The 123,700-nt window shown below is 44.0% G+C and overlaps 1 protein-coding gene across 6 annotated transcripts; it reads right to left on the bottom strand.

Moving 5' to 3' along the window:
• Positions 1-25,689: 25,689 nt before the first annotated feature.
• On the bottom strand, positions 25,690-92,047 carry HRH2 (histamine receptor H2). Of its 6 annotated transcripts, XR_003853450.1 has the most exons (8): positions 91,973-92,047; positions 66,572-66,707; positions 54,896-55,026; positions 54,126-54,250; positions 53,815-54,030; positions 52,266-53,556; positions 46,027-46,471; positions 27,833-27,959 (listed from the first exon to the last, which is right to left on the bottom strand). XR_003853450.1 is itself a non-coding variant. In XM_029583886.1 (7 exons), exons 6-7 carry the CDS (start codon positions 53,381-53,383, stop codon positions 27,689-27,691), a joined length of 1,389 nt encoding a protein of 462 aa, XP_029439746.1. In that variant the 5' UTR covers positions 53,384-53,556; positions 53,815-54,030; positions 54,126-54,250; positions 54,896-55,026; positions 66,572-66,707; positions 91,973-92,047; the 3' UTR covers positions 25,690-27,688. The 6 variants fall into 6 exon arrangements, 5 of the variants coding, with proteins under 5 accessions (XP_029439746.1, XP_029439750.1, XP_029439747.1 ...); XM_029583886.1 differs by lacking the exon at positions 46,027-46,471 and having other exon boundaries at positions 25,690-27,959; XM_029583890.1 differs by lacking the exons at positions 46,027-46,471; positions 54,126-54,250 and having other exon boundaries at positions 25,690-27,959.
• Between the last annotated feature and the right edge of the window lie 31,653 nt (positions 92,048-123,700).

The raw sequence follows: 123,700 nt of genomic DNA on the forward strand, positions 1-123,700 counted from the left end.
CCTCTCTCTCACACACACACCCCTGCACCCAGGTTCCCCGCTTCTTTCTCTCTCACACACACACACCCCTGCACCCAGGCTCCCCGCCTCTCTCTCTCTCACACACACACCCCTGCACCCAGCCTCTCTCTCTCTCACACACACACACACACACCCCTGCACCCAGCCTCTCTCTCTCTCTCTCTCACACACACACCCCTGCACCCAGGCTCCCCGCCTCTCTCTCTCTCTCTCACACACACACCCCTGCACCCAGGCTCCCCGCCTCTCTCTCTCACTCTCACACACACACACCCCCCTGCACCCAGGCTCCCCGCCTCTCTCTCTCACACACACACACACACACACACACCCCTGCACCCAGGCTCCCCGCCTCTCTCTCTTTCTCTCTCTCTCTCTCACACACACACACACACACACACACACACACACGCCTGCACCCAGACTCCCCGCCCCTCTCTCTCAAATACACACACCCCTGCACCCAGGCTCCCTGCCTGTCTCTCACACACCCCTGCACCCAAGCTCCCTGCCTTTCTCTCACACACACCCCTGCACCCAAGCTCCCTGCCGCTCTCTCTCACACACACCCCTGCACCCAAGCTCCCTGCCGCTCTCTCTCACACACAAGCACTCTCCCTTCACTTATGCGCAATCCCTTTTTCACACACACCAGTTCCCAATCTCTCACATGTATACACACTCCTTCACAATCTCCTCACAAAGGCTCCCTCTCTCATACACTCATGCCCACAGCCTTGTAGTCTCTCAAACACACATACATACACTCCTCTACACACAGACTCACACTCACTCTCACCGGGGCCTGCTCCATCTTCACCATGAATGGGGCCTTTACCATGGACCTGCTTCATCTTCATCGCGAGTGGGATGGGCTCCGCTCATGGCATGCTGGGGTCTGCTCTAAATTCTGCACAGAAAATGCAAATTCTGCACTCTATAGTAGTACAGAATCCCGTAGCAGTCAGAGAGAAGAAACCCAGAGAAAGGCTACGGCCAGCAGGAGCAAGCGGTGTGCTAGTTCCATGATGTGCACTTTGCCTTTGGTGTCATCACCACCCTAGACACTTCACTGTTACTCTTTTTGTTTTGGCCGTCCTCAGACTTGTATGTAAGAACACAAGAAGTGCCATGCTGGGTCAAACCAAGGATCCATCAAATCTGACAGCAGCCAATTCAGATCTCAAATTCATCTGTGACCTGACATGACCTAGTCCCCTGGCTATCCATCATAATCAACCCAAGGCTACCTACCTGTTACACTTAAAATGGTTGTGATCAAACTCATTTTGATGAAACCAGGTGTCGACCCCTGAATAATTGATCACTACTGCCCAGTCTCCAGCTTCCTTTTATATCCCCTACCAGCTTCCTTTTATATCCCCTACCAAATACCCCTCTCCTTACTCTCTCCTCCAAGTACTCTATGTACTTTATCAATTCCTATACATTATCTATATTCGTATTAACTATAATTATCTTGTATACTATTTATAATTGTATTTAACTATGTTTTCTGTTAACCTATTTGTACAGCCTAACCTTCTTCTCCCTCACACCCTAATCCCACCCCCCCTCCTCCCCTGCTCTCCCCCTCCCTAGTTTATCTTATCAGGTTCATTGTAAAGCCCTGTTGGCTAATTATTGTTCTATGGAAACCGATGTGATGTTTTCTTAACGAATGTCGGTATACAAAAACTTTCAAATAAATAAAATAAATATCCAAGCTCATAAAGTTGTCTTCTTTCAATTTTTAGACTTCCTAGAGGAAGATAACATCCTCCTCCCTTATCAATCAATCTTCTGGAAAGGCCATTGAGTGAACTCCATCTCGTTAGCCTTAACCAACAGCATCCACGTATATGCTGACCAAGGTAGCAACTCCCTCCTGGTCATACTAGATATTTCTGTTGACTACCTACTCCTTTAACAATGCTTGAGAGATATCGTTATTCAATGCTTTCCCCTTGAATGGTTCAAATCATTCCTGACCAAGCATCTCACCTGTGGACTGCCCCAGGATTCAGTTCTTTTCCAAGTCCTCTTCAAAATCTAATTTCACGCAATCTGTGACCTCATCAAATCTTTCAACACTGAATCTCATCTATTTGCCAATGGCATCCAGCTTTGTATCAAAATAGGAACTGATGAAACTGCAGCTATCACTGATCTAAATTACTGCCTCTCAGTAGTAATGGCTTAAACACAGGCTCAAGCTAAACCCCTTCAAGTCTGATCTCCTCTGGTTAATCTGATAAAGGCATTCTCCATTAATGTTACCCTCCTTGTCAGGAACTCCCTTACAACTTAAAGACCCTGTATGTGGTCTGGAGATACACCTTGACCAGAATCTCACAACAGAAATCTACCTCAGGGGTAGTAAAGACATCTGTTATGCACCTATACCAGACTCATCAACTGTGTAACAGAGAAACATGATCTAGCTACTTGCTTATACTTGCTGATCACCAACCACATCAACTATTGTATCTGTTCCATAGCATTGTACAACATACAGTAATCTCAAATGCTTCCAACTTTTACAAAGTACAGCAGCTAGACTTTTGGTAAGGACCAAATCCACCATGATATGCCAATTTGTGTCAGCTACATTGGTTCCCAGTTGACAGCATGATAAAAGTTAACACACTTCACTTTGTCTTCAAAAGCATGAATCCACTGGCCTCTGATTTTTCTTTCCAACTTCTGCTCTCCTAGATCTCCACAGCCAAACTTTGATCCTCCCAGCAGGCCCTTCTGTTCTCCTCTACTCCCTACAGCTAGACTAACGTGCACAAGACCTTGCTTATTCCGCTGCTCCATCCCTAAAATATGGAATAGGCTAGGCTACCTCTAACACTGCACTTGGAAACGTGTTACCAGATACTGTCGTCATGGCAACTAGCATAGATGAGTTTAAAAAGGTTTTGTACAACTTCCTGAAAGAAAAGTCCATAAACAATCATTAGCCAGGTAGAAGGGAAAGCCACTGCTCTTTGAGATCCACTGGGTAATCATCTGTTTATAAGCATCCGATACTCCACTTTTTCCTACAGGTAGGTCCAAAATGGATTCCATAAAGTAGCAAGGCATGGAGTAGGAGTAATGGATATACACAGGTACGATGTACAGGTATGAGGTAGATTTATGTAAATAAAAAAGAAGAAGAAGTGAGGTACATTAGATAGAAACAAGAAAGGTGGGTGTATTGGGCAGAGGAGAGAGAGTGGAGAGAACCTGTGTGTGTGTGTGTGGGGGGGTAAGATCCAAAGGGGAGAGAGAGGGAAAAGCGAGTGTGGGGAGAAGAGACCAAGAATTGGGTAGAGAAGGGAAGAGCAAGATGGCAGCGTGAGAAGGAAAGAGGGCAGAGTTCAGAATGTCCTAGGGGTTCACCCACGCTCCAGGCAGCATTGGGGGGAGAAACTGGAGAGGGACAGCTCGGAGTGGAGGAGCAGCTTGGTGGTTACAGCAGTGACCTATGAACCAGGGAAGCGCAGATTCAGATCCTACAGGGAGTACAGGATGAGTCTAAGGGAAGGCCTGGTTAAACAGAGAAACTTGGACTTTTTCCTGTAAAGTGAGGATCAAACTTCAGTTGTGCGGGGAGGGAGGGAGGCGGGCACAGGAGAGCAGAAGTTGGGAAATATTCGCAGTATGCATAAAGGAGGTCTTTACCACCGGCTCATTCACAGCCTGAAAGAATTCTAGTAAATTAGTAAGGCACAACCTCCATTTACTGAATGCATGGTGGCTCTTCCCCATTAAACCCTGCATTGTTATCTTGAAAAGGTACAACAGGAAGCTAAATAAATAAAATCATTCTCTGGCTGTGAGCGAGACATGCACGAGAGACTGTGAGTGCATGCTCTGTGCTGCCGCAGTCACCTCTCCAGCCTCCCCTGGCACCTGTGCGATCTGTGTGCTGCAGGGGTGACTGGGGATCGCTCCTGCCCTGGGAAGATTACGACAGGGTCCAAAAGCAGGGGGCAGCCGTGACAAACCCTTTGCATTTTAAAATGAAATGAAAGAACGCGGAGGAAATTTAATTTGTTTTTCTTTGGTTTCAGCAAAAAAGTGTTGAAAGCCTCTCTCTAGACAACATTTTCTTTTTCTGGGGTGAGAGGAGGGAAAAACCTCCAAATCTAGTGCTGCACTGAGCCCAAAGGTTTCTTAAACTGGGCCTGGCACCGATGTATAACTAGGCACGATTTCATACCCCGTTAAGCAAAACAAACAAGTACGGCAGTGTTTCCCCCCCTCAGTAGGGCCAGCAGAGCACTTTCCTTCCCCTGTCTCTCTCTGTTCCCAGGGGGCACCCGAGCCCTTCACTCTATCCATGCCCCCCCTCCCCTCCCCCGCCGCGATTCCTAAGTGCCATCTCTCTCACTCCCCACACGACACTTCTAGGCTCTTCAGGGTCAGCCTGCTCTCCTCCCTCCCTCCTCTCCACCCATCACAAGCTCCCCTGAGAAGCTGCAGACCTGCCCTTTTGTGTAAAACCCTTCCTATCTTCCTTGCATTGCTGGATAAGATCAAGCAGAAGACATTCGTAATTCTGACAGCTTCTCACCCACCACCTGCAGTTGTAGCTTGTTTCTTTTGACCTTACCAATAATAATAATTATTCTCATATGCCATTCATTTAATAATGTCCCTGCATCCAGGGTTGACAACTGGCTCCGTGTGTTTTCTGGACAGGTTGATCCAGTCCAGTCTGGGACTTGTAGCTCCGAATCCCCCATTCTATTCCCTAGGGAAGGCAAAGCCCACGTGCTGAGAGGTAAAACCAGGACCGGATCAACCTGTCCTGAAAATCTGGAGCCAGCTGGCAGCCCTACCTGCACTGTCGAGTTTACCATACGAATGTAAGCTCAGGGAGATCAAATCCTCAGGCAGTCTGAGTCAGTCCAGCTTTCACTCTCACAGGAGGAATATTCTGTCTATAAAGGTAGAGCTCTGGGATTTCTTAAATGGCCAATGTAGCTCACAGTAAAAGCTGAAATGGATCAAATGGGAGCCTGTAACACTCAGTAAGGCAATTCCAGAAATACCTCCAGTAACCTGCAGCTAGGGGCTGCAGACAGAAACGAAGAACATAAGAAAATGCCATACTGGGTCAGACCAAGGGTCCATCAAGCCCAGCATCCTGTTTCCAACAGTGGCCAATCCAGGCCATAAGAACCTGGCAAGTACCCAAAAACTAAGTCTATTCCATGTAACCATTGCTAATGGCAGTGGCTATTCTCTAAGTGAACTTAATAGCAGGTAATGGACTTCTCCTCCAAGAACGTATCCAATCCTTTTTTAAACACCGCTATACTAACTGCACTAACCACATCCTCTGGCAACAAATTCCAGAGTTTAATTGTGCGTTGAGTAAAAAAGAACTTTCTCCGATTAGTTTTAAATGTGCCCCATGCTAACTTCATGGAGTGCCCCCTAGTCTTTCTACTATCCGAAAGAGTAAATAACCGATTCACATCTACCCGTTCTAGACCTCTCATGATTTTAAACACCTCTATCATATCCCCCCCCCCTCAGCTGTCTCTTCTTCAAGCTGAACAGCCCTAACCTCTTTAGTCTTTCCTCATAGGGGAGCTGTTCCATCCCCTTTATCATTTTGGTTGCCCTTCTCTGTACCTTCTCCATCGCAATTATATCTTTTTTGAGATGCGGCGACCAGAATTGTACACAGTATTCAAGGTGCGGTCTCACCATGGAGCGATACAGAGGCATTATGACATTTTCCGTTTTATTCACCATTCCTTTTCTAATAATTCCCAACATTCTGTTTGCTTTTTTGACTGCCGCTGCACACTGTACCGACGATTTCAATGTGTTATCCACTATGACGCCTAGATCTTTTTCTTGGGTTGTAGCATCTAATATGGAACCCAACATTGTGTAATTATAGCATGGGTTATTTTTCCCTATATGCATCACCTTGCACTTATCTACATTAAATTTCATCTGCCATTTGGATGCCCAATTTTCCAGTCTCACAAGGTCTTCCTGCAATTTATCACAATCTGCTTGTGATTTAACTACTCTGAACAATTTTGTGTCATCTGCAAATTTGATTATCTCACTCGTCATATTACTTTCCAGATCATTTATAAATATATTGAACAGTAAGGGTCCCGATACAGATCCCTGAGGCACTCCACTGTCCACTCCCTTCCACTGAGAAAATTGCCCATTTAATCCTACTCTCTGTTTCCTGCTTTTAGCCAGTTTGCAATCCACGAAAGGACATCGCCACCTATCCCATGACTTTTTACTTTTCCCAGAAGCCTCTCATGAGGAACTTTGTCAAACGCTGAACAGCAGAGAAATAGTAACCCAGAAAGCAGAACAGCACCAAACCCACTTCTGACACAGGAGCACAAACTCATATTTTCCTATAGATACACAACGGGAGAAAAGCCTTAGTAACTCAGGCCACGAGTGAGAAGTTAGGCTGAAGAGTTCTTCTCTTCTGTGATTTCCTGCAGCTGCTGAAGCAGATCTCATGTATAAGGAAAGGAATAAACTGAACAGGAATGTGTGCAGCTCTGCTCATGGAGCCTGCCTCATGCTGGGCAATCTGCCTTTCTATCTTGCTGACATACTGGGCCCCATAAAAGCCATTAGGAGCTGAGACATGTTTGGTGGGTTTCTTAATGCTGCTTGTACTGACGCTGCAGCAGAGACCCCTATAGTGATCCCAGGCCACACAGGCGGCTTCCATACGCGCACAAGAGCACCTCCCTCTCCATCTCGGTTCACAGAACAGACAGACAGACAGACACACACACAGACACCTGGCCCTGCTAGAGCGCAAACCCCTTCAGAACAAATCTTGGTTACAATGAACTGAAATTACTTGATCTGAGGCTGGTGATTTGCATAGGGAGCCACAGAGTGGCTTAGGCAGGGCAGGCCCAGACAGGTGTTAGTCTGACACATGGCCCCATCCCTGAGGATCCAGATGGTTTTTTCAGAGGTGCAAAAGGGAGCAATTTGAGATAGGAGTTGAGCCACTGGACCCGGACAGACCTGTGAGTGCTCATAACTATGTATCTGCTCCTATTTCTTTAAGTACAGTATTGTGACATTTGTCTACATCAAGTACGGAGAAGTCTGATCCAAGTGAAGTCATTGACCTAGACTGTATCTTGGGCTGTTTGTGTTCCCTGTGCTGTATAGTTTTTCCTGCAAAAACCTAAGTTTTGGTTCTGCTTAAATGCCTTTGATTAAACCCCAAGTTGACTTGTAATCTGCAGGGAAGTCTTCAATCTGACACAGAATGGGGCAATTGGTCCAAGGTGGCATCCTTCTTTGCTTTTGTTGCCTACATAACAGCTCAGAACGGATGGATGGGCTTCCCAGAAATGGCCCAGTCCTATAGCTCAGGAGGTACAGGAAACCCAATTGGGTTTTCAGAGGATTTGGGTAGCCTAGCAAGAGGTAGGGGCTACACTGAAGTGAGTCGGCATTAGCAGGGCAGACTGCTGAAATTAACTATGGTAAGCAAGAGAGGAAGATACAAGATCAGAAAAAAGGGAAAATAATAAATAGCCTTTCCATTCCTCTAAGCTTGGCGTGTTGATTTATCCCTGGGAGAAGTGAATTAGCAGGGCTCACACAGTGCTTAATCTGGGGGTGTCAAGTGCCATGCCAAACCTCGAGGGCCACAAACAGATCAGGTGTTTAGGCCATCCCTAACGAATACACAGGAGACAGATTTGCATGCAAACATTTCTCATGCATATTCAGAATGGTTTGCAGTCCTCAAAAACTGCAGTTTAACATCCCCTGGATCAATACTGGTGACTGCAGTTCCCTTGGGGTTTACAGCATTACTGTTACTTTCCACAGCAGCTGTGGGTTCTGCCTGTGTTTGCCTCTTAATCCAAGCCCTGATCTTTCTGCCGACGGGTTGGCTGCACTGCAGAGAGTAAGAAGATAAACAGCAGCACAGCTGAAGGCAAACATTCAGTCTGTTACAATACTCACACCCAGCACCTTGAAAGATGTTGGGACTGAGAGGGGGAAGGGACTAAGTGTCAAAAACAAAACAAAAAAAAAAATCCAGCAGATGATGTCCCAAAGGTTTCTTATCAGCAGTCAGAGGAGAAGGATCTTATTAGATCTGATTGCAGCAGGTTTGATCAGGAACATCTGGGAGCCTCTAGAACGGATTCCAGTTTGGAGCAGTGAACGTGGCTGAGATTTTTCAAGTATTACAGAAATGAATTCAGATACAGTGAATGCAGATTTGTCTCCTCTGCTCATTATGGAAGGCACTGAGGCCTTGGAGGATGGTGTGAGGGGTAGCATGTGTGCGCCTCTGGCTCTGCCATAAGTCAACGTTGGTTATGCACTTAGAAACACAGATGGTGGCAGAAAAGGATCATTTGATAAAGAGAATCAAATACTTCAAAGTATAAATAACGCAAAGAAACAAACATCGACCAGTGGAAACAAAGCTCTACACTGAGAAGCAACATTAGGAAGTATCCTTCCAGGAAAGGTTGGTGAATGCAAGTCTGGGATAAGCAGTGAGGATCCTTAACTGCAAAGAGGTGAAGGAAATGCTGGAAATCAAACGAGTTCAATGGTATTGCAAGAGGAAAGGAAACCGGGTGGAACCTGGATGGGCCTCAAAGTTCTCATCTGCCATCAGATTGTTTCACCCATTGTGTGGCACTCATCACTTACCCAGCTCACGGCTGGTCCCGAGCGCGTGCTCGGCGCTTACCCAGCTCACGGCTGGTCCCGAGCTCGGCGCTTACCCAGCTCACGGCTGGTCCCGAGCTCGGCGCTTACCCAGCTCACGGCTGGTCCCGTGCTCGGCGCTTACCCAGCTCACGGCTGGTCCCGAGCGCGTGCTCGGCACTTACTCGCTTATGGTTTGTGTCATGTGTGTGCTTTGCACTTGCCAGCTTTCGGCCCTGGGTGTGTTTTCTTCTAGGTGTACAGTTTGGTTTCCTCAGAATGTAGTTCCATGTTAGAAGACTCTTCGGCAGAGGAGACCCAGGTCAAAATAGGAGTCATCAGCTCCACACATTAAAAAAGGTGGAAAGAAGGCAAAACTATTATTGGCATGGTTAAAAGGGGAGGTGAAAGAAGCTATTTTAGCCAAAAGATCTTCATTCAAAAATTGAAAGAAGGATCCAATAGAAGAAAATAGGATAATACATTTAACTTGCCAACGTTTATGCAAGACATTGATAAGACAGGCTAAGAGAGAATTTGAAAAGAAGTTGGCCATAGAGGCAAAAACTCACAGTAAAAACTTTTTTAAATATATCCGAAGCAGAAAGCCTGTGAGGGAGACAATTGGACCATTAGATGATTGAGGGGTTAAAGGGGCACTTAGAGAAGATAAGGCCATCACGGAAAGATTAAATGATTTCTTTGCTTCGGTATTTACTGAAGAAGATGTTGGGGAGGTACCCGAAATGGAGAAGGTTTTCATGGGTAATGATTCTGATCAACTGAACCAAATCACGGTGAACCTGGAAGATGTGGTAGACCTGATTGACAAACTGAAGAGTAGTAAATCTCCTGGACCGGATGGTATACACCCCAGAGTTCTGAAGGAACTAAAAAATGAAATTTCAGACCTATTCGTAAAAATTTGTAACCTATCATTAAAATCATCCATTGTACCTGAAGACTGGAGGATAGCTAATATAACCCCAATATTTAAAAAGGGCTCCAGGGGCGATCCGGGAAACTACAGACCGGTTAGCCTGACTTCAGTGCCAGGAAAAATAGTGGAAAATGTTCTAAACATCAAAATCACAGAACATATAGAAAGACATGGTTTAATGGAACAAAGTCAGTATGGCTTTACACAAGGCAAGTCTTGCCTCACAAATCTGTTTCACTTTTTTGAAGGAGTTAATAAACATGTGGATAAAGGTGAACCGGTAGATGTAGTGTACTAGGATTTTCAGAAGGCGTTTGACAAAGTTCCTCATGAGAGGCTTCTAGGAAAAGTAAAAAGTCATGGGATAGGTGGCGATGTCCTTTTGTTTATTGCAAACTGGCTAAAAGACAGGAAACAGAGAGTAGGATTAAATGGGCAATTTTCTCAGTGGAAGGGAGTGGGCAGTGGAGTGCCTCAGGGATCTGTTTTGGGATCCTTACTTTTCAATATATTCATCAGCGTTGGGAACTTCATAATAGATGAGTACTTTGCATGAATGATCAAGAGTATTATGAATGATTGACCATACAAACGTGAGAGTTTTCCTCTGTTTAAAATTGTGACATGGTGATGCAAAAAATTCAATAATCGGGGTCTACAAATATTTTACATAAAAAGGAAAAAAAAACTCAAAAAAAAGTTTTTCCAAAAAGTAAAGAAAACTCCAAAAAAGAGTATTTTCATGATTAATAAAGCAATTTTGGACCTGTAAACTACCAATGGGTCTGTATGTGTTACAGACTCATGTAGTCCAGAGGTCATACAAACACAAAATTAATTTCAATTAATAATTGCGTGTGGTTCTATAGTATTATTGGTGATAATTAGAATACCAGGTACCTCAGTTGGTTTGATGTGTGTGTGCAATTTCTCTGAGACAGCCTGGGAGATGTCCCTTTAGTTGCTATCAGGGCCTACGCTTGTCCTAAAGTATTTAAATGCAGCTATAGTGGAGGCTGCAGGGAGTCTCCAGGGCTGCAGAACACCAACTGCTGCAGGATTATTGCAGGGAGAAGGCGGCCATTATCTGGTGCACGGGCTTCTGCCTGGGTCTGGAACATCTGCAAAGAGGGTTTCATGTTTGGGATGAGAGGGGGCATGGGCACCGCTGCCACCTTGTGCCGAGTCCCCGGGCCCCAGCAGACGAGGGACGGTGACTTCTGCCCTCTCTGTGCAGGTGAAGCGGAAGCAGCGTCCTGGGCGGGGCAGGGGGCGTTCCCGCGCGCACAGCGTGGCCCCAGGAGGCTCTGCGGGGCAGGGGGCGTGGCCCCAGGAAGCTCTGCGGGGCAGGGGGCGTGGCCCCAGGAGGCTCTGCGGGGCTTTTCTCATGGGCGAGCGTCCCCGGGAGCTTTGCGCTAATGAGCCCGGTGGGAAGGTCATTTCGGCAGGTGACCCACACGCGGGTGCGGTGGTGCCCCGGCCGGGAGGCGCCCAGCATGGCCACCGTTTGCCCTCCCTTGTCAGCTCGCTTTTCCCCTTTCATGCAGCCTTGGTCGGACGTGGCTGGAAGAAAGGGCTCAACGCCTGCGCCTCCCACCGCCATTCTCTCGCCTTGTAAGGCTTTGGACACAATTCAGCCACTGACCTTTCAGCGGATCCTCCCGGAATGTCAAGCCGGCTCGGGTGCCCGCTTCCACACCCTGCCGCCGGGGCCTGCCACGGTCCCGTCCCCCTTTCTCACGCGCTGCCTGTTACGCAGGGCGGGGGCCACTGCGGAGCCTGGAGGACTGCGCGCTTGGCCAGGTCGCCCACCCATTTTCTGAGGCGTTGCTGCTGGTGGTGTGGGTCAGCCAGCTAAACTGGGTTGGGGGGAGACAGGGGGTAACAGCTGCTGGGGGAAAAATGCAAGAGGGCAGAGGAGAAATGCAGAGAAAGGGAGGGGATGGGGGAAGAGGGGAAATGCTGTGAGAGAGAGAAAGGTGCAAGGGGGGAGAAATACCCGGGAAGGGGGAGAGATTCTGGGAAGATGGTGGGAGTGGTGAGATGTTGAGGGTGGGGAAGGGATGAAAGGGGAGAATACTGGGGGGGGGGGGAGAGAAAGAGGGATGTTGGGGGAGAGAGAGAGCACAGTCGAGATGTTCAGGGAGAGAAAAAGAGGGGAGATGCTGGGCAGGAGGTGGTAGAGAGAAAGAGGGGTGTAACAACCCAGTAAGAGGGAGACAAAGGGATGAGGTAGGGTTGGGATGGAGAACTGAAGGGGGGAAGAGGGGAAAATCTATGAGTGGATAAAGAGGCAAAAAAGAGTGAAATGAAGTAAAATGAGATGAACAATGAAAGATCAATGGCAGAGACTGATGTAGGGGAGGAAAAGAAGAAGACATGAGGGGAGAGAGAAGAAATGGAAAGGAGAACCTGGACAAGGAGTTAAGAAAAGACCAACAAGAGAAAAGCAGAAAAAAACTCCAGGACCAACGCAACAGAAAAATTAAAATGACAAGACGACAAAGGTAGAAAATGCATTTTTTTTTCACTTTAGTAATTGGAATATGTGGACTTTAGGAAGTCACAGTTCTTATTTCTTTATGCTTTGCTCAGTTCAGAAAAAATTGCTTTTGTATTTGTGTTTCTTCAGTATTGCACTATATGCAAGGATTGACTTCTTGGGAGTTCCCATTTTTGTAAGGGATTCTGCTGGTTTGTAGTTTCTATGTAGGGAACTGTAGGATTCCAGCCTGTTCAGTATTCCCAATAGGAGGTATAATGGTATTCTGGGTCTGGTGTAATATTTGCAGTGCTGCCTTTTTGTAAGTCAGGTTGCAGTTGTCTGAGTTCTGGCCGTTGGTGCTGGATCTGTGTGGCAGGTTTGCCACATAGGTGCTGAGTGTGTGTGTTTTTTTGTAGAGTTTTGGATTATATCACATAGTGCCTTGTAGTGGAGGGAGTCACTGAGGTGATCCTAGGATTTGAATAAGATATTATTCTAGTAAGTTAATTTGCTGTTTGGTTGCTCTGCCATAAGGTTAAGAAAAAAACAAAACACAAAAAAGCACTCCAGCTTTTAATCTGTAAAATCTCTCTCTTTTGAAGTTAGCTGGCATAAATAATCTGGTCAAATTTTTATATTGGGGCATAAAGTCTGTTTTAAAGCAATTGATCAAAAAGGACAGATACACTTCCAGAAGTGACCTCATCTAACTGGATTGGGTGTGTCTTAGACCTTGGGGGAGGTAAAGTTAGTGAGAAGGAGAGCCATTGTGGTCAGTGAAGAGGCTGGAAGGTTTTTCTCCTTGTGCTACTGGAATTTGAATTGTGATTTTGCATTGTGGCTAAGTATTCTGTTTATTACTTTCAAGTTTTGTGGAAAGCTTCTGTGAATAATTCCTGTCTGTGTTTCATTTCTTGTTAGTAAGATATTATTCTAGTAAGTTAATTTGCTGTTTGGTTGCTCTGCCATAAGGTTAAGAAAAAAAAAACCCCACAGAAAAGCAGTCCAGCTTTTAATCTGTCAAATCTCTCTCTTTTGAAGTTAGCTGGCATAAATAATCTGGTCAAATTTTTATATTGGGGCATAAAGTCTGTTTTAAAGCAATTGATCAAAGGACAGATACACTTCCAGAAGTGACCTCATCTAACTGGATTGGGTGTGTCTCAGCCCTTGGGGGAGGTAAAGTTAGTGAGAAGGAGAGCCATTGTGGTCAGTGAAGAGGCTGGAGTATATTTTTGGTCTGGTTCTTTGCTAATTTGTTTGCTTTAAGATTCAGTATACCTGCATTTCTCTTATTGTAGAGCTATCTTTATAATCTGTTTAACATTGGCACATAAGTACTGAGAGATCATTTAATAGATAGAGGACTGTTATTGCTCCAGGAAGTGCCCTGCTTTACCCAGCTTGTCCCAGGTTAAACTGCACGGAGCGGCAGTAGCCACAGAGGCATTCACGGAGCGGGATGCCAGTGGTTTGTGTTCCACCTTCACGGAGAGGAAGGTTGGAGGGCTGCCATCTCCAAAAAAACAAAAACAAAAAAACAAAAAACAAACAAAACAGAGGTGGGTAAGAGTATGGGGCAGGGGTGTGGCCGTTTATTGCGGCAGTTGCTACCCCTGATTGAGCTGGATGTTCATTGGGATGCGGATAGGGCGCTGCTCTCTGCATTAGTGGAGGGGTGGAGGGGAATTGGGGCCGGAGGGTGCTGGAAGCCAATAGTGACGGGGGAGGGGGAGAAAAAAGGGGGGGGAAGATAAAAAAAAATAAAATAAAATAAAAAATGGATAGACTGCGTGGCTTGCTGGGCAGACTGGATGGGCCGTTTGGTCGTCTTCTGCCGTCATTTCTATGTTTCTATGTTTCTATATGAATATATTGTTTGGGACATGCAGGTTTTATATTTGGGTTCTGATCTATCCCAGACAAATCCCAGACTTTACTCACACATTTAAGAGAATTGGTTGAATGATGATATTGAATAATTTAATGGGATATTTATTGGGTGGTTGAAACTGGCCAGGGGTTCCTTTATTGCACAGAAGGCCCATTAGGTGAAAAAATCCAAACAAATGTCATGCCTGGTGCTTGCAAGGCAGACAGAGGATGAAATGTTGCTAAATCCTCAGCCATGCTGCCGGAAGAGAGGAAAGATGGCACAAGAGGCAGTTCTGTGCTGCTAGTGATAGTGATGTCAGCTGGTTATGTGGAGGAGAGACTGAGAAAAGAGAATATATAAAGTGAAAATAATTTAAGTGCTCCCCCTGCCCTAAAAGTGAGCAAAATAAACCAAAATTCAAGCAAATAGTCAAGAAAAATAAAAGGCACAAAACACAGGGGATCTCTGGAAAACTATCATTTTCTTCTTGTCTTGATTCACCCATAGGGGCCCATAATTTGCAGTGGATCTCTCACATGTTTAGGTTTTGTGCAAATCTGTCCAGGTATGTGATAACATGGCCAGATCAGCTGTATGCATATCTCATTCTATCCCTGACCCTGAGTATCTGTACACAATTTATATTGTTAACGCTGTGGTACAATTCTCCTGGAGAGCCTATCAGACCCTATGCCAGACCCTACACAGTACATTGAGATTTCTTCACGTTTACGCTCACTTCTAATACACTCCAGGTGTTCCTGGAAGCTTTTTGAACTCAGGCTGGTGGAGCTCAATACAAAAGAGACAATTTCTATACATTTGTACCATGTTTTCCTGGCCTCTGATGGCATCTCTTAGTACTTGATTTTTTGTCTCTCCTTATGAACTACAGAATAGTCATTTGGTGCTGACACTTCTATTAGGCTAGATGTGCAGTGATTTTCCACAGCAAACTCCACCAAGACTCTCAGGTTAGGGCTCCTTGTATTCAGCCCTCAGTTTAAGACACTCCCAATGCTGGCCCAACAGGAGCTTCAGGAGGCCTCTCTTCTTTGCTCTGATTTGCTTGATAACTCCCTTCACAACTCTTTCAGGCTGATGCAATATCAGGCACTCAGGCCAGCGCACCGGTTAATTCTGTATTGGATGCGCGTTTTGGACACACTAAGCTAATACCTGGTGTAATAATGGGATTAGTGCATCCAAAATACGTGTCCAATCAAGCACATAGCTAATAGCATTCATCCCATGTAAATTCGTGTAGAAGAGGCTATTAGCCATTACCTCGGGATGCAAAAATGTCTACTTCCAACTTGCCCTGTTTAACGTGGAAAATTTAATGCCAGCCCTGGTCTGGCATTGTCATTCCACACTTAAGGACTCAACAAAAAAACAAAAAATGCTTTCTGTGGTTCCTTTTACAAAGTATCGTCGATACTAAGTAAGAGGAACCACAGAGACCAAAAAAAGAAAGGCTTGATAATGAAAAAAAAAAAAGTTCAGGTCGCAGAATATGCATGAACAATAAACACGGTCCAGGCCGTGTATATCGTGCCTGTGTATTGTGCCAGTAGTGGGAGAAAACGGACTCTTGTATTGAACATCCGTTTTCCTAACCTGCACTTACAGCCACCTCTCCCGGGTGCCCATTGCTGTGGAGGTGCTAGGGATGCATAATTTACCTCCTGTGTGTTTTAAATCCGTGCACGTTTGGACAGCATGGCGCATTTCTTACCCGCTGGCTTTGCTTTCTGTTGGTCAAATGTGCAGTTCCTGGTCCATCTCTGCCCTCCAGTGGCTGAGTGTATGTGGTACCTCCGTGTTGACTCAAACCAGGGCTGGGATTGTAAAGAAAAGGGAACGGTGCCTGCTAATGCAGACAGAGCCAAGCGGCTGCAGAGTTTTACATCCCTCGTTCATGCTGTTGTGAGCAGTGCAATGTTCCTGTTTTTCACTTGCCCTTGCACGGTGCACACGCTCTTTCTCGTTTCTTCTGCAGCTTCATGGTGACGGGGATATCAAGGCCCTTCTGTGGGAGGGAGACCAACAAGCCTTACCCAGGGTCTGCAGGGGTAAGTTGCTGTGACAAACACATTGATGAGGGGGAAATGGGGAAATAGATTGTTCCACAATGAAACCCATTCAGGAAAGGAAGCAATGACACAGCTGCTGCTGGGCAGCTTTCTTTCCGTCATGAGAGAGATTCTCTGCACAGGGCTCTGCTCCCTCAGATGCTAATTAGCTCAAGTTTTCATCCCCAAAGCTGCAGTTTTAATAAGCAAAGAAAAAAAAAGCCAATTTCATCCAGAAGGAGGAATTGCAGTGCTGGAGAGAGGCTGCTGGCTTGCACCAGTCACGCTCTGATAATGCAGCAATGAAACTTTTATATTGCAGTTATTTTTTGCACTTAGATAAGTCTGTAAGTAACTGGTTGAGTTCTCATGATCTCACTAATGCTTGGGCTTCATGGCTGCTGACTTTTGTCTCCCCTGGCTGCATAAAGTTGCACACACAGCTATAAAAGCCTCCTGTGCATTGGTAACTTGGAGGTATTGAATGTCTCTATCATATCGCCCCTATCCCATCTTTCCTCTAGGGTATTCATGTTTACATCTGTAAGTCTATCCCCATATACTTTACAAAAAAGATCACTGACCATTTTAGTAGCCTCCCTCTGAGCCGACTCCATCCTGTTTATATCATTCTGAAAGTGCAATCTCCACTGTACATTGCTTTTCAAATGTGGTCTGTAGGCACAGAAATTTAAAGTACATTCTTTTGAAATCTGAAGCTATCTGGTGGTCAGTTCAGAAAGTAGTCCCTGTAATGAAATGAATGTCGATTAAATAAGGACTAGGTTTTGTAAGTGAGGCACCCCCTGGGCTGTCCACCAGATGTCCCTAGCATCCCATCAGTCAGCTAGAAGGGATACCATAGACCAGCACCTCCTCCAGAGGCTGCAGGAGGGCTGGATCTGTCTTATAAGTAAGGCAGAAAGAGCTGTGGCCTTGAGTTCAGCTTCGGGGGCCTGAGGGGTTCCTGGGGTGTTTCTGTGAGAGTGAGGCCTGTTCCCCTCAGGCTACTCCTCCTAGGTACTACCTGCCTGTCTGGAGGTTGCTCTCCACTTAGAAGAGATTTTGTTGAGATTTTTCCTAATTTTGAGAGAAGATGACTGGAGTGGAAGCCTGGTCATTTTGGTGATGGTGGTTTCCCCTGATCCGGATGCCAGGACACTGAAGGCCTGACAGAGCCCTGTCTGGGAAGGAGATGGATCTGCAGGGCAGTGATTCCGCTGCAGAGATGGCTCTCAGAGATTCATTTTTGGTTCGGCAGGAGGTTGCTTTGTCTGCCCTTCCTTGCAGTTGAGCTGGACTGGAAGAGAGCAGCTCGTGTTGTAAATGCAAGACCTTTCCCCCAGACCGGCCACAAGATCTTCATCCCCTGGGACACAGGCGCAGGCTGGGTAAAAGGACGAGACAGTTTTGGACTCTGGTAGGATTGTTTTGTATTAAGGGGACCCCTGACAGAGTAAGCGCCCCCCCCCCCCCCCCCCCCCCCCCAGAGAGTGGCCCTCTTACACACTCACTGCAGGAGTATTAGGAATCACCCGAGCAACCTGAGCCATCGACACCCAGAGAGAGAAAAAAGGGACATAAGGCAGTGATTGCAGAAGTCTGGAGGTTGTACATTTGTTTGACTTCTACAAGAAATCCATAAAATTATTATTTGAACACCCAGACCTGTGTCTTGTTCGCCTGTCCCAGTTCTACAGCACCACAGCCCATCAACAGATTTACATGCGACAGTGCTGAGGCACCGAAAGGACCCACGCCTTGGGGATAAAGGAGGGAACGGAACTACCAGTGACGCTAGCCCTAGAAACAAACCCATCCCACAGAAGGGTTGCATAGGGAAATGTGCTTACAGGCTTGCGTATAAAGCTTGAATCTCTTAAGGTCCTTCTAGAACATAGAGATCATCTCATTTGGAGTTATTACAATTTTTGCAACTCAAATGCATAATCCTGCATGTTTTACCATTATGTATTTATTTTTTATTTAAAAACTTTTCTATACCGTCGCTAAGTTACATACCATCGCAACGGTTTACAAATAGGCACATAGACTAAGGTAAGTAAATGTAGGATATCGTACATTCTAACAGGTGCCAATAAAGTTCGGTTACAATTTCATAAATAAAATCATTATTTGAGTAATGTTGGTCATGTCCAGGTATATTATTGAGTTACTATCGCTTTGAGATATTACTTCTTAAATGTAGAATTGAGTAAATTCATTCTCATCTGCATTACCCTGTACTTTTATTCTCTACCCTCCACACTCTTTAGTGAAGGCTTTTTTAAAGAGCCATGTTTTTAGATTTTTCTTAAAAGTTTTGAGATTATTCTGTAATCTGAGTTCGGGGGGCATCGTGTTCCATAGTATGGGCCCAGCCAATGATAAAGCCCTTTCTCTCACTTGGGTTAGTTTTGCTGACTTTACTGAAGGGATTGTTAGTAGTGCTTTGTTTGCTGAGCGGAGGTTTTTTTGTGGAACGTGTACTCATATGGCTGTGTTTAGCCAGTCTGCTTCTTTATCATATATTAGTTTGTGTATGGTGCATAAGGCTTTGTATTTTATCCTGTATTCGATGGGTAACCAATGTAAGTCTGCTAGAGTTTCAGTTATATGGTCCCTCCTCTTTTTTCCCGTCAGTATTCTGGCTGCAGTATTTTGAAGTATCTAGAGTGGTCTTATCGATGTGCTTGGGAGTCCTAGTAAGAGTGCGTTGCAGTAGTCAGTGCTAGAAAAGATAAGTGTTTGCAATACTGTTCTGAAGTGGGCAGGTGTGAGTAATGGTTTCAATCTTCTGAGGACCATAAGTTTTGCATAGTCTTCTCTTACTTTTATAGATATGTGTTGCTTCAGGTTGGTTTCTGGGTCCATTATTACTCCCAGATTCCTTACTTTTTCGGCTAGCTCAATTTTTTGGTTATTTCTTAGGGTAATCTGTGTTTGAATGATTTCAGTATGTTTTCTCTCAAGGTGAAGGAATTCAGTTTTGTCAATGTTGATAACCAGTTCCATCTGGTTTAGTAGTTGTTTAATTATGTCTAGGTACATGTTAGCTAGATTTAATGTTTTTTCAATTGTGTCGTCTATTGGTAGAATTAATTGAATGTCGTCTGCGTAAATGTAATGTATTATCCCTAGGCCTGCCAGCAGATGACATAAGGGTAGCATATATATGTTAACTGTTAACTGACTCTAGGCCATTCCTCAAGTTTCACCAGATTCCTGCTCCTGTTTTCCACACTTCTCTGGGTGTCTATCCTGTTGCAGATTTTTATATCACCTGCAAAAAGATAAACCCTTCCTGATACTCCTTGCATAATATCGCTTACAGAAACATTGAGAAGATCTAGTGCAAGGCCACACTAGTGACGTCCCTTTCCTGGGAGCGAGCTCCAGTTAGCACTGCGCTTTGTCGCCTGCCACTTGACCAGTTTGTAATCCAGTCACTTACTTTATGGCCCATACTAAGGGTGCATAGGCCTTACTGAAATACAGGTACTCTCCATTTAGCACTGTCCCCTGATCCAACTCTCTGCTCACCCAATCAAAGGCAAGGATCAGGTTCTTCTGGTAAAACCCTGCAGCCTCGGATCCTGCGATCCATTGGATTCCAGAAGCTGCGCTCTCCTCTGTTTCAGCAGCGATTCCATTAGTTTGCTCCCCACAGAGGTCAGACTCACTGACCTGTAGTCCCAGCCTCCTCCTTACATCCACATTTATGAATAATTATGGAGGAGTTATGTGACTAATGGTGACATTTTCTGCGAGCTTGACAAAATAGACACACAAGGTAGCAGATATTAATCTAATAATTTCAGATATCACTAGCAAAGTTTGAGCTAAGTGATTAGTATAATTTCATTATCTCATGCTATAACTCTAATCAGCGGTTCTTTTATTTGAAATAGCGCATCTTATTGTAAGGATGTGGGAGGCTTACTTTATGCAGATTATCAGAGAAACTAATTACTTTCTCTTTGAAAATTATTGCAAAGTAAGCACAGTAAGAAGAATATTCTACCTCCGCATTAGTTGTTGTTTTTCTACTTTGGTTGCTCTTTATGGTTACCTGATTGCAATACCCCATGTTATCCAATTTCTTACCAGACGCTATTCTCTCCAAATGTTATACTCTTATTACATTTAAGCAACCTAATTGTCAACTAGTTTTTTTTCACCAGTATTCTCCTTTCCTCCAAATTCTCCAATTGTATGTTACCCAAATGTTATTTCAATTATGCTTTTTCCACCTAGTTTTCAATTAGCTTTATTTAGCGAACGCTTTTTACCTTCTTCGCTATATCTCCCCAATCTCAATTCCCTGTATTTATGCAATTTTTCTACCAACTTTGTTATTTCTCAAATTGTTATACAAGTGTTATATTTAACATCCTAGTTTTCTACTAGCTGTGTTTTATCAATCTCCTTGTTCTTTAATTTTTGACAATTGTAAAGCTGTGTTGCTAAATTATGTTAGATGGAAACCAATGTGATGTTTTTCTAAATGAATGTCTGTATACAAAGCTACGTAAATAAATAAATAAACAGCTGTGTGCTGTGCATCTGCCATTATGTGTGGTGGCTCAGAGGCCTAAGCTAGCACACTTACTTTTGAAAATGTCAGGTATGTGGACTATTTTGTCAACCCTGACCTAAACATACTTCCAGAAATAGCATCTTGAAGCTTGGCTAGCAGTCTGTGTACTATGGACATGCAGTCTGGATGTGTAAAATCCATGTTATCAGTGCCAGAAAATGACCCTTCCGTGTAGAAATACAGCATGAAGTGTTGTACTCTAACATGTCTAATCATGCCCAGGAAATAAGGGTTCTTATCTGTAAACTTCTCCAGGGGATGAAATGTGGGTCTGCAGCACTGGCAATCTAGGTCTCCACTTCTGACACAGTCCATGTCTTAATAGAAATCTGCTTCTGGGAGTAACGTGGTCCTAATCCTCATTTCAATGTGGCAAACACCTGACTTCAAATGTCGCTGGACAAATGCTTCTCCCAAATTCTGCATACAGCAGTTGACTTTCCTGTCTCGTGCTAGTTTGCACTCAGTGTGAATAACTTTTGTAAAAGGAATCAGTCAGCAGATTAGAAGGTGGTGGTTATGCTCACAAAGTCCACAGCTTTATCATCAGAGCACTAGGGGGAGTCATCGTACACCAAATGGTTTTGTGTGAAGAGAATGTGTTGAAAGGTGCAATCAACCTGATGTGACAAGTGAAATTCTGGAGCTAATCGCACATCCACAATCCTATCAGAGCTCGGTTTATGATGATCTGATATGCAATAGGCATCCAACACACAAAAAGTAGCAAAAACATTATTTTGAAATATAGCTGTATACAGTAATGTCTAAAGATGCAGAAGGATTTCAAAATCTAAACTGCTGGTGGCAGGATGATGAAGGCACAAATGATACAGGAAGGCTTTCATTGTTCTCCCATCCTCTTCCACCTGTGGGGCAGTACGAGGAGAAGGGTATAAGGTCTGGATCTTGCTTTCGTTCCTGCTACCACTGAAAGGGGCATGCAGCATCTATCACATGCTCGAGAAAGTGGAAGACCTGATTAACTTCATTGGTCACATCAAGATGATTCTTCCACTGCTCAACACATTCCAGCATGCGGAAATAAAAGTCCATCAAAAATATAAGGTGACATCTTTTTATTGGGCTAATGTAATACATTTTGGGGGCAATATCGAACACTTTTATATGCGGGTAGCTGAATGTTTACCCGTGTAAAAAAGCCCTTAGAAACTTACCTCCCCTCAGTGCGACAGAAAGGTGCGCAGTGAAAGGGAGCATGGATTTCTACCTGCGTGAGGAAGGTGGAGCTGGGAGCGAGTGTTCGTTTGCCGATTTCAGTTTCAAGGAGACCCTTGACACTCATTTCTTTCTGGTGCACGCTTAGCAGCTGCTCCCATGCCCTGTGCCTGCAGACCTGTAACCTGCTCGTTGGGTTTCGAATGTGATCGCCCCTTGGCTAGCTTTTGGGCGTCAGCACTCCATCAGGTCAAAGCACGACGAGCAGATAGTCGGAGGATCCTGTGTGGATAGACCAGCGATTTGCAGATTGCACAGAGTGATGAGATGGGGGCAGGAAGGCCATGGTTATGTTCGGTAATGCCAAACCTCTCTTCGAGGCTCTTTTGCCTGTACAAAAAATGGGGACAGGCAAAGAGTGCATGGCCTGTTGCATATTCAAATCTCCACGCATCCATCATGGCGTGTGGTACCCACACTGCTCGCTGGCTGGAACGCGCCAGGAGTTTCTCTTTGACGGTGATGCTGCAGGTACAAAATTCCCATGGACTGGATTTTCTTAACTTTTTTCTGCTTCCGTTTCTTGCCTTTTCATATCTAAGCTGAAGGTGAATTGCCAGTTCAAGTGCAATAGGTTTTTCCCTGCCCTGCAAGGCCTGCAATCTAATTTGGATTCCTGGAGCAATGGAGGGTTAAGTGACCGGTCCAAGGTCCCAAGGAGTGTGAGTGGGAAAGCGGGATTTGAACCCGTTTTCCCTGGTTCTGCTGCTGTAAGCGCTAGGCCACTCCTGCACTCTGACTCTCATCCTTGCACTCTGTTTATTTTGAAAGCTTTCATCATTTTAATTTTGAATGTCTGTTTTTGGATAGTTCAGAATTTTCCTTTTGGTATCCTGATTGGTTCAGTGGTCAGATTCTGAAAGGTTCTCCCCCACAGAGGTGTTAAGAACATAAGAACCTGCCATACTGGGTCAGACCAAGGGTCCATCAAGCCCAGCATCCTGTTTCCAACAGTGGCCAATCCAGCCCACAAGAACCTGGCAAGTACCTGTTGCCTTGCTCTCCTCTGTGATGAGGGATTTTGGTTCTGTGTAAATTTATTCTCATCTTTAATGTCTGGCCTGTTTCATCAATGTAACATCCCTCTTCACGTTTTCTGCATTGAGCACTGTGTACCACGCTGAAACGCGTGGGAAAATCACTAGAGGATATTACAGATTTTAGGTACTAAGCACACTCTTTTCCCACATCCCCAATCCAACCAAAACGCTACCACACTGCAAATTGTGCAGGCAGATATTACAGGACCCTACAGTTATCCATGGAAAAGATATTTAACATTAGAGGATCCTATGCATGCTACACCTCGGATCTAATACCCTGGCAGATCTCTTGTAAGGTAGTCCCCTGCTGGTGCAGTTCTGGCGATGGCCAGGGGGAGGAGCTCTGCTATGCTGTTTGAAAAGTATACATGTTCTAAAGTAGATAGTGCACTACACTGGTTTTAGCATGTGCTGCTTCTCAAGCCACACAGTCCCATAGGCCAGAAGAAAATATAGCCTCGCTGCCACAAGGAGTCAGATGCATACGTTGGAGGGAATGCAGGATTTGTCTCATTTTTTGGGGTTTCTATTAGAAGCTTGCTTAGGTTTTGCTTTGAAGAGCTGATGAGGTTCATTATTTTTTCATGAAATAATTATATTGGCATTTTTGTACTGTTCACTTTTTGATTGTCCACACGAAATCTAAAATCCCAGGACCTGTGTGTTAAGGTTTGTGGGCCCTTCACTAGGTCTATGCTCCTTACAGCGGGGAACGGTTGAGAATGATAGAATAGCGCAGCGTTTCCCAACTTTTTCAAACCTGCGTCACATCTGCATTAACGCCCCCAGCACGCCTCTCCATGCAAGCCCCGGGACTTGCACACGCAGGGGGGGGGGTTTGGGGTAGGTTTTCCGGGGGGGGGGGGGTATGCGCGTATCCCTTTGAAAATCTACCCCTATATGTATTCAAAATGATGTATCAGGCTTAATTGGTTTAGGGTAGTAACCGTTGTAATAAGCAGCTATCCCCATGCCGCCAGTACATCTCTGAGCTCCCTCAGTATCCTGGGATGGACCTCATCGGGTCCCATGGCTTTGTCCCGTTTCAGGGATCTATTGAACAGGTCACACAGCGGAGCCGCCAGTACATCTCTGAGCTCCCTCGGTATCCTGGGATGGACCTCATCGGGTCCCATGGCTTTGTCCCGTTTCAGGGATCTATTGAACAGGTCACACAGCGGAGCCGCCAGTACATCTCTGAGCTCCCTCGGTATCCTGGGATGGACCTCATCGGGTCCCAAGGCTTTGTCCCATTTCAGGGATCTATTGAACAGGTCACACAGCGGACCCGCCAGTACATCTCTGAGCTCCCTCGGTATCCTGGGATGGACCTCATCGGGTCCCATGGCTTTGTCCCGTTTCAGGGATCTATTGAACAGGTCACACAGCGGAGCCGCCAGTACATCTCTGAGCTCCCTCGGTATCCTGGGATGGACCTCATCGGGTCCCATGGCTTTGTCCCGTTTCAGGGATCTATTGAACAGGTCACACAGCGGAGCCGCCAGTACATCTCTGAGCTCCCTCGGTATCCTGGGATGGACCTCATCGGGTCCCAAGGCTTTGTCCCGTTTCAGGGATCTATTGAACAGGTCACACAGCGGAGCCGCCAGTACATCTCTGAGCTCCCTCGGTATCCTGGGATGGACCTCATCGGGTCCCATGGCTTTGTCCCGTTTCAGGGATCTATTGAACAGGTCACACAGCGGAGCCGCCAGTACATCTCTGAGCTCCCTCGGTATCCTGGGATGGACCTCATCGGGTCCCATGGCTTTGTCCCGTTTCAGGGATCTATTGAACAGGTCACACAGCGGAGCCGCCAGTACATCTCTGAGCTCCCTCGGTATCCTGGGATGGACCTCATCGGGTCCCATGGCTTTGTCCCGTTTCAGGGATCTATTGAACAGGTCACACAGCGGAGCCGCCAGTACATCTCTGAGCTCCCTCGGTATCCTGGGATGGACCTCATCGGGTCCCAAGGCTTTGTCCCGTTTCAGGGATCTATTGAACAGGTCACACAGCGGAGCCGCCAGTACATCTCTGAGCTCCCTCGGTATCCTGGGATGGACCTCATCGGGTCCCATGGCTTTGTCCCGTTTCAGGGATCTATTGAACAGGTCACACAGCGGAGCCGCCAGTACATCTCTGAGCTCCCTCGGTATCCTGGGATGGACCTCATCAGGTCCCATGGCTTTGTCCCGTTTCAGGGATCTATTGAACAGGTCACACAGCGGAGCCGCCAGTACATCTCTGAGCTCCCTCGGTATCCTGGGATGGACCTCATCGGGTCCCATGGCTTTGTCCCGTTTCAGGGATCTATTGAACAGGTCACACAGCGGAGCTGCCAGTTCATCTCTGAGCTCCCTCGGTATCCTGGGATGGACCTCATCGGGTCCCATGGCTTGTTGCTGTGTGGTGCTGAGAGCAGAGCCCAGGTTCTGGCCTCAGGCAGTGGTGGTCTTTTTGTGGCAGGCACACCAGAGTGCCGTGATGCACTGGATGAGGGAAACCGGAAACTTTAAGCAGGTTAAGCCATTTGCTATGAAACTCCCCCCTAGAAATGGTCACAGTGGTGCAGTCCGGGCTTTGCAGAAAGAATCCCGAAAGTATTCTAATGGGAGGTTTAGGATCAGGGCGACTGAGAGGAAGCAGACTTCTTGTCTGGGGGAAAACCTGCCCACTGCCCAGCGCTTCATGGCTGACACCCAGTTTGGGATTATTACTTTTCTTGATGTGGACTACCAGCCAACAAAAAATTGAGAAGGGTCTAGCATTGGTTTAGAAACAAAGACACAGAGAGACATGAGGGCAGTAAAAGACCACACGGCCTGGCCCACTCTCAGAGATCCCTGTGCTTGTCCCGTGCTTTCTTGAATTCAGATTCTTTCCTCATTTTCCACCACCTCCAGATAATTTTTTCTTTATTATTTTACTGGTTAAACTTTGAAGCTCTCTTCTTTCACAGAATGGCTGGACAGTTCATTATGTGCATTTTTATTCAAATTTTGATTAAATATTTTTAAAGAAACACTGCCGTTCGGTTTTTTAAAAAGTTGTCCTGCACAGCCTCAGAGTAATTCTAATCTGTCTGAGTGTTTTTTGTTTTTTTTTAGCATTGCAGAGGCTTAGCCGAGTTGTTTGTCCCACAAGTGTGTTTTATAATGTAATTTTTACCTTTAGGCAGCTTTATAGTTATTTAGATTTGAATATTTTATTATGTATTTTTATTCCTTTCTTAATTTAAATGTATTCTGTAAACCGTGGAGATAGAATTTTTTTCTGTGCAACGGTATAAATAAATAATACATATATGATGCTTCATGGCTGCAGTTCTGACCTCCAGCCCCTAGAGACTGTGAGGAGTCTGCCTATGACACACAGTGTTACAATTCAGACTCTCATTTCCCCGTTAAATGGATTTCTGATCTTATAAGAACATAAGCAGTGCCCTGCTGGGTCACACCAAGGTCCATTGAGCCCAGCATCCCATCTCCAACAGTGGCCAGTCTGGGTCGCAAGCACCCGGCAGATCCCCAATAGTTGATGCATTTCTTGTATCTCACTCCCAGGGATAAGCGCCGGCTTTCCCAAGTCTGCCTGGCTACTAACTGCTTATGGAAATGGATTTTGGAGAGAAATAGATAAGCCAGAGAGCGTTTCAGATAATGACCTGGCTTAGATCTGACCTGTAGCCTGACAACGGAGCATGTTTGTTTTTTTGTGCTGTGAACCCTATGTGATTTTGATAGCTTGTTTAATACAGTATGTGTAGACCTCTGTCTCTAGCTTATGCACCTTGGTATAATAATACAATCAGGGCTTCTGTATGTAGGTGTTTATAAATTTAGATATTTTATTGTGTAGGCACAGTCCCAGCAGCTCATCTCCACTCTCTCTCAAACTCCTCCTCTTATACTCGCTCTCTCTTCTTACTCCCCGGCCTCCACCACTCATATCCGGGAGTAGCCGTGCTGCAGCTGGGGCAGGTCAGGTGGCTTAATGACCCTGCTCTGCTCTGCCACATACAGAGGCCTCGGTTTGTTTTCTGGTTTAGGGGCTTGGGGTGCAGCAGAGCCCCTAGGAGGGAGGGAATATCGGCCATCGTGTGACACGTAGGGGCTGGGGTTTAGGGCTCATGATCGCACGGTCCCTGGCTGCAAATGACTGCTACAGTTGCTGGGAGCTGTGAACGAAGGCTGTGGTGCCAGATCCCAGCAGGACGAGGCTGCCAAGTCAACGTGCAGCCGAGGAAGCATCTGTGAAGGGGAGAGAGGACTGGGGGCCTGCATGTTTTTTCTTCCTTTATCTCATACACACAATTTCTTTTTTTGGCCCTGAGGTTGTTTTATTGGTGTTAAAAACAGAAGCCATTTCTACTTGAACTGCAGCCTGAAGTAATATGAACAAAAGACAGTAACGCTATGCTGGAAGGAGAGAATCCTGAACAAGATCCCAGAAAGCACTGCAACTTTCACATTCAAAGTACTTTTAAATACAGCACACAGAAAGCAAGTGTTAGATTTTGTCAGTCCAGTGCTCGTACACTTCCTAGACTCCTCTCTCTTCCCTGGGTTCTAGTGCTTGTCCTGCAGTGCTGATTGGATAAATCCATTCGCTTTGAGAGCTTATTCACTTCTGAGCAATCTGTGGTCCTCTAAATACACCGCAGTCATCTCCTGCCAGCTAGTGGCTTATATGTAGAAATCCATGGCTCAGAAAAAGTGCCGGTCTTTCTCCAACGACTCATTCCAGTGGCCAGTCCCCTGCCTCCGGGCAGGACTCGCACTCAGGTGTGGCAAGTTATGGCCTGAAGAGAAAGCAGGGTTAATGGCATCCTGCGCTGCTGGAGGTGCGAGCGCTGCCGTCTGGGACTCTCTGGCCTCCATCGCTGGCTCCTTGCGCATCGGGATCCACACACTCTGCTTTGGAAGGAGCTTTACCAGACAGAGTCCACGCCAGCAGGGCAGCAGGCTGAAGCAGTTCCTGCAAAGAGCAAGAGCACAGATTTAGCCTCCCATCCTCCTCACGCCACACCCGCTGGCTTTATTCTGGCGCAGATCCAGCCCTGGCTCTACCCTTGCAGTCCTGCTGAGAGCCAAGGAAGCCTGGGTTCAAATCCCACTGCCACTCCTTGTGCAGTCACTGCATTGCCTTAGGTACAAACTTAGGGCCTGATTTTCTGAGGCGTTTCTGGGCGCCCGATGCAATAATCAGATGAGCTGCTGCGCTAGAAAGGATGCAGTAGAGGAAATCGTGCATCCCTGGTGCTCAAAGCACGGGGGACCCAGGCGATGTGGCTGTGAGCGGGTTAGGAAAGCAGACGCTCGCTACGAGCATCCTCACTTCAGAGAGGACACGCGGGAATGAGCAGCAGAAAAATGAAACTCTTTTATGATTTAAAGAACAATGGTAAAATGGACGAATCCTTGACGGTTTATCACTGCAACGTGCCAGATCCGCAGAGTAAGAGAGGCTTTATTTAAACGGGAGCCACAGAAAGCAGTGTTTTGGGTTTTACTTGAGGCCTGCACTCGCGAGTTGACTTAATGCCAGCTCCAAGGCTGCTGTTAAATTTGCCCCCTTACAAAGGGTGTGGTAGCTGAGCGAGGGGGGAGGGAATAGCCTCATCTACGTGGCATTTATTTATTTATTTATTTATTTATTGGTTTTTATACACCGCCGTTTATCAAGATATCACGTCGCTGTACAGAGAACATATTAACATACGCCTTGGCGTTATAAAACGAACGCTGTAGCTTTATACATAAAACGCATTAACTTTCTACATGTGATGAGCATTATTAGCTACCCGTGACTTTGGATGCATTAATCCCCTTATTGCTTCGGGTGTTAGGCTCGTGTGTCCAATCGCTGGTTAAGCTGTGCGCTAGGCTGAGCTCGCTGTCTGTGTCTATAGGAAACTGGGCCCTTAGACTGTAAGCGCTCTGGGAACAGGGAAACGCTGCTGCAGTGCCTGAGCGTAATCTGCTTTGAAGTAAAAAAAAGGTGGATATAAATCAGAAATGAAATAAAATGCACAGAATAGGGTAAAACCTGGACTCAGCTGGTGACACTACCCCCCATGCTCTGCTCCGCACGATGAAAGTGAGTACCTGCTCTGCTGAGTGCCGTAACCCTGCTGAGTGTACTTGCCTTGATAAGTCTGCAAGACCAGCAGAGCAGTGATCAGTGCTCGCCGATCATCGCTTCTTTATAATCCCGTCATTACGTTTACAGCGCAACACCACCATCGGCAGGTGCCCGCGGGAGTGCCCGGGGGCTCCTCGGACCCCAGGCCCTAACTTTCACCGCAGCTCTGAAATAAGGCCATTGCACCCCTTTGTAAAAGCCCTGCAGGGAGCTGGAGGCTTTGCCCCGGGCTCTGACTCCACAGGCCAAGGCCAGGGACCTGTCTGCTCTGACCTGATTAAAGGGGGGGAGAGGAGGGGCTGCTGTTATCACCTATTAAAATATTTCTAAACTGCAACACAACCAAGAAATCTCACTGCCTGAGCTGATCATGGACTCTCTCTGCCTCTGCCCCTTCCACCCCCAGCAAAACAACCCAAAGTGATTGGGCTCAATTACCCGTTCCCGATCTTTGGGTTTTTCAGTGCCTGCTGCTCTCCCTTTCCTTGGATGCGAACGTTATGACCTTGTGCAAAGTGAAAGGCCCTGCTCTTTTAAGCGCTTATCTCTCTCTGTGGCAGCGGCAGAGTGGCTGTGAGTAAATGCCTGCAGCCCCTTATCAGCTGAGCACTTTTTTACATTTATTTATCTTGATTTTATTAAATAAAAAGAAAGGCCTGTGGAGGTTATGCTCTCCTTCAGCTTTTGTTCCTCCACTACAACCTTTAATGACTTTTTCTGTGTCAGAAGTTTCCCTTCTTGCCAGGAGCTTTCAGGAAGGCACAAGCTGCTTGACTCTGACTCTGGTTAGAGTTAAGAAAAATGACTTGGGAGACATCAAGCGTTCTGCCGAAAATCAGACTGGGACTGTAAATATACCAAATACACAAAAGTAGCCATTAAATAAATCATTCTACTGAAATATCTCTGTTTTATTCCCCCAGGCTGTACTACAAGATGTAAAACATTAGCGGAGAATGCTAGAGCAGTCGAGCTGTACCACCAGGGCAAAGAGGGTGTGGATTCTACTCTAGATACTTCCTGATTCCAAAGAGAGCAGGAGGACTCTGTCCTATCCTGGACCTAAGGACCTTGAACAAGTTCAAGATGGTTTCGCTGGGCACCTTGATCCTCCTTTTGCAAGAAAAGGGGACTGGCTATTCTCCCTCGACCTAAAAGATGCCTACACCCATATTGAGATCTTCTCTGGTCACAGGAAGTATCTCCGATTTGTCATGGGAAAACAGTACTTCCAGTACCTGGTGTTGCCATTCAGGCTCACGTCAGCCCCATGGGTCTTCACAAAATGCCTGGCTGTGTGGCGGCACACCTCTGCAAGCTGGGTGTGCATGTTTTCCCTTATCTAAACGATTGGCTGGTCAAGAGCACATCTCAGACTGAGGCCACCAGGCCCATGCGCTTGACCATTCAAGTGTTGGAGTCACTAGGATTTGTTCTCAAGTACCCAAAAGTCCTATCTCAGCCCATCAGTTCAATTAGACTGCATAGGAGCTCTGCTAGATATGGCTCAGGCCAAAGCCTTCCTGCCTCACCAGATGGCCATCAGCTTGATGACTATCATGGTAGAGATCCAATAAAGCCAACAGGTGTGAGCCTGGCACATATTGAGTTTGTTGGGCCATATGACCACAATCATGTCACTCCCTTGACATATATATACATGCACAGAGTCCAATGGACCTTGAGGTTACAGTGGTGCCAGGCCACTCAAAGCCTCCAGGATTGCATCTGAGCCAACCCATCTTGCTGGGGTGGGTACTTTTCAAATCTGGAATGGGGATCTCATTTCAAAATCCCCCTACCCAAACTGTCCTAACCATAGATGCATCCACTCTGGGGTGGGGGGCTCATGTAGATGGGCTCAACACTCAGGGCTTCTAGTCTGCCCAGGTACGCTCTTGTCAAATCAACTTCCTGGAGCTTCAGGCTTTCAAAGATCGGCTGTCCAACAAAATTGTCCTGATCCCCACAGCAACCAAATATCTTTGTGGTATGTCCACAAGCAGGCCGGGACGGGATTGTACCTGCTGTGTTAGAAAGCAGTCCAGATCTGGTTGTGGACCCTGTCTCATGGGATGGTGCTCAGGGCTATATACCTGGACTGCAAGGAAGCCTTAGCCTTCAAACCAGGGCGGATAGAAACCCATAGACAGTCCACCCAAATTTTATTTCTTTTGACAAGAAAAGGTTGGGTGTTGCTGTTGCCAATTGGCTAGCAGACTGCATCGCCTTCTATTATGCCCAGGAGGGACTGCATCTTGGGGATCATGTCAAGGCTTATTCTGTCAGAGCTATGGCAGCATCAGTGGCCCACTCATGAGCCGTTCCCATGGAGGAGATCTGCAAGGCTGTGACGTGGAATTCTTGTCACACATTCACATCACATTACTGTCTAGATAGGGATGGCCGATGCGACGGTAGGTTTGGCCAGTCTGTCCTTTGGAACTTGTTTAGGGAATAGAATCCAACTCTCCCATCCTAAGGCCTATTGTTTGGGTTCAGGCTGTCTCCCCCTCTGTTACCAACAGCACTGGTGGTGTTGTGCCTATTGGCACCTGGTTGGGTGTATGTTGATCCTCTTTTTTGGTTGGGGAACAGCTTGTAGCTAGATATTCATCCATGTGTGAGCACTACCATCCTACTTGCCTTCGGAGAAAGTAGAGTGGCTTACCTATAACAGGTATTCTCAGAGGACAGCAGGATATTAGTCCTTATGAAACCCACCCATCACCCTGTAGAATTGTTTTTCTCCTATTTTTTATTTTAATCATAATTCTGTGTTACAGACTGAATAGGGACCCCACGTGGATGTGTGGTATAGGGCATGCTGGGCATGCTCAGTGGGCCTAATCAAAGTTCTAGAAACTTTGACACAAGTTTTCCACATCAGGGCTCCATCTGATGTCCCCCAGGTGGGAGCACTAACATCCTGCTGTCCTAGAGAACACCTGTTACAGATAAGCAACTCTGCTTTCTAAATTAAAATAATGGTAGTGATGTGTAAAGCAAATTAAAAACTCAGTCTCCCATTCCCCACTTCCTTTTTCTCTCCCTGGCTCCATCACTTTTCTTTTCATCTTCCTTGCTTTCTTACACACACACACACACACACACACACTCTCTCTCTCTCCCTCTCCCTCTCCCTCTCCCTCTCCCTCTCCCTCTCCCTCTCCCTCTCCCTCTCCCTCTCCCTCTCCCTCTCTCTCTCTCTCTCTCTCTCTCTCTCTCTCTCTCTCTCTCTCTCTCTCTCTCTCTCTCTCTCTCTCTCTCTCTCTCTCTCTCTCTCCCTCCTTGTCTCTCAATCTTCCACCTTTTCATATACAGATACAGCTTTTCGGGATTGATATACCAATCACAACCCATGAATTTCCCTTGAGAATGCAAGTCCTTGTCTGCCCGAGCACAGTGGGGACGTGGCCTGGGATTAGCTTGTCTGACCATCTCTGCCCAAGTCTAAACATGTCTGAAGCAGCAGCAGATTCTGCATACGAGCAGCTCCGTGAGCCCCCCCACCGGCAGAGAAGCAGACACAATCTCTTCAACCCGCTCTTTCCTTCCTTCCTTCCTGTCTTCTCACGTTCCCCCTCTCTCTCTCTTGCCCATCTTCCCTAAAACATTCCCCTCCCCACAGACACTTAGTCCTAGATGCAGGGCTGTGCTTCCTTCCTGTTTGCACCCCTTTCCTCAGCCTCCTCTAATTTTCTGAGAAATGTCGTAAAACATTTGGATACTTTAAGCTGATTCTCTCTTCCTCCTGTTCCTGAGAAGTGACCTGATAGGAAGTAGTGAAAACTGGTGCAATTAAATGAAGAGCAGACACATAGGAATGCATCAAAATTACCTGAATAAACCGCTAACAATAAGCAGGCTGTGATTAGGGATAAAAACAAAAACTCTGTAGATTTATTTGTCTGGGTGCAGATGGCAGAAGTCTAAAAATTAAGATTGGAGGGTTATATATTTGGTGTCAGAGGCATCTCAGAGACTTGGTGGAAAGAAGATAATTGAAGGGGCACAGTGATACTAAGGTACAAAATATCAAAATGACAGTGCAGATTGACTTGGGGGCATGGTGGCACTCAAGGATGGCAAATGGTCAACTAGGATAAACATTCAACAGAAACCAATTGGATCTGGGCTCTCTATGGATAGAAATTCCATGTGAGGTGGGGAAATTATAACAGTAGAAGTATACTATTATTCACATGACCATTATGATGAAGTAGACTTTGAAATGCTAACAGAAATTAGACAGGCTAATCATTTTGGCAACACAATAATAATGGTGAATTTTAATTACCCCAATCTTGATTGCATGAACATCTTATCAGGGCATTCAAGGAAGGTAACATTTTTAGATGCCATAAGTGACTGCTTCATGGAACAGCTAATCCTGGAACTGATGAGAGGGGGAGCTGCTTTAAACAAGTAAACCAGACAGTAACCCCTACAATCACACACTAGTCAACCTCATCCTTGTGGAAGGTTATATGTCTCAAGGTCTAAAACAAACAGTTATAAAACAAATTTTAAAAAATAAAACTGGAAGACCTGATGATTGGGATAACTATTGTCTAATCTCCAACTTAACCTTCATTGTGAAAATACTAGAAAAAGCAGTCCTTACCCAACTTGAAAATCATCTTGAAAACAATAAGATATTTTATCCTAATCAATTTAGGTTCCAGAAAAATCACTCAAATGAAACTCTTCTTCAATCCTTAACTGATTCTATTTTACGGGGTTTTGACTCAAATGAATCATACTGCCTAGTCCTGATTGATCTAACAGCTGCCTTCAACACTGTTGACCAAATCCTGCTTTGCCAGCAGTTGAAAAACATCGAGATCGATGGAAATGTGCTAAAACTCGACAATCTCTTATCCAACACATTCCAAAGTACAGCAGGCATACCACAAAGATCATCACTATCGGCAACATTATTTAATATCTACATGCTGCCCATATGCAAATTACTAACAGACCTGGGATTAAACTTCTTCCTATATGTGGTTGATCTACAATTCTATATGCATCTAACAAAATCATTTGAAAAATCATCACTAATTTCTGAATATATGATTAAAAGAAAAGAGAAACTAGGTCAATAGAAACTCTCAATGAACCCCCAAAAAACTGAAATAATTTAGTTGAGCTACAACCCACAAAAAGCTATACCCCCAGGGATAGATCTCGGAAGTTGCCAACTAATCCCAGCAACCCAAGTGAGAGACCTAGGGGTCCAAATAGATGAAAATTTAGCAATGAAAGCCCATATAAGCAAACTGATTAGATCTGGTTTCCATAAGCTGCAGATATTGAGCCGGTTAAAACCTCTACTAAACACTACAGATTTCAGTACAATCTCTCATATTCTGAAACCTTGATTACTGTAACTCCTTACTTCTAGGTCTTCCAACTAGTCACTTAAAATCTCTGCAACTTCCGCAAAATGCCGCAGCTAGACTATTGTCTGGAGCAAGAACATTTGACCACATCACCCCAACACTGATGGCTCTGCATTGGCTTCCTGTACAGTCAAGAATCCATTATCAAGTTCTAACAATAATATTCAATAACACTAATCTGAACAATAATGATCTACTAGGAATAATAATTAAACCTCACATTGTGAACCCTCAGATCACAGCCCTCCTAGAAATCCCAAACTTAAGAGGCTCTCATCTAATGTTAACTAGAGAGAGAGAGTGATTTCCATTGCCGGCCCAAAACTCTGGAATTCCAGGCCTGAATAAAAAGCAGAATATTATCAGGAGCAAGAAAATTTGACCACTTCACCCCGACACTGTTGGCTGTGCATTGGCTTCCTGTACAGTCAAGAATCCATTATCAAGTTCTAACAATAATATTCAATAACACTAATCTGAACAATAATGATCTACTAGGAATAATATTTAAACCTCACAATCCCCCACAAACTCTGATCACAGAACAAAGTCCTCCTGGAAATTCCTAACTTAAGAGGCAGAAAATATGCCTGAAAAGATGGCAGCCGTGGTGATGAGTCAGAGAGAGCCAGGGAGGGAAGAAGTGAAGTCCCCATCAATAATGAATCTCACCACGCACACAACACTGGCTATGCCCAAGGTCACATTGAGAGCTATAGTGACAAAACCAGAAGCCAACATCCATTTCCCTTAGCGATGACTTCTCCGTGCCATGAGCTGCAGACTCGCCCTGTCCTGTCTCTCTTCCAGTGCATAAATCAATAGTTCTACATTTTTTAGGAAAATTGGTGGGACGATGTAAATTACAAGTCCATGCAGGACTGGATCAGTCTCTTCCTTAGGACATGGAGGTAGCAGAGCCCCATGAGTTTCTGAAGTGAATGGAAGTAGCCATTCAGCCTTGTAATTGTCTGTAGTGGGACATAGGACTTTGCTCTCAGCTTGTAACATACTTAATTATTCTGTTTCAATTCCACTGCAAGCAAGATACTTCAAAATCCAAATTGGGTTATTGTGCCTTAACAAGACAGAGGATCTCTGCTCATCTTTCACTTGCTACCTGAAATCGAGTCAGCAGCGCAGGAAGTAGCTGCGGTTCCCCTGCTGCCTGTGAGATTCTGGGATGTCTGCTTCTCTCTGGCTGGTATTAGGGATCTGTGTTGATTCAGCTTCCAGTTCCATGCGAAGGAAAGCTGGAGGTGACAGAGTTTATTAAAAGCCACAGTGGCACACACTCTGTTACAGTATCTGTTATCTAAGCTTATTTGTTAATCATTTTCCGGACTGGGATCTGGGCTGCCGGTGATGTTCCAGACGGGAATCCTGACTCACTCAATGGAAGATAATTCTGGGGATGTGTGTGTGTGAGAGACTGTTTTTAAGAATATGCTTTTTCAGCTTGTAGAACACATATGCATTAAGGAGCTGCTATTTTTCAAAATAATTGTGTTTCAGCTGCATGATTAAGTGTTCACTATGTCTTTTCCGAAGGAGCTGTACATATCCTTGTTAAATAAAATAAATCTCACTTATAATCAATGGCTGTCAACCCAGTCCTCAGGACACATCCAGTCAGTCTGGTTTTCAGTAGAGTCACAGTGAATATATGCATAAGATAATGAAAGCAATGCATGCTCATTCACACACACACACACACACACACTCATCTATGTAACTGCAAATCCTTCACTGCAAACACTTTGAGAAGTAACACAAACCCCTGCAAAATAAAAACAAGACACCTAGAACCTTAGCATAGCATACTAGCACTATCTCAGGACTCAAGCAGCAGCAGCGTCCTCCATGACACGGCAACATACAAATATTATACCAAGCCAGATGGCTGCAAACCCCTACACCTCAGTTACATGCACCTCAGAACACAGACCGACCCTTGCCCAAAACAGAATAAGTGTCTAAAATTAGAAACAGAAACATGCAGACAAAAATAAAATGGAAAGCCGAAGAAACCAGTGGAATACTGAAAGAACAAAATACAAATATGTAATGCACATTCCCAAAGATAATTTGTGCCAATCACTAAAATGTAAACAAAACAAAAATATATATTTTTTACCTTTGTTGTCTGAGCTTATTTTTCTAATCGGTTGGTTCTAGGCTTTCAAAAAATCTGCATTGTCTGTCTTGGTCTTTTCCCAATTCCTTCTATAGGGTCTCTTTTTTTTTATTTTTTTTTCTTGTTTCTTCTCTCTTCACCTTTCTTCTTCCCTCAAACTCAATCATGCTGTCTCTCTCACTCTCTCTCACTCTCTCTCTCTCACTCTCTCTCTCTCACTCTCTCTCTCTCACTCTCTCTCTCTCACTCTCTCTCTCTCACTCTCTCTCTCTCACTCTCTCTCACTCTCTCTCACTCAGTCTCTCACACACAGGCTCTTGCATAAGAACATAAGAAATTGCCATCCTGGGTCAGACCAAAGGTCCATCAAGCCCCGAATCCTGTTTCCAAGAGTGGCCAAGCCAGGTCACAAGTACCAAAGGGTAGATAGTTTCCAAGCTGCTTATCCCAAGAATCAGCAGTGGATTTCTGCAACTCTACCTTAATAATGGTTAATGGACTGTTCTTCCAGGAACTTGTCCAAAACTTTTTGCAATGCAGCTTCACAAATAACTTTCACCACATCCTCTGGCAACGAATTCCACAGCTTAATTATGCATTGAGTAAAAAAATATTTTCTCTTATTAGTTTTAAATGCATTGCCCAGTAACTTCATTGCGTGTCCCCTGGTCTTTGTACTTTTAAAAAGAATAAGCAAGTGATTAGCATTTACTCATTCCATTCCACTCATCATTTTATAGATCTCTATCATGTCCGCTCTCCAAGCTGCAGAGTCCTAACCTCTTTAGCCTTTCCTCATAGGGGAAATGTTTCACCCCCTTTATCTTGGTCCTTTTTCTGTGCATGGGACAATGCTTTTCCTGCACGGCTCCAGCAACCTTTTTCTTCTGGGCCGTGTGGGCAGGAGGAAGGAGAAGCACCCAGAGTTTTGGGGTTTCCTCGTGTCTCCTCCTCACTTCCGGCTGTGGTGGGATTGGATTCACCACGATCCTGCCGGTCTTCCTGCACGGGTGGGGAGTAAAAGCTGTGTGCAGCTATGAGAAATGTTGTGTGCGTGCAGCTTAGAGGGAACAGTGGTCCTGGACCATTTGCAGTTGACATCTTCTGCCTCCCCTTGGTGAAGTGTCCAGTGCAGATCCTGAGTGGGGATTCAGGTTCACATTCTTTCCATGGACACCTTGTAAAAAGCCACACTCTGCTGTCTCCCTACCTGGCTTTCACATATATTACTTCACTGTATGTAATGAAATCAGAAGAGTTTTCATTGAAATGACCTCCAGCCATAAATTCAGTAGGTAAGTGAGCTCTCTGGCTTGCAAGGTCACAGCTGCAGTTGACCGGATACAAATCTTTTTCTCCTTGCCTTGTTTGTGTGTAGTGGAAATCCCAGGCTTAGAGATGTTGGTATTCTTGCCGCTGGGATTGCCACGGCCACCAGCGAGACTGGGCAGCCTCCTGCAGGGTCAGAAGAGGAATGGGCCATCTGGAAATCCTGATATCACCTCCATACCCGTTGGTGGATCAACAGCTCATATGGCAAAATGGGGCTACTCTACCGAATCTGAGTCCTATGATTGTGGTGAGAGGGAGACCATCTAACATATTTTGGTCTGCTGTTTACTTGAGGATGGCCCCTGCATGATGTGGGATCTTGCTGAAGCCAATTTGGGAGCACGGACGTGTGCTAGTCAGTGGAAAGAAATATGATGTTGTTGAATGGACACAAAACAAAGACCGAGCAGACTTAAGGAGTGATATTCTGTGGTCTGTCTACTGTAGTTGCAGCTCCTAAAAGGACCCACTTGAACCCTGACAACTTCATGGAGTGTCCCCTAGTCCTTCTACTATCCGAAAGAGTAAATAACCGATTCACATCTACCCGTTCTAGACCTCTCATGATTTTAAAGACCTCTATCACATCCCCCCTCAGTCGTCTCTTCTCCAAGCTGAAAAGTCCTAACCTCTTCAGCCTTTCCTCATAGGGGAGCTGTTCCATTCCCCTTATCATTTTGGTAGCCTTTCTCCGTACCTTCTCCATCGCAATTATATCCTTTTTGAGATGCGGCGACCAGAATTGTACACAGTATTCAAGGTGCAGTCTCACCATGGAGCGATACAGAGGCATTATGACATTCTCCATTTTATTTACCATTCCCTTCTCCTGCTCTCTTCTCCTTAACGTGGTGTTAGTTACACTACGATGCTTTTCATAAGCTCTCAGTCTCTGCAGCTTTTTCTCAATATACTTCTATTAGCAGAGAGCTCCTGGAAACCTCTGTCTGGCCTTGCATTTTCTTTTGCCACATCCTTAATATAAGAGAGATTGCTTCACAACAGGAGAAAACTCCTTCCTCTAATCATTGCTAATTCACTTCAGAACTCAAGCAGGCCTTCTGGCACAATTTTGGAAGGCCCCGTGTTGGCTCAGGCAGTAACTGGAAAGTTGTATCTAGAAGCCAGGCCTCCGTGATGATAGCCACATGGAGGGAAATGTTTCCAGTCCTATCATGTACAAAACACCTCTTCTTTCCCAAAATTGTAGACAATTCATTCTCTCTTCATCTGGAAATAGTTGCAGATTCTTAAATACACGCTGCATCTTTGTGCAGGCTTTAATTGTTGTCATTGTTTGTTCGGCTGCTGGAATAAGCACATGATGGGACTGCCCCATCCGTGCTAATAACCTTCTTAATCATAACCCAGAGCCGGTTATTGCTTTGTCAGGGCTATGCACGTTTCAAAAATAATTTTGCTGTTTGAGCAATACGTGCTTATGGTATAAATCACACAATTATACACCAAATTTGCATTTTAAAAGACAGCATGGAACTCAGCTCAGCAGAAGTGATTGCTAGGAAAGGTCACCCATTCAGGCCTTTTAGTACCATATTACAAATTACTGCAAATTCTGAGCATGTCGCGGTGCAAATACACACACTGAGGATATCACCTGGCTTTCTGCTTTTTGCAGATGCTTGTCGGCACTTTCTGGTGCACAGGCTGCACGTGATAGGGTTTAAATCATCTTCTGATACTCAAGTCTACAAACCATTCTTGCTTCCGCTTCCAAGGTCACATCACGCCCAAAATCATAGATTGCAGACCTCCTATTGATATTGAGCTGCTGCCCCGAAATGGACCCCGGGACTTCCTTCATCTGTGGATAATCTTGACTCATCCACGTGGCTAAACATCTGGCAAACTTTGCTGCTACACGGCTCTGGATGTGACTGCTTCTCCTAAATCCTTCTGAGTCCGGCATCATCACTGTGCCCCCTGCTCTTCTACTTCATTAAGGACTCTAAAAAAACAACAAACAAACTAGAAAAGACAGAATGTGCGTGGCATAACCAGAAATCCGAGGCTGCTCTGGCTGACTGGCGCAGCGTTATCCCGCTATAGATCCGCAGGGGACAGAGCTTAATCGCCTGGTACTGGGAACGGGTGCTTCTGTAACAGAATGGCTACGTTTTTCTAGGCTAATATATCGCAAGTCACCCTCCCGTTCCCCTCCACCCACTGTGCCTCCTAATGCCCCTTCTCTATCATTGGATCCAGTACTGTGCCTGTGTCTTGGACCCACTTCTCTCCTACCTGCTCAGCTGAGGGTTTCTGCCCTGTCCGGGCTGAAAGATAATTACTGCTGCTCATTTAATTCCTGCTGCATTCAGATGTTTTTGGCAGATTCCTCGCAGGCTTTGTGAATGCTTGTCTGTCTGTCTGTCTCTGTCTGGATGCTACCCATCCGCGCTCAAACCTGCTGCTGTGAGCCCATATAAAGAAACCTAAGCTATGTAACTATCGGGCAGTTACTTCCCTGCCCCTTTAACTTGCAGAAAAGAGAGATCTTTGGCAGCTTCGGATTATGTGCAGGGCAATCCCAGTTTCACCTGCGCCCCCTCCATACACGGAGTCATTGCTCTTGTGACATTTCTTCATGATAATCCTGCTGGCTCGTTTTGGTTCTCTGGGGATCTCATCCACTCTACGTTCTTGGTTTTTGCTTCTTTTCTGTCTGACTGCTTTTGTAGGGTACAAACTGGAGACAGTTTCTGTGATTTTCATTTCTCTCTCCCTTGCACTATTCAATATGTCCTTGGCACTATTATGCACTGTGTTGTGTTCTCTTGAGGTCTCTTTTAAATTATGCGCTGAGGACATTCAGTTTTTCTTTCCCAGCTCCCTGGACCTCAGCGCTTTTTTTTTTTTTTTTTTTTTTTTTTTTTTTTACAAAAACTCTCCCACCGTCTCTGAAAAGTGCAGAACAGGTTGTCTGGCTTGCTTTAAACATCAGCAAGACTGAGGTGGTGCTCTTGGCAATGTTGTGTTCGGCGGACCACGGTCCCGTCCCACGGCCTGCCACTCTTACCTCCAGCCCGGGCTGTGGCCGCCCACTGCGTCTGCCTTCAGGTCCCGGTAGGTCCCTGGTGTCAGGTCCTCCTCTTCACGGCAGAACGCCACCGGATCCTCTGGGCGAGCTCCCCTCCCTTAGGGCACATGCGCAATGACTACCTAACTCCCACACCCCCTGAACTCTGCCCACTTCCAGCCACAGCCCGAACTTGACCATGTCTGACTGCTACCTGCCGTGATTCCTCTTTGCCCTGACTTGGCCTCTTTCTCCATGCTGGCCTGCAACGTCTTCATCATGATGCATCATCACCTTCACAGAGGCCCGCACCTAAGACCAGCTGACCCTGGCACCCAAGGGCTCAACCTAAGGGGAACGCAGGCTGGTATTAGCGAAGCTCTGGTTGGGCCTCTGCTCCAGTCAGCTCCACGGGCCGACGATGGGGACCTTCAGGGCTCCTCCCTGCTGGTTGCGCCAACTCCACCTCTGCCTAACGGGCCACATCTGCGACAGGCACGGGCACTTCCAGGCACGTTTCCACCTACTTTCATGTTTAACAACCACTCAACCCCTATTAAACAGCAAGCACATGATCTGGGCATACTCGTGGGCTCTGCTTTGTCCTTATGCCCGCAGAATAACTCTCTGGTTCAATCCTCATGTTTGAAACTCTCTTAAACCTTTCCTTGAGTTCTCTGATTTCTGGCTAGTCATCCAATCGTTTGGGTCTCTCTGCACTGGATTATTGTAATGCCCTGTTTCTAGGCCCCCACATTCACACCTGACAGTTCTGCCGTGGGGCTGATCCCTGGCACTCCCTCACGTGGACATCTCTCACCTGTGCTCCCGGGGATGTGGAGGGTCAGATTTAAGGGCCTCATTACTGTCACATAAGGCCATGCCCAACTCCCCCTTGTTCCCATGTGTGCCTCCGCTCCTCGTCTCAGCACCCCGTGGAAGTGCCTAGGATGAAAGCTGCTCGCCTGGCTTCCCACGGAGAGCAAACATTTAGTATGGGATGAACTGCCTGAGCAGGTAGAACTGAAAACGACCCTGCTTCGCTTTGGGAAACAACTTAAAACTCATCTGTTTGCCATGGCTTTTGCTGAAATGCTTCCACTGACTGCGGTCTAGAACCCTGAACTCAATCCAGTGCAGAAACCAGAACCAGGGAACCAGAGGCCGTCTCAAACAGCGCTCACCCCAAGGTGACATCTGCATCATCATTCTTTTAATTGCACGCGTTTGATAGGTTGGCTAATTGATTCACATTTCACTCTACTAATTGATGGAGACAAAATGCTGTAGTGAATTGGTGGTATATGACGACCCTGGGTTCTGGTTTCTAGTTGCACCAAAGTATCACTGCAGATGATGGGAAAATCAGAGCACATTTGGTTATGCAGCCACGTTTGGTTTTGGCTGGTATGTTTAGTTGTTTGTTGCTGTTTCATTGTATTTTGTGCGTGTATTTTCTGTTACCGCTGAGATCTGTGGATCTGTGGGATAGGGATTTTATAAATAAATAGCTGCTGCTGCTCTCATTAATGACATCGCACATTTTACCACCTTCAGAAAGCGTGCATCGCCAGCTTTCACTTGTGTTTGCACACTGAAGTAGGTAAGTGTGGTAAACAGCGCTCACTAGCAAGCTTAGCAGAGATGAGCTGTACAGAGTGGGGAGCCCCATTCAGTGAGCTTTATCACCGTGCAGTGGCTCAGCGACGATTGCTCCCTTCAGCACTGAGTGCGATCATTCCTTGCACTGGGAATGTGGGGGTGTCTGGGCACCAGGGTCCCCTTCATAATCTGTGGTGTGTGAAGAACATCTCCTGAGACTTTTTTTTATTACCAGTATTATGGAGAGCTAAGGCCACCTGTCAGCAGGTGAAACGTGGCACACGGGAAGCTTTATCTAAGGATTTGGAAAGCCTGCTCTGGCCCAATTCTGTGATCCGTTTTTCTTCCCAGGCTGAATTCTCTCCAACCTTCCTTGCAATTTATCTTAGCAGCAGGAAAAGAAAGCAGATAAGGGGTTGTGATTTCAGAAAGGCAGACACCAGGAAGGTGGATTCTGCACAAACATTGACTGCCTGATGCCCTGGGCAGAATAATGAGGGAATGGCATTTACATCCCACGGAGAGGAATATTCCCAGCACCGTACCAGGATTGAATGACCTTGGGTCCAAGTGATCATTAATGGGCACAGAGGTCACAGAACTAAGTGCCATGCATGGCTCCCAAGACTCTTTGCAGCCTCGGCCACCTTCAAAGGCCGATATAAACATATCTGAGGGCTTGAAATTTATTTATTTATTTAAAAACTTTTCTATACCGTCGCTAAGTTATGCACCATCGCAACGGTTTACAAATAGGCACAAAATAAGGTATATATAGGTAGTTATCATACATTCTAACAGGTGCCAAATAAGAACGGTTACAATATCATTAATAAAATTAAATTTTGTGTAGTGATGGCTTAATCCAGGAAAGTTATTGAGATACTATGATTCGGTCTACTTCTCAACATTATCATGTATTTATAATATTGTGATGTCATCTATTCTTAGTTGCGCTTTTCTGTATTTTTCATTCTCTCACTCCCTCTCTACCCCACTGTTTCTTTTGGAAAGGCTTGTTTGTAGAGCCATGTCTTTAAGGTTTTCTTAAAGGATTTGATGTCACTCTGTAATCTGAGTTCAGTGGGCATTGTGTTCCATAGAAAGGGCCCAGCCAGTGATAAGGCTCTTTCTCTTACTTGGGTTAGTTTTGCTGATTTTACTGTGGGGATTGTTGTTAGTGCTTTTTTAGCTGAACGAAGGTTCCTTTGCGGGACATGGACTCTTAGAGCTGTATTTAGCCAGTCTGCTTCTTTATCATATATTAGTTTGTGTATTGTGCATAAGGCTTTGTATTTTATCCTGTATTCGATTGGTAGCCAATGTAGTTCTGCTAGAGTTTCTGTTATATGGTCCCTTCTTTATTTTCTGGTTAGTATTCTGGCTGCAGTATTTTTGAAGTATTTGGAGTGGTCTGATTGATGAACTGGGGAGTCCTAGTAGGAGTGCATTGCAGTAATCGGTACTGGCGAAAACAAGTGTTTGTAGAATTGTTCTGAAGTGGGCAGGTGTGAGTAATGGTTTCAGTCTTTTAAGGATCATGAGTTTTGCGTAACCTTCCCTTACTTTTAAGGATATGTGTTGTTTTAAATTGATTTCTGGATCCATTATTATTCCCAGATTTCTTACTTTTTCGACCAGTTCTATTTTCTGGTTATTTCCTAGCGTTATTGGTGTTTTGACTATTTTGGTTTGTCTTCGTTCAAGGTGTAGGAATTCTGTTTTATCAATGTTAATAACCAGTTCCATTTGGGTTAGAAGTTGTTTTATTATGCCAAGGTACATGTTCACTAACCCTAGTGTTTTATCAATGGAGTCCTCTATTGGTAGAATTAGCTGAATGTCGTCAGCGTAAATGTAATGAATTATCCCTAGTCCTGCCAATAGATGCAAAAGGGGCAGCATATATATGTTGAAGAGGGTGGCAGACAGAGCTGAACCCTGAGGTACTCCGGTTTCGAGTTTGTTTTTTTGAAAGAGTGTTTTTTATCATGACTTGGAAGAACCTATTGCTGAGGTAAGATTTGAACCAGTTAATGTTGGAGACAGTGCAAATTCGGGTTACTGGGACCTCGGTGGGGGAGTTAATGTGGCCTACAAACAGATCACAGGGAAAATGCAGGTACAATTTATTTCATTTGCCCGCTCCACCTGCTCTTTTGTGCTTCCAGATAGAATCAGAACCAGTGCCGGGATCTGCCATGAGCTTTCGCTTGCAGCTACCCAGGAATATTTCCCCCTCTCTTATTGTAGTTGTTGCAGTGATGATTGTGGTCCAGAGCCCTGCGACCGTGAGCAATGACCACAGCCTGCCCAGCTCCAGGCACTGTCCTCATGGCAGTGAGCAGCGCAGCCACGGGGGTGGCCAGTCCAGGTGCACGGGCACTGCAGCAGCGAGAGCTGAGAGCTGTGCTCATCCCCAGCAGGCAAAAAAGGATTTGAAGGAATTAAAAAGGAAACCAGTCCAGGGCATTTATTTATCTTTGTTTTACTTCTCTTTCAAACGCATTGTCCGGCTGGGTGTGAATTAAATGGGGGAGTCTGTATGCTCAACTCCTCAAGATGGAGGAGTACTGGGGAGGAAGCTGGCAAAAACTGTCCTGGATAGAGGTGCTAGTTTGCCCCATAGCTGGCAGCTGGGGCATTTCCTTGAGGTGCGGGCAGGACTGGATGGATCGCTTGCACTGATTTTCCCATCATCTGCAGTGATACTTTGGTGCAACTAGAAACCAGAACCCAGGGTCGTCACATACCCCCAATTCACTACAGCATTTTGTCTCCATCAATTAGTAGAGTGAATCAATTAGCCAACCTATCAAAGGCGTGCAATGAAAAGAATGATGATGCAGATGTCACCTTGGGGTGAGTGCTGCTGGAGACGGCCCCTGGTTCTGGTTTCTGCACTGGATTGAGCAGTAATTGACTCCAGCGCTCCAGTACAGAAGCAGATTGGAGATCGGATCCCAGTATGGTCCTACAGGAGATCAGGTGCTCCTGCAATTATCCATTTTAGGAGTTAATTAGGATGACAACAAGTGGCCGGTAATCGATCCCTTACTTGCCATAAAGGGAATCTCGTGGTTGTGCATTTTGCAATCGCGTTACATTTTTTACTGGTGACTCACGGTTTGAGATTAGGAAACCTGTGAATGGTAGAATATACTGCATTATCTGAAGATGTGGATTATAAAACAAAGCACTTGAAGATATGACAAGAACATTTAAGTACTATGAGGCAAAAGGTGCCAACTAGTTAGCAGCTAAACATATGTGGGAGTCCTTTCATGGACAGCTTTCTTTTTGTTTTAGTAATTTGGGGGGAAAAAAGCAGAACGGGTAGAAGATTGTTTGCCATCCTAAGCATGTTTAAAATTAGCTACTCACTCCTTTCATTGGCGCTGTTGAATGCCTCCTCCCTACAGACCTCTTCCGTCACCTCTTCCCTGCCAAAGGAGGCCGTCCCAGCTGCGGCTGCTGTCGGTGACTGTGCCCGACAGTCCCTCCTCGACAGTCCCTCCTCTCTCATCCTCCGCTTCCTTTCCAAACAAGACACCGGCCCGGCTGGGGTGGCTTGGGGTCCCTGCGATGGCTGTGGGTGCGTGATGGCCGGCTGAATAGGTGGTGCGTGGTCGGAGGTGATTTCAGCAGGCCCAGATTTAGATATGGGCGCCACACTTTGGCTACATAGGAGCCTGCTTCCTGCTTGCTTTACTGCTGTGAGTGCCAGCTCTGCTGTGCTGCTTTGGTTCTCACTGATGGTGAGGGTGAGGCCCTAGTCCTGTTCTCTGGATTTCAATCAGATTCTTCATTTTGTTTCTTTCTGGTAATACTTTCGGAAAAAAGAGAAAATATTTTGTGTAGTATAGAACAGTATGGGATGTAGTAATAATGTTCATGGATGCTTCATGGTCGGTGCCTTGAAAATAAGTTAGGGAGGCCAGGTACATCCCCAGAGTACAGGATGATATTTTGGTAAAGCCGAGCCAAACATTACCACCTTTAAAACTCCAAAGGCCATCTTTCCCTATTCCCTGCTAGTTAGATCGGTGGTAGGCTGGCAGCATGGGGTCAGAGTAAGGCCATCTCTACATTAGGTACAGTGCCTCCTGCAGGAAGTCCCAGAGAACTGCATCGCGATCTTCTGCAGCAACTTTCTCTGGTTTGAAGGGTCTGCAGAGAGAGTTACATACTGATAACTTGGGAAAAACATCCTGAGCACATTTACAATATCTAAATGATGTTACTTTTAAATAAATTGAGCCAAACAAAAGGTTTGTCTGTTAAATGGATATGCTGGCAGGATGCCTCTAGGGTTAGCAATGTCCAGTGGGAATGCCAGTATTACAATAACACTGACTTGCTGCCGGCTTTTATTTTAGTTTGGAAAAGTCACATATCTCTGAGAGCTGCCAGTATTGCTTTATGCATCCCTGGGCTCTGGCTGACAGACAGCACAGCTCCACCTGCTCAAGTGGCAAACAGACTAACCCAGCGCTGGCACAGCTTCTACCCTATAGTGTCTGTCCCAGCTTGCACTTGCAATACCTTCATCCTTAATTCATCTGTACAGAATCTATCCTACGAGTGCCACAAGTTTTATATAGAGAGATATATCACTGCAGGCCCTAGTATGCAGCACTGCACAGATGCACAGAAAAGTTCGTCTTTGCATGTGCATCTTATAATCTAGCCATGAAAGAAAGACAAAAGTATTTGAGGAAAGCTAGGGTTAAGATTTTGAGCAGTTTCAGGTGGGTTTAGACATCATTTATCTAACTGGCTAATGCTGTAAGCAATCAGGCCTCCACACTATAACAATAGGAAAAGTAGGAACTGAGGTGAGCGTGCGACAGGTAGAGCAGGTGATCTCCCAGCAAGACAGTGTTTCCTCCTCCTTTTGCAGCCAAGCTTTTTAGTTTTATTTTAATGAATTTAAATTTAAAAATTTTAACGCCAAGTGTAGAGCGCACAGCCTCCATCCCTTTTCCAAAAGAAGCAGTCAAACATGACTAATTAGAGCTTTTCTGTAACAGGCCAGAGGAGCCACTGTCTTCCCTAAAGCAGAAGGTAGACGACTTTTAAACAATCAGCTTCAAACCGCTCGTTTCAAATAAGGAATGAATAGCTTTCACCTTCTAGAAAGTTATTGCAGGCTATTGCATAGGGCATTACTTGATGGGATGAGGCAGCAGGGTTTATTCTGAAGCACGCTATAAGGTAATCTCAAGATATAAATATATAAAAGTTATTGCAGGCTATTGCATAGGGCATCACTTGATGGGATGAGGCAGCAGGGTTTATTGTGAGGCACGCTATAAGGTAATCTCAAGATATAAATATATAAAAGTTATTGCAGGCTATTGCATAGGGCATTACTTGATGGCATGAGGCAGCAGGGTTTATTCTGAAGCACGCTATAAGGTAATCTCAAGATATAAATATATAAAAAGCTCAATTCATTTCAAGGTTGGATGAATGGTTTAAGGGACTTTTGCAGTCTGTCCATGAGGTAGCATGTCAGAGAGAAACAGACTGCTTAGGTGATGAACTGCTAGAGGAGACCAGTAAGGAATTTTACTCAATTCTCCTTTTGCAAACAATGTAGCTGATATGATCGTTTAAGTCAATACATATTCTACAATTAGCAGCTATTGGAAAAAGTCCCTTTTGTTCAAGTAGCATGTTGAAATAATCCTCCTAAGAAATGCTTTTGGAGGAAAATGTCAAATCTACTGATATTCTGACAGCTGGATTTCCTCAGGTCAGTGATCTCCATAATTTGTTACTAATCCTTATCTACAGTAAGCAGCAGAGGGGAGAAACAGAAAATGTTGAGTTGAGGTCTAGCCGGAGGGTACGGCATGACTCTTGGATGAAATGTATGAGGGTATGAGCAGCTGTATTGATTCTTTGATGGAGCATGGATTAGTTGCAGAGTGTGTTTGGATGTTCACGTGACACCATGAAAGTCTCCCAGTTTGGTTAGCTTCCCTAATTTCTCTTAGCATTTCACTGTCAGTCTCACCATCTTGACCAGTCCCCTCCACACAAGCCCACAATCCCCAGGGATGTTGTGTTGCATGATGACCGTGTGCAGTGCCGCAGAGAATGCCCCATTGTGTGTGCTTTGTGATGCCATTTTGATAGATCAAGGTCCTTCATGGAATAAGCCATCCCCTATAGAAGGCCATGTGTGCACCATGTGGTATTGTTGATAGGCTCTGGGTAGAGATGGTGCACAGTATGTCTGGCTCTGGGGGGCTCCATCACGTGCAGGAGCTGTGCCACTCTATGGACCAATCCTGGTAGTGAAGGCCTCTGCTCGGCCCGTTGCCCTCCAGTCATGAGTTAAGAAAACTCTTGCCTCATTATACAGATTGAGAGAGTCAGTGGTGATTACAAAAATATCGACCCTTTATTTGCACAAAAAGTCGGCATTATCAAGTGGAAACTTTGAGTGAAGCTTATCTGGCTAAGAGCAGAAAGTGAGATTAGGCCTGAAATGGAGGAAAAAGCCATGACTAGAGCCAGAGGTAAGAAACCATTAGAGCCTTCTGTGCAGTGCCTCTTCCTTTAATCCTTTCCGTATGCCAGAGGGGGATGGTAAGAAATGCTTGGTCTCACTTGGGAATGGCTGATCTCACACCCCCTCAGACTTGCGATGCCACCGTTCCAGGTTTATCCTGATTTTAGTGTCTCATGCACTTCAGGATTCCTGGGGCTTCTAATCTCATCTACTGAGCCTGCCTCTGCTTACCCCTCTGCCTCTGCTTACCCCTCTGCTTACCCCTCTATCTACTTATGTTTTAACTTTACCATTCCAGTACTGGGTATAATGTGAAAATATTGGAATAGCTAGGGAAGAATTGAAGTTTTTGGGTGGTGCTGTGTGTGTGTGTCTGTGTTTGTGGGGTGGGGGGGGGGTAGCGGGGAGAGGAAAGTTTGGTTCTGGAATAGCAGGAGGTGCTGCAGGGCAGGAGGGAGGTGCATTGGCAGAGCTGTGTGTGAGGGTCTCAGTACTGGAATAGCAGGAGGTGCTGCAGGGCAGGAGTGAGGTGCATTGGCAGAGCTGTGTGTGAGGGTCTCAGTACTGGAATAGCAGGGTGAGGTGCATTGGCAGAGCTGTGTGTGGGGTCTCAGTACTGGAATAGCAGGGGGTGCTGCAGGGCAGGAGTGAGGTGCATTGGCAGAGCTGTGTGGGGGGGTCTCAGAACTGGAATAGCAGGGGGTGCTGCAGGGCAGGAGTGAGGTGCATTGGCAGAGCTGTGTGTGGGGGTCTCAGAACTGGAATAGCAGGGGGTGCTGCAGGGCAGGAGTGAGGTGCATTGGTAGAGCTGTGTGTGAGGGTCTCAGTACTGGAATAGCAGGAGGTGCTGCAGGGCAGGAGGGAGGTGCAGTGGCAGAGCTGTGTGTGGGGGGTCTCAGTACTGGAATAGCAGGAGGTGCTGCAGGGCAGGAGTGAGGTGCATTGGCAGAGCTGTGTGTGGGGTCTCAGTACTGGAATAGCAGGAGGTGCTGCAGGGCAGGAGGGAGGTGCAGTGGCAGAGCTGTGTGTGGGGGTCTCAGTACTGGAATAGCAGGAGGTGCTGCAGGGCAGGAGTGAGGTGCAGTGGCAGAGCTGTGTGTGGGGGTCTCAGTACTGGAATAGCAGGGGGTGCTGCAGGGCAGGAGTGAGGTGCATTGGCAGAGCTGTGTGTGGGGTCTCAGTACTGGAATAGCAGGAGGTGCTGCAGGGCAGGAGGGAGGTGCAGTGGCAGAGCTGTGTGTGGGGGTCTCAGTACTGGAATAGCAGGAGGTGCTGCAGGGCAGGAGTGAGGTGCAGTGGCAGAGCTGTGTGTGGGGGTCTCAGTACTGGAATAGCAGGAGGTGCTGCAGGGCAGGAGTGAGGTGCATTGGTAGAGCTGTGTGTGAGGGTCTCAGTACTGAAATAGCAGGAGGTGCTGCAGGGCAGGAGTGAGGTGCATTGGTAGAGCTGTGTGTGGGGTCTCAGTACTGGAATAGCAGGAGGTGCTGCAGGGCAGGAGTGAGGTGCATTGGTAGAGCTGTGTGTGAGGGTCTCAGTACTGGAATAGCAGGGGGTGCTGCAGGGCAGGAGTGAGGTGCATGGGCAGAGCTGTGTGTGAGGGTCTCAGTACTGGAATAGCAGGGGGTGCTGCAGGGCAGGAGTGAGGTGCATTGGTAGAGCTGTGTGTGGGGTCTCAGTACTGGAATAGCAGGAGGTGCTGCAGGGCAGGAGTGAGGTGCATTGGCAGAGCTGTGTGTGAGGGTCTCAGTACTGGAATAGCAGGGGGTGCTGCAGGGCAGGAGTGAGGTGCATGGGCAGAGCTGTGTGTGAGGGTCTCAGTACTGGAATAGCAGGGGGTGCTGCAGGGCAGGAGTGAGGTGCATTGGCAGAGCTGTGTGTGGGGTCTCAGTACTGGAATAGCAGGGGGTGCTGCAGGGCAGGAGTGAGGTGCATGGGCAGAGCTGTGTGTGAGGGTCTCAGTACTGGAATAGCAGGGGGTGCTGCAGGGCAGGAGTGAGGTGCATTGGTAGAGCTGTGTGTGGGGTCTCAGTACTGGAATAGCAGGAGGTGCTGCAGGGCAGGAGTGAGGTGCATTGGTAGAGCTGTGTGTGGGGTCTCAGTACTGGAATAGCAGGAGGTGCTGCAGGGCAGGAGTGAGGTGCATTGGTAGAGCTGTGTGTAGGGTCTCAGTACTGGAATAGCAGGGGGTGCTGCAGGGCAGGAGTGAGGTGCATTGGCAGAGCTGTGTGTGAGGGTCTCAGTACTGGAATAGCAGGGGGTGCTGCAGGGCAGGAGTGAGGTGCATTGGCAGAGCTGTGTGTGAGGGTCTCAGTACTGGAATAGCAGGGGGTGCTGCAGGGCAGGAGTGAGGTGCATGGGCAGAGCTGTATGTGAGGGTCTCAGTACTGGAATAGCAGGAGGTGCTGCAGGGCAGGAGTGAGGTGCATTGGTAGAGCTGTGTGTGAGGGTCTCAGTACTGGAATAGCAGGAGGTGCTGCAGGGCAGGAGTGAGGTGCATTGGTAGAGCTGTGTGTGAGGGTCTCAGTACTGGAATAGCAGGGGGTGCTGCAGGGCAGGAGTGAGGTGCATTGGCAGAGCTGTGTGTGAGGGTCTCAGTACTGGAATAGCAGGGGGTGCTGCAGGGCAGGAGTGAGGTGCATGGGCAGAGCTGTGTGTGAGGGTCTCAGTACTGGAATAGCAGGGGGTGCTGCAGGGCAGGAGTGAGGTGCATGGGCAGAGCTGTATGTGAGGGTCTCAGTACTGGAATAGCAGGGGGTGCTGCAGGGCAGGAGTGAGGTGCATTGGCAGAGCTATGTGTAGCACTGAAAAAGAGGGGTGATGCAAGTCTGAATGTGTGGGGTACCCTGGCTATTTGTTCCGGAATAATCATGTGTGCTGCCACATATGTGATTTAATTTCTCATCTCAGAATAACGGTTATAATTCCATCAATTAATATGTAAAATAAAAAATAGGAAAACAACATTTTTGAAAGAAAAATAGCTGAAGCTCACAACAGAGGAGACTATACCGCTAAGCTGTTCAATGTTCCCCTTTCCTCAGCAGTAGGAAGGCCTTTGTTTAAAGGCGGCAGTAGGTTGGTCAGTGGGATGTCTTACCTTTGGGCTGCTCCCATGAAGGCGTTCTCCTTCCCATTCCTAACTTCAAGTGTCAGTGGTTTTCCCTCAGGTGAGTTTTGCATTTCGTGATGTGTCCTGTCTGCTGACCGCCTGGTGTGCAGAGGGGTCAGAGGGAGCTCTTGGCTGATTGGCCCAACCCTTCGACAGTGCAGCAAGCGCTGGTACGCCGTACGGAAGTCTCGGTTCAGAGCTGCGTACAGGATAGGGTTCAAGGCTGAGTTTGCGTACCCCAGCCATAACACAATCAAGAAAGCTGTTTTATCCACTTCTGTGTCAGTCACCCCCTCGTATGTAAACACGGTGAAATAGGGAAACCAACAGATGATGAAGGCTCCCATTACGGCTGCCAGAGTTACCGTGGCTTTGTGTTCTTTCACAGTAGGAAGGGAAGGACTTACAGCATTGGAGCAATTTGCATGGTTTATCCGTTTGGCCTGCTCCCGAGCTATTTTGAATATCCTATAATACATAATACACATAATGATCAAAGGGAAATAAAAGGTCAGTAATCCATCCACCAGCACGTATGCTTTGTTCAGTTCAAAGTTGCATTCTTTCTTTTCATCATCTTCACCCTGGTTTTGCACAGTCATGTCTTTTGTGTTCCATCCTAGGTGAATAGGAAGGAAGGACACCATAAGAGACACTACCCATATAATCCCCATCGCTATAGCAACACGGCAAGGGGTGACCAACATGGAATAACGCAAGGGAGCTGTAACGCCGTAGTAGCGGTCCAGGCTAATCATGAAGAGATTGAGAATGGAGGCTGTGCAAAGCATGACATCCAGGCTGGTGTAGATGTTGCAGAAGGCGATCCCAAAGGGCCATTCTTCATAAAGTAAATTTATGGCTGAGAAGGGTAGCACCAGCAGACCTAACAGCAGGTCCGTAATGGCCAATGAGACAATGAAACAGTTGGTAAGGCTCCTGAGCTTACGGTCAAAGCCAACAGCCAAACAGACCACCACATTACCGCAAATGGTGATGACAATGATGAAGCCAAGTATCAACCCAATCAAAATGTTGTATAAAATTGGCCGCCAGCATGGAACAACCGTATTACTGAGACCCTCATCCATGTTAGAAGAACACATTGCTTCAAGCTCTCAAAGCTTCTCCCACGTCTCACATTCAGCCTCAGCAGCATAGGTGGTTTTCTCTCCAGGTAAGAGGCTTGTCACATAATTTTAGAAAGTCATATCTCACAAAGACATGGAAAAATCTATGGGCTGGACAGCTCAGAATTCAATCACATTTTTTGTTTTATCTGTAATAGCAGAAAAACAGATCTCTTAGTTCCTGGAAGATATGTGTTAATTTTCTTTAAAAAAAAATCGATTTATAATTTAAATATTGGTGGTATCACACTCTTATATGAAAATACTAAGGTCGATTTTCCTTGTTAAAGAGGTTATAAATCAAGCCCTAAGCAGCGGGCTCACTTTAAATCGTATCCCCAATACCAGGCCTTTTGGCTGCTTTGGAACATGAATATTTTGCTTTCAATACCCTTCACAGCATTAACCTTATAAGATCCAACTTGTTCCTGAGAGCTTTGCAGCTGTTTAGTCTCATTCGGTGTCCTTTCTGTGGGGATAGGAGGCTCGCTTTAATCTGTGGCATTTCATCCATAGCTATCTGTAGGCATGGGGGAGACCTGGAGAAGTTGCTGCATGACTCTCTCTAGGGCAAACGCCTTCTTCCCATGAATGTAAAGATGGGATTGGAAATCAAGCAGCGTCTGTAAGAGAAAAACATCAGTCATGCATTTAAGAAGGAAAGGGTGTTGTGCTGCTGAGCTGCATGCTATAGCGAAGGGGCAGGGAATGTCCTCACCTGAGGTTACTAATGTTCACATTTATTACTGCTGACCAGATTCTGGAAGGTTTATTTACATAGAAACACACTGATTTCTTCCTGTCCACAAAGCACTTTCCTTTTACCTTCCTCCTCCGTGACTGCTGGAAATAAGAATCCAGAACTAGCCTTGGTCATTTTATACCATAATAAAATAGTAATACCACACTATAGAGTACATGTTCACGGTATAAATGGTAGGTAATCATCAGTTTGAAGAGTGAAACACATTAATTCAGCTCCTAGCTGCTTTCTTCCTATGCAGACTCTGAGCACTGGGAAACCAATTTCCATTGCACACAGAGCACCAAACTCTTTATTACCCTCACACCTTGTACTTTTTCCTTTGAAAATTGCCTGCAGAGGATCATTGCACACACTACCATCCACCTGATATTTGTGCAGGCAGTGAAAGGGTGCGTACGTTCAAAAATGCGAATGCACGTGTGCTGGTTACTCCTCCGACTGAAACATACCCTGGGAACGCCTCTGTATAATCCAGTTGAAAGCATCCACGCTGTGTGAGGTTCTGAGGGGCCCAGTTTTCAACCAGGGCGCACTACCCAGGTAATTCCTGTGTGCCCAGGCAACCCTCGATGCATAATCTTAGTATGCAGATGGTCTTGCATTGAAACGACAGTGTACAGTAAGCAGTTGAGAAAATATCAACCTTTTGCCCCTCTGAGTGCTTGGATCTCAGAGTCTGTACTATAAATACTGTTTTACAACTCTAATTTTAATGCACTGACCTCAGGTTGCAATCTCTCTTAACCCGTCATCCTGTTTTCACGGAGATTAATGACCGTGCAATCCTTTGCTTCCGACAGTGCTACCGTTTCCGAGGCTTCTAGGACAGCAACTGGATGCCTGACAGATTAGCCTTGCATTCAAGATGTTTGCCAGGATAGATTATGAAATGGAAAGGAGACATGCGGTTTCAAAACTTGAAGTCTATGATTTACAGTTGGAGAAACATTTAGTTCAGATAAGACAATGTTCTGACAGTATCTCCAAAAGTCGAATATTGCTTTCATTAAAGATACTTCCTCAGGAACAAACTGGAGGTGATTGAAAATACCAGTATTAAAAATTTACGTTTTATCAATTTCTCTGGAGCTAAAATGACCCCACAATATTAAATGGTGAGAGAGTATTTCTTGATGGTTTTAAAAATGTCTTCAGATGTTATCCCCCCTCTGGCCAAGTTTTTTTCAATATTTTTATTGAATTAAACCTCCTTGACTAGAACTTTTTCAACATTACAACAGTGTATTTGCCTGATGGTGGATTTATCCTGCTCCACCTCAGGCACTGAAATGAAAATACCTAACCCCACTTCCTCCCTTCCTCCCCCAACAAGTAATGTGTTTCAGTCTTTATCGTTGAGACGTGTCAAACATACAAAGCATTTAACAATATTTGTATGACCTCACACAGAGATGCCATTCACACATAAACTCCTTGCATTGTAGATAAGAGTCCGAAATCTTGAAAAAGACCGTCGGTGTCTTAATTCTGTCTACTTGTTCCACATGGTTTTGCAATACACAAGTTTGATGCACCACACGTTTGTAGGTGCACTAAAGTGAGTGCCAGCACATTCAGCCAATCTTGCCACACGTGTTTCTTTGCTAATAATAGAACTTTGCTACTCTGCTCCCTGACATGGCGTAACCCTTATTAAATACATCAACCAGTGCCTTCCATGCTTCTAAAGAAAGTGTCACTCCAGTTATTTCTGAGATAAACTGAAACAACATCTTCCACTAGCTCTGGACATGGGGACATGTCCCAGAATGCCTACATCCCACCTGATAGTTGAATCAAGTCTATCTTACATCTATATGCCTGCTTTTGGGAGCAGTAAATCCTCTGAAGAAATTTAAATTCCATTTCCCGCACAGGCACTTTAGTTATGAGGGTGTGAATTCTCGAAAAATATCTCAAAACATATGAAAGATCCATTTCCATTCCCAACTCTTGATTCTAGCTATTTAAAACACTAATGTATTTGGATTCAGATAGTAATTTTAATAATATTTTATAAAAAAAAAAAAAGGCTTTGGTGTGACAATCAGAGTTTTCAATGTTGAATAAATCTAGAAGTTACTCCCTCTCCCCCCCCCCCCCCCCCCCGCAGAGCCACGAGATCCAGTGATTACAAATAATCTCACATTTGTAAATAGGGATATATCTGTGTTTGGGGAATATTAAAATTCTGACATAGCATTTGGAAGGTTTGTATTTTCTCGCCTTCCGTTAAGGCTTGCGTTATGAACTACAGAACCTTATCAGGCCATGCTTGATACTTCTGCGATTGTAAACTAGAACAAAATCTGCCTTTCATGGGATAGGCAAGAAATGAGAAATCTAATAATCTAATTACATCCTTTGATAAAATCACTTCTGAATTTTTAAAACAGGCATTATCATTTACTGTGTTGGAGATGTTTTGGTAACATCTCCAAACGCAGCAGCCAGGATCCTTACAAACACACGGCGCAAGGACCACATCACACCTATCCTAAAAATCTTACATTGGCTTCCTATTCAACATAGAATACTGTTCAAAGCTCTCACTATCATCCACAAATCGGTCTACCAACAATCCTCTCTCCAACTCACCTTCCCTCTGGAACTACTTACATCTTCAAGACCAATAAGAACTGCCTACAAAAGTAAGCTCAAGGCCCCTCCCAACAAATCATCAGTTCACAACTCCATCCACAAGCGAGCTTTTTCAACAGCAGGTCCCCTACATTGGAATTCGCTTCCTCAAGACTTACGCCAGGAACAATGCCATTTAACCTTCAGAAAAAAACTTAAAACCTGGCTGTTCACACAAGCCTATCGTTGAAGGATTCCATATTAACCAACTCTCTCTCAACCTCCAACCCACCCTTCTCCCTCCCCGCACTCCCAAATTTTTTTCACTTTTTCCCTTTTCCACTCACAACCTCAACCCACCCTTTTCCCTCACCCCCGCCACTCCTCCCATCTGACATAACATGTATATTCCAGCTGTATATATTCCATATATATATATTTCCATGTATATTTCCGCTGATTATAATCCATGTTTTCTGTATTATTAATTTATTGTTTTATGTTAATTTATAGTTTGTAATTTTGTTAACTTATTGTTCAATTACTTAATTCTGTCCTATCTTCCGACATCCATGTTTTTACTCTCCCTGTTTTAATGTAACTTCTCTTTTCCACTTATACGTTAATTGATTTTTCCCCTTGTTCTAATGTAAACCGGTACGATAAGACCTGGTCTTGAGTGTCGGTATAGTAAAAGAAGTTAAATAAATAAATAAATAAATAACTCTTGGGGAGATCTGTGAAGGGCATATCTTGTCTATTTTTATTTTTTTATTTATAAAAGTTGTAGCCTGCTGAAACAACACAAACAATAAATATTCTGCTATAGAGAAGGCTCTAATTATCTCTCTTAATAGAAATTAAAAGTGACCATCATGTAGTGTCTGATGCTGCAAGACTCATTTGGTATAAGTCTTTGCAGCTCGACAACCTGGTAATTTTCAGTGCTGGTGGCTTATAGGTGAAGCCTTAAAGCACAATAACCAGTTTAATCATAGGTCACTTTTTTTTGTCTTATCAACGAACTCTCAGATTCCAGACCGTGCAGAAGAATGTAACAGTTTAAAGTGTCAAAAGCCGCAGATAAATCGTTTTAAGACTAGGAAGTATTGTAGGCCCTTATCAAACCCTTCCCTAATTGTATTAAAGGTAGATAGGAGTAACTCAGTATTATGGTGAGGTCAAAAGCCAAACTGGATTTCGTGGAGTATATTATTATCAGAAAATCTTGAAGTTGATTGACTACCACTCTTTCAATAACTTTGGCTAACATACGGGCCGATACAGTTTTGGACGCGCTAGCTTTACCCCTTATTCAGAAAGGAGTAATAGCGTGTCCAAAATGCGTGTCCAAATGCCGGCTCTGTCGGAGCGCACTGTACTGTATCGGCCCATATGTTAGCCAAAGTTTTTGAAAGAGTGGTAGTCAATCAGCTTCAAGATTTTCTGAAGCTGCTTTTCTGTGCACCCTCCGACTTAATATCATGGCTGGGGACACGCTAGTGTCCCTAGCACCTCTTTTTACCGCCGGCCCTAATTTTAATAATTTAAAATACTGTATTGCGCGCACAGGAGAGCAGGCGCTCGCTCGCTCTCCCGCTATTTTACTGTATCGATAGGAAGGCTGGAAATTGGTAAGTAGTTTGCTAAATTGGAAAGATTAGCGTTGGGCTTTGTAAGAATATGATGAACTTTGCCTCCATTAAGTTAGGGGGTACTTTTCCCTTAGCGAGAGAAGCCTGGACGATGGTTTATCTGAATCACCCAATTCTATAGGCACCATCATGACCTGTTCCAATATTAGATGAGTATAAAAGCTAGTATTCATTATCCACTTAGCAAAATGTCTCAAAGTACAGGCCATGTTATACAGTTTTATATTGGCTAACCCCATACCCCCTTGCTGTTGTCTTCACAAAATGTAGAAAGTGTTAGTCTTGGTTTAGATTTCTTCCAAACAAAACTCCGAATTTGCCTCTCAATGGCCATTACTTCCCATTTTGTCAAGTATATAGGTATCATCTGCAGCAGATAAAACCACTTGGGAAGAATTATCATCTGGTATAAAAGATCTTCCATCCAAGACTGCAGTATATTGGTAGTATGGGTAGGTACCAACCTATAGTTAATACTTTGCAATTTAGTAGGGTCTTTATGTAACTGTATCTCTAAATATTTAAAACAATCCTCAACCCAAGAGATGGGGAGGTTAACTCCCCAGGAAACTCTAATTTCCCCTAGCATTGTCAATGCTTTTGTTCTGTTTAGATTAAGCTTAAATCCTGCCAATGCTCCGAATCTAGAAAATTCCACCAGGAGGGTGGGAAAAGAAGTAGACATGTCTGTAATATGGGCTAATATATCATCTGTGAAAGCTGAAAGTTTAAAAGAGGGTGCCACTTGCTTCCCTGAAGGAATCCCTTAAATAGTCTCTTGCTCCTTCACTCTTTTTAGAAGTGATTCCAGTGGGAGAAGAAAAATAAAGGGGAAAGTCTGCATCCCTGATGGGTTTCACTTTGAAGCTCTGCCATCTCAGATTAGGCCCTATTTGCTAACAGTAAGGCTAGTGATCAACTCTATAAGAGCTCAGTCACGTTACAACATATCTACCTCACTAAGTACCGCATACATGCATTTCCAATCGATGTGATCCAATGCTTTGTCAGCGTTGAAACTATGGATAAGAGAAGGAAGTTTATTTTGTACATTTATTTATTTCCATGGAGGCCACTATTTTATGGACATTAAATGTCAAGCATCTCACCTTCACAAATCCCACCTGTTTGTCTCCTGTCAAGTCTGATAAGCAGTGAGCTAATTTGTCCCACTTTATCTTGTCTAACAGCTTCACCTCAAAATTCAAAAGGAAGGGAGGTGTAGGGTAAGGAGTAAGATAGGAAGATGCATCTCCAGCTCTTTACCCAGTGTTTGAATTTTGCTTGGTAAAAGTTGGGCATTCTGCTATGTGTGTAGGTGCCACAAATGACATCCACATAGATGTAGTCATTCTGGACAAAAGGATTGCTTGTGTAGGGAGTTGATTAGAAACTCTCGGAAAATTGTTTCTTAGAAGGGGTGAGCATCGAGTTTCTGTCCATGACATTTTGGTCATGCTCCATGCATAAGATTTCAGACTTAATGTTTACTGATCGATCTCTTAAGGACACCGCATACAACAATGAGTCCTAGGAGGAGAAATGCCCAGCTCTCCTTCACTACACTGCCTCCTGCAAGGAGATTTGTTTTGGGGTATGGTGACAAAGTACATTTTTGTGTGTGACGCTGTGGTTCTGCCTCATAGCCACTTTGGTTGCTGATGGATCCCTATGCCCACAGCCTTATAAACAAAACACTCCTTGCTGTTCCCTTTTGTTTCCTTTCTGATAAAAATCAGCAGAACATTTGCTGACAGGAGAGAATGTATGCAGCTTCCATATGAACATACTTCACGTTCATCAGTCTCCCAGTGGCACATCACGGCATGTCTGACACCCAAGAAACAAAAAGATAAAGTATCATTCTGCATACCCACACAGGCTCTTGCCAGTCCTGCCACCGGCAGAGTTTAATCCACGCTAATTACAGTAATAAAAAAGCCATTGAAAGAACAGCCTGTAGGAACAAATCAGCCAGGGTGTTAATCGGAGCACGCGGTAAACATGCACTGTCTCTCTTATTCTGTGTATTGTGCTGCTTGACTGCTCCAGCGTCTGAGAGAGGGGATATCTTTTCCATTTTTAAGGGAAAGAGGTTACAAGGCCCAAACGCTGCATCAGCATGGACCATACTAAGCATAACTGGTGTTAGTACTGATGCCTCTTGTGCCATAAAGGCATCGATGTTGCTTTGGGGAAAAGAGCTATTAACCTAATGGACCTGGCATGAAGTAATAAGAGGGGGAGGTATTTGTAACATTTTATGTTCTACAAGCCGAAGAGGGAGGAGTAAAGAATACCAGACTATTGTGTTTGACATTAATGCTTTTAGCACCTGGCTGTAGAATCCTCAGAAACTCAATTGGATATTCCAAGTTCAATTGTAACTCCTGGGAACCCCAGAGAATAATAGTTCATTTGCTTAAATATATCTTTGGCGTTTAATTTCTACTTTCATCCTGGGGACTGCAAGGAATTCATAGGGGGAGAGAGACCTATATGGCAAGGTTCTCTGTCTAGCCAAGGAAAAAAAAAGTCCCACCCTTGCCTCTGGGTCTGGGTCCACCTCACCATCTCCTTGACCCCAATATTGATTGAACCCTACTGAGAGCCTGGTGCTCGGCGCACTCAAATGTCAGATCCTCTCATATTTTATGTGCCCTTCCGGGGAGGGTTACGCTGGTGAGATGGTCGCATCTTCTCAAAAAAGATAAAGCAAAACTAGGAAAAGTACACAGAAGGGGAACAAAAATTGTAAAGAGGATGGGACAAGCTCCCTTGTGAGGAGATTAGGGCTCTTCAGTGAGGAGAAGGGGTGACTGAGAGGGATTACTGGGGTGGTTTGGAAAAATAAAAGATTTGGGGACACGCCATAAAAGAATCAGGTAAAGGATTTAAAACAAATTAAAACCACTATTTTTCAGTTAATGCACAGTTAAACTGTGGAATTTATTGCTAGAAAATGTGTTGTGCAATAGCGGGGTTTAGAAAAGGTTTCTAGAGGACAGGTCCATAACTATTAACCAGCTAGACTTGGAATTGCTACTTCAGGGAATGGTATTCCCGTTAGGGTCTTCTGGGTCCTTTCAGGAGATCCAGATTGTCCACTTTGTGACCCAGCTTGGCATTTCTCCTGTTCTCACACACTGCAGCTAAATGAATGCTCTGAGTGGCTGATAACACTGATGTCTGTGACCAGCAGTTACAAAGCTATTGGAACCGGCCAGTGTCGGCCATTTACCCAAATGACTTGTAAAATTTGGTGGTGAGACGGAGGGAGTTGGGGCCTGAGCGTTCGATTAAGTTAGGGAACTCGCATGCTCCTCTACCTCGGATAGCAGAGAACCAAGTGTAAAGCAAAAAACTTGGATAAGGCATGATATTCTTCTATGGCTGGCAGCTGGGTTATATCCCTTCAGAGTGTACGAGAATAAGCATGCTGGATGGTCTTTATCAACTGTCGGATGTTTGTTAATCTGTCACTGTGTATGTGGGACATGTCCAAGGGGGACCTGTATGACTGAGATCCTATGCTACGAGGCTTTGACTCCAGCAAATCATACTGCCTAGTGCTGATTGACTTAACAGCAGCCTTTGATAGTGTTGACCATAATATCTATGCCAACAGCTGAGAAACCGAGGACTTGATGGGAATGTACTAAGATGGTTCACTTCCTTCCTCGCACTTAGATCATTTCAGGAAAAAGTAGACAATCGCATGTCTGACACATTCCAATGCACAACTGGTGTTCCACAGGGTTCAATGCTTTCAGCAACCCTATTTAATATATACATACTACCATTGTGCAAATTACTAACAGAGCTTGGAATTAACTTCTTTCTGTATGCAGACGATCTTCAGTTCTTCATCCCTCTCAAAAATTAATTTGAGAAAACAGCTTCACTCATCTCTGATTATATGATCACAATAAATGAAAAACTTGCACAACTAAAACTCTTGATGAACTTGAAAAAATTGAATTAATTTGGTTAAGCTGTAACCCACCAAAATCTATCCCTCCAGGTATTGATCTTGGAAATCACCATTTAAACCTTTCAACTCAAGTAAGAGTCCTTGGAATCCAAATCGATGATAATTTAACAATGAAAGCCCACATTAGCAAATCTGGTTTCTAGAAGCTGCAAATTCTAAGTCAACTGAAATCCCTACTATGCTCAGTTGATTTTAGAATAGTTTTACAATCTCTTATATTTTCTAACCTAGATAACTGAAACTTCTAGGACTGCTGGCCAGTCACTTAAAACCACTACAATTACTACAGACTTTTGACAGGAACAAGGAAATACGACCATATCACCTCAATTCTGAGTGCATTGCATTGACTCCCTCCCTGTACAGTCAAGAATATTATACAAAGTTCTAATGATAATATTCAACAATGTCATGATGGAAGTAACATTTAAACCAGATATCCCCTCTCAGACTCTTAGATCTCAGAATAAAGGTCTTCTTGAAATCCCGACCATAAAAACAAGAGACCAAGCAATGTCCATTGCTGGCCCTGAGCTTTGGAACTCAATGCCAGGGAATCTTTGTATTAAGAAAGACCTGAAAACCTGGCTATTCACTAACGCATACTACCTGAAACTTCCAATTCTCCTTGATCCTGTTAACTGAAATTTGTCCCGATCATTACCCCCCCTTAATATAGCTACGATTGCTGTTATGAGCTTTGATGTGCTTGTCTTTGAAGTTCACGCTTAGCCTTAGAACGTTTCTCCTTGCGCACCTGTGTTCCTGCCTAACTTTGTGATTCGTCCTACGTTATGTGAGTGGCCACCTTGTACATCGTTGTGGACTAGTGATTCTCACAAGGGACGATAGATACTGAACTGAGAACAAAGGAACATCTTCTCAGTACTCCTTGTGTAGTGCTTTGCTGCAGGAATTTCTAAATTATCTGACTTTCCATTTCAACATGATTCCAAACTGCTCTGCATTGATTCTCACACAAACAATGAGTTCCACAGTCCTTAGCTTAAATAACACAGGCAGTTGGGATGTCTCTGTCCCATCTGCTCAGACCCAAAAAATACAGTATGATATCATGTTAAGTAGTAAAAGGTAGTGCTTCATTACAATGCTCAAGTCATCATAACCCCCAGCAGTACCTAAGCCAACCTACAGGTAATAGGAGCCTGTCCCCTGCCTCGCCAAAGATCAGCCAGGCCATCCCTTTTATTGCCTACTGTGGTGGCAGCTGGGCAATTGCTTTGGGCTGTGGCTTTCCAGGAAGTGATTCTGCCATAACTCGTAGCCCAGGTAGCCCTTCTGAAGCCCATGTTCTCCATCCACCTTGCCTGCACTCAACGGACTGCTATCACACTTAGAAAATCTGTACTGTGTGTCTGCTTTGTTTCGTGAAAAATCTTCAGAAGGGCAGCAAAAATGTCAGGAGTCGAGTGGCACCTTAGTCTAACCAATGTATTAAAGCATGGGCTTTCGGGACAGAGTCCATTTCGTCCGTGTGCCTTGTGTGACTGTAAGTCATCTTGACTTCTGTCTTTTTTTTGTTCTGTGACGGGTTTTGAAGGTATTTTGAATTACTTCCTGATGCAGGCATCGTGCTGAAACAAGGTCATTTGGATTTTTATTGTCTGCTTTTGTTTTGCTTTACATTATTCAAGTTTTTGTTTTATTAAATTATTCTACAATTGATTGGATTTAAGAGTTTCATATTCATATAGTTTTTAAAATAAATTCATTAACCTTTTTCCATTTCTTGCCAGAGCTTTAATGTTTGCATGCTCCCTGTGTCTGGTTTTTGTTTGTCTTGTGTAGCACCAGGAAAGTTATTCCATACTAGTGCTGCCAAGCAGCTGTTACAGCCAGGCCAGGGAGCTACCGGGCTTCTGCCTGTGTCAGCTTGGGGCTTCCTTGTGATACCTCATTCCTTTCTGGATCTTTTGAGGGCAATTTTAAAAGGTATTTACCTGGGTATTTGACCTGACAAAAAGTTGTGCTCCTCAGAAGAGCCAAAAGCGCCGAGTTAAAGAGAGGCGTTTCCAGGGATGTACAAGGGAAACGTTTTCATTTCAGTTTGTGTTTTTTATTTTGGGGGTTTTATTCCAGTTTGTGTTTTATTTAATGTTTGGTTTATCGAACAGAAATAAACATTAAATAAAGACAAAAAAAAAAGCAAAATGAGAGAAAAAAACCCAAGATGCTCTGCTGCCCAGCCCTCCTGGGCTTCTCTAAAGAAAGGGGTAGGAACCGCCCCATCAGCTGCAGTCAGAAAATGGCTCTGGGAGAGGCACCAGTTTTTGTTTTTTTTTAATCTGCAATATGTGTGCAGTCAAGTGTTTATGTACCATGCAACTCTGCAAGCTATTCACTATGTCCCCCCATCCTGGAAAGAGATCAATAAACTTTCTAGTGTCGTGTAAGGACACAAAATAAGAGAGTTTGAACCTCCTAACAGTCTCTGGGCAGGAATTTCTCCCACAGAAAGGAGGCCATCACAGCAGGCAAGTTACACTGGCCCTATAGCCCTGTTTGCCTTTATATGGGCATATACAGTACCTAGGCTGCACATTCAACGCAGACACATTCCTTACCTCTCAAGAGCAGCTCGGCTCCTAGGCCTTCAGCTGGAAGGCTCCCATCGCTTTATTTAAAGGCACCTTTCTCTGCTGTAAGATTGGCTTCCAGCAGTGACTTTCTTGGAAACTTTCCAGTGCTTTTTAAAACTAAATCAATTTGAATTAAGTCCTCATGCTTATAGTTTCTGCCACCTGCTATGCTGTAATGATTTTAGTTAGATTTGACAGCAGTGAGATTATTAGAGGCTATGGATGTAGAAACTTTACGTCAGCTCGATGCTGCAGTGGAACGGATAGGAAAGTGGGATTCCACTCTCAGTGAGGCTGCGGATAACATTGCTACTGAGAAAATTAGCCAGCAGCTTGCAAAAGCACACCCTGGCTTACCAAGGCCCTGAAGAATATTAAAACATCAAAATCACAAACTAGAAAGAATATGGAGGAAATCGGATAGATCCCAAGATAGAGAAGATTATAAAAAGTTTCTTAAAACACAATGGAAAGGTGAAGATGAAATTATTTTCTGACAAACATGAGCTTTCCCACATAGTGGGGAACCTGCAAACATAAAGGTTCGACAGACAGTGACTATGAGGAATAATATGGAAGCCTGGTCAACTGGTGATTTTGATGATTTTCTTTTTTTTTGTAGAGAAGTTCTAGAAAATATTGCACCAAATGTACTTATTACCTGCAATTTTAATTAAGCAGGCAGGAACCTAAAGAAATTTATATCAAGATTGATGATTTTTTTTCCGTTGGGGATTCTATGTCATGCAAAGGTATCGTCAATGGAAGATTGTCTTACACCCTCTTTTGATGATTTATCACAGAAGGGAGAGGGCCTTAGCTGCCTTTAGATCTACTTTCAGCTGATCTAATTTAAAGACGCCAAAGAGAGCTTTCTAGCTCCTCTTTTGTCTATTGTAAATACTTTCCTGTTAAAAGGAACTTTTCCAGTGAAACTGAAAGAAACAGTTATCTATGCAGTTCTTAAAATAAAATGTAATCTGGATCCTACTTCTTCAAGTAATGACAGATAAGCACAATATTTGGAAGGTCGGACTTCTGGTCCCAGGTCATTTGGGCTTTTGGGTTCTATACTGAGATGGCTTCTTAGCTTTAGTGGATGATGTCCATAGAGATTTAGACAATGGAATGGATTCTGTTTTAACTTCTCATGACCTTCAGTAGCCTTTGATACCACAGATCATGGCATCATGTCTTCAAGATTACAGATACATAGTGTGAAAGTCAGAGCTTTATGTTAATTTGCTACTTTTTGTAGGATAGATTACAGTGGGTGCAGTTGGAAGATGAACTATCGCAGGCCTGGATTTTAAACTATTGAGTAGCACAAGGCTTCATATTGGGTCTTCAAGGAACATTGGCAGTATGGAGCATAAATATACAGTGAATGTTGATGTCATTCCAATTTATTGTAGTTTAGGATATAATCGTCAACAAAGACTCGAGAAACGTAATGCCATTTCTGAGAGAAGTGGAGACCTGGTTGTCTAAAAACAAGTTATGCTGAAACCATTACAATGAGATTATGCAGACCATCATTGACAGCCTCTTGCCTTCTAGTATACTTACAAAATAGTCATTACCAATATATCCAAAGATAGCATTTCTCAACATGGTTCTTGATTCTCATATGACAATCCGTGCCCAAATTGGTAGGTTAGTGAAGACTTGATTTTTCCAGCTATTCAAAATTCAAAATCTGCATCTATTTTTTGAGAGGAATGATTTAATAATTATAGTAGTACATGCATCAATAACATCACGTTTGGACTACTATAATTTCTTATACAATATAAGGATCTGCCAAAATGTCGACTTAATAGATTGCAATTAGTACAGAGTGCTATTGAACATAAGATTTCAGAGCTTTGGGCTTATGGTCCTATTTCTCCTACTAATACTGGTTACCAATTAACCAAAGCACTGAATTCAAAATTATGCTCTTAAGTTTTTAAGGAATTGACTAATCTTGTTCCTTAATACACTGTGTCCTGGTTACAGCTTTATGAAGCAGGGCACACTTTATGCCCCTCCCAGTTTTCTCTCTTAAAAATTCCAGACAAAGTTACTTTGGAAGATACTTCTAGGAAATGCTTCTCTTGTTTAGCAGCAGAATGTTGGAAAGCTGTCCCAAAGGAACTTAAAGTAAAGATGTTCTGACCTTTCAAAAGTTATGCAAAGTTTGATTATTTGGAGCTGCTTTTGGTAATTTTCAAGTACACTGTATTTTTTTGATTCTGGATTTTGTCATTTCTGACTTTGATTTTGTATGTTAAATCTTTTTTATATTAATATTTTTATGTTAACATTTATTTTAACTGATATTTTAATATTTTTGTTTTATTCTATTTGTATTTGTTCAATTTATTGCATGTTGCTCTGTAACCTTTTTGGGAGAGGCAGTTTAGAAATATGAATAAAAAAATAAAGTATGAGAATATTAAATAGAAATGGGAACTAACCTGAGAGTTATGACAAGAGAAGTGAAGTTATTCTTAGCAAGTTGGAGCCTGAGGCACTGAGCATAGAGGGAGATGTGGGAAGGGGTGAAGCGGAATGTTAGGTGGCAGCGATGGGGGGAACACAAGAAGGTGAGGGGAGCTGAGGAGAAAAGAATAGAAACACGATTTTCTGCATCACCAAATCCATCCCAAGTGAGGCTTTTGAGTCCTTCTAATTTACTGCTCAGATAATCTCGTTAGTATATGCAAAAAGTGTTGGAAAAGAACAGTGTGTGGAAAGAAAGCCGATAAGCAGAGTAAATAATTTGCTGATTTAGAAGCTTTTCACGACTGGGACTGAGTTCCTTAATCATTTTTGTCTGGAACATGGTGTAATTATTAGGCAGGATGTGGTGAATGCTGCCAGGGGTTTCTTGTGCTCTAGTTCCCGAGTGGGTATAATCCTGGCCCTCTCTCCTTGCCACAGATTACAATCCTTCTGAGGTTTGCTGTAGATTAAATCTAAGTCTGCCCAATTTCATTCTTGGTGCAATGCTGTAGTCCCCAGTTAATCTTTACGATTTCCCCTCAGTTCTTTGCACCTTCTGCACTTTCTTTACCCTTATTACTGTTTTTGTCTCCACCGCTGTACAAGGTGGCCATTCCATATGCCCACCACCCTTTCCATGAAGAAAGATGTTGTTATACTGCTCCTTAGCCTGTCTCCTGGATGTCACTCGTTCGTCTGAAGCTGAAAAATGGGGGTGACTCCAAGGCTTGGGAAAGTTTGCAGACACTTGGGGTGTGAGTACTGTAAATCTTGGTTGCACTGTACGGAACAATAAGAAATTGCTATCACTTTGTGCAATACATTATTCACACTTCCACTCAGCTCCCCAATGTTACATCACTTTCAGACAATCTCATCTGCCTCTTTTTAAAAGGGATTGAAAGATGCATTGTGTTTGGATTGGGCACAAAATTGGAGGATGCATTTGTAATGGAAGATGCAGTGAGATTTGAGGTTGGATATACCTTGCTTTTTTGCAGGTAATTTTCACATGCATTTGTGCACAGAAGAGTGTTTTACACACAAAAATGGAGTTTTATAAAATTGCCTGCCCAATGTGCAGGGTGAACTTGCATGTGTAGGTCATGTTCACATGTCAGTTTATTGGGAGGCATTTCTAGGGAAGGATTGGGGTGTTTTGATTTTAAAAGGTGTGTGCATATGTTTTCCTGGGAAATGTATGCACGCTGGATCATAGGTGTAACTTATTTCTGTACTTTCTGTGGGATAGTTTTCAAAGCGAATGTGTGTGCGTACCTTCCCTTTGAAAGTTGGTGTGGTTTATGCACGTTTGCCACACAAGTTATCTGCAACGTTACATAATTACCCTCTCTATGGGGCTTCTTAGAATTCTTAGTAGGATTTGGTTGTATGCAGAGTTCCACTATAAATCCAGTGTGACCTGCGATCTGACACACTAAGATGATATGCCACTCCATGAAGTTAGCATGGGGCACATTTAAAACTAATCGGAGAAAGTTCTTTTTTACTCAACGCACAATTAAACTCTGGAATTTGTTGCCAGAGGATGTGGTTAGTGCAGTTAGTGTAGCTGGGTTTAAAAAAGGATTGGATAAGTTCTTGGAGGAGAAGTCCATTACCTGCTATTAAGTTCACTTAGAGAATAGCCACTGCCATTAGCAATGGTTACATGGAATAGACTTAGTTTTTGGGTACTTGCCAGGTTCTTATGGCCTGGATTGGCCACTGTTGGAAACAGGATGCTGGGCTTGATGGACCCTTGGTCTGACCCAGTATGGCATTTTCTTATGTTCTTAAATCCCATAGAAAAAACCATCCATTATGCTGTTAAAGTACTTTAGGATTTGTCTGCTTGCATTGGCAAGGATGTTTGATGAAACTACTCAAACATTGTTTGTCAACAAATGTATTTTGTCTGCAGTTTGTCACCAGATTTTAATGAAATCCAAGAAACGAAGTCAACAGCATTGTAAAAATGGGAGTTGGATGTTATGAGAGCCCATCTTAATGTAATATGAAGGACTGAGGGTGGAATTCACTTAGGAGAAGGCATTTCTTTCAGTCCCACCACTGACCTCACAGGTTGCTGTGTAGGGTTAGGATAGTTGTGGTAATGCATTAATGAACATTATATTTCCTTTCTGATGGCTGATTAGGGGAGGGGATTGAAGCACAGCCCATCCCCAGGGTAGGACTCCTATATGCGCCACCTCCTTTGTAGGGGTGATAAACAGAGTGGGCAGTGCAGTGACAGTAACACATGTCAATGGGACAGAAAATTATTCCTGACAAACAGCTGTAGATGTAATTTATATGGTAATGGGTTACAGAATTTTCTGCAGCTTTACACTTTAACTAAAAATTGCAATAAAGTGAGCTACAATTTAGCACAAGTAATAAAATGTCAGGAAATAAATACATAAATATATATAAAATTGCTAACTATTAGGCAATATGTTTACTATGTAAAATGCTCAACTAGGAACAGAAGAAATAAGTCCTAAAAGAAGGAGAAGATCACTGATGTTCTATGTTCATTATAAATTATATCTTTATTAATAAAATATCAAAAAGTAAAATAAATGAGCAACTAAGTTGCAATCACTGGCTATAGACAAATACAGCTTTATATACAACCTTTAGAGCATCACATATATTTCATGAAAAGAACCGTGTTGTAGTCTTCGTCAATGCAACAGGTATATACAATGGTTATAAGCACACATCTTCTGATTCAATATGACATACTCGCTGGAGAGATTGCCAGGTACCTTAAAAAGCATTTTGCAAGCTTTAAGGAAATGTTAAAATACCCAGTGTATAAATAGTTATGAGTGGGTGTGATACATTTCCTGGGAATGATGTACAATCCCCGACAAGGCCCTTGCTTTGCCAATGACTGCTTCCTCTGGGGGAAGCCTTTCCACAAAAACGCCATGGAATATGATCCTTATCCCACAAACAAAATTTCCTGCATGTGAGGTTTGCAGTGGGAGGAAGGCACAGGCGTAAATGTTCAGAAAATAATATTTTTCGTATTGGTGTAGCATTCATCCCATTCAGAGGTGCATAGGTTGTAACGTCGTTATAATGTAGCATTCATCCCATTCAGAGGCGCATAGGTTGTAATGTCGTTATAATGTAGCATTCATCCCATTCAGAGGTGCATAGGTTGTAATGTCGTTATAATGTAGCATTCTTAACTATGGCTCCATAGAAGGATGTTCCACCATTAAAATGGCAGGAGACCAGTTTGGGTTATTTCACAATAGAAAGGCAGCAGCCACACTGTGAACCAGTTAAACTTTGATTGGGTGATCTAATTCAACATTTGGATTAAACTTATTTCGATTGCTGGTTATTGTTTATGATGAGTTGGCTTCTCCGCTCGCATCAGTCGGGAAGAGCCTTTGATAAGGATCACATCCCATGGTGTTTTTGCAGTAGGGTCTTCCCCCCCCCCCCCCCCCCCCCCCCCCCCCGAGGAAGGCATCATTAGCGAAACAAGGGCCTTGTTGGGGATTGTACATCATACCCAGGAAAATGTATCACACCGGCTCATAATTAGTTATATAATGTCATATCTCGCAAGTAATGTATTGGGGTTGTATGTAAAGCTGTATTTGTGTAAAGCCAGTGATGGAAACTTACACTTGCTCATTTATTCAACTTTTTGAGATTCTGTTAATAAAGATATTATTTTTAATGATGAACATAGAACATTAGTGATCTTTTCTCCTTCTTTTAGGATGTAATTTCTCTTGCTGTCTCTGTATATATATGTATATATGTGTATATATATGTGTGTGTGTGTGTATATATATATATATATATATATATATTAATATATATAAAATCAATTTCTTAAAAAATGGCTTCCTATGGTGTTTTTAATAGTTTTTTTCAATAATCTAAAAATATTCCACATAGTCTTGCTTCATCACAAGTCAATCTTGTCTGAAAAGCACCACTTAAATACTACACTTAATGCAGCTATTATAACTCCATATATGATGTTATGGCTCAGTGTGAATCAAACATTGAATAAATCCAACTGAAGGCCTTCGTTTTGCCATCTGTGAATGGCTTCCTCAGGGGGAGACTATTAAAACATTTTTTCATACCACTAGGCACTCAACGCTAGGAATTACTTTTAAAAAATACATATTTTCAAATTGGGGTTTTTTAATGCCAGATTTGATCATGATTGCTTGAAGCCTGTTGGCATATGGTGTGACGGTCTTACAAGCTGACTTGCTACTAACAATAGTAAGTTATAAACTGGCCTTTTCTCCACTTTTTTGTTTTTCGTTTTCTACTCTTGCTTTTGATTCTGTGACAAATAGCAAATAAACACCATGGACCCAATTTTAAAAAGGATTTACATACATAGAACTGGGTTTTACCTGAGTAAATGTACTGTACTCGAGTAAGCAGGCTTTTGAAAATTGCTACAATATGCCATTGAATTGTTCATAGGATTTGCTCAGGTAAGTGCACTTTACATGCGTAAATGGCTGTTGAAAATTCACCTGCATAGGAAGCTGTTTTTGAAGAAGTTATTTCCATTTTTTGGCAATAAGAGCATTCTTTTGATGAATATTTCATCCCTTCATGCTATTCGCTGTATGATTGTGACATAGGCACTTTAATTTTACCTATATAATATGTGTGTGTGTGTGTGTGTGTGTGTATATATATATATATATATATATATATATATATATATATATATATATATATATATATATATATATATATATATATAATGTGTGTGTATGTATATATATACACACACACACACATGCACACTCCATAAACAACACTAAAACACAGTATGTGCATTGACGGTGTTAATCTATGTTTTTACTTTTCCCTAGTTTGCCAGCAGTCTTGAGTATAGTTGATCAGAACTATTACCCTTCTGGGCTCTTAATGATCTCAGTGATTTCTCTTGTCCTGTCACTCTGGTAATTAGTGTTTGTAAGCAGTCTTGTGTTACTGGATTTCATATTCATACAACAATGTATTTCTATTTTCCCAAAGATTTACGCCTTACTATCATTATCCATCTAGTAGCAAATTCTTTTCCCAACCCACAAACTGGTTTACCGATATGTATCAAATAGTACACGCGGAGCTCTATCAAAGCAAGGTATAGCCATAAATAGAGCCGTGGGAGAGATGATCGTGGACAATCACAGACTTGGCTAGAGCCCTATCAGAAGCCAGGGAAATGAATAAACTAAGATGGTGGCCGTTGTAGACAGAGCACTGGCAACCTTGGCAATAGGCCCTGGGCAGTCATGGATGCAATCATAGGCAACTGTCACCGATGGTGACAAACTCCTCCATGGGCAGTCATAGGCACAAATCTAGGACAATCCTTGTCATGGGCAGTCACATACATTAACACAAGCAGTTTCTGATGAATCTCATTAAGATGAGTGGGATCTGGGATGCCAGGAATTTGATTCTGATTATTTTAGAGTAATGATATGAGAAAGTCCAGTGTGACCTTTCCACAAGGTGACTGTTAAGAATAAAGCTTATCCCTGGGGCAGTGCATATGAAAACAATTTGTGATTAAAGCACATAACAAAACTGCAAGCTGTATAAAAATGTCTCAGCTAGACTCTGACCAGAATCTCCAGATCAACAGCCAAGACCAACTTGATCCATGATGAACACCAGCAATAGAACCAGAGAATAAGGAAAAAACATTTAGTAAAATTTCCTGATAAGTGTCCTTCCAAATGTGTCCCATAATCGCACTTGTCACCAAAAAGAGTATATTAGTATGAAGATAAGACCCACTTTCAGCAGAGAGAGAGAGAGAGAGCAACCCTGGGAGAAGCAGAAAGGATCAGGTTTTGCCAGCTTTATTAGGCCTCATAGCTGCCCAAGTCTTAGAGAGCAATCAGGCCTGGATTTAGACACAAGCAACCAGCCAGGGCACACAGTTTTGAAGGTGTGAAACATGCAGGAAGGGGTCACCTCTGCTTGCTTTAGGACCATGAAGCAGCGCAGCTTCCAAGGGGCACTGCCATGCCACTCTGCTTTGGATGGTCCTGGCAGCTATAATCTAGGTATAGCTATATTTTGAAGTCAGATATTGGATTTGCATAAAGTCTCTAATCTGAACCCTGTAGCTAGTTATGGAATAAAACAAATATAGGAAATGTTGTTAGTCCACTTGTACAACATCCATCGCAAGGGTAAAAGGATTCCTTGAATGAATGGCGAAGGCCAGCACCAGGCGTGGTTTATTGTTCACTCTTGCCTCCTGTAATTTAGCATAGCATAATGATGTGCCCGCTGCATCCATATCTAGCACTACCATCTAAAAGGCATATGTGGAATGCTGAGCTTGTGGGTACATTCCTGGCATATCCGGCAAGATGTCGTCATCCATTGTGAAGCAGAATGTACGCTATGCAAGGTTCAGATCACTGCATTAGCCAAGACTGCGAAGAAAGCACTTAAAAAAATATATAGACACTGTTAAACCAGATGGGAATTATACAAGAGTATCTCTCTGCCCAGCAAAACAAGAGACTGATATGCCTATTGTCCAAACGGTTTTACCACCACCCAGTGCTGGAATATCAACTACACCGTGCTCTACTAATTACACTGAAGTTATTTTATTAGTTAAATGATGTGCCCTAATCCTATTGCATAGACACCAATAATTATTAATGTATTGGAATTAGAGAGCAATTACATACTTTGGTATTTTATAGAGTGTAATTGCTCTGTTCAGTACAGAATGTATTGTCGTTACTCTGCGCTAACTTACACTTTAATTCTCCTGCAGACAATACTGCTTGATACGTAGCGTAGCGTACTGCAATTGTATTTCACCTCCACTATTCAGTGCTGCACTTACACCTGAAGTGAGTGATGGAGGCTCACTTGTATGTGGAGAGAGCAATTTTACATTGACTTATTGATTTTGAAACTAGAATTGATTTGCAGGCAGAAAAGTATAAATAATGCCTAATAACATATTATAACACCTAAAAGGAATAAGTAACGTGGAGGCTAGAGAAAGCAAGCTGATTGCAGAGGGTGATAGTGCTGTCTGTGGCTCCTCAAGGTTTCTCTTTTGCCTGTGGGAAAATATGACTTGGCATCTTAGCAGGTCATGGTAATAAACGCATGACACCTTCTCCCCCGCTCTAGTGAGGTGGAGCAAAGTTCCTTCACTCAGATAATCAAAAGCACTCTTATTCTGTAAACAGTGTCCCTATTGCAGACAAACTAAAATAATGGCTGTGTCCCTGAGGAATTATGTTTGTTAGTATTAGTAAAACATGGGCTTAGTACTTCAGATGGGAATTGCATTCCCAGCGTTTCCTGATTCACTGGTTTTATACTAAAAAATACTAACACTGTGGAGCAGGAAAATGTTCCTCACAGAGTCTGTAATCCCCTCTTGTTTATTATTTTATTTATTTATTTAAACATTTTTATATACCGGTATTAGTTGCGGACATCATGCCGGTTTACATAGAACTAATCAAGTTTGGAAATTACATTGTAACAGGGAAAGGCAAACTGGGAGAAGGGGTAATAAGAGGCAGCTAGGAAGAAAAGAATAACAAAAAGGTTAACAAGACAACTGGGTCCTCAATATGAGGAACGCTGAAGCACCAGGTGGTGATGCATAATTTGACATAGTTGTGGGCCGTCTATTCTGGGTAAGCTTGTTTAAATAAAGTTTTTTAAATTTCTTTTTGAATTTGATCGCACATGGTTCCAGGCGTAGGTTGGGCGGCAGGGTATTCCAGAGAGAGGGACCTGCGATCGAGAGGGCACGGTCGTGTGCGGAGGAGAGATGGGCTATTTTAAGCGAGGGCACCAGGAGGGTGCCTTTGTTGGTAGTTCTAGTTGGCCGAGTGGACTGGGGAGCAGTGAAGGGAAGGTCTAACCATTTGGAGTTGTGGGTGTGAATGGTTTTATGTATTATGGTTAGGGTTTTGTAGTGTATACGGGAGGGTATGGGGAGCCAGTGAAGGTCTCTGAGAATGGGAGTAATGTGTTCATGTTTACGGGCATTTGCAATGAGTCTTGCTGTGGCATTTTGCAACATTTGTAGTGGTTTGATAGTGGAGTGTGGGAGCCCTAGGAGGAGAGCATTACAGTAGTCAAATTTGGATGAAATGGTGGCCTGGATCACAGTACGGAAATCTTGAGTGTGTAGGAGGGGTCTGAGTTTTTTGAGTACGTTAAGTTTGAAGAAGCCTGCTTTAAGTATAGAGTTATTATTTGTGTGCATCTCTCTAAGATACTACATATCCACTAATTTCATTTATTTATATATACAGAATCCTGTCGTGTATCAGGAGTTGTAATTATTTTAGTGAGGGAGTATACATATCACTGCTATTTTCATAAACGTAGAGGTCAATATTCAAAAGCAATCAGCTGGATAACAGAAGTTATCCAGCTAAATGAATATTTGGACCCTTATCCAGCTAAGTTCCAGCCGGATATCTTTTTATCCAGTTAAAATTTGGCCAGATAAATAACGGAGTTTTAGCAGCATAATTGGGAGAAGTTGAGTTACCTAGATAAGTTATCCAGATAAGTCTAGACATCCCATAGACCTGTCCTAACTTTAGGACAGCTGAATATATTTGCCATTGACTGTATAGGATAAGTTAGCTGATAAGTTTATCCAGCTAATTTGCCGAGCTGCATAGCAGCTGAATATGAACGTAAGACTTGCCATACTGGGTCAGACCAAAGGTCCATCAAGACCAGTATCCTGTATCCAACAGTGACCAAGCCAGGTTACAAGTACCTGGCAGAAACCTAAGGTATACATAGATTCCAAGCTGCTTATGCCAGGGATAAGAAGTAGGTATCTGCAACTCTACCTTAATAATGATTAATGGTTTTCCTCTAGAAACTTGTACAAACCTTTTTTAAACAGAGCTACACTAATATTATTTTTCACCATATCCTCTGGCAATGAATTTTAGAACTTAATTATGTGTTAAGTAAAAAAAATATTTTCTCTTATTAGTTTTAAATGTATTACCTAGTACTTAATTGTGTGTCCCCTGGTCTTTGTACTTTACGAAAGAATAAACTGATTAATGTTTACTCGTTCCATTCCACTCATTATTTTATAGACCTCTATCTTATCTCCCCTTAGCCATCTCTTCTCCAAGCTGAAGAGTCCTAACCTCTTTAGCCTTTCCTCATAGGGGAATTGTTCCATGCCCTTTATCATTTTGGTCAACATTCTCTGTACCTTTTCTAATTCTGCTATATCATTTTTTTTTTTTTTTGAGATGTGATCAGGATGAGGTCGCACCATGGAGGATACAGAGGCAGTGTGATATTCTGTTTTATTCTCCATCCCTTTCCTAATAATCCCTAGCATTCTATTTACTTTCTTGGCTGCTGCACACTGAGCAGAAGATTTCAATGTATTTTCAATGATGACTCCTAGATCCTTTTCCTGAGTGGTGACTCCTAATGTGAAACCTTTCATTTTGTAGTTATAATTTGGGTTACTCTTCCCTAAGTGCATCACTTTGCATTTGTCCACATTAAGTTTCATTTGCATGCCCAGTCTCTCAGTTTTGCAATGTCCTCTTGCAATTTCTCACAATCCTCTTGCAATTTAACAACTTTGAATAATTTTGTGTCATCGGCAAATTTGATGACCTCACTTGCTGTTCCCATTTCCAGGTTGTTTATAAATATATTAAAAAGCACTTGTGAAGAGCAGATCCCTGGGGCACTCTACTATTCACCTTTTTCCACTGGGAAAATTTACCATGTAGACCCATTGTTTTCTATTTTTTAACCAGTTGGCAATCGAAATAGGACACTGCCTCCTATCCCATGACTTTTTAATTTCCTAAGAAATCTCTCATGAGGGACTTTGTCAGATGCTTTCTGGAAATCCAGATACACTATATCACCTGGCTCACCTTTATCCACATGTTTATTTACACCCTCAAAAAAATGTGGCATATTTGTGAGGCAAGACTTCCCTTGATTAATTCCATGTTGGTTTTGTCCCATTAAACTATGCTTATTTATATGTTCAACAATTTTTTGTTCTTTGATAGCTTCTACTATTTTGCCTGACACACACATCAGACTCACTGGTTATTACTTTCCTGGATCACCCCTTTATCCATTAAAAAAAAAATGGCATTACATTGGCAACCCTTCAGTCTTCGGGTACCATCGATCAAGCTATTGATTTGTTTACAAGTTTGTAATAGCAGGTCCACAATTTCATGTCTCAGTTCTTTTGGCACTCTGGGATGTTTACCATTTGGCCCAGGTGAGTTGCTACTCTTTGATTTGTTTTGCTTCTTCTGAATCATCACCTTTGAGTATAATTTCTGGCAAGGGTATCTCTCTCACATCTTCCTCAATGAAGAACAAAGCAAATAATTAATTTAGTGTTTCTGCTATGGCTTTGTCATCCCTAAATGCCCCTTTTACCCCTTGATCTTCTGGGTCCAACTGACTTCCTTGCAGGCTTTTTACCTCAAATGTACCTGAAAATGTTTTTGAGTTTTTGCTTCCACAGCAAGTTTCTTTTCAAATTCTTTCTTTGCCTTCTTTATCAATGTTTTGCATCTAACTTGCCAGTGTTTATGCTGTTTCCCCTTTTCCATTTTGTAAAAGATGTTCTTTTAGATATTATAGCCTCTTTCACCTCACATTTTAACCATGCCAACATCGTTTAGCTTTTCTTCCAGCTTTTCTAACGTGTGGAATACATCTGTTCTGGGCTTCCAAGATGGTATTTTTAAACAACTTCCATGCCTGAGCTAAACTCTTAACCTTTGCAGTTGATCCTTTCAGTTTTTTCCTAACCATTTTCCTCAATTATCATAGTCACCTTTTTGAAAGTTAGTAGATTTCTTTTTTGCACTCCCAACAGTTAAGCCAAATTTAAGAACATGCCATGCTGGGTTAGACCAAGGGTCCATCAAGCCCAGCATCTTGTTTCCAACAGAGGCCAAAACCAGGCCACAAGTACCTGGCAATTACCCAAACACTAAGAAGATCCCATGCTACTGATGCAATTAATAGCAGTGGCTATTCCCTAAGTAAACTTGATTAATAGCCATTCTGATCACTATTGCCAAGTGGCTCCAACACTGTTATCTCTGCCACCAAATCCTGTGTTCCACTAAGGACAAGGTCTAAAATAGTTTGCTCTCTTGTTGGTTCTGGTACCAGCTGCTCCATGAAGCAGTCATTTATTTCATCTAGGAACATTTCTTCTCTGCAATGTCCTGATGTGACATTTACCCCATCAATACCCCCTAATATTTACTTCCCTATTTTGGAGAAGGACATAGTATTTTCTCTTTCCAAAATTTGGAACACATTAAAAAGCAGGTGATGTTTTGTTAAAAACAGTATTTTAACTGGTTAAAGCTTGCCGTTACATTCAGACCAAGCTGTAAATAAATAAACCCTAATTCATTTCTGACCCTTCCTGCTCTGCAGAATTCCCAGGCTATTTCTGTGTCTCTCTAAATTATAACCAGGAGAAAACTGCAATGTAAAACTTCCTTGTCATTTTGAAATCGATGATAAGTAAAGAAACAGGATCTCTTTTACCAGCTCCACTGCTAGCGATGACTTTCACAATGTAACATTTCCAGCACTGAGGTCCATGTTCAAAGAGCTTTTCCAGATAACTTTTGGGGTTAGCCAGACAAACCTAGATATTTGGATATTTCTCCCTGCTCCCCAGTTGATTTTTGTCTGACTAGATTGTTGCTTGCACAAGATTTAACTGTGGTACTGGTGGCATTCCCGGGGCACCGAGTTACCTTGTCTGGACAGTGTTGACATTGAGTTACCCCATTAATTCTGTTTGAATAGTTGTCCTAAAGTTATCTGGATTAAGTTATCTAGGTATATTCAGCCACACTTTTAGCCAGCTAAGTGCTGCTGAATATCTGGGAAAAGGTTTTTTCTTTTTTCTTTTTTAATACTTAGTGTACTGTGCACACTTTTTCAATTGGTGCCTCAAGACGAGTTGCATTCAGGTACTGCATTTATTTCCCTGCTCTCTGAGGGCCAACAATCCTATGCATTTTCCCTTAGACATAGAATGGGAGAAAAGCTTTAGGAAATCTTTGAGTTTGTTTCTGGGTATCATGGGTTACGCACCCATTCAGTAGGTTTTTAAATATAAAGATTTTTGCAGGGACCAGCCTGCAGTCTGTTCTTGGCAGCTCACCTAGTAACTTTAATGTGTGTGCCCTGGTCTTTGTACTTTTTGAAAAAGTAAACAACTGATTAACATTTTCTCATTCCATTGCACTCATTTTTTAATATAAACATAAGATTTCCCATATTAAGTCAGACCAAAGGTCCATTGAGCCCAGCATCCTGTTTCCAACAGTGGCCAATCCAGGTCACAAGTACTTGACAGGGTCCCTAAATCTCAATAGATTCCATGCTGCTTATTCCAGGAATAAGTTTGCACATCCCCAAATCTACCTTAATAATGGTTTATGGATTTGTTTTCCAGGAACTTGTCCAAGCTTTTTTTAAACCCAGCTACACTAACAGATTTTACCACATACTCTGGCAATGAATTCCAGTGCTTAACTATGCGTTGATTAAAAAAAATATTTTCTCCTATTTGTTTTAAATGTATTATCTAGTGTAAGAGAATTTATAAGAAACTCCCTCAGAACACCTGAAAGGACCAACTATAGCTATCTGTACCGGTTCTCCTTGAGTCCCAACCCAACAAGGGATTCTGGGCTAGGGTGGATCACTGTAAGCCGGGGATAAGGACCAGGGTCTGAGGGAGGAGGGTGGCCCAGAGAGAGGGACAGAAGCTTCAGAAAACAAACTAAGTTACAATTATTTTGCTGAACTGCACAAACCAGTTAAGTTGTTTTGTTGTTTATTATTGTTCACCAATAAAGAAGCTATAAAGATTTTTTCAGGGACCAGCCTGGAGTCTGTTCTCTGGCTAGTCCTGACCACTTGGCAGCTCACCTAGTAACTTCATTGTGTGTGCCCTGGTCTTTGTACTCTTTGATTAACATTTACTCGTTCCATTCCACTCATGATTTTATAGACCTCTATCAAATCTCCCCTCAGCTGTCTCGTCTCCAAGCTGAAGAGTCCTAACCTCTTTAGTCTTTCTTCATAGGGGAATTGTTCCATCCACTTTATTGTTTTGGTCGCCCTCCTCTGCACCTTTTCTAATTCTGCTATATCTTTTTTGAGATTCGGTGACCAGAACTGTACACAATACTCAAGATGAGGTCGCACCATGGAGCGATACAGAGGCAGTGTGATATTCTGTTTTATTCTCCTTTCCTTACCTTATAATCCCCAGCATTCTATTTACTTTCTTGGCTGCTGCTGCTGCACACTGAGCAGAAGATTTCAACATATTTTCAATGATGACTCCTAGATCCTTTTCCTGAGTGGAGACTCCTAACGTGGAACCTTGCATTCTGTAGCTATAATTTGGTTTCTCTTCCCTATGTGCATCCCTTTGCATTTGTCCACATTAACTTTCATTTTCCATTTGCATGTCCAGTCTCCCAGTTTTGCATTGTCCTCTTGCAATTTCTCACAATCCTCTTGTGATTTACAACTTGAATAATTTTGTGTCATCAGTAAATTTGGTCACTTCATTCGTTATTCCCATTTCTAGGTCATAAATATGTTAACTTGCTTGATGTGGCGCTTACCACCCTTAACCAAAAGCCTGATACTACATTTCTGATGCAACTCCAACACTGCACATTGCTCTCTGATTCAACAGCAGGGGGGGAGAGAAACTGGTCTCAAACAGTAACCAACAAGACCCCTGACCTTGGCGGTGAATGGGAAACTGATAAGTGTGGGAGCTTGCTGAGCAGACTGGATGGGCTGTAGGATGGTGCGAAGGTGGCGGACCTCACGCGTCACCTAGATAGGATTTTAGACAGTGCTGGGGAGGAGCCGGCTGTCGTGGTACATGTGGGCACCAACGACATAGGAAAATGTGGGAGGGAGGTTCTGGAAGCCAAATTTAGGCTCTTAGGTAGAAAGCTGAAATCCAGAACCTCCAGGGTAACATTCTCTGAAATGCTCCCTGTTCCACGCGCAGGTCACCAGAGGCAGGCAGAGCTCCGGAGTCTCAATGCGTGGATGAGACGATGGTGCAAGGAAGAGGGATTCAGTTTTGTAAGGAACTGGGGAACCTTTTGGGGAAGGGGGAGTCTCTTCTGAAGGGATGGGCTCCACCTTAACCAGGGTGGAACCAGACTGCTGCTGCTAACCTTCAAAAAGTGAGGTTCCAATAATAAGAAAAGTAGTCCAAGTGCCTGTAACTTAAAAACTCATCTGAGCTAAAAATTTCTAACTTTTCCCTATCAGAAAGCATATGACATAAGAAATCCTATTGCTAATAGCTGCTATTAACTTCTGGAGCCACTCAGCAGAGGGCACCGAGATAAGAGGTGCTTTCAAGATCTGCTTATTTAGTTCTATTTTGCACTGCAGAGAAACATGACAGCAGGAAAAGACATACGGCAATCCAGTCCAGATTGCCAAAATATACCTTTTGATCGTAAGAGAGCAATGTCCTCTCCATTCTTCCTGTAGGCACAAAGTGAGAAAACCTTTTAATGCGTATATCTTTCCAAACTCCTGCAGGGTACCCAGGAATCGTTGGCTCTTTCTCTTTGCTTGGAAGGAAGAGTGGTAGGTGCCAGTCCTTGCACTTCCGGTCAGGAGGGTCACGAGCTGGAATCCTGGCTGGGCATGTGCCATGACCAGATACACTTCATGTGATGCTGGGACCAGGAAATCATTCCCTCCCAGCCCTGGTTCTGGGGTCCACATGTGAGAACAAAGTCTGCTGCCTGACAACCTGCCAAATAAAATTCCGAAAATAAATAGGGCCAACGACAGGGGGCAGGTGGCCAGGCAGCCTGTCCTAGAAGAGATGATAGAATGGGACTTGGCAGGCTGGCGTTTTTGAATAAGATTTAGTCAAGGGGTAAACTTGCTTCTATTGTAAAGCAATTCTTTTGTGCTAAAGGTTCTTCATTGGAGGTCCTAGGGATCCACTGGCTGCAGCTGTTCCTGGAACATATGGTACAGGCAAGGTGTGAGTGTAAAACAATACAAAGGAAGGAGACGAGCAGTCTCAGAGAATGACTTCTCTGAGGACAAAAATGCTGAAGGTTTCAGGATAATGAGAAAGATAAGAAAGGGCTGCTGGCAGCCACAGAGGAGTGTGCAGGTTCAGCTTAGTACTTGCATGACTGTCATTAGGGGTTGTCTGTTGTTACTAGAAGAGCAGACAGTGTGTAACAGAGAGTGCCGTGTAACACATACAGTATGGAACAGTGGGACATGTACTACCTGTGCCTTCTAGGTGTAGACTATAAATCGTCCTCGTTCAGCAGGGCTCAGCCTCATATAAACCTATCTCGTGCTCAGTTAGGGATTGCAGGACTCCTTTCAATGGGAACCCTTCCCGTTGTGTTTGCGATGGGCCATGAAAGACACTGAAAGGCTCCTGACAGAATATTCAGGGCTAGTTGTCCTGCTATGGACATGGTTGGTCTCTTGAGCGCTTTCTGTAGCACTCTGCATGTTTGATAGAAAGGATTCCTAAGGTTAGGGGTATATAATTCCTCTTTCTCTAACTGTGGGATGGTCAGAGGGAAGAACAGCTCTCCTGTCTTAGGAGAGGAGGTCATACTTTCTTGTCCAAAATGTTTCTGCTTTTCCTCACATTCTGTCTTTTAAAGGTTTTCAGACATGTATGCATTTGGTGAGAGATAAAGGAAACCTTTTACCAAATCTTCCACTTGAGAATTTTTGTGTGTGTAAGGCAGCCTCTCACTGGGGCCAGTGCACTAAAGGATTTTCCCAAGGTTAAGAAACAAAAATATAAGCTAATAACCTTTTTAGTGGCCTAACAATATTTTTCTAAAACTTTGGAAACTGTTTAAAGGTGTAATTTAAGATGTCTTATTTTTTCCAAATGTCTGTTGTTTTCTCCTGTAGAATTATTGAGAAAGTTCTGTTTGTATGAGGCAATTCCTTCTCTGGTTAAGGGCTTGCTACCTGCCGAGCTATAAAAAGGTTTCCTCTGCAACTGAGCTTTTGCATTCTTCCCTTTCTATGGACCTTTATTTACTTATAGTCCACCGTCTTACAAGTTATCCTGTTCTTGTCGAATTACAGTTACATCACATCTACAACAGCATCAATCAAAGCAATTAGAAATTACACGTGACAATTAAAAGCCTCATAAAATAACTGTTTCCTGCCGCAGAGTTACTGGGAGGTGGTTGAGAGAGGTTTTCTGGAGGGCTCTAGCTCTGAAAACCTGGAAAGGACCACTTGTTGCTTGGTTTTGCTAAGGAGTCTGATAAGGACCAGGACTGGGCGTTAAAATCCTTTTTTCATCTTAGGGACTGATCATTTTTAGGGCTTCCTGTTGCTGTTTTTCCTGAGGATGTTAAAGACCTGCAGCAACTAAGAAATCTTTTTCTTCTGAAGAAAGAAACGGCACTGGATTAGGAGGTTATCTTTTTATTTAAGTTTCCATGTAAATGCTGTGTACGACAGAAGAGTCTTAATTATGTTTTTTAATCCTTCTCGGCGAGGTTACTTGTGCTCTATTTTCGGTCTGCATACTCCATAATGCTTTTTGGATGTAGTAATGGATAGGGCTACTTTTTTTCCTTTTTGATAATTTAGTTTTCTTCCCCTATTTGCGGACTGATGTGCAGCTTGGATTGTGTCTCCTGTTGTCAAGATCTTCTTGATATGCATAATATGAAAAAATACAAAAAGTAAAAAAAAACCCCAAAACTATTTTTCTTGAGGAAAATGCTTCGGACATCTGGTCTTCTGTTAGCTTTCCAGCTCTTAGACATTTCCGTCACCTTTGAAACTGATCACCATTTCCTGATACAAGTCTCAGGAAACATTGGTTTTTTTAGGCACCGTCTTCAGATGGTTCAAATATTTCCTCTCCAAGAGAGCACAGTCCATCTTATGGGGCAACAAGCCATCCTTACCCAGAGATTTCACCTGTGGAGTACCTCATGGGCTGGTGCTTTTCCTTGATCCTTTTTAACATCTACAATGGTCCTATCCACAATCTCAACCAGTCCTTCAACATTAAATGCCACCTACATCCAACTCTGCATCACACGATAGGCAAGAGAGTAGTCCGGGTCCCTAGCAGAGGTCAATGACAGCAGGCAGGAGAGGGACCAGGACAAAGCAAAGCAGGGCCGGAGGGATTGGAGAACGAGGCAAGGTAGGACAGGCAGGATCAGGAACGCTGCAGTAACATGCACTGCAGTAGCAGGAGACTCAATGCTGAGGTGGTGTCTGCAGAGCCACTGCTTAAATAGCCTGGCAGGGCCCACATTGTCAGGAGTTCTGAGAGTGAGTTACTGCTGCTGGGCCTAGATAAGGCATGATTGCGTGTGCCCAAGAGGTTGGGACTGGCAGCATTGAGATGGCGATGTATGCTGGTGCGGCGTAGACACCGTGAGACTGCTTCGGGGTGAACGCTGCTGGTCGCTGGATGACCACATGACTGGAAAATGTTACATCTGTCTTTTCATGAATAAATGAGTGGGCCCCTGAGTACATCTCACAGCTTCTGTTCTCCTACACTTCCAAAAGGGAACTGTGATTCTCCAAAACAGCCTTCCTTTTCTTCCCTCCTCTGGCTTCTGTCAGATTAATTTGCAGAAGACTCCTCCACTAAAAATGGCCCACCTAACCTCAACAAGAGAGCGAGCCATAACAGTCGCAGGTCCAACACTCTGGAACAATCTACTGCCTCATCTCCAATCCCTACAACACACTCATTTAAAAAGAACCTCACAACTTGGCTCTTCAATAAAGCATATCCTACAACCACACACACATCACCACCTACCACACGAAGACGAGCCCCCCACCCCCCAAAAAATATACACACAGCTCTTCCCCTCTCACCTCACCGCTAAATCACACACAATGGCTAACCCGGCATGAACCAACTCTTTTAACAGCACTTATAATCGACAATTCTTTCACCATCACCACCAATATTTACAATGCTCTCCTCTCAATTATATTATCACATACGCCACAAAACTATAAGGTCTACACTCTTCCACCATAATACAATTTGCCAAAGACACTCTTGCTTCCAAGTTTATCATATTGCAAAATTTCCCACGTTACAGGCTACAGGACACATGTTATGTTATAATGGCCTCATTCCCTCTCCTATAATAGATAACGCCAAAGCTACCCTTGTCACAAATTTACTCATGTTCCATTGTCACTCATGTCTCAAACTTTTTATTGTAAAGAAGAAAGCTATGCTAATGGATCCCTTGTCACTAGGTAAATCTATGTAAATCTATGCCTAATCCATGCTTAAATCTATGCTTAATCTATGTAAATCTATGCTTAATCTATGTAAATCTGTGCTAAATCTATGTAAATCTATGTTAATAAATTCCTTCATTACTATGTAAACCGGTTTGATAACACTATCGGTACAGAAAAATAAATAAATAATGCCGCAAAGCTATGGAACTATATACTACTTCCACTATGCCTTGAAAGTTGTTACCCTTCCATGAGAAAATCAAGGCCTGGCTGTTGAGCCAGGGCCTTCCCCCTAAATCCTTTCCATTCTACTGCTGACTGCCAGAGCTTTGGTGATTCTTATCCCACAGCGTCTGTCACGGCTAGGCAAATCCTAGTCAATGGATTCTTATGGCTTCTGAGCTAGGTGCTGTCATTTTTTTAAATTTTTATTTATTTATTATTTTTACTATACCGGCTTTCATGACATGGATCACATCAAACCGATTTACATTTAACAAAGTGCACAAGAAACGTGATAACTCAAAACTGTAACAAGAGCATTGTAAGGAGAGTGACAGTTACAATAAAACAAGGAAATAAATAACTGGGAGTTAGAGGTGAGAAGAGGGGGATATAACTTACAGCAAATTATTTACAAGATTACAAGATTGAATCCGATAAAATGTGATTTGAATAGTAAATGATAGTGTTAACACTGTGAAGGTGATGGCAGCGAATGACAAAGTTTGTTGTTTAAAACCATTTTTTTAAAGTGTGGTTGAGATGTGGGGTGTAGGTCTCAGTCGGAGCTTGGATAGTGTGGTTAAGATGTCTGGTGAAGGACTCAGGGATTGGAAAGGCTTTTTTAAAAAGTCAAGTTTTCAGCCTTTTTCTAAATGTTGGAAGGCAGGGTTCTTGTCTCAGGTCCGCTGGGATGGAGTTCCATAATGGTGGACCTGCGGTTGAGAATGCTCTGGTGCTGAGAGACTTATGATGCATGGTTTTAGCGTGAGGTACCTGAAGAGATTCTTTGTAAGATTCCCTGATGGGTCTGATGGATGAGTGTTTTTTGAAGGGGATTTGTAGGTTGATCCGGGCTTGTTGGTGAATGACTTTGTATGTGGTGGTGATGGATTTTTATATGATTCTGTAATGGATCGGTAACCAGTGAGGATAGGGGTGATGTGGTCCATTCTCCTAGAGTTCGTCAGGATTCTGGCAGCTGTGATCTGCACCATTTGTAGAGGTTTGGTGTGGGAAGCTGGTAGACCTAGTAGTAGCGAGTTACAATAATCTAGTTTGGAGAAGATTATTGCTTGAAGAATTGTTCTGAAGTCCTGTGAGTGGAATAAAGGTTTTATTCTTTTTAGGATATGTAGTTTGTTATAAATATGGATATATATAAATAGGATATGCTGTCATGTTATAAATGCATTTATCTCCTATTATCTGTATATGTGCTCCACATTCATTCTTAATGTATATATTATAATGCAACTATAATTTTTAATTATGACTTTGTTTGTAATCCACTTTCAGACTAATTTAGGAAAAAGTGAAATATCAACTTATAGTTCTCTCTTTTTCCGTTTGGTAAGAAAAAATACTGCATTACTATTTCTTTGTTACAAAAATGTAATGAAACTGCTTCGATTAATTGCTCTCTGCCTTTTGGTATTGGTATCCCTATCTGTAATGCTGAGCTTAATAGACTTTTGGTCTGAGCCAGTCTGACCTTATGGTCTTGTGGGTTTGTAGATCATATGTGCCCGTTGGGTAGCCTATGTCGTTTGAGGTTTCAGATGATTGTTTTAAAGAGGCAAATGTTAACAAATGAAATTGTGTTATATGAGGGTTCTACGAGAGCAAGCTTGTCCAGTCCCAAGCCTGCTCCTTCTCGCCTCTCAAAGGTCTTCTGAGCTGAATGAGATGCTTCTCTTCTCTCCTTTCTCATCACGTTTTTGCTCTTAGCATCGTATAAGAAAAAAAAGGCTTCTCTCCTCCTAAATTGAATCTTAAGTTGTTTTTATGTTTTGCTATCTCATTAGAGGATGAGTTTCCATTGCCAATTTATAGTTGTACAACGCCTAACTTGTATGCTGCTCCTGTGAAATGTTTTAATCTAATGGCCAGCCATTATGCTCTTCCTCTGTATACAACAAGCAATGATTGCCCATTAAATAAAGGTTTAGTTCTAACTTCTCACTTCTTGAGAGTATGGAGAGAACTCACAAATAGTAACTTAGTAATAATGGCAGAAAAAGATGAACTGGACTATGCAGTCTGCCCCGTTATTCTGTTCACGCTGCTGAGGATGCATTCCAGCTGCCAGCACGGAGTTGTCACCACCTGCGAGATATATCCAGGTACTCCTAGGTACGCCACCCTTTTGGGTAGATGACCATACAAGCTGCCCGCTTCTCTTCCATCCCACAACCTTTTGCATGCTTAACCACAAAGCTCTGAAATAACCTAAATATCCAGGAATACTGCATGGTCCTTGCCCAAAACTCCATCTGAGCAGGTCCTCTGCATAGCCTGCCAGATCCAGCTACTTGAGTGCTTACATTTATTTATTTTAAAAGACTTATAGCCCGCAAGCTCCTTCGTTTGCAGCAGGTTACAATCATACGTACATAATTAAAAGCATATAATAGAAGTAAAACATATGAAATAAACCATAATAAGGAGAAAGAGAGACTGTGGCTACAAATGCATACTGTGTGTGAGGGAGGAGGGCTGCATTGCTGAATCGGAGGTAAAAGAAATGGGACCTGAACGTATCCGAAGGGGTTTCCACCTGATCTTCTAGTTCTTACCATTCATGCAGCCTGCCAGACAGACCCGGCTGCCAGTCTGATTCTATCGTCACAGCCCGATGACAATAAGTACCAGACAGAGAAGGTGAGGGGGAATTGCCCCCAAAAACAACTCCTGACTGCACAGTCTCTTAAAACTCTTTCTTGAAAAAAAACAAAGCCAGAAGAAGTCGGGGTGCAAACAGCTGAATTACACTCCCTCCCCTTATGATGCGCACATGATATATATTTTACGCACTAAATAACTGTGTGCACTTGTATAAAATAGGTGTACAACCTGTGTGGCTTCCTGCATTAAAAATGTGCACCTTTGGGACGGAGATACTGTGTGGCTCTGGCTGCAGTGTAACGTTATGGCGCAGCGCTTCATGCATGTATACATAGTGACAATCATTCTCTTTACATGAACTGAATGTACAGCCTTTACTCTTCATTTTGTTGTGATCCAATTTAGAGTGGAAGGCAAAATAGAAATCTTCTCTTAAATGAATGTTGTCATCAGTGTGACAGCAGTAGAGTGAAACTGCTCCCATTTTTCTGTCTATGGGTGGCGAACTGCAAGCCTTAAAGTTTTAAAACAAACAGAATTGTGCACTGCAGCGGGAGGCTGAATCATTGAGCTCACATTGCTGCCAACATGGACGACTACAAACTTCACACTGGTTGTACGGGAGGTGATTGAGCCAGGCCGAGGGATGTACTGTCTAAGCAGCTCACCATCACCAGGCCTTTCCACCAAACCCACATTTTACCAAATTATTGCTGTATATTCATGAAAAGAAAACCACAAGAAAAAACCTAGTTGTATGGTTATTGCACTTCCTGCATGGTGTGTCACTTTCCTCAAGGTCACTAGATGACACATGTGATCTTATAAAACTTATCAGAAGCCTTGTACGTTTAGGGACTGATATTGAAATGCTATCTGGCTGTCTAAGTTAGTCGGATAATACTAAATCTTGGCATTCATCCCGTTAAGTTAGCCAGACAAGTGTCTGTGCCTCTGTCCCACCTCCTCACCTTGTAGCCGCTGACCGCAGCCAGATATTCAAACTGTGCCAAGAGGCCAACTAAATACAAACTTAGATGGCTAAATTAGCAGTGAATATCTGGCCCACGGTATTTCTATGTCTGTGTGCACGTGTGTGCGGCAAGAGACAGACATATGAACCGATCAAGAAAGATTTAAATCTTGGGCCTTCATTAAGTGCAGAGGAATAAATTATCCCAAATGAAGTGCCCTGCGGGGAGTCTGGGACAATTTCTGCTATTAAGTAAAACAGGCTTGGAAGAGGGAAGGGACAAGTTTGAAGTCAGCAGGGTTCATCGTGCGAGCGGCTGTGACGTAACCGCTTGTTCAGTTGCAAGCTAAGAGGTAGATCTTAAAAGCGTCGCTCATGTATAAACACCCCCCATAGAGACGTAGGTGGGCCGTGTGCGACTCTGGAGATTTTGGGCCAGAGGGATCCTGAACACGGGGGGAGAGAGAGAGAGAGACAATCGGTCACTTTATCAGGCCAATCAGTAAGGTGCGTGGGAAAAGAGATGCTCGGTGTCCAGCACCCACTTCCCTAACGCACACCCGGCCACCGCCCCTGGGCGTGCGATACCGTATATAAATGAGGGGTCGCACTAAAAATGAGGTGCGAGGGACAATAGCGCTCTCCTAGCAGCGGAAGCGCAGGAGAGTGGCGGTCAGCGGGTTCGGGAAAACAAACGCTCGTAAAACTGAAAGTATTTTCTGCTTTTCGGGTGGGAGGCGCTGTTTCCCAAGCGTAAAATGTGCGGATTGGACGCACTTTCCTTTTTTTTTGTTTTTTTTAACTTTATCCCGGGTAAATAGCTAATAGCCTCATTAACATGCATTTGCATGGGGGGGAGGGGTTTGGGGCACGTGTTTTGGCCACGCTAAACTCCTGATTGTATAAGGACGTGTCCAAATCTCACATCCAGCCTGGGTTAGTGCGCATGGCTGCGCGCACGTTACCGTATCGGCCTGAATGTCGCTCCTACTGTAAGAGATTCACGCTCCAATCAGGATGGGTTTGGTGGGGGAGGGGGGGGGGAGTTTGCATTGGGCTGCCCAGGGCTCAAGGGTCTGAGACGCTTGTATCACTGCCCCACCCCCTCCCAAAATCCACTCTGAGTTGAAAGTGCCCATCTTAGAATAGGAGATAAAAAGAGGGTCACATTTCCTCTCTCTCGTCACTTGCGAGTACGCGCAGAAAGGCTCATCACGTGTGACACGCGTGTGCTTGCATGCACGATGCACAATTGAGCGTATGTTTGCTCGCATGCCCAATACGTGCGTTCATGGGTGCTCGTGGGCTCCTTTTAAAAGTTCCCGGTAAGATTTTAATGGTCTGCGCCTGGCAGCCCAGAACCAGCATTGATGAGAATTCTGCCGCTGCAATAGTGGTGAGAATTTTAATGGGGAGGGGAAAGGTCAGTTTGTGTCCCCTTGAGATTTCATCTTCTGGAATAAGCTGGGATGGGAAAAGGGGGGAGCAGCAGGATTACAGAATAAAAAGAAAATTGCATAAACCATTAGTGCAAAGAGTTTAAGCAGTGCAAGCAAGGTAAATACTAAATAGCACGAGTGGCAAACACAGACTGAAGCAGTGCAAATTATGGAAGCAGCTATGGCAATGAGTCTAATGCAAGCCATTATGGTAAGTGTGCCAGTATAGCAAGCGACGTTCCCAGCAGAGTCACAGCCAGAAGGAAATATGTGCGATCTTACCCTCTGCAGGCACTCGCTTTCTAAGCCTCTGATCAGCACACAGCACACTGCCGACTGCAGCGAGGCAAGGGAGTGAAATATTCCCGAGGAGGAAGGAACAGACCTCTGCTCCCCGTCCTATTGATTCTAAAAGCGCCAAACCCGCCTCCTGCGCTTTCCTCGCAAGCCTCTCAGCTCCATCTCTCTGCCCTGCATCCCAAGCACCTTTTCCTGCATTCCCTTATATTTTCTGCTAACATTTTTTGCTCATTCTGTTCTGGCCTGAGAGGAGGAGTATTAGCTCCTGTTAAAGCTCGTCAAGACATGGATTAAATTTCTCCAATAAATAACACTACTTTTTTTTTTTTTGCTTTTATTTGTTAACCTTTATTTTTGTGTATTCAAGTGAACTAACACAGCAGCCACACTACTTTTATACCTGTTTCTGAAGTTAACACACCTGCTGTTGCCAAGGATTCCACTTCTTGGAGCTCATGAAGAACAGAGAAGCAACCATACTCTCCTGGTCCAACCTGCTGTAAAGTTCTGGATCCTGCACTCACACGGACTTACCTGAGAACACGGTGCCACAAAGTAGAAGCCACAGCACGAGGAGGCGTGAGACGCTCCCGTAGAACGGAAAACCCCTCAAAGCTGCCAGCCAGAAGGGCTGTGATCTGCTGGAACGGAGGTGTTTCTCACACACACACACGCATGCATATCCAGGCAGTGTGGATGCAGAATGACTCAGGAGGAGTGGGCGGGAACAGAGAGGCTGCAACTTTCTTCACGTGTAACTACAATGCTGCTTCCTGCCTAATGAGCATCTTTCAATTAATGTGCGCAGAGGCCGATATGAAAGTAGCCAATGAGAACCACAGCCCTTCAAATTCTATTGGGTTTCCCAGTTCCTCATGTCATAAGCGTACGTCAAACAATACTCTGGTGTCTGACCCCCCAGCATGTACCTCCTAGTCTGTGCAACGGCTAAGCTTAGGGGCGCACCTTTTGAGCGAGGAAAACCGGAAAGTTAGGCGTTTATGTGAGAGCAGAGCCTGCATGCTAGGGGGATGTGTGAGTGTGTGAGTGAGAGAGAGTAGAGCCCATATGATGGGGACTGTGTGGGAGCAGAGCCTGCATGCTAGGGGGATGTGTGTGTGTGTGTGTGAGAGAGAGTAGAGCCCATATGATGGGGACTGTGTGGGAGCAGAGCCTGCATGCTAGGGGGATGTGTGTGTGTGTGTGTGAGAGAGAGTAGAGCCCATATGATGGGGACTGTGTAGGAGCAGAACCTGTGTATTAGGGATGTACATGTGCATATCTGCGTACGTGTGTGTGCAAGCACAATCTGTGTGTGTGTATAGACGGTGCAGAGTGATTGATTGCTACATCCAACATTGGCACAACCCATGTGTTGAGTGTCCTTATGCATGCAGGGGTAAAGTGAGTCAGAAACCTGCATACAAGTCTGTTTCTTCATTGTGCTGATAAATCCTTTAAATTCAGAGGCCCTGATCTTGTCTTGACTTTACTTCCAGACCTTGACGTTATCGATTTCTTTCTTTCTTTAAAATGTATATACCGCTGGTGCAAGCATTGATGTTATTCCTGGGAACATAGGGGATAATTTTTCTCTTGTGACTGCTTCATTGTTGAAGCTCATTTTGGGTTCCTTGGGGTATACGGTAACTCTAAACCAGAGAAGTGCCTAGGTAACTTCTTCAAGGGAAGCTGCCCTGCTGAAAAGATTAGTGAAATTTGATTAATATTTCATTGGCAAAGAGGATTTTTCTGAAATCTTCACGAAAGTAGTAGTGAGAGCCTTTTAAAACAAACTTCACCTGGCTAAACAACTCATTCCACTTCAACTCCTCTAACAGACCAACCAGATCTGCCTATAAACCTTCACGGTCCCTCTCCTAAAACCACACAGGTTCTCACCAGGGACAGAGCACTCTCAATAGCAGGACCCATCAGCTGGAACTCAATGCCACCCGACCTACGCATGGAACACACAAATTCAAAAATAAATTGAAAACGTGGCTCTTCCAGCTAGCCTACCCCAACCCCCACCTTCTCCCCCTGGTGCCCTCCATCTACATGACTTTGTTTATAGTTTCAAATATATAATATATATATCATTTATCAACAGTTTCATAATATAATGTTATGTACCTTCTCAGACCATGCCATGTAACCTGCTTTCCAATATGACCACTTTGTACAGAGTTTCTCATATATGTACACACACATTTTTTTCCTTCAACATTTATGTACTCTGCATACAATGTTAGGTACCTTTCCCTGACCATTCATGTAACCAAATCGTTCTATGTATTTTCTCTTTCATTGTTATATGTTATTTGTAAACTGATACGATGTGTAAACGGTTATCGGTATATAAAAACCTTTAAATAAAAATAAATGAAATAAAACATGAACATTTAGATCAGCTAGAGAAAAATAATTACCACCCAGTAGCAATTCTTTCATTTAGTAGAAGTTGCTTGAGAAACAGGTAATTGATCTTTTTTTAATCTTAACATGACTTTCCTGACTATTAGTTGAGTTGTTGGAGATTTCTTAGTACAGAAACTTTGCTGACCTCTGTATAGGATGATTTACTTGAACTCTGGATGGTGGTGGAGGTATTCTGCTTCTTCTGTTGGTTTGCTCTGCTGCCTTTTATTTTGGTTGACTGACTAAAGGCAGTTGGGATAAGGGGGAAGACACTACAGCAGTTTTCCTGTTATTTGGCAGGTAGGAGATTTCAATGATGGTGTTTCGCCATTTTCAAGTTGTGAGGAAGTCTCTTGGTTTCAGTGATGGTGAAGCCCTTAATGCAGGCAAAACATTGTAATGTTATAGTTTTGGGCAGTATTTGATGGGCATTTATAGTTCACCAGCATGTATTCATTTCAAAATACTTACAACAAAAGGATCTATGGCTATAATTAAAAGGATGATGTAGTGTTTTGGGATTTTCAGAAGACATTTGACAAAGCTCCTCAGAAACTTGGGCGTTCATGGGACCATGGGATTGGAGGCAGTGTCTATTGTGGATTGGTAACCGAATAAAGGACATGGAACAGGGTGTGAGGAAGTGTCCAGAAAACTCCCTCAGACTACCTTAAAGGACTGGACACAGATGTTTTGCCTGGGCTTCCTTAAGATTCAGGTCCACAGGAAATCCTGGGTGAAAGGAGAAGAGCTGTTCACCAGGGTATAAAACCTCAGGGCCTAGAAGGGTTAAGCAGGCTCCGGGGAACAGACAGACCCACTGTATGAGACGACCTGCTATGTTTAAGGTTTGAGCGTGATAGTACGTTAAAGACCTGCTATGTTTAAGGTTTGAGAGTGATAGTAAGTTAAAGACCTGCTATGTTTAAGGTTTGAGCGTGATAGTACGTTAAAGACCTGCTATGTTTAAGGTTTGAGAGTGATAGTACGTTAAAGACCTGCTATGTTTAAAGTTTGAGAGTGATAGTAAGTTAAAGACCTGCTATGTTTAAAGTTTGAGAGTGATAGTACGTTAAAGACCTGCTATGTTTAAGGTTTGAGAGTGATAGTAAGTTAAAGACCTGCTATGTTTAAGGTTTGAGCGTGATAGTAAGTTAAAGACCTGCTATGTTTAAGGTTTGAGCGTGATAGTAAGTTAAAGACCTGCTATGTTTAAGGTTTGAGAGTGATAGTACGTTAAAGACCTGCTATGTTTAAGGTTTGAGAGTGATAGTAAGTTAAAGACCTGCTATGTTTAAGGTTTGAGAGTGATAGTACGTTAAAGACCTGCTATGTTTAAGGTTTGAGAGTGATAGTAAGTTAAAGACCTGCTATGTTTAAGGTTTGAGCGTGATAGTAAGTTAAAGACCTGCTATGTTTAAGGTTTGAGCGTGATAGTACGTTAAAGACCTGCTATGTTTAAGGTTTGAGAGTGATAGTACGTTAAAGACCTGCTATGTTTAAGGTTTGAGAGTGATAGTAAGTTAAAGACCTGCTATGTTTAAGGTTTGAGAGTGATAGTAAGTTAAAGACCTGCTTTGTTTAAGGTTTGAGAGTGATAGTAAGTTAAAGACCTGCTATGTTTAAGGTTTGAGAGTGATAGTACGTTAAAGACCTGCTATGTTTAAGGTTTGAGCGTGATAGTAAGTTAAAGACCTGCTATGTTTAAGGTTTGAGCGTGATAGTAAGTTAAAGACCTGCTATGTTTAAGGTTTGAGAGTGATAGTAAGTTAAAGACCTGCTATGTTTAAGGTTTGAGAGTGATAGTAAGTTAAAGACCTGCTATGTTTAAGGTTTGAGCGTGATAGTAAGTTAAAGACCTGCTATGTTTAAGGTTTGAGAGTGATAGTACGTTAAAGACCTGCTTTGTTTAAGGTTTGAGAGTGATAGTAAGTTAAAGACCTGCTATGTTTAAGGTTTGAGAGTGATAGTACGTTAAAGACCTGCTATGTTTAAGGTTTGAGAGTGATAGTACGTTAAAGACCTGCTATGTTTAAGGTTTGAGAGTGATAGTAAGTTAAAGACCTGCTATGTTTAAGGTTTGAGCGTGATAGTACGTTAAAGACCTGCTATGTTTAAGGTTTGAGAGTGATAGTAAGTTAAAGACCTGCTATGTTTAAGGTTTGAGAGTGATAGTACGTTAAAGACCTGCTATGTTTAAGGTTTGAGAGTGATAGTACGTTAAAGACCTGCTTTGTTTAAGGTTTGAGAGTGATAGTAAGTTAAAGACCTGCTATGTTTAAGGTTTGAGAGTGATAGTAAGTTAAAGACCTGCTATGTTTAAGGTTTGAGCGTGATAGTAAGTTAAAGACCTGCTATGTTTAAGGTTTGAGAGTGATAGTACGTTAAAGACCTGCTATGTTTAAGGTTTGAGAGTGATAGTAAGTTAAAGACCTGCTATGTTTAAGGTTTGAGAGTGATAGTAAGTTAAAGACCTGCTATGTTTAAGGTTTGAGAGTGATAGTAAGTTAAAGACCTGCTATGTTTAAGGTTTGAGAGTGATAGTAAGTTAAAGACCTGCTATGTTTAAGGTTTGAGAGTGATAGTAAGTTAAAGACCTGCTATGTTTAAGGTTTGAGCGTGATAGTAAGTTAAAGACCTGCTTTGTTTAAGGTTTGAGCGTGATAGTAAGTTAAAGACCTGCTATGTTTAAGGTTTGAGAGTGATAGTAAGTTAAAGACCTGCTTTGTTTAAGGTTTGAGAGTGATAGTAAGTTAAAGACCTGCTATGTTTAAGGTTTGAGAGTGATAGTAAGTTAAAGACCTGCTATGTTTAAGGTTTGAGAGTGATAGTACGTTAAAGACCTGCTATGTTTAAGGTTTGAGAGTGATAGTACGTTAAAGACCTGCTATGTTTAAGGTTTGAGCGTGATAGTAAGTTAAAGACCTGCTTTGTTTAAGGTTTGAGAGTGATAGTACGTTAAAGACCTGCTATGTTTAAGGTTTGAGAGTGATAGTACGTTAAAGACCTGCTTTGTTTAAGGTTTGAGAGTGATAGTACGTTAAAGACCTGCTTTGTTTAAGGTTTGAGAGTGATAGTAAGTTAAAGACCTGCTTTGTTTAAGGTTTGAGAGTGATAGTAAGTTAAAGACCTGCTATGTTTAAGGTTTGAGAGTGATAGTAAGTTAAAGACCTGCTATGTTTAAGGTTTGAGCGTGATAGTAAGTTAAAGACCTGCTATGTTTAAGGTTTGAGAGTGATAGTAAGTTAAAGACCTGCTATGTTTAAGGTTTGAGAGTGATAGTAAGTTAAAGACCTGCTATGTTTAAGGTTTGAGAGTGATAGTACGTTAAAGACCTGCTATGTTTAAGGTTTGAGAGTGATAGTACGTTAAAAGACCTGCTTTGTTTAAGGTTTGAGAGTGATAGTAAGTTAAAGACCTGCTATGTTTAAGGTTTGAGAGTGATAGTAAGTTAAAGACCTGCTATGTTTAAGGTTTGAGAGTGATAGTACGTTAAAGACCTGCTATGTTTAAGGTTTGAGAGTGATAGTAAGTTAAAGACCTGCTATGTTTAAGGTTTGAGCGTGATAGTAAGTTAAAGACCTGCTATGTTTAAGGTTTGAGCGTGATAGTAAGTTAAAGACCTGCTATGTTTAAGGTTTGAGAGTGATAGTAAGTTAAAGACCTGCTATGTTTAAGGTTTGAGAGTGATAGTACGTTAAAGACCTGCTTTGTTTAAGGTTTGAGAGTGATAGTAAGTTAAAGACCTGCTATGTTTAAGGTTTGAGAGTGATAGTAAGTTAAAGACCTGCTATGTTTAAGGTTTGAGCGTGATAGTAAGTTAAAGACCTGCTATGTTTAAGGTTTGAGAGTGATAGTACGTTAAAGACCTGCTTTGTTTAAGGTTTGAGAGTGATAGTAAGTTAAAGACCTGCTATGTTTAAGGTTTGAGAGTGATAGTAAGTTAAAGACCTGCTATGTTTAAGGTTTGAGAGTGATAGTACATTAAAGACCTGCTATGTTTAGGATTGGGACTTGCCTGAAGTCTAAGTGAGCTGCCTTCACTGCTTTGCTTTGCACTGTGCTGTGTTAATTGTAAGAGACCTGAACTCCAAGGGGAGCTGCCTTTCTCATTTGTTTTGTTGTGCACTTTTCTCAATTTCACTGTAAATAAACTGCACTTAAGGAACTGCCAGAGTCTGCCTCCCTTTTCCTCTGGCAGTCAAGTTACTACACAGGCTAGGACTAAATGGTCAGTTTTCCAACTGGAGAAAGGTTGTTGGTGGAGTGCTCCAGGGGTCGTATTGGGACCTGCGCTATTTAGTATATTCACAAATCAGCTGGAGAAAGGAATGACGAGTGAACGGACCACATTCGTAGATGACACAAAATTGTGGATTGTGAAGGACTACAGAAAGACCCTGTGAGACTGGGCATCTTAATGGCAGAGGCAATTTAATGTGAACAATTGCAAAGTAATGCGCGTAGGGAAAACACGTCCCACCTACACGTACAGGATGCTGGGTTCTGCGTTAGGAATTACCACCTAGGAAAAGGACCTCAGAATCCTTGTGGAGAACGGCTCCGTGTGTGGTCTCGGTCAAAAAGGCAACTAGAACGTTAGGAATTATTTAGAAAGGAACAGAGAACAACTCTGAGAATATCATAATGCCTTGAACAGATCCAGGATGGGACTGCAACTTGAGTATTGTTTGCAGTTCTGGCTGCTGATATGGAAATGGTTCAGAGAAGAGCAACAAAAATCAAAAAGGGGATGGAAAATCCTTTATGGAGAAGGACCAAATAGATTAGGCCTCTTTAGCTTGAAAAATGGGTGTATAATATTCAATATGTATCAATGTAAAACATACAAAGTAAAATATAAACTCCCATCCCTACCTCTGCTCTCACTAGGGGCAAAAGACAGAGCTAGAAAATAAAACCAGCTCTAAATACAATCAAATAGCAACAGATAAGAAAATCACACAACCTCCCCTTACATTCCTGTGTCTAACACTAAAAGTCAAACCAAACCCATTACAAACATCAGAAACCATGCGATGCCACAAGCCTCCCTCTTTCTCTGGTGCCCGTTCTCCTCTTCCTCTCGTTGTAGACCTGCCTTACAGACGGCTGCTGATGACAGAGGAGAGGTGGGGCCAGGCCACCAGACCCCCAGGAATCCAAGTCATTGGCTGCTGGAACTGTTTTAATGCAAATTTGAAATCTTCTCTTTGATTTCTCTGTGACATTTTCAGGTGTCATCTCTGCCAGCCTCAGTTAATTGAGCTATAATAGGGTAAGTCAGATTTAATAAATTTGTTCTTTCTCTGCTTTCCCATTTGGAAACACTGATATTTGGACCATAGGCCATACACCTCAACCAGTGCTGCAATAAAATATAAATCTGGTCTTGAGCACAGTCTCCATAAGCAATTTGCTGACTACCAGGAGGGGCAGTGAGCATAGTGAAGACCTCTCATCTCTCAATGCATAGATCATTACCGAGGACTACACAACTGTAAGGGCATTACCTGGAGAGCAGAAGTTGTAGTTATATATTTAAAAGTGCTTATATACTGCTTACCTTGAAAAAGTTCAGTGCTAAGTAGTACAAAATAGTGCATCTTAATAACAAAACATTAAAAAAAAAACAAAAAAAACATAAGACATGCCATACTGGGTCAGACCAAGGGTCCATCAAGCCCAGTATCCTGTTTCCAACAGTGGCCAATCCAAGTCAAAAGTACCTGGCAAGTACCCAACATTAAATAAATCACAAGCTACTATTGCTTATTAATTACCATAATAGCAGTTTATGGATTTTTCCTCTAGGAACTTATCCAAACCTTTTTTAAACCCAGTTACACTAACTGCTGTAACCACATCCTCTGGCAATGAATTCCAGAGTTTAACTATGCATTGAGTGACAGAGAATTTTCTTTGATTTGTTTTAAATGAGCTACTCTAACTTCATAGAGTGCCCCCTTGTCCTTCCATTATCTGAGAGTAAATAACCGATTTACATTAACTTGTTCAAGTCCTTTCATGATTTAGTAGACTTCTATCATATCCCCCCTCAGTTGTCTCTTCTCCAGACTGAACAACCCTAACGTCTTTAGCCTTTCCTCAAAGGGCAGCCGTTCCATGCCTCTTATCATTTTGGTCGCCCTTCTCTGGCTGTGAAGAAAAAACCATTTATAAATACAGTCCAGGTTTGCAGGTTATATGCAAGGCCACTGGGAAACTAGAAAAATTTGTATGAAAACATCACATTTATTTCAATTCATTTCTTGCTGATCTATTGGAATTTATCGCTTGTTTTCAAATACTTGGTGATGATCTTCCCAGCTGTCCGTCCAGTTTTGGGGAGAAGCAATAAACTGAAAGCTTATGAAATGTGACGAATCTACCAAAGAAAGTAGAACAACAAAATAGACAAATTGCATGAAACATAAATAAACATAAAAACGGCATAAAACATTTAATAAGATATTAATAAGGAAGTGAAAGTTGATAAGTGCTTAATACATTTTTTTAAATAGATAAGTTAAGTAATCTTCTGTAATTCAGGTGACAACTCGTTCCAGAGGCCGGGGCTGATAACAGAGAATGCCATGTTATGGATTACCTGAAGTCATGCAGTTTTGGTGGTGGATATCTGCGGACCTTAGTGTTCTCAAGGGAATATATCTAATTAACATGCTATCACACCCAGAGACCATACACAGCATCGACATGAGAGCTCCATCGCTGTCACACCCAGAGACCATACACAGCATCGACATGAGAGCTCCATCGCTGTCACACCCAGAGTCCATACACAGCATCGACATGAGAGCTCCATTGCTGTCACACCCTGAGTCCATACACAGCATCGACATGTGAGCTCCATCGCTGTCACACAGAGAGACCATACACAGCATCGACATGAGAGCTCCATCGCTGTCACACCCAGAGTCCATACACAGCATCGACATGAGAGCTCCATCGCTGTCACACCCAGAGTCCATACACAGCATCGACATGAGAGCTCCATCGCTGTCACACAGAGAGACCATACACAGCATCGACATGTGAGCTCCATCACTGTCACACAGAGACCATACACAGCATCGACATGAGAGCTCCATCACTGTCACACCCAGAGTCCATACACAGCATCGACATGTGAGCTCCATCGCTGTCACACCCAGAGACCATACACAGCATCGACATGTGAGCTCCATCGCTGTCACACCCAGAGTCCATACACAGCATCGACATGAGAGCTCCATCGCTGTCACACCCAGAGACCATACACAGCATCGACATGAGAGCTCCATCTCTGTCACACCCAGAGTCCATACACAGCATCGACATGAGAGCTCCATCGCTGTCACACCCAGAGTCCATACACAGCATCGACATGTGAGCTCCATCGCTGTCACACCCAGAGACCATACACAGCATCGACATGTGAGCTCCATCGCTGTCACACCCAGAGACCATACACAGCATCGACATGAGAGCTCCATCGCTGTCACACCCAGAGACCATACACAGCATCGACATGTGAGCTCCATCGCTGTCACACCCAGAGTCCATGCACAGCATCGACATGAGAGCTCCATCACTGTCACACCCAGAGACCATACACAGCATCGACATGTGAGCTCCATCACTGTCACACAGAGACCATACACAGCATCGACATGTGAGCTCCATCGCTGTCACACCCAGAGACCATACACAGCATCGACATGAGAGCTCCATTGCTGTCACTAAAATCTCCATATGATGTAATAATCAAGGTAATTAACTTTGTGCTTCACAAAGCTTTTGTTTTTTTAAATAATGGAACGTAAAACATTTTGAATTTTCAGAATTATTTTGTTCATTGCCTCAGAGGTGAGCTCTGCAGAAGTGATCATCCCCTGCTGTCTGTCTGAGAGGATCCATTTGCCTTGTTTGTTTCTGGATCAGCAGGTTACCACGTTGGTCTCGGTTCTTAGAGGGTGGGCAGATCCTGTGCTGGTCTTAATTCTGTCCTAATTCTGCTTTCTCTGGAAATACCAGCACGGAATTACCCTGTCCTGCTGGACTGGAGTCAGCAGGGAAACCTTAACCACATGTGTAGGATCTGGCCTGTCTTTTACTTATTGCGATAAATCTGAACAGTGTCCTGGCAGCTGACCTGTCTGTACATAATCCTGAAGCAGAAAGGGAGGATTCATATCAACAAAGGTGACCCAAGGTCATCAAAGTGCAAGGACTGAACCATGATGTGGGGAAGATCTGCTCTCAGCTGGGAGCCCCCACCCTGCTGGGAGGAATGTGCCTGACCCCCCTCCCCTGTCCCAGCCATTTCCCTCCCCTGTTGGGTGTTGTCTCTCCTTTTGGCTGCCCCCCCCCCCCCATGTTGGAGCACACCAGAATGCTATGGGTCAGCCCAGGGTGTGGGGGAGGGGAGTATGAGAGAAGGGGCCAGGCACGTGGCTCATCTTCCTGAACCCTCTCTCCCATCTTGCTAGCACAGGTGGGTGCCTGTATTGCCTGTGCATAGTGCTGGCTCTGCCTGCTGGTTCCAGCGGGTCGCCATTATGTTACAGTCATTGGCAAAGCAGAAGGATTACACCAGCTCTGAGGTGGAAGAGAAAGGAGCAGTGATGAGACTGCTGTTGTACTCTAGGGCTAGACTGGAGCTGGGGATACAGGGGAGTGGGGTTAGAACCTACCAGATTATAGGTACAATTGGATTCATTTATTTATTTTTACCAAATAAACAATGTAACTTTTATAATAGTGATCATCATTAATGCAGATCTGTTCAGTAATGTTCGCAAGAAATACCTTCAAACTTAGAATAATAACAAATGTTTATTACTTAATGATATATTAAAATCAAATCAATTGACATGTATTTCTGTATTTTTCACCTTAAAGCAGCAACATTTGTTTCTGAATATGGATGAATTAATTGTGGCGTTGTCTGCAGGTGGTATTCTCTCGGAGCTAAATAGATCCCCTGAAGTGATAAAATCCTGCTGCATTTAACTTTCCAGAGCCCAGCTCTGCATTGGAGTGCAGCCCACCCTACCTTGAATTGAGGTGCGGGGTGCGCTGGCCCTGCTGAGCAGCTCACTGCCTCCATTAATATTGTAGATTTATCAGCCTGCTCAGCGCCTTTCCTTACATTGCTGGCAGGAATTAGCCTCCGCTGCTAACGCTCCCAGTAGAGGATCTTGAGTTAATAGCTCTTCTAATTGTGAGCTTTTTCTCTCTGATCTGCCCATCAGATTGTGGACTGAGCACTGTCGAATGCTGATCTGCCGGCATCCCTGGATGCCCCATCACTATGGCAATGCTTTCGTTTTTCAAACCAGGTCACTTAGGTGTCAACAATTGAATTACCCTGGTCTACAACCAGTGCAACATGGTGTACACAGTTTAGAGGAGTGGCACAGGAGGTGTCTATAACCAGTGCAACATGGTGTACACAGATTAGAGGAGTGGCACAGGAGGTGTCTACAACCAGTGCAACATGGTGTACACAGATTAGAGGAGTGGCACAGGAGGTGTCTACAACCAGTGCAACATGGTGTACACAGATTAGAGGAGTGGCACAGGAGGTGTCTACAACCAGTGCAACATGGTGTATACAGATTAGAGGAGTGGCACAGGAGGTGTCTACAACCAGTGCAACATGGTGTACACAGATTAGAGGAGTGGCACAGGAGGTGTCTACAACCAGTGCAACATGGTGTATACAGATTAGAGGAGTGGCACAGGAGGTGTCTACAACCAGTGCAACATGGTGTATACAGATTAGAGGAGTGGCACAGGAGGTGTCTACAACCAGTGCAACATGGTGTATACAGATTAGAGGAGTGGCACAGGAGGTGTGACTGGTGTTTACCACCCTCAACTCCCCGGCAGGTGAAAAGGTGGGGCTGGGAGGGTTAGGACAGCAATCAGGATTTATTCTGTCACGTGGGTAACATGAAGGCTACAACTAGGTCAACATTGAGATGGTCATCTGAGACCCTTTGGGGACTGTGTGGTTGGAGTAATGGGTGGCTCTTAGATTCCATGGAAATGCATTGTAGAAAAAAAGCAGCTAGTTTTGTAATCAAAATGTGGGACCGTCTTGCTGAATGCAGGATAGAAACAGAGAAATGACGGCAGAAAAGGACCACAGGATCCACCCAGTCTGCCCAGCACGTTTATGCCAGTATCTGCTGTGCCGTGTGGGTTACCCCCATGCTTATCGGTTTCCCAGACCGTAAAAGTCAGGGCCCTCGGATGCTGTCCGAATTCAGTTTTCTCTACCCCTGCCGTGGAAGCAGAGAGGAATGATGGAGCCGCATCAAAAGTATCAGGCTTAGTGATTAAGGGAGTACTGAGCAAGTAAAAGTGTTTACTACCAACAATCCAGACCACTCAATCAAGTCTAGAGCTATGATAAAAACATTGCAATGCCAAGCAAGATTCACTTTCCACAGAAGATGATATTGAAGGACAAAGGGCAAAGATGTGAAGTTTGAGGGCAGGCAGCTCAGAGGACAGAAGAGGCAATACTTTTGTACTAAGAGGGAGGTGGCTGAACCATCGACCCGCAGAGGTGGTGATAGCCAAACAGAGCCAGAATCCCAGATCAGTTACCATTTGTAGTGACAGACAAGACCCAGCTGGCCAGACAGAATAGGCCAAGAGATCCTCGTCATCCAGCACTACAAAAATACCTACAGTGCCCAAATGTAATCCTCTTGGAAGTGCCAAAAAGCAAAATATAAATCAAATCAATAAAATAATTTACAGTATGGAGAGAAAAAGCTCAGCCTGCATGCTTGTGCCCCTATCGGATAAGACGAGCACTGGGGATCCCACCTCGCTCTCACTGTCCCAGAGCAGCCTTATCAGTGAGACTGTCTCCAGGTTGTGATACGGCCCAGGGGACATCTCTGTGATTCAGAAAGCTGCTCTTGTGCAGGTGTGGAGAGGAGCTGGGTAATACACACGAGCACTTTCACACCTGCGTGACTGCTTGATCAGTCATTGCATGGCAGGCTCAGGCCTGACCTTTCTCATGCACCGCATGGTAATTTTCAGTGTCTAGCGCCCAGCACTGCGGTGGGGGATAATTGCTGTGAGCGGCGAGAGATGCTCTGCTCATCTCCATCTCACCTCTTCTGATCCCAGTGGTGTCACACATGGCCTCTAGTAATGGGAGATGAACAAGTATATGCACATCTCTGGAGGACAGAGAAACAAGCAGTAATGAGAGAAAATAATCACTCGCACCCTTTAGAACTGGATGGATAGGGATTTAAATAGATTCTTTATTGTCCAGCTCCTTGGATTAAGTGAAGCAAAAACCAGGGTTTGAGGAAAAAGCATCTGCTACAGGCTGATATGTGCTTACGGCGGTGGAACCCCTTCCCTCCTCCTAAGTCACCAGTGAGGGAGATCCCACACCCTTCCCTCCTGCTGAGTCACTAATGAGGGAGGGCCCACACCCCTCCTTCTGCCCAGTCACTAATGAGGGAGGGCCCACACCCTTCCCTCCTGCTGAGTCACTAATGAGGGAGGGCCCACATTCCTCTCATTAATGAGAGGGATCTCTCCTATATCCAGTTGCCAAATTATTGAGGAAAATCAAAATCTTATGCTAAAAGCATTATAGGAGATAGGGAAGTCTTGCCTCATAAATCTACACTTTTTTTTGCAGAGGTGAATCAACGTCGACAAAAGTGAACCGGTAGATGTGATATATTTGGATTTTCAGAAGGCATTCGACAAAATCCCATGAGAGGCCTCTAAGAAAACAAAAATGTCATAGGTGGCGATGTCCTTTTGTTTATTGCAAACTGGCTAAAAGACAGGAAACAGAGAGTAGGATTAAATGGACAATTTTCTCAGTGGAAGGGAGTGGGCAGTGGAGTGCCTCAGGGATCTGTATTGGGACCCTTACTTTTCAATATATTTATAAATGATCTGGAAAGAAATACGACGAGTGAGATAATCAAATTTGCAGATGATACAAAATTGTTCAGAGTAGTTAAATCACAAGCAGATTGTGATAAATTGCAGGAAGACCTTGTGAGGCTGGAAAATTGGGCATCCAAATGGCAGATGAAATTTAATATGGATAAGTGCAAGGTGATGCATATAGGGAAAAATAACCCATGCTGTAGTTACACGATGTTGGGTTCCATATTAGGCGCTACAACCCAAGAAAGAGATCTAGGTGTCATAGTGGATAACACATTGAAATCGTCGGTGCAGTGTGCTGCGGCAGTCAAAAAAGCAAACAGAATGTTGGGAATTATTAGGAAGGGAATGGTGAATAAAATGAGGGACAGCCCTCCTTCCATGGTGAGACCGTACATTGAATACTGTGTGCACTTTTGGTCACCGCATCTCAATAAAGATATAGCTGCATTGGAGAAAGTGCAGAGAAGGGCGACCAAAATAAGGGGCATGGAACGGCTCCCCTATGAGGAAGTCTCTGATTACTTTGCCAGAAGGGGCCATGTAGATATTGAATATACTCGGGGATAGAACGGGGCCTTGTGGCACGCCGCAGAGCAGGAGATGTGGGTGAGAAGGAAGCCTGTCCAGGGGAGACAATTTGAATGTGATTGTGAGGGAAAGATTTAAGCCATGCTAGTACTGGGTCTGAGGAAGTGTGTGAGGAGGAGATCTGTGGTGGCAAACGCTGCTGAGAGCTGCAGGAGCATGAAGGGAGCCTGTTGTCCATGGTCCAGGCAAAATCATTGATCATCCACAAGACAGATTAGTGTAGTTTCTGTGCTGTATTGGGGTGGGGTTTGAAACCACACTGTTGAAGATGGGACCCCAATGTATCTCAATGTATTGGCCAAGAATCGCTTGCCTGGGTTTCAGTGACTGTGGAGCAGGTTGCTTTGCCCTAAGCTGTGGAAAATGCCTTGACCTCCAGTCCTATGCCACACCTGCCACTGACCATGCACTGAGGATTCAATATCCCTGGCCTTACGTCCATCCCCTCTACAATGAGTTTCTAGCCCTGACTCAGGCGCTTTTATATTGTTGTACTGGAGAGATGGGAGAAGGCCAATAATCCTTTGAACATATTGTGCAAACGGGCAGAACCAGTATAATAAGCCCTCATTAGCTTTCCATGGGGCTCTCGCTGGAGACCGCATGATGATGCCAGAGATCTGGACTCCTGCAAAATAAACACATTTCCTCATATTGAAAACTCGTGTGTTTAATCAGAGCTTGTTATCCTAAAATTGGCTTCAAATGAAGAATTCAGCACTTTTATCGCAGGCCTAGAAATAGCCTAAATATTAAAAGAATTAAACCTCGATTATCAGCTTTAATACTGCTAATCAGCAACACTGGCGTCTCAGCATTGGCGCGGTTGCACGTTCCTTCCCTCTTCTATCCCCCCAAAAAGCCACCTTCTGTTCATTGGGGGATGGCTCATTATTCTCAGAGACTCTGAGGTGAGCAGGCACTTATGCACACGCATGCACGCCCTCCTCCCACCGCCCGGCTTTCAGCAGGGTTTCCTCGCTAGCTGCCATTAGCAGCTAAATTGCAATAAGTGCACCACAGATGAAAGAAGATGTGAGCGCTACTTTTGGCAAAAGGCAGGTGTTGATCCTTTGCAAAAGCTTTAAGAAGCTGTACCTCTAAAACAAATTATGATGCTTTTCTTTTTAGAAAATGGATGAGATTAAACACGTTTCGCTCACAGTATGTTCCTGGTAGAGTGGGCCATGAGCATCCGAGCTTAATTCTCAGGTTTTCGAGGGTCGAAGCTTGGACGGGCCCTGCTTCCAGTTTTCACGTTCACCAGTTCTTTCCCTAGTGTTGGTTGAAGTTTTGCTAATCCTCTCAGAGCCTGAAAGCCCTGGGGAGAAGAAGTGTAATTCCATCTACTGATCTCCTCTGGGAGGCAGAGACAGGCAGATTTATCAGAAACACCGTGGCAGGAAATCATTGCCTCAGCACCCTCCAGCTGTATAGTAATTGGAATTTGAATGGTTCATTTTTTCAATATTTCGAAAGGTGACACACCATCATGTCTTGGAAGATGAACGTGGCCACCCCGCCCAGCTGCAGCTCGGTCTCCAGCTTCCGTCTCGCTGTTTTCTGCTGAGGTAGAATTCCTTGTCGCTGGAAATCTTATTGGTGGGGATCCTGAACCGCACAGTGAAGGGAGGGGTAGGTTGCCATGAAGGGATTGCCCCCCATTGGTGGTTGCCTGTACCGCTCTGTTCTTGGTTCTCTTGGAGGCTTGTGATGTGCTTGGGAGCGATGCTGATACAACTGTTACGGCACTAGCACACGTCCTTCATGATTGCCTGGGAGTCTGCAGTAACTTCTGTCCAAAAGGCTTGTACCTAAATAGTGCCCTACTATAGGTCCATTTTTGCCTGTGGGTAAAAGAGGAATTAGCCCTGGATCATGTATGCCAGGGGTCCTTTGCATGAACACAGAGGGATTTGCCCCATTAACTCTGCTGGCCAGAGCCCCACTCTCAGGCAGCAGAGAACAGCCCTCTGCTTTCTGCTTTAGCCTTTTCCCTCCAACGCAACATACGGGGGGGGGGGGGAGCAAACGGGGTCAAGTCTAGAGCTGACAGAACACTGAGCAGAGCAAATAGGAATGACAGTGTTCCCTAATCTAGCCCATCCCCGCCTGTGTTCAAGGACAGGAGGGGGAGGGGTGAGATTGTAGAAGACACTGCAGAGCAAAGAATAGCAACTCTGCTCCCTAATCCAAGCCCTCTCACCTCTTGGTTCCTCCTATCGATAGGGATCAGGGGAGGAGTGAAGCCAGGGTGGACTGCAGAGCAGTTTGTGTTTGCATATTTCTAATTTATGATCACTTATTCTATATTTGGTTAGGGCCTATATTCTCCTTATGTGACTGAGGTGAGAGATTCTGCTAGGGATCTGCAGCAATCTGGATTGTGTTTCTTTTCCCCCAATAGTGCTGTCTTTTCATAGGTAGATTTGTAGTCCTGTTTTGGTATGGCAAGTATGCCTGGATTTATCAATAGGCATATTAAGCCAGTGTCTACGGTGCCAAAACTCTGGGGGCAGCAGGCTAGCAGAGGATTTGCTGTGTTGCAGCTGTGCTCAATCCCAGGCAGCAGAGAACAGTCCTCTGCTTCCTTACCTTGGCAGGTTGTGTGCAAGGTATAGGAGGGGGCGGGGTTAAGCCTGGCACAGACAAGAAGAGCTACTCCTTTTTTTTGTGTTACTTCAGAAAATATCTGGTAGTGGATGGAGTTTGTATTCTGCAGGCAGGAGTGCCGGAGAGTGGCTCACGGCCGCTCTTCCGGGTGCTCCAGGCTTCTCCCTCTTCTCCTGTTCCCTGTAGGCTGCCTGGGAGAGGCAGGGCTGAAGCAGGAAGCAGAGGGCTGCTCTCTGTCGCCTGAGATTGAGGGCAGAAAACCATGGCTCTGCTCCCATCTCTAGTCCGTCCTCTCCTCTGCTTGCCCCTTGCTTGAAGGGGAGGAGCTGGAGCAGGAAAAAGCAGCTTTCTAGTGTTTGGCTGAAGACCTGCTCCCCCCTCAGGCAATGTATGCAAATTCCCAGAGAGTTACCCCCCAGGAAAGAGGAAACCCTGCTGCCACATTAATTTGTCTTCTGCAACCGTTTTGTCCTGGGGATTTTGTCTTAACTGTAGTAGTGAGCATTAAAGATGGAAGAAATGACGCAAGCAGGTGTGTGTGTGTGTGTGTGTATTTGTGTGTGTGTGTGTATTTGTGTGTGTGTGAGTGATTAAAGGTCATTCTGGACATGTCTGGCCTCTGCTTTGATTTAGTAATTTACCTCTGCTCAGACAGTGCTGCAGACTTTTTCCATTTGTGCTTGATTGCGGTGTTTGAAGTCACTCTCAGGTACCACAGGTCTTGTGCTGATTTTTATCAGGATCCTGACCGCGGGTGAGGTCCTGCCGCTGTTTGCTGGGGGATGAGGGGCTGTCGCTGTTCCAACAGTAATAGCCATGAATTCAAGATCTGCGTATTTATTCTGGATTTTCCTCATTGCTGTTCATTGCTGGCTGAAGGCGATTTATATTCGGCTGCAGTAGGTATTTTCCCTCTCCCCAGAGGGTTTATAATCTGAGAGCCCTAATTCCCCGGCATTTTCCTATAGACACAGAATGGATGAAACCTTTGCTAAACAAAGCCCCCCTAAGCTTGTACCCCAGGCAGTGCAGGATGAACTCACTTGCCCAAAGTCACAAGGAGCAGCAGTGGGATTTATACCCTGGTTCTCATTATATGATCTTCCATTCCATAAAAAGTCCTTATCGGGGGGGCGTCAGTCCCTCGAGTCTAGACAGTGTTACAGATGAGAGCCAGGTACTAAAAGATTTTCCCACCCCTGATACCATCATTTGCAATATTTACTGCACCCCTCTCTCACGCAGAGCTACATTCTCATCCGCACCTACCTATCGGATCTCTGCTCTGAGCATTACAATCACGCAGGATTCTGCCTTAACATATGGACAGCATGACGGAAGCGTGTGGGGTGGGGTGGAGGGTTCTGAATCATGTACATGTATATCGGCTTGGGTGATTGAGAAATAATTGCTAGCTAGTGCTATATGTAGCCAATGTCCCAGCACAGTATGCCACTACATGAATGGGGATCCACGAGCCGTGAAGGGCTGCTGGGTGTGAAGATCAGACGTGCATTAATGTAGAAAGTATGAAAAGTAAACATATTGGGGTTTCAAGATTGCAGGAGGTGAAGAAAAGACATGAATGTGTTTGGGTGACTTGGTGTTTGTCAAGTTTCTGGGTAGAGCAGTAGGTGTGGATATCTGCAGGATGTGACAAATCTTTTAAGGAATATCTCTCAAATATCTGCTTTTACAACAGTTTGCTTCCGCCCCCAGTATACACCATCCAGAGACCAAAATGATGTTGAGTAAAAATATATCCCTATAAGAGTGATCTTAGCGTAAGCTGCTGGTTTTGTGAGTGCATTTAGTACTAAGAGGTAGGATGAACAGACTTGAGTCTCACAGCTGGATCCAGTGATGAAACATTCTGGATAAGAGGGACGTGTGATCAGACCACACACTCTCTCTCTGCCAGTTTCTATCCTACGAATATTACACAGACCTGAGTCTCACAGCTGGATCCAGTGATGAAACATTCTGGATAAGAGGGACGTGATCAGACCATGGAGTCTCTCTCCACCAGTTCCTGTCCTACGAATATTACACAGACCTGAGTCTCACAGCTGGATCCAGTGATGAAACATTCTGGATAAGAGGGACGTGATCAGACCACACACTCTCTCTCTGTCCTATGAATATTACACAGACCTGAGTCTCACAGCTGGATCCAGTGATGAAACATTCTGGATGAGAGGGACGTGATCAGACCATGGAGTCTCTCCACCAGTTTCTGTCCTATGAATATTACACAGACTTGAGTCTGACAGCTGGATCCAGTGATGAAACATTCTGGATAAGAGGGATGTGTGATCAGACTACGCACTCTCTCTGTCCTATGAATATTACACAGACCTGAGTCTCACAGCTGGATCCAGTGATGAAACATTCTGGATAAGAGGGTTGTGTGATCAGACCACACACTCTCTCTCGTCCTATGAATATTACACAGACCTGAGTCTGACAGCTGGATCCAGTGATGAAACATTCTGGATAAGAGGGTCGTGTGATCAGACCACACACTCTCTCTGTCCTATGAATATTACACAGACCTGAGACTCACAGCTGGATCCAGTGATGAAACATTCTGGATAAGAGGGACGTGATCAGACCACGCACTCTCTCTGTCCTATGAATATTACACAGACCTGAGTCTCACAGCTGGATCCAGTGATGAAACATTCTGGATAAGAGGGACGTGATCAGACCACGCACTCTCTCTCCGCCAGTTTCTGCTCCATTATATTAATTGTTAGACATTTCTCTCTTGTGAAACAGAAATGTTGTCAGAAGCTGAGAGCCATTTATTTTCTTTCTTTTTGTTTTAATCTCTTAATCTCCACCCCTGCCCTATACTGTTCTAATTGAACTGCTCTGAACCCATTAATCTGTTTTCTGATTTGTAAAAGGGCTGGGAAAATAACCAAGAAATCCCCTGTTGGGCAAATGGGTTCCCGATTAAAGGTAAAATCTTTGAGCGTTTCCCAGCATGAAAGGGTGTGAGTGACTTCACCCAGCTCTCAGGAACAATGAAGGGAAACGCAGAGCTGTTGCATGACCAGAATATTTTCTAAAGCGCGCCAGTGCGCGGCCATATTCCCTCTGACATGGACAGACAGCCACCTCTAGTGTGGGAAACTTAGCAACCAGAAGGCTCAGGGAGGCAGGGACATTACTGCTGTCATTAACTGATAAGAGGGACAGGAATAGTCCCTGCAGAGCGGGCCCACGGTAGGTTTAGGAGACTGAAGTGTGTTTATGATTTGTGCAGATTTATGTTAAGTGTCCACTTTCTCACATGCTCCCTGACTTGCTTTTACTGGGGCTGAGAAACGGCATTAATTCAGCTGCATGTTTGGGTTTCCTTTATTGTTTATGTTCAGGGTAATTCCTTGGCTGCAGCAGCCTCCTCACCAGGCCCAATCCATTTTCCAGATGCCTGTAAATATTCCTGAGCTGTTCTCATATCAATCCACTTAGCGCTGTCTCAGCAGGCCAGACCTCGCAGCCACCGTGTCCTTGCATTGCACAGGCCTCTCGCCGCCACTATCCCCAGCTCCCGCTCTCTCCTCCCCTTCCCCCACAGCTCACTTGTCCCCTCACACTCCTTCCTCCACAATATCTTGCCTTTTTTGATAGCTCATCCTTCGATTCTGAGCTAAAGCATACAATCTAGTTTTTGTTCAGTTTTTTTTCTCCCATTTTAACTAAAGCCTATGATGGAAATTCTTCTAACATTACCAATTTCTGTACTATTTCTGTACTGTGACCTGTGAAATTTGCAGGGCATGTAGCATCAAAACACTACTACTGTCTAGTACTGACTGATACCATCTTTCACGGATTTGATAGTGGGGTACAGTGCGCCTTAGTACTGTACGGATACATCCACAGCATTTGACACCTTGTATCACAAAATGTTATCATCTGGGTTATCTTCCCTTGGTATGTCAGGCATCGTTTTACAATGGTTGACTTCTTTTTTAACAAACCATTCCCAGCAGGATCCACTTGGTGACGCACTTTCTGCTTGGCACAATATTGTCACTGGCATGCCACAAGACTCAGCTCTCTCAGCCATGTTATTCAGTATCTGTCTGACTCCCATCTGTAATACTTTCTCCTGTCTTGGTGAAAACTACCCTATTTAAGCCGATGACATCCAATTATTCGTACAATATTTGTCATCCTAGGATCACACCTTAGAACTAGTCAAACTATGCCTGCAATATGCCAGTCAATGGTTATTTCATAATAAACTTCTCTTGAACATTTCCAAAACAGAGATTGTATTATTGAACGAAGACTCCCTAAATAGTGCCCTTTCTAAGGTAAAATGTAATGATCACATCATTCCAATCAGTAACCAAGTCAAGAGTCTTGGGATATTACTGGGTTCAGAACTATCTTTTTCTGCTCATATTACATCTGTTGTAAAATTCTCATTCTTTAACTTGCAAATCATCAGATGCTTACAACCTTTTCTGGAACCAAAAACCTTATGCACTATAAAGCAATCTCTAGTAATAAACAGTCTCGACTATTGCAACTCATTGTACATAGGTCTGCCACAATACAGGTCACAACCTTTACAGTGTCTCCAAAATACTGTGGCTCACATTCAGTCTTGCATCCATGCCTGACCACATTACCTGTAGCCTTAAGAAGTTGCCATACTGCGTCCATGAACCCAGCATCCTGTTTCCAGCAGTGGCCAATCCAGGTTACAATCACCAAACAATAAGCAGATCCCATGCTACTAATGCCAGTAATAGCAGCTTTATGGCACTTCAGTGGCTGCCTTTACAGGAGTGAATTGAATCCACAAGACATTATGCATTGATTCTAAATGCTGGAGCAGCTCCATACTCGGGATCTACCCACACTAAATCTGCTCAAGGGGAAAATGTCGTCTGTTTGAGATCACTGTCCAGATAGCAAGGCTGGAACTAGCAAGGGACCCAACATCCAGTGACCTGAGGACTATATGCAATGCCAATCAGTTAAAAAAGGCGTTAAAGTTCTAGCTATTCAATCAGACATACTGTTTAGATTGAGTAGTCCTTGACTTTTTTCTTCAGGCTTGTCTCAGATGTTGTATACTAATTTATTTATTTGAAACTTATATATATAAATATATATATATAAATATATTTATATATAAATATATATTTATATAAATATATATAAATATATTTATTTATATATATATACTCATATATATATATATATATATATGAGTATATATATATATACTCATTAATGTTATAGTTTAATTCTGCCCTATCTTCCGACATCCATGTTTTATGCTCCCTGTTTTAATGTAACTTTCATTTCTACTTAGACGTTAATTGGTTTCCCCCATGTTCTAATGTAAACCGGTACGATAAGACCTGGTCTTGAGTATCGGTATAGTAAAAGAAGTTAAATAAAAATAAATAAATATATTGCAAATCATAATTTCTAAGTGGTTAAGAATAAAACATTCATAAAATCCATTATACATAAAACAAAAGAAGACAAATCACACAGACCAATCGATACATCTATCCTACTAACACAGTACTCTCTGTCTGATATAGTGTGGTTGCCCACTCATATCACGCATGTCCTTCTCAATCCCTTGACTTTTGCAAAATGTTCTTAAGTTGTGTGGCTTCTCGGCCACAAATGCCGTTTTAATGGAGGCTGATTTTTTTCTACTCTGAAAAAGCCTGAGAAAGCGAAAATGTCTTTAGCATTTCCCTAAATTTGAAAAGAGAAGATTTCTTTCTTTAAACCTCAAGGTATAGCATTCCATAGTTCAGGCCCTGAACATAAGTCTTTCTCAAGATTCAACCAGGCAGATGATTGCAAATGATGGAACATTCAAGAGATTTTGACTTGAGGATCTCAAAGTTCTTACTGGGCAATGGAGCTTTAAGGCAGCATTGATGCTGGAAGGAACTAAATCATTCAACCCCTTGAAAACTAACATTAAAATCTTAAAGGAACGCCTCCATTTGATAGGAAGCCAATATAATAATTTCATCAAAATGTTCACAAATTGGAATCCCAGCCGCTGTCCTTGCGGCTGAATTTTGTACATATTGCAAAGCCTTTATAGGTTTTTGCAGAAGGCCAAGGTGCAAGGCATTACAATAGTCTAATTGAGACAATGCTAGAGTGTACTACAGTTCTCAGATCAGGCTTCCTTAAAAAGGTTTGCCATCTTTGCAACATGTAGTTTGAAGTGGGCCCCTTTCACTATTTTTAGCATATGTGGTTTTAAAGACAAAGTTGAGTCCAGAACAATTCCAAGGTTTCTTGCCTCTGTAACTATTGATATCCCTACTCCATCTATAGTCAAAGATTTAGGGTTATCTGGGTCAGGAAATCTTGATAAATATAGAATTTCTGTTTTTGACATATTTAGAAACAGTTTATTATTCATTAACCAATCTTTGAAAGTAATCAAACAATCAGTAACCTTCTTAGAGAACAATCAATCGAATTTATTGGAGATCATTGGCAAAAAGACTGTATCCTACATCCAATTGGGACAAGATGCGACATATTGGAGCAATGTAAACATTAAACAAAGGGCAGAACCTTGGGGGACCCCGTCCTCAATTGAAACTCACCAGATTTCTTTCCTGAAATATAGATTGTTTGATCCTTCAAGAAAGAAGAAAACCACTTCATAAAGGTATTTCCTATCCCAATGTTAGATAAACATTTAAGTAAAATAGAGTGGTCAATGGTGTCTAAAGCTGGTTCACTTGTTTTATTTATGTTTTTGATTTGTTTTGTATTTTTATTATGCGTCTTTTTGAAAGTGCAACACACAAATTTTAATAAACTGAAACTATTCTCATTTTTGACATTATGGAATAAGTTGAACTTTTTTTCATTATGTGGCACATCTGGGTGTAGTTTGCTTGCTTAGCTTGGGGGGAGGGGCAAGGTTTCGGTGAGACCTATTGGTGTGGGTGGGGGGGGGCAGAAGAGGGGGCCTGATTCAGCATGAATACCTGGAGCAGTTCGTATGCCTGGGCCCATGATTGGCGGTGGCTTGCTGTAAGTTGACCATGTGAAATGAGCCAACAGTCTCGCTGTGTGAACTGATAACCTGAGAGGAGCAGCAACAGGGTCTTGCCTTATTCTATGGTCCGTGAAGCTGAGATGGTTGCACCTGCCTGTGGAGGACAGGCATGAGAAGATCCTTTCACCACCATAAGAATACATCTAACATTCAATCAGATGGCAGAAGCTCAAAAACAGAAAGGTGTTTGCAAGTCATGTCTTCCAAAAGTCATCCCATGTGCAATCATCATACCACCATTAGCAAGGCAGTTTTAAGCTTGCTCGATGGCATCAAGACATGCCCTAGATTAGCTGTACAGACACTGAAGAGCATGTAGTTTCTATGTAGATTGCTATAGATCCCTTTCTTCTGTTTTCCTAATAGGAGATGTATTGGTATTTTAGAGCCTGGTGTAATAGTTGCAGTGTTGCATTTTCATAGGTAGAGTTGTTACTGTTTGAGTACTAGTAGTTAGTGCTATTTTGGTATGGGACATTTTTAATATTTTAATTGTAATTCACTTTACTCAAGGCTTTCTGAGGGTCAAGCCCACACCCAACATGCATAACAATAGGCCTAATACCATATGAGCTCCAAGTGTCTTTATTTTTGCAGGGTTTTCTGGTTGGCACCACTGAATATCTTTTTCAAGTAGAATCTGCTAAACATAATCTATAATTGTGTGGTGGGAGGTGAAAGGTTGTAAGGTTCACCTAGGGTGCCTTATACTCATGCACTGGCCCTGGCTGCGCAGGATTCCATCTCAAACTGTGCTGTTTTGGGTCAGTGGATGTCCCCAGTCTTGGCTGCAGCAGTTTCAGCCATGGCCAAATTTTCTTTTTTAAACCCAGAAGAAGACAGCAGGGTGGATTACTTCTAGTCCGTCCTCCCCTAAAGTAGATAGGCAGAGCAGAGCCTGGAGAACCGTAACTGTAAAGCAGCAGACTCTGTAGCACACGGTCAATGGGAATGCCCTGTTGAGGGGACCAGAGAAGTGGAGGCAAGCTACAGTCAGTCACAGAAAGGGAAGGGGTGAGCCAGGAGGAAATGCCTTGCACTGTTAGTGAGGTGCTGGGCTGAGCTCTGAAGTGGCTGTGGAACCAGTGAGTCTCCTGGAGAGACGGTGCAGAGAAAAGGTAGAAAAGGGAAAAGGAAGGGGTTCTGCAGGCTGGGGAAAGGCTGGCAGTAGAAAATTGTCTCCCGCTTGATGATGTGGGAGACATTCACTAAGTGAGCACATAAGCAGCAGCACAACAGCAGAATGTGTGTATATGTCTGAGAGAGAGAGAGTGTGTATGTGTGTGTGAGTGTCTGGATGAGAGCCATGGTTGGCAGTATAATTGTCTTATTGCTTGGCAACTGATTTAAAAGCAGGTTGGTTGGCAGCACCAGGTCACAAAACCAGGATATATGTATACATGAAAAGATTTAACCAAACAGGCATGGGACCACTAACTGAATGGATGGAAGGGGGGCTGAAGATCAGTTTGCTCATCCTTGGTCTCGGTAGCTCTACTTCTTAGTTATTTGGGAAAAAAAATGTGAAATTTACAATAGAGGTGTTTTGGTTCCAGGTCACGTGTTGGACCTCTCAAGGGTTGTCTTTGCATGCCTTTGGGAGTTGTTGAAACGTGCTGCACAGAAAACCCAGAAGGGTGTCAGACATATTATCCATGGGCCTGTTTTGAAAAAAAATTTCCCGGGCCAATATTTTCCTACAATCCACCCCGGTTGTAAGTGATATTTTTGCCTAGAAGACAGTACTTCTTTTCATGTAATATCTGTTATAAATGCATAATTTCATTGTCTGTGTCTATAGAGGGTGTGGAAGCGAGGAGGTGTGTGCAAGGCTGTAAGGGTTGCCTAGGATACCTAATACCCTTCCCTTGACCATGGGTTCTTGGGAGGGGGGTATTAGTTTTAAAAACTATAGATTGCTGGGCTTTAATGGGTCTGGGCCAGAGACTGAATGAATTGTGGTGGCACAAAAGCTAACACCAGCCCTGTGTGTGTGGCAGATTTCCAGTTGTTGGGGTTTTTTCCCCCTGAAAGGGCGTGACCACTCTTTTTTTCATTATTTCTAACAAATTTTAGGAATATCTTCTCCCACCCAGTGTAAATTCAGCAGTGGTGCAGGACTTACAGGGATTTCAGAGCACTTTACTCCTTAGTATTGCTTCCTTACACTACATCAGCGCATAGATGTGCACGCAGTCAGTAAAGGTCGCGGGAGAACGGGCGCGCGAGATCCTGTATTTAAATGAGGGGTTGTGCTAAAAGGAAGCGCTAGGGACGATTACGCGCCCCTAACGCCTCCGTGGCCCAGGAGAGGTGGCTCACTCAGTGAGTTCAGCTCAATTTTACGAGTGTCAGTTTTCCGAACCCGCTGACAGCGATCAGTTAGGAAAACGGACACGGATAAAATTGAGCGTCCGTTCTCCGGACCGGCCGGCACATTTTTTTTTTACATTTTTGGTTCCTCCGACTTCATGTTGCTAGGATATTAAAATCAGAGGAGTACGGAAAAGAAGTATTTTCTGCCTTTCTGTCCACTTTTCTGGGCTGCTCATAAATTAACGCCTGCCCTTGAGCTCTGTCAGCAGGCGTTAACTTCTGAGCATAAAATGTGAGGATTGGCCGCACATTTTACTTTCTGAATCCTGGGTGACTGACTGACAGCCTCACCCACGAGCATTTGCACGTGATAAGCGCTAGGAGTTTTCAGGGGGTTTGGACACGCGTTTTCCCAGGGGGCTAAACCCCTTACAGTACAAGGGGTTTTAACAGCGCGTGCGGCCAAGCGCACTCTACAGACTCGGCCTGAATGAATGCCCACAGGTCAGGAGCGAGCACAAGCCGAGCCCCCTGGAACCAAAGCAGACCACAGTCCCCCATTAACCCAGATACTTCATAAGGGTCTGCCTCATCCATTCACTAAAGTAACCCCCCCTTCCATGCCTCCTGCTGTGACTGCTGCCTCCCTGTGCTAAGTGGATCACAAGGGCTTGTATCAGTGCAGGCACTTAGGATGCGCAGTAAGGACAAGTGCTTAACAGTAAAATATTAGCAGACTCTGACTTCTTATCCCACCTGCCACTTGCTATAACAGCGGCTCAGCCTCATTCTTTGGGACATCGCTGCTCACAGATCTCTGCGGCACTTTCTCCATTCGAGTTGGATAAAGTTGTGTGATTGCTGTGTCAGTCCACTTGAATGCATGGAAGTAAAGAGCGACAAATAAGTCTTTTAAGCTGATGCATTTTTATTGGATTAACTTAACACATTTCTCGCCGAGCTTTCGGCAAACGCTGCTCCCTTCTTCAGGTGAGAAGAGAAACTTGTCCAGCACTGCCTTGGGAGCTCTTGTCCTGCAGCTTCTCCCCTGGTCTGGTCCCCTGAGTGTGTAAATGCCTGCACTTGTGTTGTACCTTCGGGGCTGGTGCAGTAGCATGCGCTAGCCTCTCTGCACGGCTTAACAAGTGATTGGATGTGCGTCCATAACCCTCGATCCAGTACGGGGATTATCACGTCCGAATCGCCGCGTGGCTAATAGCGCTCATCACCTGTAAATTCATGTACATGAGGCAATTAGCTAATCCCCGTGATCCAGTACATTTTCCGCGTGAATAATGCGCCCTTTCTACACGTCAAATGTTACGCCAGCCCGGGGCTGATGTAAAGGTCTGGCATGCTCAAGGGTGCATTGAAAAACAAAGAAGAAAGATCCCGCTTTCTGTGATTCTTCCTAATAATATCGTCGCATTAATAAGTAGGAGGAACCAAAGAAAGCAACGTTTAGTTTAAAGAGAAAAATCTGGACGCCCAATGCACACACAAGGCACGTGATCCAGGCCGTGTTATCTTGTGCGCGTTGATGCCGGCAGCAGGAGGAAAAGGACGCTAGCGGATCGAGCGTCCGTTTTCCCAGCCACCTCTGCTGTGCACCCCATGACGAGGAAGTGCCAGGGACGCACCGCTTTTCAGCGTGACCCCTCATTTAAATATTGAATCGCACACCCTGGAGAGGTGGGCACGCAACGCTGAATCGGCCCCGGAAGTCTGGGAGAGGCAGCGCAGGGGGCAGGAGTGCCGAGCGCCAGCTGCTTCTCCCTCCCTCCCTCGCTCCCTCGCTCTTCTGACTTAAGTTTGCCTGCCCTAAGGAGTTTGTGAGGTGCCAGAAGATGAAAGAGAGCAGAGGAGAGGGGTCTGCTGTACTCTGGGGGACTCCATGCCCTCTTTCCAGGTTTGCTTCGTTGGGACTTGCTTTTCTACAGAAGTGGTGCAGCTTTATTAGCGCAGACATCAGCCCGAGACCCCCGGTCTCTGCACATCGACTCACTTCTCCCTTCACCTTCCTTGGGAAGTAGATCCTATAGGGCTAACATTCAAAGCCGTTTACCGCATAACTCACAAGTTATGAATATTGGGGTAGGTAGCAGGATGTCATTATCTGGCTGCAATTTAAGCAGATAAAGAAAAGGCATCCATACGCATTCTGGGGCAGGGTAAAGTTATCCGCATAACTTAGCTAGCAATAGTTGAAAATAGGATGTTAGCTGATTACACCAGCCTTAGAATAAGTCTAAAGTTATCTTCACCGGATATCTTCAAAATATTTCTGTTTAAGGGGCACTGCTTGTGCTTTAAAAAAAGAATTGTTGTGCATGGACATCCAACCCAGTTCCCACAATAGAAAAATAGACCCCTGCCAGCTGAGCCCCCCCTCCCCCCCCCCTTGGTAAAGCAGCTTTACAATAAGGCCCCCTCCCCCCCCCCCCCCCCCCATTCCAACCCTAGCTCTCTCTCCCAGCCACCCGGTACCTGTCTCCACAATGGGACCTCCATTTCTAGCCCTGGGATCGCAGTATGCTGTGAATCCCGGTGCTTTCAGCCATAAAACTCATCCACTGGCCACCTTACTGAACATTACTCTTTGTTTCCATTGTCTCTCTCACATGCATTGCAGGGACTCCTCCAATCTGCCTTTAAACTCCCGGCTGGAATCTGCTTAACTCTTTCCAGCCTTAGCATGGGAGACTGGCATGAAATGATGGCTTAGGGCTCCCTCTGCTGGCAAAAGTGTTGCGTTTCAGCTAATGCATGGATTGTTTAATGTTATATTTATTTATTTATTTATTTATTTTTAGATTTTTATATACCGGTGTTCCTGTATTAAAATACAGATCACATCGGTTTACATTGAAACATAAAATTACGCCAAGAGGCGGTACATATAACAAGGTTATAGAACTTGGAAAACATGGAAAACAGGTTCGAAAAATAACATTGAGAAAATTGTATAGTCTCTTTGAGAAACCAAATCATAAAATAAGGCGTAATTGTCTAAGATAAATGTGATCTGCAGAAGGGATTGCGATGGTGAGAAAATCTTGATAGCTGGAGGTAAAAAATAATCAAGGTTCTGGAAAAGCTTGGCTAAAGAGCCAGGTTTTAATTTTCTTTTTGAAGGAAGCAAAGCAGATCTCAAGGCGGATGTCTGGTGGGAGCATGTTCCATTGGACAGGTCCTGCTAAAGAAATGGTACGTTTCTGATGTGAGGATATTGTTGAAGGAACATAGAGTGTGCCTTTATAAGCTCCTCTGATAGGTCTAGATGAAGAGTGAAAACGAAGTTGGGTACTTAAGTGGAGTGGGGATATGTTGTAAATAGATTTATGAATTGCTGTGTATACTTTATAGAGAATCCTTTGCTTAATAGGCAGCCAGTGGAGGAGTTTTAGTATGGGGGTTATATGGTCTCTTTTATTTGTATTGGTAAGGATTCTAGCTGCAGAGTTTTGAATCATCTGGAGGGGTTTGATGGATGAGGTAGGGAGACCAAAAAGGAGCGAGTTATAGACAGAATGATCTTCTACCCCACCGCTCCTCACCATCTGACATAAGGACCAGTCCACATTGTAACCAGGAATCCTTCAGTTAGCATTTAATAATACAGGTGGTCACTGTATCTGTCACCTTAATTTTCCAGTGCCCTAGGGGCCAGCATTACTGAACTGGACACCATTACAGTTACTACCTACTCTATAAGCAATGCCAAAAATCTTTTATGTGGCCAGATCGGAGACTCTTCTGTGACTGTATAGTGAGGGCACCAAGAATGGCCTCATGCCTGTGCCCCTGCTCCCTGGCACAGTCAGACCCTGTCACAGCCCAACATCCATGGAGCAGCTGCATGACAGCATTACCCCCCTGTGCCTGCGCCTCTGCTCCCTGGCACAGTCAGACCCTGTCACAGCCCAACATCCATGGAGCAGCTGCGTGACAGCATTGCCCGCCTGCGCCCCTGCTCCCTGGCACAGTCAGACCCTGTCACAGCCCAACATCCATGGAGCAGCTGCATGACAGCATTACCCCCCTGTGCCTGCACCCCTGCTCCCTGGCACAGTCAGACCCTGTCACAATCCAACATCCATGGAGCAGCTGCATGACAGCATTGCCCCCCTGTGCCTGCGCCCCTGCTCCCTGGCACAGTCAGACCCTGTCACAGCCCAACATCCATGGAACAGCTGCATGACAGCATTGCCCCCCTGTGCCTGCGCCTCTGCTCCCTGGCACAGTCAGACCCTGTCACAGCCCAACATCCATGGAACAGCTGCATGACAGCATTACCCCCCTGTGCCTGCACCCCTGCTCCCTGGCACAGTCAGACCCTGTCACAGCCCAACATCCATGGAGCAGCTGCGTGACAGCATTGCCCGCCTGCGCCCCTGCTCCCTGGCACAGTCAGACCCTGTCACAGCCCAACATCCATGGAGCAGCTGCATGACAGCATTACCCCCCTGTGCCTGCGCCCCTGCTCCCTGGCACAGTCAGACCCTGTCACAGCCCAACATCCACGGAGCAGCTGCATGACAACATTACCCCCCTGTACCTGCGCCCCTGCTCCCTGGCACAGTCAGACCCTGTCACAGCCCAGCATCCATAGAGCAGCTGCATGACAGCATTACCCCCCTGTACCTGCGCCCCTGCTCCCTCGCAAGGTCAGAGCCTATCACAATCCAACATCCATGGAGCAGCTGCATGACAGCATTACTCCCCTGTGCCTGTGCCTGCGCTCCTGCTCCCTCGCAAGGTCAGAGCCTATCACAATCCAACATCCATGGAGCAGCTGCATGACAGCATTAACCCCCTGTGCCTGCGCCCCTGCTCCCTGGCACAGTCAGACCCTGTCACAGCCCAACATCCACGGAGCAGCTGCATGACAGCATTACCCCCCTGTGCCTGCGCCCCTGCTCCCTGGCACAGTCAGACCCTGTCACAGCCCAACATCCATGGAGCAGCTGCGTGACAGCATTACCCCCCTGTGCCTGCGCCCCTGCTCCCTGGCACAGTCAGACCCTGTCACAGCCCAGCATCCATGGAGCAGCTGCATGACAGCATTACCCCCCTGTGCCTGCGCTCCTGCTCCCTGGCACAGTCAGACCCTGTCACAGCCCAACATCCATGGAGCAGCTGCGTGACAGCATTACCCCCCTGTGCCTGCGCCTCTGCTCCCTGGCACAGTCAGTCCCTGTCACAGCCCAGCATCCATGGAGCAGCTGCATGACAGCATTACCCCCCTGTACCTGCGCCCCTGCTCCCTCGCAAGGTCAGAG

The sequence above is a fragment of the Rhinatrema bivittatum genome, chromosome 18, assembly GCF_901001135.1.
Source record: "Rhinatrema bivittatum chromosome 18, aRhiBiv1.1, whole genome shotgun sequence".
In the NCBI taxonomy this organism is placed as follows: domain Eukaryota; kingdom Metazoa; phylum Chordata; class Amphibia; order Gymnophiona; family Rhinatrematidae; genus Rhinatrema; species Rhinatrema bivittatum.

Excerpts from the sequence above, each read along its gene's own strand:
- HRH2 (XM_029583890.1), bottom strand. The coding sequence starts at position 53,383 with ATGTGTTCTTCTAACATGGATGAGGGTCTCAGTAATACGGTTGTTCCA. Across the intron at positions 27,960-52,265 it reads TTCATGGGAGCAGCCCAAAG|GAACTGCTTCAGCCTGCTGC; the intron begins GTAAGACATCCC and ends TGCTCTTTGCAG.